Source organism: Piliocolobus tephrosceles, chromosome 15 (assembly GCF_002776525.5).
Source record: "Piliocolobus tephrosceles isolate RC106 chromosome 15, ASM277652v3, whole genome shotgun sequence".
In the NCBI taxonomy this organism is placed as follows: Eukaryota; Metazoa; Chordata; class Mammalia; order Primates; family Cercopithecidae; genus Piliocolobus; species Piliocolobus tephrosceles.
This window is the reverse complement of record NC_045448.1, coordinates 30,726,504-30,870,682: the sequence shown is the minus strand read 5'-3', so window position 1 is coordinate 30,870,682 and position 144,179 is coordinate 30,726,504. Positions and strand designations below refer to the sequence as shown.

At 44.9% G+C, this 144,179-nt stretch overlaps 1 protein-coding gene across 1 annotated transcript; it reads left to right on the top strand.

Annotated features, from left to right (window-relative positions):
- Positions 1-28,757: 28,757 nt before the first annotated feature.
- Positions 28,758-114,100, top strand: CAPN13 (calpain 13). The gene is made up of 23 exons (XM_023217320.1): positions 28,758-28,903; positions 48,651-48,880; positions 58,581-58,653; positions 60,187-60,302; positions 66,093-66,229; positions 72,310-72,484; positions 73,482-73,556; positions 77,963-78,054; positions 81,722-81,796; positions 82,887-83,032; positions 84,819-84,967; positions 90,467-90,478; positions 92,625-92,821; positions 93,817-93,850; positions 94,216-94,272; positions 97,643-97,700; positions 97,808-97,866; positions 99,556-99,624; positions 101,895-101,970; positions 103,876-104,004; positions 105,036-105,091; positions 105,649-105,706; positions 113,642-114,100. Exons 2-22 carry the CDS (start codon positions 48,683-48,685, stop codon positions 105,673-105,675), a joined length of 2,010 nt encoding a protein of 669 aa, XP_023073088.1. The 5' UTR covers positions 28,758-28,903; positions 48,651-48,682; the 3' UTR covers positions 105,676-105,706; positions 113,642-114,100.
- Positions 114,101-144,179: the final 30,079 nt, after the last annotated feature.

Sequence of the window (144,179 nt, the reverse complement as noted above, 5' to 3'; positions counted from 1 at the left end):
AATCTCATCATCTTTTTCTTCGACTGTAGTAGTGACATTCTAATTGCTTTCTCAGCATCTAGTCTCTTTCCATCTAATGTATTCCTTCCTCAGTTTTTGTTTTTGTTTTGTTTCTAAAACACAAATCAGCTAATGTTTCACCACTAACAAAATCTTTGTTAGTGCCCTACTACCCAAGGGATAAAATACACTGCAGTCAAGACACTCCACAACCTTTTGTATATTTTTAAGTTTATGCCCAGTTTCTCCCCACCACATACCTTACACTTCAGGCACACACACATGTCCATTTCCTAAGACCACTGTGTTCATGTATATGAATACTTGTTTAATACCTGTTGCCACCCACTTGACTGTAAACTCCATAAGATCAGAGACTGTCTTATTTACTATTGCATCCATAGTAATCACAAACATACCTGGCATATACCAAGTAAATAAATGTTCGTCCATTCTTCCTTGCCTTTGCTGTTCCATTTACATGTGGTGCTCTTCTCCTATTTTCTCAGTTGGGGGATGTCTATTCATTCATCCTTGAAGGCCTAGGCTAAATATCAGTTTCTCTATGAAGGATGACCTAAACACATCCTTCTCCAATCCAAACAAGTAACTTTCCTTCTCTGTACACCTAAAACATTTCCTTCAGAATGTCAATTTGCATTTACCTCCTTGTGCTATAATTACCTGTGTATACATCTCCTACTTTGCTAGATTCAAACTCTTAGGGAGGGAGAGAATGAGCCTTACTCATGTGCAGTTTCAAACATTGCACTTCACAGTGGAGAAGTTGTTTCTCAATCAACATTTGAGCTGGAAGAAGGTAGAGTCAGACCTATATCTTTGGTGATGTAAAGTCTTGTCTCCAATTTGGACAGGGCTCCTCCTCTGTGAACCACCGCTTTTGGCTGTCTCTAATTCAACTGCTGTTCCCTTTCATTGAATCACAGAACCACAGAATGTCAGCACTGAAAGGGGACACTGAGATGCAGCAGTAGAATTGACTTGTTCAAGGCACACAGTAAGGATAACAGCCAATGCTGGGGCCAGGTCGGCTGACTCTTTTAGTCCCTTGCCTTTTCGTCCAAGGCGAGCCATGAAATGTCATGACCACCAGGAACCTAGATCCTTAAACATGATGGCAAATGATAACCTGTATCTCACTCCATCTCCTTGGCAGACAACAACTCAAAGACAGCCTCTGATTGCTGTCCTGCCCCTACCCCCTGGGCCCAGACAATTAGCAAAGACCAGCTCAAGGGGATGTCAAGTCTCAGCCATCCTCCAGTATCAAATTTAAAAAATAACAAAACTGCTCTTCCCTCAATGATGTGTTTTTATTGTAATCGCTTGAAATTTGAATAGAATGCCATAACCATCCCCATAAATTGAACTTGTTTAGATTTATTAAGCTATTTATGAAATGGTGGGTAATAAACATTCAGGATTAACAACTCTGCAACTGCTCTGCACCAGTTACATATAGAGTTGCTAAACTCCCATAACTTAATTATGAATCAGTTACCATGCTGACAAACCATAATTGTCAAAAGTTCAATGCAGACTTAGGGCCTTATTTAAAAGTTTGTTCTTATTTGCAGCTTTGAATCTTATCCTGTCTACTGACTCTCTCTCTATTCTTGTTTTCTTTCTTTCTTTCCATTCTCTCCATCATCTTCTCCTCTCCCACCACTTTCCCCACTTTGTTTTCCTTTATAATACATGGAGGTAGGATAGTATGAAGGAAAGAGCAGGAATATGGAGTCATATCCATCTGAGCTCAGGACAGGCCTCTGGCACCTGCTAGTGCTAGGACATGGGGCAAACCACTTCTCTTAGTCTGTGTCTCCCTAGTCATAAACATGGAGACATAGGCAGAGCATCCAGGACATAATGCTTGGGATAACGTTTGGCTCCCTCCCTCTCACCTGCTAATCCTTCCCGACTCATCCTGAGCATAGTGGCCAGACTGGTCCTCCCCAGCCCACCTCTCTGTATCTCCTCCCACGGCTCTGACATCACAAATCAGCTGGGAGCTCAAGGCTCTTTGTGATTTGGCACACCATTTTCCAACTTCATCACCAACTTTATCATTTTATCTGGGTTCGTAATGTTATCTGAATTTGAATTCAAATTGAATTAAAATATTTTAATTGTGGTAAGATATACATAACATGAAGTTTACCGTGTTAACCGTTATTAAGTGTACAGTTCAGTGATATTAAATACATTCACAGTATTGTGCAACCAGCATCACTGTTCATCTCCAGAGCTCTTTTCATTTTGCAAAAGTGAAACTCTATACCCACTAAATGTTAACTCCCCAGTATCTCCTCTCTGGCTCCTGGGCAACTACCATTCTACTTTTTGTCTCTATGATTTTGGCTACTCTAAATATCTCATATAAGTGAAATCATAGAGTATTTGCCTTTTGTGACTGGCTTATTTCACTTAGCATTATGTCTCCAAGGTTCATTGCTATTGGAGCAAGTGTCAGACTTTCCTTTCTTTTTAGGGCTGAATAATATTCCACTGTGTATACATGCTACATATCATTTGTTTGTGCCTTCATAGACAAACACTTGTGTGCTTTTACCATTGGCTATTGAGAGCAATGCTGCTATGAACATGAGTGCACAGATATTTCTTTGAGTCCCTGCTTTTAAATATTTGGGGTTTATATCTGCAGAAGTGAAATTGTTGGGTCATATGGTAATTCTATATTTAATTTTTTGAGGAGTCAATATACTGCTTTTCACAGTGACAAAAAAAATTTGCTGAAAGGTATTTTCACTAACTTTAAGAGTAATATACATGCTTTATGAACAACTTGGAAAATATAGAAATGTCCATAGATGAAAATAAGTTGCTGATAACACCACCATTCAGAGGTAACCTGAATTTTGAAATATTTCCATCTAATCTTTTTTCTCCACATCTTTACATTTATGAATTTACCTGAATTTATTTTCATTTTTCAAAAAATTATTTAATAGTACTGCCTATGTATTCCCATATAAATTTACTATTATTTTTAGGATATGGCTAATTTAGAGCAAGTGTTTATTAAAATTTATTCTTCTACAAAATTATCTTTCCTTTTATAAAAGTTGTGTGACAACTTTAAGAATAGAAAATTAATCAAATATCTTAATTTTTTAAAACGGTGGGTTCTCTCAAACTCAAAGCACCTGCCCTGCACCTCTATCCCCTACTTCTTTGATTCAAAAACAAGTAAAATGGTTATTTTTATCTTGAAGAAATAGGTAACAAAAATGTAAAAACCAATAGGGATTTTAAAAAAACCTATTATCCTATGATTAAGGAAAAATGTATAGGTTTTTTTTGCAAGTCCTAGGTTCTTTTTTCATTTTGCATAATTGTTATAAAACTGCATTTGCCTAGTTATTAAACTGCATGAACAACTGCTATACTCCAGTCTTAACGAAATTAATTGTAATTGCTTCACACTATTATCCCAAGGTCATGTATCATAATTTACCTACCTTCAGATCCTGTTTGATTCAGAGTCTGTTTGACACAGGTGAATGGATTTACTACCCACCATCCATGGGCTTCATACTTTCTTTTATTTTCTTTTTCTTTTTTTTGAGGTGGAGTCTCACTCTGTCATTCAGGCTGGAGTACAGTGGCGCGATCTCAGTTCACTGCAACCTCTGCCTCCCGGGTTCAAGTAATTCTCTGCCTCAGTCTCCCAAATAGCTGGGATTATAGGCACCCGCCACCATGCCCGGCTAATTTTTTTGTATTTTTAGTAGAGATGGGAATTCACCATCTTGGCCAGGCTGGTCTTGAACTCCTGACCTCGTGATCCACCCACGTTGGCCTCCCAAAAATGCTGGGATTACAAGAGTGAGCCACTGCGCTCAGCCAGGCTTCATACTTTCTAAAAAGCCCTTCCTTCCCGGTTCTTCACTGCTGAGCTGTGTCTCTCTGCTCCTGAAACCACTGCCTATGTATCTTCCCTCCTCTTGGAAGCTTTCCTTGATTTCATTTTACCCCGCTTACCTAAATTCCTTTCAATCCAGTTGGCATTTAAATATATGTACAGAGAAAGACATATTATAACCAGAGAGAAACTAATTTTGGGAAGAATTTTATGAATAGTGTTGAGTTTGCATCCTTGGAATGCAAGCTCCCTTCAAATTAATGTTCTCCAAAACAAGTTATCATTGATAGAATTTCCATTTAAGGAATTACGTATGTGGACAACTCCCTAAGCACCTGGCATCATCACTAAAGAAGAGCGTCTAACATTGAGAAGAGGACAGCCCCGAATGTTAACAAGTGCTGTAGCATGTTATCTGCATGTGATTCTTCATAAGACCCAACTAGATTCAAAAACATATTTTTAAAGAAGTTTCAGAAATGGAACATTGCCCATTGGGAAATCTGAATATCATATCTCTATCAAAACATAATGGGCCAGATTCTCAGCTGCTTGCAAATTCAGTCTAGAAAAATCTTACAAAATCTCTTCAGACAAAATAAAAAAAAATAATTCCCCTCCAAAGGATTTACATGAATAGATCACAGGTCTTTGTATCATCAAGTTTAGATTCACACCTTTTGTTTAAAAAAAAATCTAGAATATGAAAACTTGGAGAGGTTTATTTCTCACATACAATTTTGAAATCAAGAGAAATCCCCTATTTCCCATAGTCCTCAGCCAATTTTATCTCAGGAACAACCAGAAAATACCATGGCTTTAAATCATGCCAGTCCCAAAAGGGTCAAGATCAAACTATTTGCAGGTCCTGCTGCAATTAACCCAGTAATCTGACACGGAAGCATTTGTCTATATGAGGTGAGCAGACTCAAAAAGAAATGTAACTCTACTTATCAGATAAGTTGTAACTCTACTTATCAGATAAGTATTTCTCAGGAATAGGGTGTACCTACTGAAAAAGATTTAAGCTATTTTCATTCTAACATGAGTCTTATGGTAGACTTTAAATTCATTTTATATGGTGATTTTCTTAAGAATTCTTTCTTTATTGTTTTATTGTTTTGTACTTGGAAAAATAAAACATTGCATTTAGTAACTATAAAAGGTGAAGGGAAGGACGGGGTAAGAACAGAAATTCCTAGTTACAGTGTTTAATGACATATCTCAGGGGCAAAAATGCCCCAGCCAGGAAAATCTCTGCTGAAGATCTTGAACTTCTCTGAGATCAGAGTGTGAATTAACTTCTGGATCCAGGAGTCCAGGGGCTTGAAAGCTATAGAGCCTGACTTCCTTCAGCTTATTCTGAGGTGCTTTAGTGCCATGTGTCTAGGGTAGGTGAGAAATGGGGGGAAATCTTATTTAAAAGATAAATACATAAAAATACAGATTTAAAAATTCAAAGAGAACAGCTCTTTTTTTAAAAAATTGTGGTCACATGTATGTAACATAAAATTGACTACTTCAGGTACCTCCTATAAATGGAATCATACAGTATTTGTCGTTTTGTGAAAGGTTGACTTTATTTAGCATTGTGTCTTCAAGGTTTATCCATGTTGGAGCATATGTCAGAATTTCCTTCCTTTTTAAGGCTGAATAATATTCCATTGTATATGTCTGCCTCATTGTATTTATCCATTTACCCACCCATGGACACTAGCATTGCTTTCATCCTTTGGGTATGGTTAATAATGCTGCTATGAACATGGGTTGTACAAATATTTGACTGAGTCTTTCCTTTCAATTCTTTTGGGTGTACCCAGAAGTAAAATTGCTAGATCATATGGTATTTATATTTCCATTTTGCGGTGGGGGAGCTGCCTAGTGCTATCCACTGTGTCTTCACCATCTTATAGGCCCACCAACAGTACACAAATGTTTTCATTTCTCCAAATCCTCACTAACATTTGTGGTTTTCTGGGTTTTGTTTGTTTTTATTTTTGTTTTGTTTTGGGAAATAGTCATATTAATGGGTGTAAAGTGGGATCTAGCTGTTTTGATTTGCATTTCTCTAGTGGTTTATGAAGTGATAAAAAGAAAAACTTCAGCCAAATTACATTTAAAGGAGTTTATTAAGCCATGAACCATTCGAGAATCAGGCAGCCTTCTGAGCCAGGATAGGCTCAGACTCCAGCACAGCCATGTGGTGGAAGAAGATTCAAAGGAAAGTGACATCCAGAAAACAGAAATGAGGCATAGAAAACAAAAACAGCTAGACTGGTTACACCTCAGCGTTTGCCCTATTTGAACATGGTTCAAACAGTTGGCTACATTTGATCGGTCAAAACTCAGTGATTGGCTTAGGTGTAAGCTATGGTCTGTTTATACCTCCACTTGTTATAATTAAGGACGTACAGAAAAATCTTTAGGCCAAACTTAAAATAGGTAAGGAGGCAGCTTTAGGCTGAGCTTGATTTAATAATTCCCCTCGTTTGATCATCATCTCAATTTTGAGAGATTGGCCTAAACTTTAGTCATTAATGTCACTATCACCGTCTTAAACATACTTCTTTGGTCTTGAAACTCACTGGGAAACAGCAGAACAGTGGGTTTTGCAAAGTGAGGACAAGGACTGACTGAAGAGATGGTATCTCCTTATACTGGAACATCCTGTTTACAGGAGAAAAACAAAACCTGGTCTATTCTAGGACCTATGTGTTTCCTTAAAGTCTTAGTTTGATTATGTCACATTTAGCACAAGTGACTATGTTTTCATTTGTTTTGGTCTGTTGGGGCCTAGTGTATAAGCTCAGTCCAATACAATGGCCTCTCATAATTTTGTTTAAAAAAATTCCCTCTTTTTCAGGTTCTCATAGGTGAGAGTGTAACCAAAATTTAGGACCTTAGCACCACTCTCAGTTACCATGATTTTGAGTTTCCAGTCTCAGCATGTCATTCATAGGTTATGGTGTCCTCATGATCACACTTTTCTTTCAGCTCTTGTCATGCCAGTTGAAGACAGACCATTTGACCTTTTAGAGATGGCCGCACACAAACATTTAAAACCTTTGAGGGAATACAGCACACCAGGGAGACTACTATTATGACTATCGGGAGGATAATACCAAGAGTTTAGAGTATTCGACTTACCCAGGGTCCCCATAAACCAAACCACATAAAAACAAATAGATCAAAGACCGAGCTAGATAAAGAGTCTACCTACTTAACTAAGCAGTCTCTTGGCTACAACTGAATCTCTATAATACCTGATGTGATGTATTTCTCCACAGGCCACAAGTGCCAGCAGCTGCACACATACTTCTGTTTGGCCAGTAAATAATCTAGAGCAATTTGATTAGTTAGCATAACTTTCACAAGAGAATTTAAATTCTGCTATATAGCCATAGCCTTTACAGTAGAATCTGCTATAGAGTTTATCATGAGGGATACATTTTTAATCATTGCTTCTTTTACCCCAAACCATGGAAAAAGGACCTAACAAATGATGCCCTTCTAGAAGAATGAAGGCCTCCTGGCAATATTCTCTTTAACTTATGATGTGAATTAAGAGGAGTGAACCAATGTTTCCTTTCTGACTGATTAGGAGGCAACGTATGTACCATTAAAGTTTATCACCTACATTGCTCCCTCATCTTTCATCCATCAAGGTGTAAAGTTATCCATGTATAAGGCTGGCTGCAAAATCCTTCACAAATAAAAGTATACCCCATAAGTGTACACAACAGACCCCCCTTTTCACTCCTAGTGTTTATAGAGGCATAAGGAAGGGAAAAATATTCAAAAGATAAGAGTCTCATGATAGTAGAGAAATCTTGATCCGTGATATTGGGAAAAGCTGCTCACATTATTAAGGATCCCATCTTCTGGGGAGAAACTTTCCTGGTTAGCTTTACCTTAAGAGTTCCAATGGGTGTACAGCTCCAAGAATGTGGAGGGACCCTTCTTTGTTGTGAGATTATGATCCCAAGGTTCAAGGTTCTGAAGTTTTATTGTAGTATGGATGGCAAGGGCAATCTTTCTCTGATGTTCTCAGAAGATCCAATCTTTGGGTTCTAAATTATGAAGGGGTTGATTGTCCTCAGTCAGGGAACCATAAAAAGCTTTCTTTACCAGGTGAAATTAATTATACTGTGGCATAATAATCTACTGTTATAACATCAGCCCTCTTGCATGGGAAAGCTTTTATACAACCAGCAAACATGCATTGAAAATGATAATTGAATGAAATTTCTCTGTAAATATTTAAACGGCCCATCAGATAGCAAAATGTACCTGAAGCTTTGATTGTTTCCCCAGGAATATGGGTCTGATAAACTAAACCTTAGTCACAAACTACTCCATTTAGAAGTCACCACACCAATATATATTTAATTTAAATTATTTTATTTTCCATGATGAGTCAGAGAATGTAGACCTTTAAAAACAAAAACTTTAAGAATTCAGGAAGAACAAGGCAGCTGTCCTGGTTCTGCATGAGTCCATGCTTAATTAACATTTGACTTATGTCTTCTTGAATACCAGATATTTCTCCAATTTAGGTGCATAGCACTGATGACTGATGGTTTATCATAGGTAATTTAACTTAGATCATGGAGTTCATTTAAATCGTATATCTAAACAATTTCAGTATCGGCTGATTTAGCATAAAAATCTGGCAAAGTGTTTTCTTGGTATTCAATTACTTTTTGTTCTACTTGGGTTAGCAGTTTTATAAACCAGTCAGTCTTCTCATTAAAGTTCTAGGAATTCTTACCCAGTTCAAATGATATGATTTTAAAGTTATCAGAAACCTGTGCTTTTCAGGGTCCTTTCCATCCTTTCATGAACCTCCTAAAAGACACCATATTCCAGGATTTTGTGTGCTTGTGAAGTTTTCAGAAACTGAATCAGCATTAAGCAATTAACTGTGGAATTGACTTAAAGTAGTCACAGTTAAAGACACAATTGATAAGGAAATTTGGTTATTTCTGTGGTTTACAATAACTTAATAACCATAATTATGATTGATAGCATATACTTGGACGTATTAAAATTTTAGAAATCCCATATAATTTTGGAACATATATTAATATAATTCACTAAAGTATAACCTGAAGAGGATTAAACGTTTTTTATTTTGACAATGCTTCCCATGTAATTTAACATGTCAAATAATCCTGTTTACCTCTCTTTTGAATGCTTTGGGGACCCTCTATAGCATCTCAAAGTTAGAGGTCAGAAAACACAATTTTGAAGCTGAAATTTGATTTTGGGAAGCTTATCAAACATGTTAAAGGTTTAAAACACTTGATATTATGAAATAAAATTCCAGGTTACTATAAGTCATTCACTTAGCCAAAATGAAGACTCAAAAATTTTAGAAAGGCAAAAACATTTACTCATTGATAGAAGACAGTTTTCCAAACAGTCTGTCTCTTATCTTCCCCTTCTTTTTTTTTGGTATTTCAAAGGCAAACAAAAATATTTCATTTTCCTTTAATACTACTTGAAACTCTTGTTTAAGAGAGAAGAGAAAGCCAAATTTTACCCTTGCAGTAGTGTACTTTTTCTTTTTTTAGACGGAGTCTCACTCTGTTGCCCAGGCTAGAGTGTAGTGGTGTGATCTCAGCTCACTGCAACCTCCGCCTCCTGGGCTCAAGCGATTCTCCTGCCTCATCAGCCTCCTGAGTAGGTGGGACTATAGGCATGCACACCACACTTGGCTAATTTTTGTATTTAGTAGAGATGGAGTTTCTCCATGTTGGCCAGGCTAGTGTTGAACTACTGACCTCAGGTGATCTGCCTGCCTCAGCCTCCCAAAGTGCTGGGATTACAGGCATGAGCCACTGTGCCCCGCCATTAGTGTACTATTAATGTTAACCCCAATCTTTAATAAAACCTTATAGACAAATGTATCAATCTTAATCAGTTTGACCATAAGGTGAGATTTTCATAAACCTTCGATAACTCTTGACAAATTTTTGTTAAAGAGGATATCAATGCTCTAAGAAAACCCTGGTGTGCTTTCATTCCAATGTTCAATTTACAGAAAAAACTGCATAGTACCCCTTTAAATTTAGCCAATATGTTCATACACAGAATCTTTTACAATTCATTTCTCGCAAATCTTTCACACTTGTTCAAACCTTTAGCTTTATCCTATCTCATTTAAAACAATTCTTTAACCCTCTAAACTAGGCAAAAATTTATATTCCCATGCCTTCTTATAATCTTTTACTAAAAACACATTTTATTTTCCTTACATAGCTTGCATGTTTTTCAGCAGTTTTAATTACCTGTTACAATGTTAAATCTTAGCAATTTTTATTTTTGATGAAAAACTTGCTAAGTAAGTGATTTTAATTATGTACTGGGTTTGGAGTCTAGGACACCAGACAGAAGTACAGATAAGGTCTGTCTCTTTCTGGAATAGCTAGGGGCATGGCTAACTCCCAATGTCCTCAGGCCTTACCTAGCTGTAAGACAGGAGAGTTGAACAATTTTCAAAAGTCAAAGAAGCAGTTTATGACCTTAAAGCATTTAGCAAACCTAGTATCTGACCTGCCTAATTTAGACTAAATGTTGTTAGTGATTTAAGTGCTTGTTTTTCTTTAAGCCAATTAGAGCTCTTTTATATAAACATCACACAAAAAACACATATATAACTATACACAGAAGAAGATCCAGTAGTTGTAAGATGTTTTCATTTGGCAGTTTTTAAGTGTCTTAATTGGATTACTGACTTTAGGATGGAGCCCTTCAAGGAATAGGGCCAGGAAAGCATTCAGTTTCTAGGGCCTAATAAGCAGACACAGCTGGAAGTAAAAAACAGATTTCCAAAATTAAGCGTCCCATTTTTATATCACATCCTGGATCCCCCCAAAGAGGGAAATGCTATGGGAGAAGACATTGCAATGCTTTTACTGTGCATTTCATTTCATGGCAACCTAAAGCCAATGAGCCCATTTTACAATCAGCACATACCCCACAGGAGTCTTATCTCTCAGTTTGGGGTGGGGATATCTCCATCCTTCTAGGTGGCCAAGAGCATGCTTCTCTGATCCAAGGGTACAAAGAGCCGAGTATTCCCCATAAATGCCATTAGCCATCCCTAAAGTATATTTCCTACCTAATTATTACACACCAAACCTCTCTCATAATGCAAAGTAATTTCTGATACCCCTAAAACTCAAAACTGTCAAATAACAAAATGTGAAACAGAACAGAGCCTTAGATTTTGAGAGGGATCTATCCACTTTCAATTCCTAGGGTTCCATGAGGAAAACAGAGGTTTTTTACCAAAATGGGGTCTATGGCAACTCCTCTGTTTTTCTTAAGGAGTCCCAGGCTATTAGAAGTTACCTTAGGTCCTCTTATATGTGCCTTAAGAATGACAAGAAGACAAAATGGAGAAAAATAATTAAGTCAATTGAGAGGAAATGAAAAACCCTTTTTCTTCAGAAAAATAAGATCCAAGAGAAGAAAAACCATAAAGGCCTTTTAAATATACATATAGCTTGGATATCAACTTTTAATTAAGCTGACTTTTAACCATAGCACTCTCTAAAAAAAAAAAAATCCTTTTAAATTTCTTATTACCCTACTTTAGCCAGGCCAAATGGCCAATTTTTCTGGCTTTTAAACTTTACCAAAAGTAACCTCACAAGTGAAACCAACAAGCCTCAACTATGCTTATGACTTAGCCACAAGTGTATGAGGTATTTTCAAAGAGGCGGTAAGCAGTTTTTATAACATTTAGAATCTTCAGAAGTAGCTCAGAGAAAGGAAAATTTAAGAGAAAGGAAAATTTAAGGGAAGCTAGAAGTTTTTCATGGAGGGGAAGAGAATCAACAAATTGTAAAAGCCACACAGCTATCAAACCAGAAAGCACTCATTCCCTAAGTCAGGATTGAGACCAGGGCCGCCACTGCAAAATGGCAAAGCCTTAGTTGCTGAGCTGCGGCATTGGGCAGCTTCCATTGCTCTTTCCAGAACAGTCCAGAGCAGTCAATTTTGAGCTTGCACTACTTTTAACTAAAGATAATTTTTAGAGCTAACTGTGACATGAACCCCCAAATTCCTGTTCCCTAGATGGCAGAGACCAAGAGAAAGTACTGCCAGGTGGTTACAAGGTCAAGGTCCCAAGGACATACACCGAGATGAAAACTCATTCAGTTCTTTGTTCGTTTCAGGGACCTGCAGCAAAGTTTGTTACTGATCAGCTTGCTGTGCCATCTTGAATGGTGAGCTTATGGGGTCCTAAGTCTGTGTTCTATCCTAAGGTACTCTTCTTTATGACAGAACCATACAGAATGACACACAAACCACACGAGATTTGCTACAACTTAAGATTAGCCTCAGTATCCTTTTTTGCATTAATCAAAACTTTACAGAGGAGAGAAACAGTGATTTTTACCATTCATTCAGCCAATTTGCACAGAGAGAGAGGCCAGAGTCTGGTAAGAAATTCTTACCCTTTTTCTAGCATGTCAGGTTTCTGGGTTTCCCCTCCCTGAGCTCAGCTCACTGTACCATTGCTCTGGAGGCCAAGCCATAACACAAAAGAAAATACTTTTTTAGTTTGTTTCACAGAACCACAGGCAAAAGCTTGTCAGTTTTATAAGATGCTGTCCAAAGGGTTGCATGGGGTAACCAAATTAACATTTTCCATTTTGGCCACTGCAAAATATGTGTGACAAAACATAGACATTAGCCACTCTGCTTAGCACCCAATATCGAACTGGTGAAGCTCAAACTTGCCCTTCGTTTGGCCCTGTCATCTTTAATCCAACCTCCAACCAGGAGTTTCATCATGTGGTCTCTGAGCAAGGTGGTTGTCCTGAGTAACAGAAAAGATAGGCATGGGAAAGGAGAGAAAGAAAGGAAAGCATTGCCTGTGGCAGGGTGGGGAAGGCAAGGAGCTCGGGGAGGCCAGAGAAAGACCCACCCATTGCAGCGACACTGAATCAAAAGTTCAGGCGGCCACTTGTTGATCATGAAGGGATCTTTTCCGGCAATCCCATCATCTCTCAAGTTTTCCTCTTTGGGGAGAAAAAGTTCCCCACGTTCCTTTGTCCTGTACATGCCTAATCCTGTCATCCACAGCTATCAGCAAAGAGTACAATGCAGATTAATCCAAAGAGAATAGCAGTAAACATCTCATAGTGCCAAATCAATTTTTAACCAAAAGGGACTTTCCTGAGGGGAGGACCTCTAACACAATCCCATTCTTTACCCAAGTAAAATCTACCCATTGCTTACCGAAAGCCAGTCAATTGGTGCTGCGGTCTATTTCCTTTGGATTGGGATAGTAACTAAGCTGAAAGGTTAGCAGATTTAATTTTTTGTTTAACTAATTGCCACTTAAGCTTTTAATTTGCCTTTTGTAAAGTTTTTAAATAAAAATATTAAAATTTTTATAGAAGCTTCTGCATATCAATAGGCATCCCTGGATGAGACTAATTTGGGAGTCCTCATTTTTAAATGCACTTCAGTGCAGTTTTGTTCATTTGTAATGTTCCACTCTAAGTTATCTTTAGTAAGATTTCACCGTTTCTCTAAGACTTCACTGTTTCTGGGGTCTAACACTTACGCATGCATAAGCCAGGAGGGACTCAGTTCTTCAGAAATTAAGGATCCCATTTTTACCTAAGATATTGGCTTTGCACTCAGGTCTCCTTGATCAACTTAGCCAATCCTTTTTTTTTTTTTTTTTTTTTCTCTACCAAGAAAAATGAGACAAAGTGATAGAACACAAAAATCCCTGCGAATTTTCAAAAGCCAAATTTTACACCCCCTGCAGTATTACCATTTACTACCAGTTTCTTTCTGACCCAGTCAGACATAAGAGGCCTCTAACTGGATCCAAGCCAGTCAGATCCGATCCTGGATCCAGTCCAGTTTCTGTGGCAACTTCCAAGCCCAGTTTGGATCAAAATTTGCTCAAACTCAGAGAGCTCTGCGGGTACCTCACTTTGGTCACTCAGCACTCCTGGAGGGTCATTAGAAGCTCTACTTCTGATCCCACTTCTGACACCATCTAATAAAAGAAAAACTTCAGGTGAATTAAATGTAAAGGAATTTAATTAAGCAATGAATGATTTGCGAGTCAGGCAGCCTTCTGAGCGAGCCAGCACAGCCACGTGGTAGAAGATTTATGGACAGAAAAAGGAAAGCAACTGTACAGAAAACAGAAGTGAGGTACAGAAACAGCTGGATTGGTTACAGCTCAGCATTTGCCTTATTTGAACACAGTTTGAATGGTTGGCTACATTTAATTGGCCAAAATTCAGTGATTGGCGCAAGTGTGGGCTACAGTCTGTTTACACCTCCACTTGTTATAGTTCAGGATGTACAGAAAAACCTTTAGACCAAACTTAAAATATGTAAGGAGGCCGCTTTAAGCTAAACTTGATGTCACAGATGTTAGGTACCTTTTAATGTGCTTATAGGCCATTTGTATACCTTTTTTGGAAAAAATGTCTACTCAAGTCTTTTGCCCATTTTTTAAACAAAGCAACTCATTTAAACATTTATTATTTTTTATTTATTTGAGCTTCCAGTTAAGATTTGAAGAAACATTTCCACTGATGTAAAAAGGGAGAAGAAACACATTTAAATATGACTAATCTATTCCATCTCCCATTTTACACGCCAGGGCCCCTCAGCTGGGCTCAGAAGTCAGCTCTGAGAGCTCTGCATCACCGTATCCACACATGCCCCTTCATGAGATAAACTCTCAAACACCACGTTGCTTTTCAATCATCAGAGCTAATTTTTTTCCACAGTTGTGATACGGCATTTTGCCAGCCAAATCACAGTGTTTGGCAATGTGTCAATAGATTGGAGTTTCAGACCCCTTTCCTGGAGACAAAGGGATCTGGGAAAAAGGTAGTTCTAATCCAGGAGCCCCTCGCTGCTTTGCGAACTACAGATGCAATGTCCAAGCTTAAGAAGGAAAGGAGTGAAAGCAAACGTGGTCTGAACCCCTTGTCTCAAGATTGGTTCTAGCCAGATAGCATCTCTGACAGCAAGGTGTCCCTAAACCTCACTTATTACTAATAAAAATAATCCAAGTATCGGACTGAAGGGATTTAAGAAAAACTTCAATTGAAAATAAGAAAGTTACTGTATTTATTGCATTTGATCTGTCACCTGCCTTCCATAAGCTCCTCTCCTGTGTCTCATGCTAACATACCCAGTTACTGAGTCAAACCGGTTCAGTCTGATTTCTTGGTCAATGGCACCGGAATCATTGTTAGGACTCTGAATGACACCTGTCTTTGAGATTCAACAAGGAACAGAAAAAGAATGCAATCCTACTTTTTTTCTCTTGGCAGGGGTGGAGGGTGGGCACGGTCTCGCTCTGTCGCCAGGCTGGACTACAGTGGTACAATCTTGGCTCACTGTAAACTCTGCCTCCCAGATTCAAGTGATTCTCCTGCCTTAGCCTCCCAAGTAGCTGGGACTACAGGCATGCACCACCACACCCAGCTAATGGTCTCTATCTCTTGACCTTGTGATCCACCTGCCTCAGCCTCCCAAAGTGCTGCATTACAGGTATGAGCCACTGCACCCAACCACAATCCTACTTTTAGGTCTCTACCTTGGCCTGAGTTCTTCTCTCCTGGCCCAGAGGCAGCCACTTTCTAGGGAACAGGATAGCCTCCCGAGAGATCTGCTCTGCCCAGCTTATACCAAATCACAATTTTTGGTTTCTCAGGTCCTTGGGTATCAGCTAAGTTTCCAAATGTGTTTCAAGTTTGATCTAGTTTGACTGCAAGTTGTTCATTCTCAGTTATTAATAATCATAAGGTACAGGGTTGGCATAGATTATTAGAATTCATAGATGTACTTTATCCTATATGGCCAAGGTTGTAAATCCTTCCTTTGATGAGGTTTTCTATACTAATTTCATAGGGCTGCCATAACAAAGTACCATATAGGGAGTGGCTTAAACAACAGTAATCATGCCATAATTCTGGAGGCTGAAAGTCTGAGATCAAGATGTTGCCAGGCAGGGCCATGCTCCCTCCAAAGGTGCCAGGGAAGGATCAGTGTCAGGCCTCTTTCCTCCATTCAATAGGAGGCCTCTGGAAGCATTAACTTCAGTCTTCACATGACATTCTCCCTGTGTACATGCCTATCTTCGTGTCTAAATTAGAAATCCCCTAAGACACCAATCATGTTGATTTAGGGCTTATCTGGATCATCTTATACTTTTGATTACCTCTGTAAAGACCCTCTCTCCAAATTAGGTCACATTCTGAGGTACTGGGTGTTAGGACTCCAACATAATCCTTGGGGTGGGGAAGGAATGCAATTCAACCCATAAAACAAGCAGAATCTTGGTTTGGACTCAAAGGGGTCAAATCAAGGCTTAGTATGAACCTGTCTAGAACTCAACTCCTCCCTACAAAACAAAGGGCTAGGACAAGGTGATCTTAAGACTGTCTTCCAGGCCAGGCGCAGTGGCTCACACCTGTAATCCCAGCTATTTGGGAGGCCAAGGTGGGTGGATCACAAAGTCAGGAGTTCAAGACCTGCCTGACCAACATGGTGAAACCCCATCTCTACTAAAAACACAAAAAATTAGCCGGGTGTGGTGGTACACACCTGTAGTCCCAGCTACTCAGGAGGCTGAGGCAGGAGAATTGCTTGAACTCAGGAGGTGGAGGTTGCAGTGAGCCAAGATCACGCCACTGCACTCCAGCCTGGGTGACAGAGTGAGACTCTGTCCAAAAAAAAAGACTGTCTTCCAGCTCTAAAATCTCCTAGTCTTAACATTTCTTTTCCCTGTCATGAAAACTCATCAATTTGATGTCCATTACCCATAGGCTTGGCTCTCTACTAAGGATTCTCTCAATAATGGGTTAAATGTTTGAAAACCATGGCAACCAGTGGCATGACATGTGCCCCACAGGTCCCAAGGCAAGGCTCATAGGCACTGAAGGGGCAGGGGGCCCTCAGAGGAGGAGTATGTTTTGAAGACAGACAGGACTTACCAGGATCCGTCAAGCCCCTCCTCCACCACCACAGGCCTCTGTGTGTCCTTCTGTGCTATTTACAGCTTCCGATCCCCAAAGACATCACATATGCTAGCCTTCTCAGCCTCAGCCTCAGCTCACTGTCTCCTCTTTATCTCGCCAGGAGAGCCGCTCATGCAGAACTACAAATGTTGTCCTCCATGATAAAATTATCCTGTGAGGGCTGGGGAATCCACCCCACGCAGCGGGCAACCCTCAACTGACAATGCAGCTCCCAGAAAACACTCAGCAGCCAAGCTCTGAACAGCAATTAGCGCAAGTGTCTGTTTTGCTTATGCTTCTTCACATAGACATTTTCAGGCTGGGTAAGTGAGATGGACACCCAGCCTCACGCCCCTCCGCAGGCATCATCTGCTGTGCAAGAGACCAGTGGGAAACACTGCCATGCCCTCTCCCACTGCTGGGAGTGCATTTTCCATTTTCTTTTTCCTTTTCTTTCCCCAGCTCCTGCTCATTGTGGGAAGATTTAAAACGATAGAAATGTGTAAAGAAGGCATGAAAAAAAATCAGCCACTCTTACTATACAGAGGTAATTATTGTGACATATTGGCATTTTTGCTTCCAGAATTTTTCTAAACCACTGTTTAACACAGCTGAGATCATATTGAATATATTATTTTGAGTCCCACTTTTTTTTTTTTTTTTTTTTGCATTTGATATTCTCACAGCATTTTGCGAAGGCTGGTTGTTAATGAACCTTCTAATATAATTTATTTGGGAGACTGGCAACACTACTGATGATGTAGAAGCCCCACTCAGGGTTGTTCTCCACATTGACTCTGGAATTTCTTCAGGCCCAAGAGGGGTCTTCTTTACCCTTACAACATTTGTCTCAAGTTGCAAAACTCCCTGCCTGGCCACTGCTTAAAGGAAAATTGGCCAAGGCACTTCTTGGCACTACAGTGAGAGAAGTGGAAATCTGAGAATCCGGTCCAGGACCAACATCCTCCAAGGGACATTTCCAGCATTCTCTCAGCACCTTGGCTACCAGGAGAGGAGCATGAATTGGAGAGAAGTGGCTCAGTCTTGTCCTGAGTGTCCTGTGGGGTCTAATGGGGACAGACCCCAGGTGGGCAGTGCCCAGCCTAGGAGGAGCCTGCATTCACATACACTCCCATGTCTCAGATACTGTCCACACTACTGCATTTAATCCTCAGCAACTCTGCTATGGACCAATTCATCAGTCCCATTTTAAAGATAAATTAACTGAGGCTTAAAGATTTTAGCAACTTGCCTAAGATAATAATTTCAGTAAAGGCCAAGCTGAGATTCTAATCCAACCCCAAAAGTTTTTAGATCGCACCCAAGCTGCCTCTCAAGGTCCTAAGAAGCCTTCCTTTCTCAAGGTAACTAAGTTGACATTTGTTCATTTTGGCAAGCTCGTTTCAAAAAATAAGGAAACCAGGGTGGGTTGGTGTGGATGATGGGGAGTGATGGGGAGTGACAGGAAGAACTGCATGCAGGACTGAGGTAGCTGATGCCCCACAGGTTCCGCATGCTGACAACTGACACTCTCAGCTGAGTCCCTGCCCTACCGTAGTCCTTAATTTCCCTGAACTGTAAAGAACTGCCTCGTCCAGGGTCGGCTTCCTCCCCAGAGGCAGCCGGCATACAATTATCCATCCATGTTGGGGATATAAATGACCTGCCCCCTAGCCTGAAAGCACAGAGATTCTGAGGGGTCATCCGGAGCTAACCATGGGATCAGCCAAGGGCTCTGTTGCAACAGCCTGTGTTGCAAGGTCTACCCAGTTCCTCCCTCTATCCAGCGCTTCTGTCTTCCTTCCCTCCTACATGCTGATCCCACTGGCACTCCCCAATAAGCCTGCTGCACATAAACCTCCTTCTCAGAGTTTGTTTCTCAGGGAACTTGACTTAAGACCATTAGTCATTTACACGGGGTGAAAGGAGGGTATGGCAATTCACATCTTCCCTCAAAGACTCCTGCGCATCAGTGCACTCCCCTTGCACTAACGGCACTGAGGGAAGAGGGTTGTATTTGAAGAAGAGGAGGGACCAGGGAGCACTCCCAGAACAGGCCTCAATGGGGTGGCAGAGTAGGGGCCTCTAGGCAGCCAGAGGGTGCAGTGTGAGCATGGAGCTCCTGGAGGTGTTCCCACCAAAGAGGGACAGGAAAGAAGGGACCCAGGAGGTGAGAAATAGACTAAACCAGGGGTTCTCAATCCTGACTGCACATTAGATTCACCTGAGCATCTTTGAAACATATTGCCAGAAGCACACTGGCTTCACCCCTAAGATTCTGATTTGACTGATTTGGGGTAGGTCCCAGGCATAAGCATTTTAAAAAACTCTTTCCAGGTGATTCCACTATGGAGCCAGGCCTGAGGATCACGTGGCTAACAGAGCCAGGCAGGCAGAGAAAGCTAATATCTTCCGTAGAATCTATCCCCTCTGGTGCTCAGGTCCTGACTTAACACTGAGGCCCACAGCCTGGGCCCCAGAGCCCATGCTCACAGAGGGGGGCCCTGGCTCCTGAGCATTTGAAGGCCAGATGACCCTTTGACAGTGTATGTAGAGAGGGTTGCCCTTTCTAAATAGTGAGCCAGCCACAACCAGGGCAAGCCCGTGGAGCCTCAAGGCAGGATCCCTGGGAAGCTTAAACCTGTGGATTCTCTGGGCCCAACCTCAATTTACTAAATCAGAATTTCTAGGGAGAGACCTGGGAATCTGCACTGTTTAACAAACCCCCCAAGTGAACCTTATGCATGGAAGTTTGGAACCGCTGAGTGCTCCCTGCCAGGGCCTTTCTCAGATACATGGCGTCACTTATATGAAAACTTTGCTTCGCATGTAGCCAAGGAGCCCTCGCTGCTCCTACGTTTTCCGAGGCACTCAAGTAGAGGTCATTGAAAATTCCCGGATGGGTAAATCAGCTGTCGATGAGGATCTGGGAAGATTACAAGAATTCTCTTCAGTAAATTATTTCTGGTGAGTTTTTTCCTTTTAGCGGGCATGGTAAACATTGCTTGTGAATTGTTCCAAACATATTTTTTCTCATTGTGCAATTGAATTGGCAGTTTTGCATAATAAAAAGTTAACATAATGAGCCAAACAAGAAATGAATAAAGCTTGATTGTTCAGTTCAGAGGCAATGCTTGCACTGAGCCCTCGGTCCTTATCCTTATGCGTGGCCCATTGTCTAATGATCGTCCTCTCAAAATGTAAGTATGACTCTAAAAAGGATAAAAATTGATATTAATAGACTTGTACGGACCTCCGCAGTAGCATCGTCTTATCGAGGAAGCACAAATGTTTCTTTGACCACTCATCTTGGCTCTTTGTAATCATAACTGAGCTTGACTGAAGCCTGACCTTTACGAGGCATCTCTGTATGTTTCTCATACACAGTGGTACTTGGAAGTTTTAACTTCCTCATTTAATTACTTTGTGATGGTGCCGGCATCCATGTTAATGAAATTATTTTCATTATGTTTCATAGATAACGTGTCAGTGGGCAGTTAGCAACCCCGTACGGAGCCCCACGTAGTTTCTCGCTGGCTCAGACCCATGGCTTCTTCCTTCTTCCCTCTCTGGAGTCCCAACCTACCTTCCTCTTTTCTTCAGGGGATTCATCTATCTACCTTGTTAGAGTTCCTTTTGTCACCCCCAAAACTGGCTATCAATGGAGACAGTCTCCTCAGGACATCTCTTTCTTTCTGTCCCCCAATATGAGCACAGGCATCCTTTAAATTAGTTTTCTTGCCCATCACCACAGGGAACAGATGGAGGAGCCAAGGAGTCCACAGAAAAAGCTGCACTTGTCCAAGCTGGTTCTCCAAGGTCATTTTGTTAGATGGTACCTGGAGGTCTCTCCCATAGGGATGGAAAGCCTTTTTTCAGGTGACTGACTCCAAAATGAGACTGTCATACCATAGTCCCCATGGATTGGGGTTGGCACAGCCACCTGCCTCTGCTAGAACCTGCTGACCAATCCTTTGTACCAATCCTTTGTGCCTGCCTTTTCTTCCCCAAGATCCACTCACCCCTACATAGGGCACTTTGGCTTTTCTAAGTAAATGAAATGTGTCCCCACCTGTTTATCAAACATCCCTCCTCTGTCTGCAAGCTGTTCTGCACCAACTCTGAACATTTCTGATCTGTACCTGTCCCCATGCCACCCCATTCCTTTTAGGAAGAAGGAAGGGTTTTTTATGAGGTCCTTGAGTTAGCTAGATAACGATAACAAGTAGCTTATTCCAGCTCCCTTACACCACCCACATGCATTGGTTGACCTAAGCCCTCTTACCTCAAATTCCTGAGAATTTATCAGGAAATACAATCAAAGAAGGGTTTGGCAAGAACAATTCATATCCTGACCTTTTCTTCCTACCTTCGGGTTTCTAGTCCTAAGACAGAATCTAGTTCTTGTTCTGGTCCATGAGTCTTCTCAGGCTGCAGTGACAGTGACCACCCTTAGGTTGTGCTTTCATGGATCTGGTGACCACCAAAGGAGCTCACCCTGAGAGGCGCCAAGATGCAGAAAGGGGCAGAGCCAGTGCCTGCTCAACCCTGCCCGATGCAAGGCTTCCTGCTTCTCCAGCACGGGCAGGAACTTGGGTTCCTCAAGGCCTCCTCCACCATGGCCACCCCATGAGAAGGAAGGAAGAGAGGTTCCTTTCCTTTCAGTCTGCCCATTGCTAAGGTTTCCACACCAGTAGCAGAGCTAATTTCTTCTGTGCAACAACCTGTGGCAACACCAGAGATGATCCTATTTTGCCAGCCTCTTTCTGTGTCTTCAGACAATGCTTACAGCATACAGACTTACTTGTTTTTGAAACAGAATCTTTAAGGAGCAAATAAAAATGAGTTCTTTCTCCCGTTCTGGATTTTCTCCTGGTCAGTGTCAGTTCGTACCTCCCTGGCCTTGGTTCTCTCCTTCATCCTTCCCAGAAATGTCCTTGGTTTCTACCTTAGAAGTCGCAGGCTTCCCCTAACCTGGTTCTCATAAACTTCCACCAGCCAGATACTCAGTCAAATTTTACTAAAGAATAGCCATCATCTACTGCACACTTACTACATACCAGGCTCAGTATTCAACATTTTATCTGCCTTTGCTTCTTTCATTCTCACAACGCCCAGTGAGTTAGATTCTATTACAATCAACATTTTGGGGGTCGAGGAAATAGGCTTAAAGTTAAGTGATGTGTCCAAAATTCCACAATAAGTAAGTGGTGGGGCCAGAACAGTTGTATCGAAAGATTGAGTGTTTATAATGCTTCTCTTAAAGATAATATTAAATTTATCACCTATTGCTCTGAATCTAGGAGCATGACAAGACCTATCTTTCCCAGAACCCCTGTGTGTCCACAAGAATCATCCTTCTAGAGGTCAAATGACTGATGCCCCCTCCTTCCAGTGCTTCCCTCTTGGGCCTTCTCTGCCAGTTCCAGATTCTAGTCTGAGGACTCCCTCTAACTGTAGTTCATTCATCTAGGTAAAATAATTATTATATCCCAAGAGAAATTAATGGTCTCCTGCCTCAACACTCGAGTAATCCACTTGGTTTACCAACTGACTGAATTCCATGCAAATTTATTGAGCACCTACTATATGCCGCGTATCTGATGGGAGTTGGAAATAGAAAGGATACATGATCGATTTCCTGTAAGGGGCTCATGAACCAGTTGGGAAATGATCAAGTATACCATAGTTTAAGTGAGAGAATAGTATAGTATAGTACAGTATGGAGAGGTGAGGTAGCTGTAAGATTAGGGAAATCTCCGTAGTGGATAGGAACCCAAGCTTTGGAGCCAGGTTAGACTGGTTTCAAATCTGAGTGATTATGGACAAGTTATTTAACCTTTCAATGTCATAGTCCTTCTATATAAAATGGGAACAATGATGCTTCTCTTGTAGGGTTATGAGGAGTAGTACTCTGGAAAGAAGCTATAGTTATAGTGGCAATTGCTAATATTTACCAAACATATTTGCTCCTGATAAGTAGAAAGATTAGCAATCATATTTGAACTGGGATTTGAAATATGAGTTAGGGTTTGATTGGGCAGAGAAGAGATGATAAGAAATTATAGATATAAAAGTATTACATTTGAAGTCATAGAAACGTGGAAGTGTATAGTATGTCTCAGGATTTTCAAGTACTCTGCTGTCTGGGGCATGGGCTCGTGGCATAGGGGAGAAGGAGAAATGATAGCTACATGGCATGAGAACTCACATCCTTCACTGAGGGTTTGGAGTTCATTTTCGATCCGCCAGTGCCCCATCTTCCCACTCTAGGGAAATAACACCATTTTATAACGTAAAAATACACTAAAGATGGGGGGAAAAGGTCACATATGCTGCTGGCCAGCTATATGCTGAAGCAGTCTTTTGGAAGAATGTTTAATAATAGGAATCAAAATCCTTTATAGTGCTCATAGCTCTTGACGTTTTCATTTCACTTTTAGGAATTTATTGTAAGAAATTCACTGGAAGCATTTGGAACAATTTGTATGCCAGGATTTGTAATGGCCAAAGGTGAGAAATAATCTAAATATCCAAAACCACAGGATCGGCTAATATTCTATTTATTCTATTCTATTATGTATTGGTTAATATTACATTCAAGCATTGGAATAGTATACAGTTATTAAGACTCATAGTTTTAAAGAGGATTTAATGACATAATGTTCATGATCTAATTTAAAATGAAAAAAGCAGGCTTCGAAACAGTATATAGTTTAACCTCAATCTTGTGGGGGAAAAAAGGAAAGGATGTATGTGGGAGAGAGAGAAAGAACAAGAGAGAAATAGGATGATCCTATTGAGAATAAGTTTAGATTAAGGACTTGATATTCTTTGTTTTAAGTTATGGTTGAATTTATTTATTTTCTTTAATTTTTAATTTTTATTTTTATTGAGACAAGGTCTTGCTATGTTGCCCAGGCTGGTCTCAAATTTGTGGGCTTAAGTGATCCTTCTGCCTTAGATACCCAAGGAGCTGGGACAACAGGCATCTCCCACCACTCCCAGCTGAGACTTGGTATTCTAAACACTCGCTTTGGGGGCACATAATTGCTCAAGGGATTTGCATGGGAGAAGGACCCTAAGAAGCTATTTGGGGGTGGAAGAACTAGGGCTGGAGACAATAGAGACAGGTCAATCAAGAGTTTATAACCCTAGGGAGGACAGAACTTGCTTAGAGAAGGTGTAGTGTCCCCCAGAGACCACAATGCCTAATGGAACGCAGAAGATGTTCTGTGGACAACCAGCAGACACTCCCAGGGCTTCCCAGAAATTCCCAGGGGTAGACATTGCATTTGCAGGGAAAAAGCTCCAAGCCAGTGCGTTCAGAATGTGAGCACTGAGTTGACATCTCCCGCAAGCATTTGTAGGCACCAGTGACTGAAATGTCTGCATTATGTGTGGCTATGTCTAGAAAAAGGAAGACAAAAGAAAAATAGTCAGTATCTCTGGGTATAAGATTATGGTTGTTATTTTTTAACTTTTAAATAATTTTTCAAATGTTTCTGTGATGAGTGTTTTGTTTCATTTTATTTTTTTCAGACAGTCTTGATCTGTCACCCAGGCTGGAGTACAGTGGTGCGATCTTAGCTCACTGCAACCTCTGCCTCTCAGATTCAAGCAATTCTCCTGCCTCAGCCTCCTGAGTAGCTGGGATTACAGGTGTGTACCACCACACCTGGCTAATTTTTTGTGGTTTTAGTAGAGATGGGGTTTCACCATGTTGCCCAGGCTGGTCTTGAACACCTGACTTCAAGTGATCTACTAGCCTTAGCCTCTCAAACTGCTGGGATTACAGGCATGAGCTACTGCACCCAGCCTGTGATGAGTATTTTATAATAAGGAACATCATCCATTTTTAAACCATCTCTGGTTTCCTTATGTTCCTCTTGCCTCCATGCCTCCCGCTGGCCCCACCATGCACACACACTCTGTGTTCCCACCTACGCATAACAATGGAAACTCTGGCTTTCTTTGGGGTTCTGTCCCCCAGGGCACAAGAAGGAACTGGGGTGGAATAGGCCTGGGCTTGACTTGGTAGTTCGTAATCTGCCTAGCTGGCAGCCATGGCACAGCAAACTTGAGCTGGGTGACCGCCACTTCATACTTTTTGTCATTAATAAAAATCACCGCACTTTGTTGACTTTGCTATTTCTACCCACAAAGGAATGTAGAAATACATGAAATCTGCTAAATGATCCATGTAACTACGTGGTAAACACTCTGTAAACCTGTTTACCCTGCCAAAACAGTCCCCCTTATCATATTTTACAGGGTCATTTGATTTAATTCCCTAAGTCAACACAGGGTTTGTTTTCTTATAAAGGAAAAGAGGATAAGGCTTATCAAAATTAATTGACTCAGGACAGTTTCCCTTGAGGGTAAACCAAAGGACAGTATGAGAAAGGGTGTAAAGGAGCTTCTGAGTTCCATTAATGGTGTTTCTTAATCTGGATGCTGGTAACTTGGGTTTCCCTTTGTGAACATTTATCAAGCTGTACACAGGATTTGCACATTCTCGCACTCTCACTGCAGCCTCCCCCTCGACCCTCTCCTCCTGGCTGGCTCCCCACATCCTTCACTCCCCAGGAGGGTGTCTCGTGACTCCTCAGTGGAGGCACTGCCTACTTTTTCCTGTTTGGGGGTCTCCTAGAACCTGCAAATCCCCTTCACAGCACTGATTGCAAGAGAAATAATCTGGCTGCTTTGTGGTTATTGGTTGCATGTATGTCTCTCACTAGATTCTAAATCCACTGGGCTTGTGTGTCCCCTGGACCTGCTGCTGTGGACCCTGAGTCAGTGCAGTGCCTGGCAAGATGGCACGAGAAATGGTTTGTAAGGGAATGACGGAGAGGCAAAGAGGGAGGCAGAACAGTGAGGTTGGGGGAAGAAGACAGAAAGGAGAAGGGGAAGGAAGGAGAGAGATCTCTCAAGATCTGGGTATTCCGAGGCATGGCTAGAGGTGGGTGAGTGGGAGCACTCAGGAGTGTGCTGACATGATCGAGTAAGGAGTCTCTGGAGGAAGAAGTCTCTCTGAGAGGAGGTGGTCTCCCTGTGGGCACGACTGGTTCAAGCACTGTAGCCTAGGTCCTTGAGGAGGGAGGATGGGGACCCTGAGCCTAGTCTGGCTCCAATTTTCTTCTGGCTCAAAGCAATTGCAGAAAAAAGAGCGATTTCTTTGCATTTCGTTAGGACACTGAACACTAAATGTCAGCAGCATGAGTGTGGGGGCCAGTCACATGGGGGCAGCCGTGACATGGCAGAGGAAGTGCGAGTATAGCCACTGCACAATGGCAATGACACATTTGCTACACCCACAGTTGCACTGGAAGAGCAGCCCTCACAGGCCAGGCTTGGGCAGCCACAGCAGGATCAGTGTATTTGGTAGACACAGGTAGTGGCAGGGGAGGCCCCAGTGGGGCTCCGTGACACAGAGGCCATCATATACAGTGAAGGATGCATGCCCCAAAGGGCTGCATCTCAGGGCAGCTATGCAGTGCTCAGCAGGGAATGCCACAAAGGCATTGGAAGGATTTAAGGGGCATGCCACATGGTCTGCAGAGTTGGAGCAAGTCCAGCTAAGAACTTACTGTTAGGTGTTGCCCAGTTTATAGCCCTTGGTTGGAATTCTCTGGAAAGCACAAATCACTGAGAGTTGGCTTCTAAAGAGCACCTATAAATGGGAGGAAGAACACCAAAGAATCAAAGATGCCAGAAAAGAAAACAGCCCCTGGGATTTGTGAACAGGTGTTCTTGACAGGGTCCCTCACCTAAGCCATTCTTCCGGCACAATTATCACCCAGAGCTGCTTGTTTCTTAGCACCTAGAACACTCCATCGGGAGCTGTTTCCTTTTTTAACTCAATACTCCCAAAGACTGCTCTGGGGATAACAGCTCCCACTCTCAGGGGGAAAAATATCGTTTTAGAAATGGGAGATGACAAAACCATCATCAATAAGCAAGAGAACTCCCAATTATTTTTCTTGAGACACTGTCTTGTGTTACATCCTTGTGGGTAGGGCTTCCTGAAGCATTTTCTCACCATTTTTTCTGAAACTATGACTTTCCAACATTCTTCATTGCATATCCTATTAGTAAAATCATTTTGAACATGCACCACAAATATCTGCGTATTTATTCTCTGATTATATTTATGCAATAGTGTGTGTGTGTGTTGTTTACTGTATTTATAGTGAAAGTTCTAATAGAAGGTGTCCGCTGGGGTGCAGGCATCCCACTAAACAAACACAAGGCAGACAGGGCAAACATCGTAATCCTCAGCTCATGGATTACTAGACTAAGCCTTGGAGGGAAACGGATTTGCCCAGGTCACATAGCCGAAAGTTGCAACACTGGGGTTAAAACTGACTTCCGTACTTTCCAGCTTCTCAGATTTTTCATTCATATGCCTGTAATACCTACCCTTGTTTTTGTTACTTTGTTTTTAGACTCTCCTTTTCTCGCTTAATCACCTAGTCTTGTTTCCACATGAATAAGCTCTCCCTTAGCTGAGAAAGCCAGCCAAACTCCATTAAGCTCCATCATTTGCAAGGCTTCAAGGACTCCTTACCCGCCCCTTTCCTCAAGGAGTTAACTTGTGTAAGCAGACTCTCAACATATCAGAGTCCAATTAACTGGTATGATACTGAAGCAAGCGATGTACAAAGTTCCCAAGATTTTGCTCAAGAGATAACACCATAAAGCCTTGAGTTTGTGTCCGGCAGAGCCCACATAGGTAACATCTTATGAAAGATTTAGAGCCCCTGCATGTGGAAATTGTTTCTCTGTAATCATTTGTGTTTTCAACTTTTTACATGTTTTTACTTCTGTAGAATTGTTGCAACTGAGCTCCCCTCCCCTTCCTAACCCGAAGTATAAAAGAAAATCAAGCCCCTTCCTCCAGGCGGAGAGAATTTTGAGTGTTAGCCATCTCTCGATCACTGGCTAATGAAGGACTCTTAAATTCGTCTCAAAGTGTAGCGTTTCTCTAATTCATTCAGGTACAACATGCCAAATATCCCTTTCTACTCATCAGAGTTTGGGAATGGACCAGTCATGTCAGTTTTTGGTGATTTCCACATTGTTTCCCTGCTTTACCTATTTTATCGTTATTGCCTATAGCATAAGGTATGCTATGCCATCAGGGTTCTGGAATTGGCTTCTAAAGAGCACCTACGAATGGGGAGGAAGAACATCAAGGAATTAAAGATGCCAGAAAAGCAAACAGCCCCTTGGATTTGAGAACAGGGAACATGTACTTTACACGCCTCATCTCTTTCTGCCCCATCCAGTAAGCAGGGATGATGCAGAGACCTTCCCTGGGTCTCGCCCTGCCCAGGAGTTAACGTGTTCTATGATGTATTTGTAGAAAGAAGATGGTCTGTCTATTAGAAAGAGATATGATGTGATTGACATGGAGTGGTCACTCTTGACATAGGAGACATGGCAATTGTACTTCCCTGTATGAGAATGAGGCTGGAAGGAAGGTTGCTTCCCTCAGTCTTTTCTCAGCAGAGGTGTTTTATAAAATGAAACAAAACAAAACACCAATTCCCTGAAGCAGAATAAAGATAAAGAAACTGATGAAAACCACAAGAGCCAAGAAATGGGCAGCTCAGGGGCCCCAGGAAGTGAGGTGGGATCAGGCAGAAATAGGCTTGGGGCGGAGGATCTGGAAGCTACTGCTGTTTACAGCCGATGTCTGATGTCCTCTCTCTCTCCAACAAGTGGCAGGCCACTGCCCAGTGCTGAAGTCACTGTTTAACGAAGGTGGAGCACGCCTTTACCTGGTACACCCATATAAGGAAAAGCCTGAGGGCAGGAGCAAGCAGACACCAGCACTGCTCTTTCTTCAAGACGGCCAGCCGGCCCTGCTCTCCTCTGCCAGTCTCCTCCTCCACTCTCTATCCCAAGAGCCTGTGGAACCTGCCCGTCTCCCCTCCTCCATCAGACGCACCTGTCTAGGAAACAGGTAAGATGTGAGTGGTCATCTCCCAGAGCTGTGGACAAACGCAGCCCTCTAAACATTAGTGAGCATGTACAGTTTTCTAGAGAGCTTCATGATGTCAATTCTGAGTTCCCAACTCCCAAGGTACACATTCAGTAGCTCTGGAAACTAGGTGTTTTTGATGCAAGTGGCCAAAGGATATGCTTTAAGAAAAACTAGGGCAAAGGGGGATTTCTAAGAGAAGCTAATCCAAACTTTGCATAGTTCGTGCAAAGACAGTATTTCTTAATCATTCTGTCACCTTTGATTTCTGCTCATTCTAAGTTGTGACCTTGAGGGCTGTGTTTGTCATAAGGACACATTGATGGCAGAAATCATGCCTTCTTTGCACACTGATGTGTAGTTTCTGATAGAGAGTAGGTACTTAATAAACATTTGCTAAAGGGAAGAAGGGGACCTGGGCCCTTTGTTTCTAATCATCTAGTTTATTAGTTATAGGAATGAAGTTGACAACCCTGAGTTAATCACAAAAGACAGATCGTTACAACTTCAGAGATTCAGGAGGTTCCTATATGCCCCTAGTGGTGTCATGGTCACATATGTGTGTCTCTGTAACTGCTAAAGTTGTGTAATCTTTGAGATGTGATGCTGTTCTCAGGGAGACAGTTCCAGCTGCTCCGCTTGGACCCAAGTTAACGAGATTAGCATATGTGCAGATATTTTCCTCTATAGTTACAGTTGGGGCATGAACGATACTGGCTGTCCCATTTGTCCTGGGTCACAAGCACAACTTTGTTTACCCCCAAGTGGCATTAACTAGACTTTCAGTCAGATTATCCTCTTGAATTGTCTCACCTTTGTACCCACCTTGACACAAGTGTTGTGGATTTTTTGTTGTTACTGTTGTTTTGAAGTTTGGAGGAGTGACAGCTGCAGGAAGGCTTACTTATTAGTAGATTGGTTGATGGAAATGTAATAACCTACCAACTGTGTAATAGGCAAAATGTTTATGTAGCATAAGTTCATTATCCCAATTTGTAGATGGAAAAAGTGAGGGACCTGGTGAGTGACTTGCTGCTAAAGTTTATTCCAGACGCACATGACAGAGCTGGAGTTCTGTTGTGCCTGGTAGGTACCCTGTCTTGTCCCCTAGTTATTTGGTTGTATTTAGTTACCCTCTTGAAAGAACACCTTAGAAGAAAAGGTGCTATGAAGAAATGCACGCATAAGGCCAAGCACTGTGGCTCACACCTGTAATCTCAACACTTTGGGAGGCCGAGGGGGACAGATTGCTTGATCCCAGGAGTTCAAGACCAGCCTGGGCAACATGGTGAAACCCTGTCTCTACAAAAATAAATTAAAAATTGGGGGTCTGGGAAAAAATATTAGCTACATGTGGTGGTGCACACCTGTAGTCTCAGCTACTGGGGGCAGGGGGAGGGGTGCCATGGTTGAGGTGAAAGGATAGCTTGAGCCCAGGAGGTTGAGACTTCAGTGAGCTGCGATCATGCCACTGCACTCCAGCCTGAGTGACAGAGCAAGACCTTGTCTCAAAAAAAAAAACAAACAAACAAACAAACAAACAAAAAACACCAACCTGCTGGCCCTTAGGCTCACTCCGTATCAAGCATTGTGCTTGATACTTCCATACGGTGAGCTGTGTGATTTGGGGCATGCTCCTTAACCTCTTGGGGGGTCTCAGTTTCCTCATCGCTAAAACATGGTAGCAACAGTAATCTACCCCAAAAGATCAGTGAAAGGATCAAATGAGATCGTATAGGGAAAGCACTTAGCAGTACTTGAGCACATCGCAAGTGCTGAAGACATTTTAGTCATTATTGTTGACATTATTTTAGCCTGGGTTCTCTATGAAACAAAGCCTGAGGCAAAGCTTAAGTGCTACTTAGCGCTTAAGGTAAGACACCATGGGAGTGAGAATCAGGGAAGTGGGAAATTAGAAGAGAAAAGGGGAAGCAGTGAGGGGTGATGTGCCACCACTTGGCCTCTCTTCACAAAGAGACATGGCCAGCCACTTGGCCGAAGCAGGACCCCTCTGGACTGGCACTGTAGATGCATTGTGCCTTGGAAGAGTCCATCCGAGCAAGGGTAAAGAGCACGTTTATCTGTTGGCTCACTCTCTCTCTTCTATTATTGTTCAAAGCTTGCCCTATGGGGAGTTAACTGTCCTGCACTTCCAGCTTGTGTCTTCTGACCCCCCACGGCAGCCAGTGGGAAAACTAGATCTAATTGCTAGAGGCTTGGCACCTCATCTGAGTCCAGAAGTGGTCAGAAGAGCCACTTCCTTGGATGGAGTAAAAAAGGGACCAAGAGTCCTAGAGACAGGTTGAGGCTAAGAGAACCCGAGATGGTGCCTAAGAACAGTTTAATAAAGACTGAATTATCATTAATATCTGCCGAGCACTGTGTACGGCACCAGTGTTCCTGCCTAGATGTCACCTCTTTCTCCCATGAGAAAAACCATAAAGGAGACCTTGGATAGGCTGGTCCATTCCATCTCTCCTCAGTGTTTGGAAGAAGTCAGGTTGAGGGCATCCTAACTCTCTCAGAATTGTCCATGGTGTAGCATGCCACTGATAGACAGCAAGAAAGTCCACAGCCATGCAAAACATCAGAGCAGAATCAAGAGGAGGTGTTGATTTCCACCCTTGGGACTCTAGCTTTTGGACAAGGGTGTCCTAAAGCATGGTTTACATACAACACTAATTTTGGGGGCTGTTGCTGGGGACTTATTGATATAAAGCATTTATGATCAAATATTTGGAGGAATGTTGCCTCCTACTCTTCCCTCCTCAGAGAGTTATGATTCCAATTTACTTAAAAAGGCTCTGTTCACACCTGTAATCCCAGACATGGGAGGCCGAGGCAGGCAGATTGCCTGAGGTCGGGAGTTCGAGGCCAGTCCGGCCAACACGGTGAAACGCCATCTCTACTAAAAATACAAAAAAATTAGCCGGGCATGGTGGCATGCGCCTGTAATCCCAGCTACGTGGGAGGCTGAGGCACGGGAATTGCTTGAACCAGGGAGGTGGAGGTTGCAGTGAGCCTAGGTTGTGCCACTGCACTCCAGCCTGGGTGACAGAGTGAGACTGTGTCTCAAAGAAAAAGGCTCTGAGGAGGCCAAAACAAAGGAACCAGTTGAACTGAGTGCACTAGAGCTTCCCATACTGAACTCCAGTTGAAAATACAGCTTTGGACCATGTGTTCATGGGCTCAGTCTCTTTTGTCTTGATTCCTGAATTATCAGGGGACTCTTCTCCACCATGCACTACTTTTTGCTTTGCACAAACCCTGTCGAATAAAACACTCTGCAGTATAAGGGAAGGCTGTGTGGTGCGTGAGAAGCTTTTACCAATCTGCAGAGCTGGTTCTCCCAGGAAACAACCAGGAAAGCTCAGCCAAGCCTTGTTTCCTCGTCTCAATAATAAAGAGAGGTGAACCAGGCAATCCCCAAGGGGTCTCCCAGCCTCTTGTAATCCATGATATTCATGTTGAAAGGCAGCTAAAGGTCACCTCGTCTACCTCTTGCATTGCCTCAAAGATGAACTAGCGAATAAAGAGATCCAAATTGTTAAGACAAGTTGTAGGGGTATGAAGTGGAGGTTTGCCCACTGCCGCCCTCTCTGGTGAGTTGAACATGAGATGGGATGTGTACCATGTCCCATAGTAGTGGCCGGAGCGATGAGCTGCCTCTAAGGACTTGGGCTGGAGGACAGCCAGGACTCCGGGGTTAATATCCTCACTTCAGCCAAGTAAGTCCCGAGGGATGTTTAAAACTGGGAGTAGCCAGGAGGTTTATTTCCTTTCCCTCTGAAATAATGGTCCCTCAGGCAGCACTCTGCCCTCTGATCTCCACTGGACAGCCCTGCCATGTCCACCTCCCATGCCTGTGGACCAGGGTCTGACCAGCACCTCCCACACAGCTCAGAGAACTGAGCCAGACCCCGTCCCAGCCTGCAGACCAGAGACACGAGGGGCGCTGTCTCCATCAGAGTCATACACCTGCCTTCAGGAGATGCACCCAGTGGCCCACTAGAGACCACTGGTTCTCAAGGGCCTGAGGCCAGAGAGGTGATGGAGAGATGACAGGAAACTTTGCCCCCATTCTCCTCGCCAAACATTCTCTCTTCTCCCCAGTCTAATCCTTAACCAGATGTGGCTGTCAACTAGCTGAACTACATATACCATTAAGCCCCATCTCAGAAAGCTCTAGCTTTCTTGCAGGAACTTAAGATACTGTCAGATGGCATGGCCCTGGGGGGAGATGAGGGCAGGGGCTTTCTGCAGGGGCTGGCTCCTGGGACTCCAGCCAGAAGACCACCCCAAGCATGTTCCGTCAACCCAGGGGCTGTCCTGAGCCAGTGCTACCATCCCCTCAGACCTGTCCTAAAGCTGTCTTCTTCTCAGCCAGATCATCTTCCCCAGGTGGGCACAAGGATTCCCCACAGCTCCCTGCCTGTTCTGGAACATAGGCCAGACAGCAAGACGGGCGGAGGTCTCCCGGGACTGCGTGTCCCTCTATTCTCAGGCAGAGGCTCCCAGGCCTGTGCCCCCTGCCCTAGGTCCTGTCCTTCCCACCATCTCCCCAGTGGGCCCTGCACAAGCTGATTTTTAGATCGTTTCTGCTCCTCTCTCTTTCCTCTGTCTTTCCTTCTTGCTCTCAGCCCTTTCCTTCAGAAGCTCTGGCTCTCCCCGTTTCTTAGGGCTGGAGAAGGAAAGAATGACAGAAGGAGCAAGGGAAACCTCAGAAGCCTAATCATCACCCTCCCCAGCCTGCCTTTCTCTGCTTCACTCACTCATTTAGGCACATTTACATTCGCATTTACATACACACACACACACGCACGCACATACACATTCTAAGCTCCTTCTTTTTCTTGTTGCCTTTTAACATATTTAATATAGAAAGCTCTTATTTTTGAAAAACATTTCTCCTCCCACTGATCCACACCCTGACCCCAGAGATGGGACCCCACCTGCTTGGATGGAAGCTTGCTCCAGAACAAGAAGGTTGGCCTGGGCCTCCATGGGGACCTTCATCGTGTGTCTCTGAGCACCTGGTCTGAAAAGGGAATGGCTCCTTTAGCCAACGTGCTTGGTCACTGGTACTACTGGATCTGTCTCCAACCCCCCGCCACCCCTCCACCAGAGCTCCCAGTCCAGGGCTCAGCCCACTCACCTCTGCGGCCTCCACAGGTCAGGCCTGAGAGACCCAGAATGACCAGGCACAGACTGGGATGCCCAGGTATCCAGGCCAGGGGTCCAACAGCTGGCTCCACTATCCTTTCTCTCTCCACTGTGTTGTGGCTAGAGGCAGCGCAGGGGGGCGGTGGTCTTTAAAAAGCTCCATCCGAGAGTCACAGCATCTGCATTCCTTGTTTTCCAGCCATGCCTTGAGAATTCACATCTTGAGGGATAAGAAAATAGGGCAATATATGGATACAGTTCTGGCACCGTCAATGCTGGGCTGGCGTGAGAATCCCTTCCCCTGGTGGACTTTGTCCTCTTTGCGTCTGGGTCATCTCATTCCTCCCACTCTCTTCCTCAGTCTCCATTCCTGCTGATTGGCTGCCCCTGGCTTCCTTTCTGTCGCCCAGCCAGTCTTTGGCTTTCTCTTTGTGTGCTTGCTCTGTCTTGGCCTCTGCCTCATTCATTTTCTTTTTATTTTATTTTATTTTTTATTTTTTATTTATTTTTTGAGATGGAGTCTCCCTCTGTCACCCAGGCTGGAGTGCAATGTCATGATCTTGGTCTACTTCAACCTCTGCCTCCTGGGTCAAGTGATTCTTCAGCCTCCGCCTCCTGAGTAGCTGGGATTACAGGTGCACACCACCATGCCCAGCTAGTTTTTGTATTTTTAGGGTTTTACTATGTTGGTCAGATTGGTCTCAAACTCCTGACTTCATGATCCACCCACCTCACCCTCCCAAAGTGCTGGGATTACAGTCGTGAGCCCCTGTGCCTGGCACTCATCCATTTTCTGTTTCTCTTTGTCCATTTAAATGAAAAAGCCTAAGGAGATAGGCCCAGGGAAATCCTTTAAGAATAAACAGATTATATAAGTGTGGCCTCAGCTTCTAAAGAGCCTTAAAAAAAAAGGAAGGAAAAAGACCCCAAACCTAACCTTCTGCAGTTCAAGCCTTTGGGAAGTGAGCAGGCCCGGAGCCGAGGGTCTGCCTGGGGAGTACTGGTCTGAAACAGTGATCCTCAAGACCCTGCATTTTAACTTGGTACATGGCAGGCCCCAACTTCCTATGTCCACCAAATTTGTATTTGTTTCAGAAAAAATTTGAATTAGCTAAATGAGAAGTGCATCTCGGCCGGGCGCGGTGGCTCAAGCCTGTAATCCCAGCACTTTGGGAGGCCGAGACGGGCGGATCACGAGGTCAGGAGATCGAGACCATCCTGGCTAACACGGTAAAACCCCGTCTCTACTAAAAATACAAAAACTAGCTGGGCGAGGTGGCGGGCGCCTGTAGTCTCAGCTGCTCGGGAGGCTGAGGCAGGAGAATGGCGTAAACCCGGGAGGTGGAGCTTGCAGTGAGCTGAGATCCTGCCACTGCACTCCAGTCCGGGCAACAGAGCAAGACTCCGCCTCAAAAAAAAAAAAAAAAAAAAAAAGAGAAGTGCATCTCTTCTTCAAAGATGAAAAAAGAAAAAAACCGTGCCGAGAAATCTAAGCACAGATGAAATATTACACAGTGTGAGATTCATATAGTTTTAGTTCCCAGAAAAAAGAATGCTCTAGTTGAGTAGTTGAATGTAGTTGAGTCTACTCAACCCTATCATAATTGAATGACACCTACCAAATACCTCTAGGGAGAGGAAAGGAGGAGATGTCTATGCCAAGACAAGTTTGTTTTTTGTGTGTGTTGGCACAAACCTAAACTTAATTGAAAGGAATAATACATTCTGTGGGTTCCCATTTTATTGTCTAACAGTATCATTGAGGCTACATGAAACCTGTCATCTCAGTTCCAGAAATACAGAATGTTACAGCGGAAAAGCACTTAGAAGAGTGGGACCAACCTTCTTAGTGTTCCAAGTGGGGAGACCGAGGCTAGGGGAGGGAGCAACATGCCCAAGGCCCATAGAGTTTAGTGGAGCTACACAGATCCTTTCTGTCAGGCAAACCTTCTCTTGGTTACCCCCAGGGTCTCCTGAGAAAGACCCATCAGCAGAGCTCTCCAAGCTCCCTTGTGCTATGATTCAGGAAGAGGCTGGGTCCACATAGCAAGGGCAGTAGGGAGAGAAGAGGCTGGGGTTGTCTTGCCTATAGAACCTCAGAAAGTCGCTTCTGCTTTCTGCCTCTCTTGTGCCAAGCTGATGATCTCCTTGGCAGTCAGCTCCAGTGCTGAACCCAGAGTCACTGGCAGGCAATAGAGAGGTCTATTCTGAGCACTTACTTTCTGGCACCTGTTCCAGGTCTATGTAGCTGTCTACATCTGAAGACACGAGAGAGGCTTCTTTCATTTCATTTCACAGCCTCTTCCCTGGCCCTTGGTGGATTAGAGGTTATCTCAGAGGATGAGAAACACTAGCTTGCCTGTGCCCCTCTCAGCCCTGAGTAGGCACAAAGTAGGATGCCTTTGGCAGGGACAGAGGTATGCTTTGCTCACAGGCCAGATCACCCCAGCTTTGAAGCTGGGGGCGGGACAGGAGTTAAACCCAAGCGCTGCCCAAACTTCTCCTGTTTCACCTTGAGCCCCACTTTCCCCTTCTGCAAAGTGAGCCCTGCATAGTCTTCCTCTGAGGTATGCCTTTCTGGGGGCCACTAATCCCACTGTGGTCTTCAGGCCACACATGCGTGGAAACTTGCTGAGATGATTCTGAAGTACAGAGTGGCTCAAGGACAGCACTGGTCTGGCGGTTAAGTTCCGTTTTCAAACCCAATGTTTAAGCTCATTTTTACACGTACACCATCTCATATAAGCTCTCTGAGTAGTCGTCACATGTTCTCCCAACTTGCTGTAGATTTGTATCCACACAAAATTCTCTTCTTCCCTCTCTCTCCCACGCCCTCTCTCTTCTTCCTCCTTCCTTTCCCCTTCTCTGTCTTCCTTCCTCCTTCCTTCTACCCCCTTCCCTTGCTCTCTTCTCTCTCTCTGCCTCCCTCTCTCTCCTCAAAGCCCTGAGGTATGCCAAGAAGGTATATAGCTGAAAGTGGTTTGCACATCTTTTTCCCACCAGAGAGCAGTTAAGTGCCTATTTTCTCCACTCGGGTAGCTAAATTATTCTCGATGTGTTAAACAGTGTAATTAAACACACACATACACACACAAGTGCGCAGACCCCTTCCCCCACCCTTGTTCCTTGTCAGCAGAGAGAGCGTCAGCCCCAGCCTTCAAGCTCTGTTAGTTTTAATTTGAGTTGTGGAATTAGTAATGGGTTTTGCTGGAACACTGTTGTGGGAAATAGATTGCTCCTCGTGCAGGGTTTGGGCACCATTTCAAACGAGTATTTGTTAAGGGGAAAACCGTCCCCTGTCGTGTTCTGCTACATTACATCAGATTTATTTCCATTGTTCTGAAAAACACCAGCCAGGAGAGGGCCGCATGCAGCACTCCTGGGCAGGGAACCATTGAATGCAGCTTCCTGTTTCACAGCTGATTGGAAACAAAATGCAAGCAAAATTACCCTTTGTTGCTGGGATATGCTAGGAGCATCCTGTGGACAGGGACACCAGGGCAACCTGTCACTGAGGCAGGGAGGTGGTCCCATCACTGGCAGAAAGTTGCTAAGTGGTTTAGCGCCCAAAATATGACGCTGGAGAAAAGAAGAGAGAGCCCAGTAGGTTGAAGTTGGAAGGGATCTGCCCAATCCAAGGGCTCTTCTGGGCCCCCGTGTAGAGTCATCCAGCCTCTGCTCAACCATTTCCACCCAAAAGTTTTCATGGCCTTCCTTGTTCTGTGGTAGTTCATATCATTAGCAGTTCTCTTCTTCAATACCATCCAATAAGGCTGCATGCGAATATTTACACTTAAAAGTAAATGATTTAAAATTGAATAAAATTTAAAATCCAGCCCCTGAATTGCACTAGCCATCTTTCAAGTGCCCGATAGCTACATATGGCCAGTGGCCACTGTCTTAGACAGCACAGATATAGAACACTTCCATCATTGCAGAAAGTCTAATCAAAATCACACTTCCCCAAATTTCTGACTCCTTCCACCCTCTGAACTGTACAGATCACATGTTCTTCCTTTGCATTCATATCCTTTCCACTGGACATGTGTTTGGCCCCAGGGACACCTGGCTGTCATGTAGGACAGGGTAAGCAGAGGAGGAGAAAGCCCCCTGGGACAGGGTAGAGGCTGTGGGACACTGGCCCAGCTGGAGATGCAGACAGATAGCGTGGTCTACAGCATGGCTCAGGGCCAGAGGTAAATGTGCACCCAGTGTTTCTGCCAGGCAGGTGGAGGAGGTGACAGTCTCAATACATGGAAAGAACACAACTCTGGAACCTGGAGAGACCTGAGGTTGAGAGTTCAGAGGTGACTGGCAGGTGCCTGGCATGCCCATCAGCTGGTACAGGGTTGTAGTCACTGGGCTCAAGTTCAGGGCCAGGCAGGACTCTCAAGGAGTTTCTGATAGCGTAATGGACACAAGCTTTTACTATGTGCCACACCAAGCCCTTAACAAGAATCTTCTCATTTAATATCTGTCTGCTGCTACAAGGCTGGTTTTATTACCTCCACCTCCCGTCCACTTTATACGTAAGGAAAGGACGCTCAGAGATATTAAGAGTATTGGTCAAGATCATTCAGTCGGTAAGTGACAGCTGGATTCAAACCCAAGTTTCAACTTGATTCTATGTGCCTGTGAGCACCGTTCCATGCTGTCTCTTTTTCCTTTTTCCTTAAGACACAAGGCAGAGTTCAGTTTCCTGAACTGGAGCATAACCTTGGTGGTATGGAAACTCAGGGGTTGGGAGTACGGTTGTGGGGACAGAGGTGGTTAAATATCTGCTCTCTTAGAGAAGGATTATTCTGGAGGGAGGGGGACCTGGGCTGCAGGGGCTGAGTCTGAGGGTCACTGAAGGCCCCTCAGTCGGTCTTCTTCCCAGTAAACCTCTCTAGATCTCCAACTCTTCCTCCCAGGAAGGGATTTCCAGGCTTCCTATCTATTTAGCTGGACTGCCTCCTGCCCGTATAGCACATTTTTGCCAATATGAAAATTTGCCACCTCTTTCAGGTGGATATAACTGCATGCCAGGAGCCCATGCTTGCAAGCAATAGGCTTGCCTCCCTGCCAAGCACCCTTTTGTTACTCAAACACTCATTTTCAGATACCATTGAGAGCGCCGATGAGCCTCTTGGAATGTGGCCCCTAGAGCTGAACACAGATGTCCATGTGGGGTCAAGAGCGGCTTGTACGGGGTCCTGGGGCTAGCCTGTCTAGAGCAGTGCCTTACTGCTGTTGAAGCTGGTCAGAGCCTACCACATCTTTCATAGTTTTCTCTCATTTTAAATAGGAAGTCAAATGAGGCATACAAAATATTTTCAAAATGAAATTTACCCAAGACAGATCCTGCTCACTATTTACTTGCATAGTTAACTTTTTAAACGTAAAGACAGATTTGCAGTTTCCTTAGTTAATTTCATCTTCTTGGTTTTGAAGTCATTTAGAATTTTGATTCTGCTATCTGCTTGGTTAATTGTTCTTGATTTCCACTATTAAAAATGATGAAAGAGTTGAAAAGGATCTTCATTTTTATTTCAACATCTTCTTTAAGGACTAAGATAAAAATGTAGAATAGGACAGGACACGGGACAGAACTCTGTGACTATTACAATGCAGTGATTCTTAACTATTCCAGACCATTCATCCATAATCTCTGGGTCAAACTGCGAATTCTATTTACTACGCTGTATTCTACTTTACTATGTTAATCTAGTTGACACACAGGGAATAGGTGGAGATTTTATCAAATACATTTTAAAAATCAAGATATTTATATATATATATATATCTTCCTTCAAAGTAAGGACTCTATTTTGGGGAAGAAAGGAAAAGGGAGGGAAAATTAAGTAATTGGCTTTGGCAAAGCTATATTTGCCAATACAGATACCAGCATTATTTTCTAAGTACTCAAAGTATTTCTCTGCAAGTCTATTTCAGAATTTTGATATATATATTGGACTTCTTAAAAATATTATTATAGATCTATAAGAAATTTTTAAATCAGTGTTTCGGAAGAATGTGTTGATTACAAGTTTTCTGTTTTAAAAAGAGAATCTCTTACAAAGTTTCTTATATTAAATTCCCATAAGAATTAATATTGGCTCAATTTATAAAAATTAAACTTATAAGCAAATATTTGTAGTACATTTGTATTCATGTAAAGAATATTGATGTTCATCAAAAGACACTGTAAAGGAGTTAAGAAGATAAGACACAAACTGGGAGAAGATATTTACAAGACATATGACCAACGAAAGACGAATATGCAGAGTGAGTAGTGTATTCCTACAGATCAATAAGAAAAAGACAACTCAATAGACAAATGGGCACAAAATATGAATATTCATTCCTCAAGAGAGGGAACATGAATGGAGAATAAACATAGTGAGAGATGCTCAATCTTACCAGTAATCAGGGAAACAAATTAAAACCATAGGAGTTGCCACTTACTCCCACGAGATGGGTACAGATAAAAAGCCTGCCAATACCAAGAGTTAGTGAGGATATATAGCAGTGGCAACTCTTTTACACTGTTGGTGAAATTATAAATTGGTACAACCTTGGAAAATAATTTGGCATACTTAATGAGGTTGAGTATGTGTGTTCCCTAAACCCAAAAGTTCTACTTGTAATGTAAACTAGAGAAACTCTTACATGTTTATCAGGAGATATGTACAATAACATTTATAGCATAATTTTTCATTAAAACAAAGAGCATTGAACATCCATTGAGAGAAGTACAAATAAATCATAGGATAACATACAGCAGTGAAGTAAATGAAATCCTGCTGCTTTTTAACCATGGGGTGCAGGGGGAAGCAAATTACTGAAGACTGTATAAACTATATACAGCATTTAATTTTTGAAACAACTCTACTTAGAATATATAAAAACTGCATATATTTAAGGTGTAAACTTTGATGAGTTTTGACACGTGTATACACATGTGAAATCATCATGACACTCAAAATAAAAATATTTCTATCACCTCCAAAAGTTTTCTCATAACCCATTCCTCCCTCTACCCGCATTTCTGAGCAACCACTGAACTTCTTTCTGTCACGGTACATTAGTTTGCATTTCTAGGATTTTATATAAATGGAGTCATATAATATGTATTCTACTTTGACTGGCTTTCACATAGCATAATGATTTTAGAGATTTATTCATGTTGTTGCATGTATCAATAATTCATTTCTTTTTATTGCTGAGTAGTACCTTATTTTATGGGTACATCACAATTTATTCATTCACTTTTGATGGACATTGGGTTGTTTCCAACTTTTGGCTATTAAATATAAGTCTGTTTTGATTATGCACAAGTCTTTGTATGAACATATGCTTTCATTTTTCTTGGGTAAATTCCTAGGACCAGAATGACTGAATCATTTTGTAGGTGTATGTTTTAACATTTTAGGAAACTGCCACACTGTTTTCTAAGGTAGTCATACCAGTTTACATATCTACTGAGAGTGTATGAAAGTTCCAGTTTTCCATCTACTCATAAACAGTGTGATCAGTCTTTTTAAATTTTAGGCCATTAGAAAACGGTCTATAGTGAGCTTTCGCTGTGGTATGAATTTGCATTTCACTGATAACTTATGATGTGGAACATCTTTTAATGTTGGGTTATTGCCTGTTTTTATATATTATTTGGTGATGTGTCTATTCAAATCTTTTGGCCATTTTAATGGGTTTTTTTCTTATTATTGATTTGTAAGAGTTCTTTATATGTTGTGGATTCAAGTCTTTTGTCTGATATATGTACTGCAAATATTTTCACCTAGTCTGAAATATGTATTTGTGTTTTTTTAATGGTATCTTTTAAACTTTTAATGAAGTCTAATTTATCATTTTTTTTCTTGTATGGCTCATTTTTTTTGTATTCTATCAAAAACACATTTACCTACCCCAAGTTTACAAATGTTTCCTTCTGAAAGTATTATAATTTAAGTTTTACCTTTAGTTCTATGATCATTTTGACTTGGTTTTTGTGTATGGTGTGAAGTAAGATCCATGTTTGTTTGTACTTTTCCCATTTAGAAATCCTGTTGATCCAGCACCATTTTTTTGGAAAGACTTTTCTTTCCCCCATTGAATTGCCTTGAAACCTTTCTCAAATTAATTGGCCATATATGTGTTGATTTATTCTAGATCCTCTACCCTTCTCCATTGATCTATTTGTCTATATTTTTGCCAGTACAGTAGCTTTTTAACATGTGTTGAAGTCAGATTGGGTAAGTCCTTCAGTTTTTTCTTCTTCTTAAAAATTGCTTTGGTTATTCTAGGTTCCTCACATTTAGATGTAAATCTTAGAATCTGCTTATCAATTTCTAACAACCACAAAAAAAAAGCATGCTAGAATTTTGGTTGGGATTGTATTGAACCTATAGATAAATTTGGAAAAAACTGCCATCTTGGCAGTATTGAGCCTTCCAATAAATGAACCAGATATATCTCTCCATTTATTTAGTTCTTCTTTAATTTTTCTCAGCAATGTTTTATAGCTTTTTGTAGATATCTTTAATATCTTTAATGTTAGACTTTTTCCCAAGTATTTTGTATTTTAGATGTTACTATTCTGCTATTTTTTGTTGCTATTATATAATAATACAATTTTTAAATATTAACCTTGTATCTTGTGACCTTACTAAATTTAAGTATTAGTTCTAGTAGTTGTTTTGTAGATTTCCTACAATCAAAACACCAAAATAGGACCAGTTCTCTTCTTGTTTCTGATCTTTTTGCCTTTAATTTTCTTGTTGCATTGGCTAGGACCTTCAAAACAGTGGTACATAGAACTATAACAATAGGCATCCTTCCTTTGATTCTGATCATAAAGGGAAGAAAATGCACTTTCCATCATTAAATATTATGTTAGCTGTAAATTTTTCACAGATACCCTCCGAGGATGTTACCTACTATTTCTAGTTTTCTAAGAGTTTTTATCATAAATTATGTCTTTGTAGCTTTTTACTGTGGTAGATTGCAGGTGGAGTTTTAAAAATATAAATCAACCTAACATTCCTGGAATAAACCCAACTTATGATGTGGTATCTTCTGGTTTTTTTTTTTTTTTTAACAGTATTGGATTTGATTTGCTAAAATTTTAAGGCTCTTTGCTTCTCTATTCATGAGAATATTGGTCTGTAATATTTTTTTGAGGAAGAAGATTTCTTTATGAGGTTTTGTTTTTAGTATTTTGCTCAGCCATATTTCCCTTCTTGTCTATTTTCTGAGGAAGTTCATGTAAAATTAGTGTTACTCTGTCCTTGAAGGTGCAATAGAATTCACTAGTGAAACTATCTGAGCCTGGGGGTTTCTTCAGGAGAAAGCTTTTGATAGTAAATTCAATTTCTTTACTATATATGGCATTATTCAGATTTTCTGTTTCTTCTGTGTCAACTTTGATAAATTGCATTTTTCAAGAAATTAATCCATTGTATGCAACTTAGCAGATTTGTTGGCATTGGGTTGTTCATAGTATTCTCTTATTAGCCCTTTAATGTCTATAGGACGTGTGATGATAACCCCTTTATCATATGATAATATGGGCAATTTACATTTTCTCTCTTTCACTCTTGATCAAGTTGACTAGGGGTTTATTAATGTTGTTGATCTTTTCAAAGAAGCAGAATTTTGCTTTGCTCATTTTATCTGTTGTCTGTCTTCTGTTTGATTAATTTCTGCTCTTATCTGTCTTCTGTTTTACTAATTTCTGTTCTTGTCTTTCTTATTTATGTCCTTCTGCTTATGTCAGGTCTTCCTAACTCTCTTATGATATTATCTTTGACTCATAAATTATTTAAAAGTTTGTTTAATTCCAGATATTTGAGGTTTACCTAAATATTCTATTGTTATTGAATTCCTCCTGTGAATTTTCATGTAGAAGAACAACACATAGTTCAGGGAAAAGAGAGAAACTGGGACAATAAATGCCCTTTTCATGTTTCTGGGCAGATGTAATTTAGGTAATTTCTCTGTGTATTCTTACAACTATTTATTTCTGAGAGAGAGAAATACAAGCAGGTTAGGACAAGATTAGTCAGATAAATAAATAGTAATGAATATCTTTTCATAAAATATTTCATGTTTTAAATCTCCTTCCATATATTTTCTTATTTGATTCTTCAACAAAGTATCATGTGTCCATTTGACAGATGAAGAAACTGAGGTGCTTAGTGTGTACAGGGTAGAATGAAGACTTGAGTCAGGATGTTCTGAAGTCACTTAATTCTTGTACATCTTTTCCATGAAATATTTATAAAAGTTCTCCAATAAAAGGACTTATTGGTTATATGTGTGGAACACTGGGAGCAAACTTAAGTTTCTTTATCAGAGGGCTTCTTGGAGCTTTTTGTGAATTTCTATAAAGACTGTTCAGTATCAGATATTTTCCAAAATAATTTCACCTCATAATTTGTTATTTGTGGAGGGTTTCATGAAGCAACTGCATCATAGAACACATCCAAGAATAGCTGATATGTAATATTTAATCTGCTGACACTCAGGAGATTTTTTTGAATACCTACTATGTGCAAGGCCTGGCGCTACGTGCTGGCAGATCAAGATACTGCTAAGACATAGTTGTATGGCTCAGCAGTATGTAAGACATATCTCCCATTAAGAAGCCCTCATCATGTTTCCATTAATTCAAATAATGTTTACATACTTATCACTGTTGCTGCTCTGTCATTTGTTCTTGTGTCCACTGGCATCCTCCGTCTATTGTCTGAGAACCTTACCGACATGACCCAATTCCCTTTGATCTGCACGCTCCCTGAAGTATGCAGCCAGGGATAGGAGAGTTGTTGGATCAGGCTGGGGTTAGTCACTGCCTTGGCCTGAATTGTACTGCTCCCCTCCCCCAACAAATTCATATGAAACCCTAACCCCCAACATGATTGTAACTAGAGATAAGGTATTTAAGAGGCAATTAAGCTTAAAAGAGATCTTAAGAGTGGGGACTAATCTGATAGAACTGTGATCTTATAAGAAGAGGATGAGGAAAAGATCTCTTCCCCACCCTCCACCACATACTGGCACTCTGATCTCTGACTTCCAGCCTCCATAACTGTGAGAAAAATATCCTGTTGTTAACCCATTTATGCCTAGTGTTCCATTATTGGAACACTAAGCATGTGGGAGTTATTTATATCATACTGCTCAAGGTCATCGCCAAGGTCTAATTGCAAAAATTCAAAAAATTGCAACCTCAGGCATAAATGCGGTTAAGCCTCGCAGTCGGTGGTATTTTGCTATGGCAACCCGAGCTCACTAAGTCACCGAACTCAGCAGAGGACGCAGGGAAGCTCCTTTCATAGACACCAAGGGGAGCTAAAGAGGCTTTGTAACTCCCAGCTGCAGCTCCTGCTTGCTTTTCTGAAGCAAGCTTCAGATTCATGAAGCTTGATTCATGAGCTTACACAAGCTTCTCATGTGAAGAACTTTATATCAATTATTTTTGTGATGTTTCTAGCTCCTCTTGTGTGACTTTTCTTGCAACACCCAAGAGCTGCCCCAGCAGCAAGATAAACTTTGCCTTGAACATCATGTAGGCCTTTCAGCAATCTTTTTTTTTCCCTGAAATTAACAAAGCTGAGTCTTCTTCTGCCTTTGGCTACCCTGCAAAGTGAGACAAATGGGGTAGAGAAGAGAGGAAAGAACCAGAAAGCCCTCCCCAAAAGTGACAGCAGGAAAATCAGGTGATCCTCTTCTGCTGTGCACAAAAGTGAAATATTGTCAGGTACTGTGGGTCCTTCCTGAGAACATGAGCCTACAGGCTGTTCCCTGGTGAAGCCATGAGCAACTCAGAGAGAAAGAAAACTATGTGTGTGGAGGTGGAACAAGCTTCCGCTACCTGCTTCTCCCTTCCCCATCAAAAGTCTCCTCCCAGAGCAGCCCATCTCCTCAGCAGCAGACACCCAGCCTGCTGCCTGTCCTCAAGCCTTCCCTTCTCCCAGGCCTGGGCAGCCCATGTAGTGAATACAGAGCAGTAACAGAGCCCAGGGCCCAGGTCTGACTGCATATCCTGTCCTTCACCCTGCAGGCCCCTCTGAGCCTAGCCTGTCCTAAGTATGAGCAAGTCCTCGTCTTAGACAGTGTTGGGCCTCTGCACAGTCCTTTCCTGCTCAAAATAGCAACGATCATCATCCTAATAACCACCATGCATTGGCTGCTTTCTACTTACCAGTCACTGTGCTGAGTGTTCTAGAAGCATGGTTTCATCTGAGTCTCACAACAACCCTATAACATGTGTAATAGTATCATCTCCATTTCACAAATGAGGCAAGTGAATCTTAGAATGTGAATTCCTAAAGTGTGGCCAGTCCCCTACCCAATAGTGGACAGTGGTGGCCCCCAGGTGGACTAGGAACCGATCCTCACATATAAGACCTTTGTATGATTCCAAAGGAGAAATGAAACAAAATTATTTAGAATTTCATTTTATATGCAATTAAGGGCTACTTACAGGCAATCCCATAATTGTATTATTAAAGGTAACTACAATTTGGTTTTCATAAACCAAAATTAGCTCATTGCTAGAGTTTATCACACATTGTAGTTCAATATTTTCCTGAGAGGTAGGAGGCTTGGCAATGCTATACTGGTTCCACTGTCCCCGAGCACACACAGAGAACTGGTAGACCCATGATTTTCACAACTCTTCATTATCGAGTGCCATTGCCTTTTGTCTTGAATTGACAATCGATTTCTATCACTGTTTTCTTACTCTGAATGATACTTTGACATTGTAGCTTTATCACCACTTAATTTATTGTGGGCCCTCTTTTTAACCCTATTGTGAGTGGTGAGACATACTGAATATTTTGTGCCATTATTCTCCGAGAACTCGATTGAAGAAATGGACATGTGTATTAGGTTAAACTAAACGGAACTGTTTGTATTTAACCATTTCTTACCCTAGGTTAAACCCTATGAAACTGACTATATTCAAACATTTTTGACCTACAAAAATGACAGTTCTGTATGGTCCAATCTAATTGTTCAAATGTAAATGTAAATTATTCATATCTTGTTTTTGAGACAGTTGTATGCACAATTCTCCTCAAATATGCTTGCACAATGACACTTCACTGGTGATATTCTGTCTACGAATTTGTGCTATCTAAATAACTTGCCACATGGTATTACAAGGTAATTGTAAGAAAACTGCTAAGTTATGTTAAGTTTACATACATTTTTCTAAGATTTAAAATTTTGATTATGAGTTCATATTCTTTCCTTAGAATTTATTCCCTTCCAGTCCTAGCTCCTTCATTATCACCTACTTCCTTTTCCACTGTGAAGTGAAAATGGGTAGAACACACGGACCTTGGGATTTTTTTGTGCCATCTGCACTGACCCTGGTCAAAGAAGCTTGAAAAGTCCTACTTAAGGACCAGAAAGGGTTTTCAATTCCCATAACTAGGAAGTATGGATTCAGGATTCCCATCCAGGCCAGCCTCACAGATGGAGGATGTGGTACATTTTTGGCAAATGGCACCAGTTACATTCCTGTGGCTCCCTGAACAAGAAACCTCAGCCTTCCTTGTCAACGCGAGGAAAGCTAGGATGCTAACATTTATTAAGGGACTACTGCATGCCTGACACTCTGCTCAGTTGGTTAGGTCAAAACTTAATTAATATTATAAAAAGCCTATGAGATTGATAGCTTCAATCCATACAGGTGGAAAAATAGGTTCACAGGCTTGAATATTCACTCCAAGTTGCAGAAGCGGTATGGAGCTGATGAAAACAGAAAGCAAACTTCAAAACCCATGTGATATTCATTGTACTATCTTTTCTTTGTTTTCTTTTTTCCTTCCCTATCCCCCATATTGAATTCTTCACCTATAAAATTGCACCAGATCTGTCCACACTCCACCATCTTCCCTTCTGATGCTCTACCACTGTCTCTCCTGTGGACAAGCGCAGCAGCTCCTGGCTTCCTTCCTGCATCCAGTCCCTGCCCACACCCTCTCTCTGGTCCCCAGATTGCTCCTAGCAGCCCCATTCTTGTACAGATCTGATCATGCCCCACCTCTTCAACAGCTCTGCAGAGCTTATGGGGTATAAAACATTTCCTCACCCAGCTTTCCAACCCTACCTTTCTGGCGATCTCTTCCAACACTTCCTACCCACCCCCTCTGCCCCCACCCCACCAAACCCTCCAACACCCTGTGACCTTTCCAATGCAACTCGTGGGCCTCTGTGCACTTGCTACTCAGGGAAGCTGTGAGCAATTTTTTTAAACCTATCTACCAGTTTTTCACCTGGCAGTGCTCAATAAATGTTCATGAGATGTACTAGTACCCCATAGCCTCTTGTGCACATGAGAGCATACTGGAAAGCTGTTTTGTACAGCAGATTGAAAGGTTAGCTGGGAGTAAGGATGCTTGAATCCTAGTTCAGTCTCACTGACTGTGCCACCAGGGACAGCGAAGACTTAGTCTCAGTCCTCTACCTGTAAAGGGTGGTATATCAGAGTGCCCATCTGGGGCTCACATCTGATGGTGCAAAGGACTTGATGGCTTACCCCAAAGGTATCCGTTTCTCTCACCAGCAGGAAAGGACCTCGGAAGCCTTCTAAGGAGAGTCATGGCATATAACCAGGAGCCTTCAGTGGAGACCTCCATCATCAAGTTCAAAGACCAGGACTTTACCACCTTGCGGGATCACTGCCTGAGCATCGGTCAGATGTTTAAGGATGAGACATTCCCTGCAGCAGATTCTTCCATAGGCCAGAAGCTGCTCCAGGAAAAACACCTCTCCAATGTGATGTGGAAGCGGCCACAGGTAAGTGAGCCCCACAGGAGCATACCCAGCCCCAGGGTCCTCGGAGTCGCCTGCCATGGCACCTCCAGCCAAAAGGAGGTTGGGCCAAACCAAACTGGAAGGAGAATGAAATTCACTGAGTATCTCTGCTCCAGTGTTGTAGCTATTCAGCGGGATGGGAAAATGCTATAGCAGGAACCAGGAGCCTAGACTCGTGAGTTCTAACCCAGTTCTAACACTAAGTATATCACTAAATTAAAATGCCTCCATTTTTCATCTAAAGATGGGAAACCATGGGTATGAAAATTGTAGTTGTTGGAGTCTCCTCTACCCCATAATTGGCCCCATCTATCACTCTGTCACCCTTTCTTCTCTTCAGGTGTCAGTGTCTTTATATTCATTTTTCCTTCCCTGTTAGAATTTGCTTAAAGTGAAGATATCAGGTCAGTCATTTACACTATAGGATGAATTTAAATAATCACCTCCCCTCTCTCTTTTTTTTTTTTTTTTATTATTATACTTTAAGTTCTAGGGTACATGTGCATAACGTGCAGGTTTGTTACATATGTATACTTGTGCCATGTTGGTGTGCTGCACCCATCAACTCGTCAGCACCCATCAATTCGTCATTTATATCAGGTATAACTCCCAATGCAATCCCTCCCCCCTCCCCCCCATGATAGGCCCCGATGTGTGATGTTCCCCTTCCCGAGTCCAAGTGATGTCATTGTTCAGTTCCCACCTATGAGTGAGAATTATATTCACATTCTCGACCTTAGAGAGGCTTGACCACCTGCAAGAGAATTTTAGACATCAGCTTTAAAATTAGGGAGATATTGCAGGACAACATTCAGATCTCCCTGACTCCACAACCCCAGCAGATGGCCACTACCTCTACCTTGCAGCCAGGTGAGCCCTCCTGGTTTTTCTAGAACTATCTCAATTTTAGGGCATGACACCTCCACGGAAAATGTCTCAGCTGACTCAACATTCTGATAATCTCATCAGGACTACTGTTGATGCAAAGCACCCGGATAAGGACCACTCTAAGGACCCTCCTGCCCAAACCTCTATTCATGCTTCTGTAGGCTGCCAGCATAACCTAGAATGAGATAAAATAATATAATGTCTAGTAAGCTAATCATTATAATATCTGCAACCATTATTGAGCACTGATTAAATGCCAAGCACTGTCCAAACACTTCCCATAAAGCCAAGGTAGGTTACAGAGTAAAGTTATTTTCTAATGGTGGCTACTAAGAGGCTATGAGGCTATGAGACAAAAGTATTTGTCTGGTCTGTGGATCTCTAATTCAGTTCTGCACATGGGAAGGAGAACTGAAGACATCAGGCTCTGGGAGGCGACACCTCTTGCCCTACATTGGGACAGATTTGAAGCTTTGGTGAAGGGAAGGGTTAGGGATCAGGTAGGGTTTGTGATGCTACTTAGAGAAAAGTGGGGTGTTTCAGCGTTCTAGGGTCCTCTTATCAGTCATTGGCAGTAAGTCCTCAACAATGACTCTCTTCTTCTAGTCTTTACCTCCTAAGGAAAGATGAAGCAGAGAATTCTATTTAAAGAAGTTCCAAGAGGTCATTTTTTTCCCTTTGCTATTTTCAGAAGCTGAGATTATTTTAGAAAGTGATGAGATTTTTTTCTCACAAGGTGCTGAGCAATAGATGTGAGACCATATTTATAGTGTTGAAGAATTTATAACACTTCTCTTTAGAAAGGATTGAGAGATTCTAATTATCTGATTCTCACAACAATTCAACTTGTGATGTCTTTTGGGGGCAAGGAGAAACTGAGGCAAACGGAAGTGAAATCACTTATAAAGAATAATGCCAAGAACCCAAAATAGAGGCAGCCAGGGGCCGAATCTGCTTTTCCCATTACTACTTTCCTCATCCAAAAGCTTACCTGAGCTCTACTGGGGGGATTGGGGGCAGGGGCATTTTTCATTCTGGCACTTCTTTTTAAATGTCATATTTCTTTGTCTTTTTTATCACAGTTGGCAAGACTTACCTTTGTATAGTACTTTCCAGAGCTTTCCATGTGTCTTCTCATACTTTATCTTCTTCGTTTTCTCCTAACTTTACGGAAAACTGACGTTCAGACAGGTGATGTGACATGCCAAGGTGACATGATTAGCAAGGGAAGGATCCAGAATTTAAATGAAGATTCCTTCCACCTGCTGCACTTTCCCCCCACTGACTTAAGTGCATAATAGGGTCTCTGTTAGAATTTGGATGAACAAGTACATGAGTGAATGGATGAATGAAGAACCCTATCTACAGGTGCCTGATGCATGTTTCAAGTTCACACGTGTAAGAAAGAAACCTTGAGTTGACCTATTTTCCAGGTAGGACAATAAAGGAAAAAGCCAATGTACTCACCCGTTTGACACTGTGATGTCCTTGAGCCACAGTGTACAGCTGTGACTGCAGAGAACACTGGAAGAGAAGCCACCCCAGCCTGGCCCATTTATAATAGTAATGGCCACACCCACAGAATGCTGACCATATGGGGTCTGGCTTTAGGGGCTTGACTTGTCAATCCTCACAGTAACTCTATGATAAGAGACTATTATTAGCCTCATTTTGCAGCGGAGAAGCAGAATCAGAGAGTAGGGGTACCTCTGCCCAAAGTCATATAATTAGATGATAGTAGAGCTGGAATTTGAACCCAGGAGTCTGGTTTCAAGACCTGAGCTCCTAACACCATGCTAAATGGCCCCTGCAAGTCCTCATCATAAGCTCATGTCCTATTCTGGGTTCCTGCCTGTCACTAGTAATGTTTTTTGCACTAGTAGAATCTTCTACCTCATGTGAGTAAAACAAATCAATCCCTCTCTAAAGTTCATCTGTCTATGTTCTGCCCTTTTTTCCCTTTTTAGGGATAAAAATGGCGCCTGTACCACATATGATTACTTTAAGGACTAAATGAGTACAATACTTAGAACAGTGTCTAGCACAGTGTAAACACTAAGTACGCACTAGTTATTGTTACTGTGATTAATTTGCGAGAATGTCATAAGGTAGCAGCCTCAGGGCCTATTCCCTGGGATTCTTGGGCTTTCACCGTCCAGCCATCTCAGCTTCAGCCCTTGGCCAGTTTAAGAAACTCTTTCAGGGAAAAATGTGGGTCAGAGGAAACTATGTAGGGGCTGAAGGAAGGTTGGCAGGGAGTATAGAAAATGCCTTTCTTCTCATGTTCTGCTTTTTTTTTTCTTTTTCTTTTTTTGAGATGGAGTCTTATTCTGTCGCCCAGGCTAGAGTGCAGTGGTACAACCTCAGCTCACTGCAACCTCCACTGCCTGGGTTCAAGTGATTCTCCTGCCTCAGCCTCCTGAGTAGCCAGGATTACAGGCATGAGTCACCATGCCTGGCTAATTTTTGTATTTTAGAAGAGACGGGGCTTCACCATGTTGGTCATGTTGGTCTCGAACTCCTGACCTCAAGTGATCCAGCCACCTCAGCCTCCCAAAGTGCTGGGATTACAGGCATGAGCCATCACACCCAGCCTCATGTTCTGCTTTCTATCACTATTTTTAGAAGGTTGACTCCCAAGCTATGGAACTTGCTGAGTGCCTGTACCAGGTCTGACCAGTGGCCCTTACACTTCAACTATACAATGGCTGAGGTAGCACCAAGGTATTTTAGGCCCTCTCCACATTCCAAGTTTTTCCAGACAATGAGAAATCTCCTCCTATAGGCAACTGGTAAACCACAAGGGACATCATTCTGTTTTGAGTATTTATCCCAGCTTGGCAGGTTCAACACTAGCCCAAGAGTCAGGGGCATGAGAACCAGGCTTAGCTTTCTATGCCTGGTGCAGAAAAGTTGTTTTGTGTCATATACCTTTCTTTCTCTCTCCTCGCCACCATCTTACCTACCCTTTTCTTCCTCTGGCTCTTGTCCTTGCTTCCTCTAACAATTAACCCAATAATCTCATCCATTTTGCTGCTGAAACTTTTTCTGAAGTAGAAGGAAGCCCTGTTCACATCCTGCTTCATTCTGTTCCCAAGCCCTCCCCATCCCCCAGTCAGGCTCCACAACAGCCCCTGACAGTGCCCTGTGCAAATGGCACTGAGAGGACCCGACTCCTCATCAGTCTCAATGCTTCCTACAGCCCCAATCTCAGCAAGGGACAGTGCTGAGAAATTACACTTACACATGAGGTATCTATGTGATATTTCCCTGAGCTAAATTTGGTACTTAAAGGGGACCCCTTTTAGCAGAATTTTTATTTCATGGATAATTTATCAAGCATGTACATGTGTAAAGTATTACGCTAAGCACTTTACATGCAATATTTCATTTAATTGGCCTCACAGTCCTGTGAGGTAGATAATATTATCATCCTCATTAAATAGATCAGCACCATCCAATAGAACATTCTGTGATAATGGGAATGTTCTTCCTGCACTGTTCAATACAGTAGCCACTAGTCACATGTGGCTATTGAGCACTTGAAATGTGACTGTTGCAACTGAGGGATTAAAGGTTTAAATTTTATTGAATTTAAATTAATTTAAACGTAAGTATCCACATATGGCTTGTGGCTACCATATTGGACAGTACACAATGGTAAACAGTAGATCTTCACAACAATCACCAATGTTGTCAGATAAACTGAAATTTCATCTTTGTACCCATTTTATAGTAAAACACACTTTACTTCTCAACTGAAAAATGGGCTGTGTGCCCCAAGTACGTTGCTTAACAGGTGTTCGAAGCTCAGCACAGCCCCACTGTGGCTTCCTGCCTGTGGTCATCCTAGAGTGAGGCACTGCCTACCCAGGTGACACCTCTCCTTCCATGCAGCCAGAGCAGTTTCTGAAAGGATCATTCACTAGAAACGATTCACCTTGGGACCAAAATGTGTTCTTCAGGAAAGGAAGAGGTTAAAAAGCAGAGTTGTAAGTGCCGGTTAAGTTATGAAAACATGCCATCAGGCAATAGGTAACAAAAAATGGCAGAAAGTGACCCTGCCAACAGCCAAGTGTCATTCAGCCAGAGAACTTGGATGCCAATAAATCAAAGTCCTCTAGCAAAAATAGGAAAGGGAGTGACACTGCCACTTGTCCCAGACTGAACTCTGGCCACCATATGAAACAGCCGAATACCAGGAGGCTAAACACAGGGCTGTCTTATCCAAGAGCAGCATGCCATGTGAGGATGTGGAAGTCTTTAGAGAGAATGCAGAAATATGCCGGGTGCTGTCACATTATTTCTTGGCATATTTCTCCATCTACCTCTGGAGATGATTAGGCGAGAGCAGCTGGCTTGGGACCACATCAGAGAGGGTATTTTCTAAGATGCCAGGAGCCCTTGCATTACAAGAGCTCTGACATACCTAATATAACAGAGATTACCCCTAAGCATTGCCTGGAGAAAGGTCTCCACAATCCAGAATTAAGTTCCTAAGATTACTTAGTTTGACTATTGCTGCTGGCTTCTGCATTACTCAGGGGTCTCAAGAGAAAAACAATCAATATATATCCTGTTGACATATTTATTGCTAGTAAATATATCAATATATCTTTTATATATATATCCCATTAACATATTGACATATATCCTAATAGATATCCTGTTAATATATTTATAATGAGAGATTTTTCTAGGAGGGATTGGCTCACATGCTTATAGAGGCTGAGAAGTCCCACGATATGCCACCTGCAATCTGGAGACCCAGGAAAGCCAGTGATGTAGTTAAATCTGAGTGGGAGGCCAGAGAACTAGAGAATGGATGATGTAATTCCCTGTCCAAGGACAGGAAAAGACCATCATCTCAGCTCAAGGAGTCAGGCAGAGAAAGGGCAAATTGTCCCTTTCTTTATCTTTTGTTCTATTTAGGCCCTGAATAGACTGGATGGTGCCCACCCACCCTAGGAAGGGAATCTGCTTTACTAAATCCACCAATTCAAATGTTAATGTCATGTGAAAGCACCCTCATGCACATGCCCAGAAGTAATGTTTAGCCAAGTATCTGGGTGCTCTGTGATCCAGTTAGGATGGTATATAAAATTAACCATCCCAGCTTCCTTCTGTACTACTAATGTTTCAGAGCCCTCAAAGGCCAAGTCCACCTCACAGGATCCAAAAACATAAAGGTTGAGAAGATGCTGACTGCTGGTGTGGTCAGAATGAAGAACAAGACACTATGGAGGCAGACACCTGATTCAGAGCCTGTTTCTTGTGTGACCTGGGACAAATCGCTCAACTTCTCTGAACCTGCTCCCTGGCCCTGGCTGGGTCTGAGAATCCCCTGAGAAGCTATGCAAATCCTGAACGCTATCTCTGCATGACCTATGAAATCACAGTAGTGGGAGGTGGGGCACAGCAGTCTCCCTGTCTGTGAAGCTGCTAGGTGATTCACAGTCCGCTGGAGACTGCCTATTGCTGCTAGCTCAGGGTGAATCTAATCTAGGTTCTCATCACACTGGCTTCACTGCCCTGATGTGCCTGGCCCACCTGGTAACAGGTGGCCTTCCCAGAGTCAGCACAGTCCCAGTTTCCCAGCCGTCTTTACCTGTTTTCTTAATGGGCCTTGTCTCAGGAAGTCAGCCTGGCAGACTAAAATGCTCCTGGGTATCATTTCTATCCCTTCCTACCATCTCTCTTTTTGGATTATTGGTCATAGCTCTGAAGTCCAGGGTCCAGGAGGAACAAGCAGCTTAGAGGATAGGAGACATAGAAGCTGCTTTTGTGCCCACCTTTGATGCAAATGATTCGTATGTTTTCCCATAAACTTGAAGTTGACTGTTGATTCATGGTTTGAAATCATCACCATTTAATTTTCAACACATTAAAATATCTTTTTGTTCCTAATTAGCTAAAATTTTTGTTTTATTATTCTAGTGAATCATAAAAAGTTGTGTGTTTATCAAATGCCTTCATAGCATTTATTGAAAGGATACAAATTTTTCTCCCTTTGGCCCATGTAAGTGCTACTTCATATTAGTAGATGTCCTGATGTGAAACCATCCTTGCATTCTGCATTTCTACAGCAAATCCTACACGATGATAACAAATTATCCAAAATCAGTCTGGTATGTATGTATGTTTTCTCTCAGGTTGGGCATCAAGGCTATACTGGCTTCTTAAATGGTGGCAGGATTCTTTTTAATTTTTATTTTTATACTGAAACTGTAAATGACACTGGAATTTTCTATTCTCTGAAAGTTTGAGGGAACTCAGAGGAAAATTGCATGTACCTGTAAGCCTTTACAGGGCATTTGGGCAATACTCTTTGGTAACTTTAAAATACTATCCGAAGGCTGTTAGTCTTTTCAACTTGTTTACTAACATGAGTCAATTTTAGCCAAGTTAATTTTTGTCAGAAAAATCATCAGATTTTTTAATTGATTGGCATAGAATTCGATGTCATTATTTTATATTTCTAAAGCCCAATTTTTAATTCTACTTTTATTTGGGTTTCTCTACCATATTTGCCAAAGGTTGAGTCTATATTAGGTTGGTGCAAAATTAATTGTGGTTTTTGCCATTGAAAGTAATGACAGAAACCATTATTAGCCATTACTTTCAATGGCAAATAATAGAACAATTTATTTATTAATATTGCTGTTTTTCTGGTTTATAATTCACTAATCGTTCTTTTCAGTTCTTCCTCCTATTTTTGTGAGGCTCTTTTTGTTTTTCTCTTCCTAAGATCTACTGCTAAATTCATGTTTTTATTCTATCTTGTTTAATAATGAATACAACTGAGGCTATGGGTTTGTCTGAGTATAGTCTTTTTAATTTTGCAAATATTTCAAAAGAGGGGGATCAATAACATGTACTATGTCAGACACTGTGCTAAGTATTTCACATCCTTCCTCATTTGTAAATGTAAGGACTGGTCCAGCTTTGCAAGGCTGTTGGGAGCCTACCAGAGAGAATCCTGGAGCAAGGCTCCCTCAGCAAGGGTTTGATGAATGACAGCCATTGCCTTGATTGCATCGTCGTCAGATTCTCTCAACTGTCCTTACATTTTGTATTATTGTTCCCATTTTACACATGAGGAAACAGGCACAGCAAAGTAAAGGGAATTGTTCAAGGTCTCAGGGTCACCCAGGAAGAAATGCTGGAGTAGGATTCCACACCAGGTCTGTCTGAATGGGTTCTCCAATCACCCCTACCCTTGCTCTAGGGATCCCTGGAGGGAACTAGCAGGACCACAGTGAAAAAGAGCTGTGGCCAAAGTCAAGAAAATCGAGCAAAGCCATCTTTGTTCTGGGTCTGAAAATGCCACAGCCTCCATCCCTTCTTTACTTCCCATGAGTAGAGGATCTTTGACAGCAGGCCTCCTTTGAGACCTTAAGTCCCCTTTTCCAGTAGAGAGAGGAGACAAGTAAAGGTTACTGAAATGCCCTACACCATTTTAAAACTGGCTCCACTTGGAACCCTGCATGCACCTGAAGGCCCTCCGGATGTCCTTCCCTCTTTCTTGCATTGAGGGAGATGCCAAAGTTCTATCTACCATGGCTCTGGCAGAGGGTCAGACCTTGTGCCACCCCAGGGTCCCCCTCACCCGGGAGGGCCTGGGCCTGAGAGTTCCCCTCCCAGCATGTGACGGAGTCACATGTAGAGAAAGCAGCGGGAGGAGTTTTGTAAAATGATGCCCTCAGTCAGGACCCTGTGTTTGCAGGCAGGCACACCTTCGTTTTCCCCTTAGTGTGCGTCTCTTCCAGAAACCTGGGCAGTTTATGAAGAGTTGGCAGGTTATACAAGGCATGTGACTCTGTACATGAATGTCTACTGAGCAAATGAATCCAATTCCAGCTTGCAGGCCTCCTCTCTGCGGACTTATTGGTCAATGTGAAAAGAAATGATACAAGGACCAATTACTAAATTATGCAAATCCAGAAAGAGCTGCACAGAGAGGAGGCTGAGGTCATCCTGGCCAAGTCTAGAGGGCTGGCTGGTGCTGGGGCAGGAGCCAGACCTGTGGCCCAGTGTTCTCCCAAAGTGCCTGGGGATCCCCTTTGGGAACTCTCACAATTTTGGTGCCTGCTGACAGTTCCTCATATTCTTCCCAGATGTGGTAGCACTGGGGCAATCATCCATAACCACTTTCTTCGGCTGGCAGGCACTATGTGTGTTAGAAGTTAGGGAAGGACCGGGCACTGAGTACCAGCTCCTCACACAAAGGGACTGGGGCCTTCCAGACCCAGTCTGTGAGTTACCCAGGGAGTGGGCAAAGAGCTGAGTTGTGTACACCGTGTATCCCTTACAGCACATGGCTAGACTTCAACCTGGAGTCCAGAATACCCATGCTCATTTCTGAAAGATACCATTTCACAACAAAAGCTTTATTATGAAAGCTATAGTACTTTATTACGTTTATAAACATCTCCTCTCATAAATGTATTCTATTCATTTTTTATGGTTTATTTACAACCTCTTATTTAAAACACTGGCTTGTTGAGATGGAATGGCTATTTGATCCAAGGATTCCAAGTCCTTATTTATGTTCTCTCTTCGTGTAGTATGCTAATGCATTTATGGCCTGTCTTTTCAGTTACATTTACACCCTATGATACCTGCTGCCTTCCTGGTAGCAATAAAGGCTGAAGAACCCAGCAAACTTTCCTAACTCGGATTTTAAGCCCCTTTTTAAGAATTAACCTCAACCCTTGAAAGACAAAGTGAATGATGTCACTTTGCGATACAAGCAATAAATGATGCTCATAGCTTTTCTCCCTCTTTCCTAAAGGATTTACCAGGGGGTCCTCCTCACTTCATCCTGGATGGTATAAGCAGATTTGACATCCAACAAGGAGGCGCAGGTAAGAGGGCAACATCTCTCCCTGCCTTGGATAGGAAGTGGTGGAGGGTAGTGCCTACCCACAGAGTCTGCCCCACTTCTGAGGGAGAAAGGCCAGTTCCCTTGGTGCAGATGTGGACAAACTGCTCACACCCAGTCCTGCAGCCTGCAGTGAGCAGGGGAAAAGGAGACAGGAAAAATGAAAGCAAGTATACACTGAGTTTCTGCAATGACCGTGCAAGACACCTTGTGTGTGCAACAACCTCATTTTATATATGTGACAGTGGAGAGTCCAAGAGGTAAAATAATTTGCTTAATGTCACACACTCAGTTAGTAACAGAGTTAAGAATCCAGCACTCTCTGACTGCTTCCCACCCCACCAGACAGCCCCAGAGCAAAGGAGCTACTGAGAGCTGGAGGGCATGGACAGGGAAACAGAAGGGGCTGCCTAAGAGGAGGTGCCTGGGCTGTTCCAGGTGTGGCCAAGAGAACCCTCAGAAAGAGAAGCCTTGGAGTGAAAGGACAGAGCTGGCTGGAAAGTGGATAGGAGTTGGAGACAGCAAAGACGACAACCTTTCTGAGAACACATTCTAAGCTTTCAAAATGTCAGCTTGCAGATGATAGGTTCTGTAATTGAACTTCACCTGGTGAAATCACCGTGCCTTGGACCAAGCAATAGAACCTGCCTGGCCACCAGCCAATGCTTCCCCTATTAGGGTTTCACCTAACTGGAGAAAGGACCTCTCTGAGGCCGTCTTCATGGCTTCTGTACTGAACCCAGTTCCTGGCATGAAATGGCATTCAAAGACAAATTGATCATGTTAGGGGTGAAGGAGAAAGGACTCAGGGAGGGGAGGAGAGGACTCAAAAGGGCTTACAAGGACATCCAAGGAGAAACTCAAGGCCATGTATCCCTCAAGGAGGAAGAGGAGAGAACACCCCCCTACTTCTGCACAGGGAGCGGCTGACCTAATAGCGAAGAAAAACATGAATCAGTTTTCCTCAATTGTACAGAGCATCGTTGCCAACATTTGCTGTAACTGAGCACCTCTGGCAAAAAGAGAATCAGAGGCTGAATGTGCTAGCTCACACCTGTAATCCCAGCACTTTGAGAGGCTGAGGTGGGTGGATCACTGAAGGTCAGGAGTTTGAGACCAGCCTGGCCAACACAGTGAAACCCTGTCTCTACTAAAAAAAATACAAAAAATTAGCGAGGTTTGGTGGTGCGTGCCTGTAGTCCCAGTTGTGGAGGCTGTGGCAGGAGAATCGCTTGAACCCAGGAGGCGGAGGTTGCAGTGAGCCGAGAGCGCACCCCTGCACTCCAGCCTGGGCAACAGAGCGAGACTCCATGAACACCACCACCACCACTGCCCCTTCTTTATCTGGCATGGAGCCAGTCCCTGTGACTCCCTCCCCTGGTTCTCCTCAGAGGAAAAAAAAAATGCATCATTTAGAAGGAAGTGTGTGGCCTCTGGTGGTAAGGACCTTTTAAATTATGGGACGGGGTTTCCAAGTGTGTCCAGTCAGTTTTTCCTGGCTTATCTCCCCTCACAGCTGACTGCTGGTTCCTGGCAGCACTGGGCTCCTTGACTCAGAACCCACAGTACATGCAGAAGATCCTGACGGTCCAAAGCTTTTCACACCAGTATGCCGGGATTTTCCGTTTCCGGGTACGTGTGCCCTTGCAACGCTCTTTATACTACGGGGTTCTCTGTGAGTATAGGGAAGGTGAAAGTCTTAAGTTTTCTCATGGCCTGGAAGCCTGAGATGAAAGTGACAGTTGTGTTAGTTACCCTCCCTATCTCCAAAAAAAGTATTCAAGCTTATAGTCTGACAACACACAGGGAAGATGAGAGTTGAAATGTTTTTGTGTAAATAAAAAGAAACGACAGAAATGATTAGCAAAAGAGCCACTGATCAAGAACCCTGTAACTAACATCGAATTTTTGTCTCTGTTTATTCCTGTGCCATATCGTGCTATTTTGATTACAGTAGCTTTATAGGAAGTGGTAACATCTGGTAGGATAAGTTCTCCTTCATTATTCATTACCATTTTCTCAAAAATAGCTTGGTAATTCTTTCACATTTATTCTTGCATGAGAATTTTAAAATTATTTTGTCTATTTTTTTAAAGCCACTGTGATACAGAATGCTGCAGCATTTATGTATTAATTTAGAAAAAATACATTTTTTTTTATTTTAAGTTTTCCTTTCCAGAAACACGGGATACCTTTCTATTTATTCAGAACTAGTTTTATGCCCTTCAATAAAGTGTAATATTCATATTGGTGCTATATCTTTCTTGATAAATTCATTCTCAAACATTTTATAATTTTGTGGCTCATGTAATTGAGGTCTTTTTCCCTCATTTTGAACTTGGTGCTGCTAAAAAAGAGAAAAGCTACTACTTATCGTATATTAAACTGCATCTAGCCACCTTACCAAATTCTTTTATTAGTTCTTAATTCTTTCTTTAAGAGAATCTGGAGTGGCTTAGTTATCTAATAATATTATCTGCAAATAGAGAATTTTGTCTCTCCTTTTAATATTTGTAGAACTTATTTTGCTTTCTTGCCTCATCACATTAGCTGAACCTCACACTTTTGAATGAGTGACAAGAGCCAAGTCCTGCCTTCTCTTGATTTCAGTAATGTGCTCTCTTGATTCACTCTTCTTTCAGTACATTCAAGTTGCTAAAAATTATATAGGAATTTTTGTACCTATATCACGCATAAAATTGGTTTCTAGTTGATGTTATTTTTGTCATGTTTAAGTTCTGCTAGCTTTTTAAAACAAGCTGATTGAGCTTTACATACCTTGATTTGAAATAAGCAGAATAATGAAAGTTAATCATTGATTAACTGTTCTTTGAAAGTAAAATAGACAATAGTGAAATTACCTGGGCCTGCCTCCCTTTTAAATGTGATTTCTTTAATTCTTCCAATGTATTCAATAGCTATTGATCTGTTCAAGTCCCTTATTTCTACTGAAGGTAATTCTTGAAATTTATACTCGACTAGAAAAATCAACTGTTTCTTTGGTATTTTCAAATATATTACCACTGAGTTGCTTATCTCTGACAATCCATTTAACCTCTTGTAATCTGTGACTAAATCTACTTTCTCAATCTGTGCTGTATTTTTACTTTTCCTTTTTTCCTTAATTCTGTTTATCCAATCAATCTGCTGTGTGGGTGGTGGTGTTGGTTTTTTTTTTTAACAAATCAACTTTTGATTTTCATTAATCTTTCTATTCTTTTTCTTTTGAGGTTTTGTTTTCTATATAACTAATTATTTCAATCCTATCTTTATTATTTCCTTTATACTTTCTCCTGATTGTATTGTTTTTTGTGATTTTCTGGAACTGTACACTTAATATCCTTAGTCTTTTTACTTTCCTCTGAGATGTGTATCCATAGGTTTTGATATAAAAAGTCTTACTTTTATTAATTTTTAAGATAATACAATTTTAGTTTTTGTATCTTTTTTCATATAGGGGCTGTTTCTTTAAAGTTTATTTGATTCTCAAGTGATTAAGTTTTGCAAGGGGTAATCTTTTAGTTACTGAGTTTCTGTTTTATTATAATTGGAGAATATAATTCATAACTGTCTGCATTTGGGGAGATTAATAAAGTAGTTTTATTTCTAGCTAACCCACAGCAGTTTTTATAAATGGCTCATGGACACACAAGAACAATCTACATTATCCAATGGTTGTGAGTTTTACATACTGAATCAAGCTCTATGATTTCCAATTGTGTTATCTGTCATTATGTCTTTTATCTTTACTTATTTTTTGTCTGCTTGATTTGTTAGATCATAACAAAGAGGAGAAGTTAACTCCCATAGTCATTGTTAGGAGAATTCTTCTTATGTTTTCAGGTGCTCTGGCTTTACACTTTTCCTGCTATGTTCTTTGGTGCCCAAAGGTTTATGACCTTGCTATCTTCTTCTTATGACAAAATTTGTACAATATCCCTATTTGTTGCATTTAATGCTCTGGCCTTGGATTCCTCTTTACCTGATATTCCTATTGCCACTTTAGCTTCCTGTTATGTACATTTCCCTGTTATATTTTTGTTCATCTCTTTATTGTTAATTTCATGCTCACTTGGTTATAGGTGTGTTTCTTATAAAAAGCATATTTGAAACTCATTGCCTACCACTGTTTCTCCCACCCTTCATTTCTCCTTAAGATTTTTGTTCTAATTAAACCTTTATTAGATAGAATTTCCTTGAATAATTTCCTCAGAATATGTGAGAGTTTTTCCTTTTCTCTCATTTAAAAATGATATTTCAGTTAGGTTTATGATTCTTGGTTCACATTTCTTTTCCTGAAAAGTCTGTAAACATTGTTTCGTTGTCTTGCAGCTTCCAATGCTGCAGAAGAAAAATCTCATGTTAATCTATTCTCTGGACTTTGACTTTGTATTCAATGTGTTCTTTCCAACTGAGAGTCTGTAAGAAGTGCTGACCAGGCGTGGTGGCTCACACCTGTAATCCCAGCACTTTGGGAGGTTGAGGTGGGTAGATCATGAGGTCAGGAGATTGAGGCCGTTCCTGGCCAACATGGTGAAACCCCATCTCTCCTAAAAAATACAAAAATTAACTGGGCATGGTGGTACATGCCTGTAATCCCAGCTACTCGGGAGGCCGAGGCAGGAGAATCCTTGAACCAGGAAGTCAGAGGTTGCAGTGAGCTGAGATCGTGCCACTGCACTAATGCACTCTAGCCTGGCAATAGACCAAGACTCCATCTCAAAAAAAAAAAAAAAAAAAAAAGTGCTCTCTCTCCTTGGAGTTCAGAAATTTCTCTGGAATATATCTATATATACACCTGCTAAAAATTCATCTTGTCTGGAAATTCAGTGATATTTTTCAATCTGAAGACCTGTATCCTTCCAGTCAACTAAGTTTCCCTTTATTATTTCTGGGCCCCTCCTTTATCCTGCTCTTGCCTTCTTACATTCAGCTATTTGCATATTAGGTCTTCTGTCAGGCAGGTGATGATACTGCTGCTGGTCCAAGGACCACACCAGCGAGTGAGCTAGAGGATCCAGGATTGAGCTGTGTCTGGACTTGTCCCCAGGTGCCAGCATTGCTGGAGCTACTTAGGTGGTTAGGACAACTCAAGGCCCAGGCAAGACACACGCTGCCCTTTTGGGTGGTGAAGAAAGTCACACAGTTCCCCAGAAGTGGCTGCAGTCCCCTGACCTCTGTAGATCTCTTCTCATTGCTGCGAGCTTGGGTACTGCTCTCCAAAAGTTATCCAGTGCCCAGGTCACCTCAGATGCTTTGCCTAAAACACTCTGGTTTCCCTGTCAGACCACTGGGTGTTGGCAAAATGACCTCCAGCATGGTTCTTGGAAGGTAGAGACATGATCCAAATGCCAGCCCTCCCCACCCGGAGGCATGAACCAGGAAATGCAGGTGGTGGCCTCATTCTTTACCACCAGTCAGGCCCTTTGCATCCTCTCTGAGAGTGGCAAACTTATCTGATGTCCCCTTTGTATAGGGAGAGCAAGTTTGGTCAGCATTACTGGTGTGGGAAGATAGGGCTAAGAGTTGTTTTTAAGATGAACTAGGCCGGGCACTAGTGCCTGTAATCCCAGCACTTTGGGAGGCCGAGGTGGGCGGATCACAAGGTCAGGAGATTGACACCATCCCGGCTAACACAATGAAATCCTGTCTCTACTAAAAATACAAAAATTTAGCCGGGCGTGGTGGCGGGTGTCTATAGTCCCAGCTACTCAGGAGGCTGAGGCAGGATAATGGCGTGAACCTGGGAGGTGGAGTTTGCAGTGAGCTGAGATTGTGCCACTGCACTCCAGGCTGGATGACAGCGAGACTCTGTCTCAAAAAAAAAAAAAAAAAAAAGAACTAACCAGAGAAGCTCATTTTAGCCAGGACTTACTCATTCCTAATGTCTTACTGTGTGCCAGGCATTGTCCTAGGTGCTGAACCAAATGGCCACTGAAAAGGAGTCTCTACTCTCATAACTACAATCTTGTTTTCATAATCTCACCTTTTATGATCTCATCTGATCCTAATCACAAACTATGAGGCAGTTCTTACTCTTACTGCCATTTGACAGATGAGAAAACTGAGTCCCAGAGAATTATCTTGTCCAACATCTGTTGCTAAAGTAATAATAAGAGGCAAGACCAGCATTCAAGTTCATTTCCACCAACTAACTGCTATCTACTATATGCTGCCACCCAATTAAGCACAAAATCCAGATTGTCCTTTTGGTACTCCCTTCTAGGGACTGGGATTAGCTTCCCTCGCTGCTTTGGATGCATTTTGTAATCACCCTCCTAAAACCATCCCTGTTGCCTCTCATCCTCACTGCTGACACATCTTGCTGCTCACTGCAATAGGAACGCAAGTCCACAGCTGTGCAGAACCCGCCACGGTGCACTGGCTCATTAGCAACTATTAAAACATGTCTCCACTGACATATCTGTCTCAATCTCTATCTCTGCTCTGAAATTGCATCCGCGGCTGGATGCAACAGCCTGACATCTGGGACATCCAGATGTGGAAAAGGCCATGTGGATGAGCAATCCCATCCACCCAGCTTTCCATGGAGTCCACCCAGTGGAAATTGGCCTTCGCCAAAACTCAGGGCTGAAGCCGGAAGCCCTGCTGCTTCTCCTACACAGGGGAGGCCAGCAAAGAGAATCCAAAAACCTGGTTTTGTTATGAATTTTCCTCATTTGGCCATGTCCCCGGGTGAACCATTTAGAGTTGAATGCTAAAGATTCAAACAGTCTGTTTTGGAGAGGAACATCTGGTTCATTTGCACTCTTAGCAGTAGCAACACCAGCCAGTATCCTTTCTGCTGCTATAATGGCAGGGCAGCTTGACAGGAGAAGAGAGGGGCCGGGGGAGGCTGTCACTGCTCAGTCCTCCTGAGCCATCCATGTCATCTGTCTCCAGGCCTTTGCCCACAGTGTGCCTCCTGTCTGGGATACCTTCCCTGTATCCCTGCCACATGCTTAAATCCTGCCTCCTCCTTCAAGCCCTCAGCTCCTGCAGGCTCTACCTCTGTCATGCTAGCCCTGCCCCCACCACTCTCCTCTGTTGGTAGCATTGCTTCCCTATTGGCATTTTGTGCACAAGAAGTACCTGGAGAGTCTCATTTGTGTCACTAAAGCTCACAAAGGACTTGCCAAAGAGAGGCAACGCTTAGGAGCAAAGTGAAGCTAGAACCCAAGTCTGCTTCCTCCCTGCCTATGTCTTCCTGGACTAAGTTGGTCTGTGACTCATTTTCTCCATCTGCCGGTGGAGATGACATGCCTGTCTCCTGCCCGGCAACCTGGGCTGGGATTTTGTTCTGGATAGAGTTCGTTATTACATTGTGGAGGTCATGTTGCAACTTTTGGCTTAAGTTGGGGGACCCAGGAGCTCCCTCCTGCCTCAACTCTGTCAGAAAGCATATGCTTGGCTCTCTTCCAGTTCTGGCAATGTGGCCAGTGGGTGGAAGTGGTGATTGATGACCGTCTACCTGTCCAGGGAGATAAGTGCCTCTTTGTGCGTCCTCGCCACAAAAACCAAGAGTTCTGGCCCTGCCTGCTGGAGAAAGCCTATGCCAAGTAAGTACAACCCTGCTGCCCATCAGCCCAGAGTTTCAGTGCTGGTCCTGCCTACCTGGAATGCAAACAGTCCCCGTTGGAGCATTGCAGCCTTTGCCACCTGGCTGGGCATCTCCATAAACAGTCACCATGTGCAAAGGTCAGTGTTGGGGCCATCAGGAGGATCCCACAGGCACATAGTGAAGAGTGGGCAGGGCAGGGGCTGGACAGAGATATGTATTGACAATGATATTATTGCAAGGCTGGTATCAGGGCCCAAAGAAATATATTTAATAATATCACCGTCAAAGTCTGACGAGAGGGCAGAGGAGAGAGTAAACAATTCTTACTCTCTGACTCACAGAAAGTCAGGCTGAGGCTGTGTGGAAGTGGTGGCATTTGAGTGAGACCTCAAAGGATGGGCAGGATTTCAGCAAGGGGAGAGGGGATAGGTGGGAGGAGGTATCTCTAACAATGGGAGTGATTCAAATAAAGGCATCCTCGGGGTGGTCCAGGCAGTTGGGTACCCGGTGTGGCTGCTATGAGGTGGCATTTATGTGTGGGTGTGGGGCAGGACATGCTCATTCTCATATGGTCAAAATACCATGACTTAGGGACTGCCTTTCAGTGCTGACAAGCTTAAGAACTTATAAACATCCCAATTCACACGTTGTGCTTAGATTCTTTGGGTTGCTTTTATTCAACAGATGTTTATTGAGCATTTAACCATATGCCAGGCACTGTGCTTGGCACTAGGACAGACAGTCTCAGACTGACTCAAATGGATGTGTGCAGGACTGTGGATGGGGGAGGTGCACGTGTGTGTGTGAGGAAGAGGGCACTGTCCTAAACACCCACACAGGTGATGAAGATACGCTCAAACTTTCCGTCATCAACACAATGTAAACACGAAGCGTAATGACACATCCGTCTCCTCCTATGAGACTGCAACAGCTGGAGAATGCCAAGTGCTCACCAGCATGTGGGGATCCAGGACCCTCCGGCAGCACGGGAGGGAGTGTGCACCCAGGCAGCCTCTGAAGGACAACCCGACAATACTTAGCTTCTCTACACGCACTTCTCACACCCAATAGGGACACTCCTGGGGGCCCTTAAGGGGACACATCTGAGGATGTTCTTGACTGCCACAAGAATGGTATGGAGTGTCCATCACTGAGGTCAGTGGGTACAATGGGTGGACACACTTCATGGAGAGCCATGCAGCAGTCAGAAGCCACAGATCCCATCTGTGCACGGTGACCGGGACGGTTCTTAGAGGCAGGGTCCTTGAGGCCCCCTAGAGGTGTCCTTAGTGGGTGTGAGACGTGCATGGAGCCAAGATAAGTATTGTCAGGTTGTCCTTCAGAGGCTGCCTGTATGCACACTCCCTCCTGTGCTATTTGGGGGTTCCTGGATCCCCACATCCTGGCAAACACTTGGCACTCTCCAGCTTTCTGGCTTTTGCAAATGAGGTAAGAGGCACTGAGCAATCCCATGCACTGTTATTTATGGAAATGAAAACTCTGTGCCCTGCAATTCTCATTTCACAAGAACACATACGAACAAAAGTGCACATTCCACATCGTGAAATGCTTGTCTTGGGGTGGAGGAGGAAAAGAATGTGGATAGAAGGAAGGAAGAAGGAAGAAAAGAAAAAAGAGAGAAAATTCATGAAATGAAATGAAACAAATAAATTAAAAAAAAAAAAAGAGCAAGACCTCGCAGTGATGATATTATGAAGGGGGAAGGTGGCACACCTGGAAATAGGATAGGAAGGTACGCAGAGTCCCAAGGGCCGGAACTCTCATGGGGCCGGTCCCCAGGGGCTAGAGAAAGGCTCTGGCATTGGTTTGGCTGCAGCTGCTGTGGCTTCTGCTCTGCTCTGCTCCTCTCTGCAGCTGGCCTGCTCCTCCTCCTCCCCCCCAGGTGCCTGTCTTTCCTGTGCATCTTCCTCTGCTGCCTCCTTGTTCCGACTTTCTGAGGACCCCAGCTTCCTCTGAACTCCTCATCAGGCCGCCTAGCCTCGTGCCTCTGTCTTTACCTTCTGCCGCTTTCCACCCGATTCCCTGCCCAGTACCTGATTCCAATCCAGAGAGTTGGAGTCTTATTGGTCAAGCCTGGGTCAGGACCCCATCGGTCCAATCGGCCATGACCTGGGTCAAGTGGCTACAAAGGGGCACGCGCTGGGGAGGGGACACCTGCCCTCAGAAGAGGCTGTGTGTGAGGCAGGCATTGTGAAGAGGCGAGGGAAGTGTCAGAGCTGGGTATCACTGCTAGCAGATGAAAGCAGAGAGGACCACACCCTTGAGGAGAAAATGAGTGGACAGCATCATAGATCCAGAAAATTCTGGAGATCATCCTAACTAGCCTCTCGGCCCACACATGGAGAAGCCAAGTGTCCGAATTGTGATGGGATGGCAGGTGCACGTAGTTAAGCTGGGCCTGTGGTTCTTTACTCACCTGGCCAGGGGACATCATTATCTCCGTTCTGCACCCTTGCGGAGTGCAGTCTGGGCCCTAGAGGTGGTGATAGCACCACAGTCTACCCCAGTCCCTGTTCTTCTGGAAGTCACAGTCCAAACAGCGAGGCGCCTCAAGACCTCTTTTCGTGCATTCTTTTTGAGGCAAACTTGTGAAAAACTATAGTTTTTGTTCATTTCCAGTGTCAGAAAGAGCTGCTCATTAGCATTTGAGAATGAAGCCCAGATAACAGCCAAGGTTGTTGAACCAATCCACATGTTTGGGAGGTTAATTCACTTCTAAGCTACTTACGAAAACACTGCCATTATCTTTTCAATACGGATTCAGCCCTCATCTCTTCAGGGCCTCGTTTTATCCTTATGTAAAAACAGGGAGACCAGTGGTTCCCTGTGAGAATTAGAAAGCTTGCAGAAGGAAATGATGACTTTGACCCCATTTTGTTAACAGATGACCTAAAGCAATCATTCAGCTTGAAAACAAATAGGAACGTGGACGTGGCATCCGCATTCCACTGCTTAAAGAAATCTAGCTGAGGATAAAATGTCTCAGACTATTAAAGCTGTTTAAAATCTCCCCCACCCCTCACTATCCAAGAAGGAAGCTCTAAAATGCAGGGGTGAATCACATAGACTTACAGTGTTTCAGAGCCAGAAAGGACGTCTGTCAGCATCAAACCCCACCTTCTTTGAAAGATGGGGAAACAGGCTCAGTGAGGTGAAATGACTGGCCCAAGATCACACTCAGATGAGGATGGAGTGAGCACGATTTTCCCTAGTCACTACTTCCCATACCTTCCCACCATCCCTGACATTGTCAGTCCTATAGGAAAATGATTTGTCTTTTTGCTGCTTGTGGAGCTTAGTGCCTGGCACATGAGGACCACAGCCCAAACGTAGAGAGCCCATCTGTCCAGATGGAGATGGACCTCTTCCCTCCAAGGGTGCAGGCAACAGCCCAGTGAACACATGGACTCCAGACTTTCTATTCTCCTTGCAGCTGGGGAGTCTGGAAATTAATTGGTCAAGTCAAATGAAAACCATAGTTACGATTTTGTTTTCCCCAGAGGTCGTGAAATAAGAGAGGAGACTGAGGGACGAGAGCTGGTAGGCTGCTTACCATCCTTTATAGAATCTCTACAGCATTTCAGCATCTGCTCCGGCTCTATCTGAATTCTTTCCTCTTTCATATGATTGCCGGACAGAAAGACATTTCCCCCAAATGAGGCTGAAGCAGAGGGATGAGGACAAGGCTGTCTCAGAATTCCTGGTTCAGGTGATGAGGAATAGTGGTGGCTGCGGTGAACACAGTTCTCTCTCTCTCTCCTTTCTACTTCCTGTCAGCAAAGGGGGCTAAGAATAGTTGCCATGTTCCTGAACATCAGCAGGATCCGTGAGCTCATGTTGAGAAAGCAGAAAGATAGTTCCTTGTCAAAACACCCAGCTGCTGCTGGGACAGGTTTCATGGGCATTGTGGATGTGTAGTAAGAGAAAGCTTCAGAAGACACCACGGGCTCTGGCTGTGAGTGGCAGGGGGTGCCTTTGGTTGTCTTGGGTGACTCCGAGGTGACTGCCGGTTGCTGTGGGTGCAGGACGTCAGATGGGGCCCAGAGGCAGTGAGACAGTGAGGTGAGGGAGGGGCCAGGCCCCACTATGGCTTTTCTGGAGTGCTGTTCTTTAGCACAGCCCTGTTTGAAGCCAGGAAAGGTGCCGTGAGCATATCACCAGGAAAGGGCTGTTGCAAAGAGCAGAAGGTCGCACTGGTGGGGAATGGATTCCCAAACCCCAGTCCTTGTGAATTTCCAGCACCCTCAGCCATGCCCTGGTTATTGGAACAGGAGCCAGAACCCACGTGGGACAGCGAGGGATTCCAGAGCTCAGCCCCAACCAGGCACGCTCACCACCAAAGAAAACTCTACAGTTGACTGAGCAAATGCTCCAGAGAGAAGAAGCTAGACCCTGGGTCAGAGAGAGGGAGAGCAGGAGGATAAGGTTTAGAACCAGTTTTAAAACAAGATTAATCTGTCACATGGGGGCTCCTGTAGAGACGCCCCTTCATTCTGAGAATCCTCAGCTTTCTTTGATAAAAGGCTTTCTCAGCCATTCCTTCTAAGCATTCGTGCCTGGGGCAGTGTCCCGCTGATAGTGACTGCTTGATACATACATATTTGCTGAAGTGAATCTACTGGAATTCTGTGTGATCCCCAGGAGAAGAGAATGTCAGAGGTGGAAACAGTGAGAAAGAATTCTGTGTGATCCCCAGGAGGAGAGAATGTCAGAGGTGGAAACAGTGAGAAAGGAGTGTTGAGGGTTGATCCAGTCACCCTGCGGCTTCCAGATGAAAGGCCAAGGACAGGGAGGGGAAGGGTCTTGTCCATGGTGGAAGACCCAATTGGAGGGGGCAGCAGGATGGACCCAGGCCCTGATCCATGTCTGATTTTGCATTACCCGAACAAAAGCTGCAGCAAGGACTTCCTCCACTGCCTACCGCCCTGCGAAGGGCTCTGCCTCTGCCTGCCCACCGGGGACAGGAACACGTAGGTCCCTGGCGAGAGTGACAGAGGCAGCAGTGAGTGTGGCTCCTGCTGGGCGTCTTTGATGCCAGGGTCTCCTGCCTGATCTGGCCTCAGTTCCACATCCTTTGTGAGCTTGCCCTGCCTAAATTTCAAAATTCCATGGAACCCTTCCAATTCACCCCATGGATGGGAGCTGAAGTTCTCAAAACACATCTGACTGTCCAGGCGCTGTGTGAGAGGTTCCATTGTGACTGATCAGGCCACCCTTTCTCCTGGGGAACATTAGGCCTCTTGGGTCTGGCTCTGCCCATCTCCCAGAAACAGAAACACCATGGGTGGGGGTGGAGGTGGCGTGGCAGGAAGAGATGCTTTGGAGAAGGGGGTGAGGGTTTTAAACTTTTGGGGTATGTTACATAAGACTCATCCTTACCTATGTTATCTTTAGTTAAGCCAGTGATCTCCCTCATAATCTGGGGGTGAGTGGGTAATTCTGGGGATGGGAATTCTGGATCAGGGTTTGCAGAGTGAGAACAGTGGTTCCCAATGACTACTGCCAGCATCAGGGTATAGCTGTGAGCTCTTAGAGGGCAAGAATGGGGTTTTTAAACACATGCCCTCATAGTCCCTGGCCCACAGTCAGTACTTCACACTGCTGTTAAACTGAATGGGAAGCAGGAGATACTCAACGAAGTAATATCCAGTACTCGTTAAGGGATGACCACGTGCCAGGCACTATGTGGAACATAGCCCCATGAGGCTCCTTAATGTGTCCAAGGTCAAGCAGCCAAATTTGTAGCAAAGGTAGGGTTCAACCCCTGGCCTGTGGCTCTAGCACAGGCACACCCAGCCTGTCGTCAGTGCTGCCACTTATGGGACTGTGCAGGCCTAGGGGACCGGGGCAGGAAGGTACAGAGGATAGTAGGAGCCCCTGGAGCAGCAGACAGTGCTAGAATCTCCATCCAGGCAAATGGGAAGTAGGTGGCCATGGTCAGGAGTGGACCAGGCAGCCCCTCACCTGGGAAATAGGCAGAAGGTCAGTGCACAAGTTTCCCTCCCGGAGCATCTCACCAAAGGCACCATGATGGTTCATCCCCCGTTCCCCTCCCAGGCTGCTCGGATCCTATTCCGATCTGCACTATGGCTTCCTCGAGGATGCCCTGGTGGACCTCACGGGAGGCGTGATCACCAACATCCATCTGCACTCCTCCCCTATGGACCTGGTGAAGGCAGTGAAGACAGCGACCAAGGCAGGCTCCCTGATTACCTGTGCCACTCCAAGTGGAGTAAGTCAACGGGGAGCCCTTTTGCATCAGTTCAAGCCTTTCTTCAGCCAGGAATGCTCAGCCAGGGGCCCATTCAGCTAAGAAGGGTATGGCAAGCTGCCACCATTAACGAACACTGATAGTGTGCTTTACCCCGGTCACCTCACTGAACCCTGCGGTAGCCTGCCTCTAAGACAGAAATTGCAGAATTCACTTCACAAAAGAGAAGGCAGGCTCAGAGAAGCTACCTAAGGTGCTCACCATCACACAGCTCGTAAGTGGCTGGAAAAGTTTCCAATGCTACTGCCCCAGAGCCTAGACCTACTGCTACAGCTCCCAGGCAAGCAGTGGGTTTTACCATGCACTGGAGAAGGCAGCTGCAGCTCCTGCTACTGTGGACCACTCCTTTGTATTTTGCCTTAAGTTTACGCAGAGTCCCCCGGGGCCCTCTGATGCTCACTGGCCCTAATGGCAGCACCCAAAGGCAGCATGACTCATTTTGAAAAGCTTGGGTGGCCCTCCAAATTATTTGAGTCTGTTCTGAGACATCTGGTTTCTATCCGCGGGGATGCTTCCTTCATCTTGAAACATATGGGCTTTGAGTCACACATTGCTAATCCAAAATGCCACCAGAAGCCCAAGATGCACTTTAAACCCCAGTTACTCCCAATGTGGGGGTCAAGTGATTCCTACGTCCTGCAAATGTCCCAGCAGACATATTTGTGCTGTGTCTCACTGATGACATGTGGTTGGTGGAGAGAGTAACCCAGGCCCTCAGGACTCCATGGGGTTCCTTCCATCACTCATGGGGGTGGTTCCCTGAGGCATGAAATCCCTGGGGCCTCAGATACCCAATGGCCTTCCAACTCTGCCACTCTAGAAAAGAGTTCCAGGCCATCTATCAGTCCCAAGTGAGTCAGTGGGACCCAGATGGCTCAGTGGCTGTTTGGACTGTGTTTTTCTATTTCTTTGAAGAACCTGTAGATGTCTAATCTTGGTCTGCTTTTCTGCTTTGAAGTCAACAGATACAGCACAGGCGATGGAGAATGGGCTGGTGAGTCTGCACGCCTACACCGTGACTGGGGCCGAGCAGGTAAGGCTGGCTGCTGGCCTGTCCAGCTCTCCCCTGGCCTCTGCCCCAGCATTCCTGTTCCTTTCAATAGGGGCCAGAATCACATGAAAGGCCAACAAAGATGAAATGAGGATTTATCACCCTTGCCCCCATGGTGACATGCACCATGGACAGCCTCAGCTCCTTCTGTTCATCCAGAAGTTCTGACTCCCACTGTCTTCCTTTCCGGGAATCCACCAGAGACCTTGCTGTCCTGTTGCTGATCTCAGACAGCTCTGAGTGTCTATTCAAACTGGGAGATTAGCCCCAAAGGAGGTAGAATGAACTACCCAGTTGACTCCAGGGGGAAGTTTTGCCCTGAAAGGGGTTTTATTTGTTACATGCAAGCTAAATTGCTATAACAAAGACACTCCAAAATATAGGGTCTTAAGACAAAGTACATTTCTGTCTCAGGTAAGCAGGTGATGCCAGGACTAGTAGGTGGCTCTGGCATCCTCCACATGGGGCTTCCACCCATGAGCCCAAGACAGCTGCTCTAATCCCTCATCTCCCAGCCAGAGGAGAGAAAGAGGCCAAGGGACACTCATATATCCATATAGAAGGCATAAATTGGAAGAGGCATGCATCATTTCTCTCACATCCCATTAGTCTAAGCTTAATTATGTGACCACACCAAGGCCAAGGGAGGCTGGGACATACACTGTCTAGCTGGGGCCCATAGGCCCAGATAAAACTTTATTCTCATGGAAGAGGGGGAGGTTGGCGCTGGAGGACAATCGTGCTCCTCAATGGAAGAATTGACTTTGGCTGGACAAAAATGTATGTGATCACTGTGTGCAGTATAATTTGGCCTGGAAAACACTACTGAAGTCCAACCTTCTCCATTCATAAAGAAAGAAGCTGGGGCCTGATAGGAGAGATGTCTTTCACGAGGTTAGACAGATGGCACCTGGGAGATAGCTGGCCTGGACACTCTGTCTCTTTAGTGTCTGTCTACACTTGTCACCACACTTGCGGTGACAGCACTTCCTGGCCATGGGATGGTTTCCTGCAAGTGTTCCTCGGTCTCCATATTTCTCACAACACTTGAGGTCTAATAATGTCTTCTAAGTCCTAAGAGACCGAGTTGCAAACTCTAGGGCACATCATTTCTCTCAGGACTTTATGGACCGAGGACTGCAGAGCATCAGGCTCTATGTGTGGCTTTCTCATACTTGCCTGGCCTCTGCTCCTTTCCCACCTGTCCTTCCTCTCTCTATCTGTCTGTCTCTCTTGTCCATTTTGATCATTGTCCCAATCACAAAACCAAGACAATATCTCCTGTCTCTAATGAATGCTTTTTGTACAATAGGTAATTGTCCAAAACTGACCTCGGCACTTCCAGATTCATGGAAAGAGAGCTATTATCAATTAGTAATATCTATTTGGGGCATGAGATGAGGAAGTCAGGTACCTTTGCAATGCATTTGCCATTCTTGGACAAGATCCTTTTTATACATCGAGATAGCCTTTGTTTCTGCTCTGAACACAGGGGAGAAGAGACTCGTGTACCCAGAGGTCCAGGTGACCTTGGAGCATGAGTCCCCACAGAGGCTGGCTGTGGAGATGGCAGTGACTGCTGGATTGCAGAGCAGCTATGTGAACATCTAGGGTGACAGAGGGGAACTCGGGAGTCCAAGTGCTGGCTCAGCTGCAGTTTGGGCTCCTGATCATGACACCCACAGCTCGAACATTTGTGCCCCCATAGCGTACACTTGGAATTATTTTAATAATATACTGAGTAGTCTAAACAGAACACCTCCCCTGGGAAGACAGGTGATCAAGACCGCATGTCCTGTGTAATCCATCCCTGCTCCACCATTCCATGCTGCTGACACTTCACAGAACGTGTTCTAAGGAGCACTAGCCTCTGTGAAAATGGGTTTCCAAATACACTTGGAAAATGCCACTCACTATATCCCCTCCTTGGCGATTCAGAGTGTACATTTGCATTTTAAAGACTCCAAGAGGCCTGTATGAGCAGTGCAAGCCCTGCTGGTTTTTATTGTACCATTAGCCACAAAACCATTTTTGCTAGGAATAACTATTAATGGCCAATGGAACTGGCATTCAGGATAATTCATTTGAGGAAGTACTACTGCAGGGTAGATAACTTGCGTCACCTCCTGCCCGGTAGCACCTTTCCTGAGTGCTGAGCAGGGTCAGAGGCAGAGTCAGCGTCCAGGGAGTGAAGAAGCACGTGGCCGGCCCATTCTTGGGTGTAGCCATGGCCTTGGCCTCGAGTGTGACCCCTGCACCCCCAGACCAAGGCCCATGCCAGCACGAATAGGTCACTGCCATAAAGGAGGGACACAACCAAGAACTTGAGTTGGTTAAAGACTCCTCCTCCAGAGAGAGGAGGTTATAACTCTGAACCACAAGAGCTAAGATTAAAGCAGCCCATAAATGTGGCATGCTTTTTAATCTGCTCGTGCTCCCTCTAGGCAGGACACAGACAGGAAGATACATGAAATTGGCATTTTTTATTACGCACCTAGCTCAGTCGGGGATTCCCCTGGGCAAAGGGGTGAGTGTTTATCTGCATGCCCCACTTAGCCCTGCTTCCAGCCCCTTTGAATCGCAGGTTGCTTTTCTCCCCCATGCCCACCGGAGCCCCTGAGTATCCGTGAGGCACTGGGCTCATTAAGCTGTTTGGGGCACCGGGTGACCATTTCTTGTGTCCTTGCTCCATGGGCTCTGTCAGGTGCTGGCAGTTGACAGTAAACGGTGTGCAGAGCTTGGGGTGCCTCAGGGTAGGGCAGACAAGGGTAGGAAAGCTGGGTCTGTGCTTCTTGGAGGCATTGAAAGTGAGAGCCCCTTCTGCTGAGGTACTGGCCAGGGAGCGGGGCAGACAAGGGAAGCAACAGAAAACAGCCTTTTCCGAGCCAGGCTCCTGGGCCCGTGTGTGACTGTACGGCTCCTGCCCAGCAATGCCCCACTGGTGAGCATGGGCATTGACCAGGTGGCTCAAGGGTCACAGTCAAGGCCAAGGTCACAGCCACATCCAAGAACGGACCTTTATTCATGCCCAATTCCAAAACTAGGAGCCGGGGCTTTGGAAACTGACCGTGGCTAGATTGGAATTCTGCCTCCACCGCTGTCTTAGCGATCTTGAGAAAGGTGCTTAGCTTCTCCGGTGCTGTTTCCTTAGCGCACGTTAGCCGGCACCTAGCTCTGAGCCCTGCCTCCACCTGCGGCTTCTCTTCCACACAGCGATAGTCTGTTCTACCCAGAGTGTTGTCTGTCTTCTCTGACCAAGAATCAGGGAGCAAGTTCGCCTCTTTCCTCACCCCTCTGGGCCTCTGTCTCCTCAGACAACATTAGCACAGATCGATATCACAGCTACTGCTCAATCATATTTTAATTCCTCTCGCCACGCTGAGGGCTGCTGGCTCTTGGGGATGCAGGTTCAAGGGTTGGCTGCTGTGCTGTTGTCATTTTTGCACAGTCCTGCCCTCTGGCTTAAGTGGTGTGAGGGAGCAAAGGGGTAGACCTCCTTATCTGAAGTGCGGTGAGGATGAGTTACCCCAGACAGGGGGCAAGGAGAGAAGAAAGGAAGGAGGAAAGGAGGGAGGGAGAGATGAGGGAAGGCGGGGGGTAAAGAAGGAAGGGAGGGGCGGAGGGAGGAGAAAAATGAGGGAGGGAGGAAACAAGATAAGGAAAGGGAAGAGAGAGGAAGGAAGAGACAGATGGAGGAAGAGAGGAAGGGAGGGAAAGAGAAAAGGAAGGAAGGAAGGAAGGAAGGAAGGGAGGGAGGGAGAGAGGGAAGCAGGGAAAGTTCAGGCCATGGTTGGCCATCTTCTCTCAGACCGAGGTATCTCATCAGCTCTGGGATGCAGGATGAGGAAGGCTAGCCCCGGCTAACTTGGTTCACAGGCCATCTCAGTCTTGCTCAAATCTGCCTCCTCTACCCTCGTCACTCACGACAGTGCTGTTGAGACTGCTCCATAGCTCCCACTGGGCTGCCGGCAGAGAATGAGGCTGTGTCTGTGGAACAGAGATGCCATCCATGACAGGCCTTGGAGGAGGCTGCGGACCCATAAAGTTGTCCTCTGCAGCCCGAAGCAACATCCCCTGCTGTTTATCTGCTATTAAATCTCAACTCACTCAGGTTCTGGGATGCAGTCTTAGGGAATGATAAAGTTGCATCTGCCCTTGCGAGGGGCTGAGCGGAATGAGGGGCCATTTCCTCGTCTATCTCCTTCCAACGCCGTGCAGGCAGTAGAGAGACATTGATTTTTTTTTCCCCTTTCAATTTTTTCTGGTTGCAGCCAAATGAGGTCAGAAGTTAAATTGGTCCTTGGAGGTAAAAAGCAGCTGCATTCATCCCCCTTTCTGCTGACTTTTGCTGTAGAGCACTGACAGTTTGTTTTCTGTTTTCTTTACAGATTCAATACAGAAGGGGCTGGGAAGAAATTATCTCCCTGTGGAACCCCTGGGGCTGGGGCGAGACTGAATGGAGAGGGCGCTGGAGTGATGGGTATGGCTTCAGGAAACCTCTCTCCATCCTTCACAGAACGATTGGTGTTGGTAGAGCCTCCTGCCCATGAGAGCAGGGGTTGTCTCGCCGCTGTGCATCTCACCGCAGGCCTGTCCAGCTCACACCTACACATGGTTATCGGTCCATCTCACGCTCCGGTGACGCCATCTGCCAAGCAACTATGAGGCACCTACTGTGTACCCCCTATACTAAGTGCACTGTGTTAAGCGGGTGCTGTGAGGTGTATATGGATGACAAGACCCAGTGCCCACCCTCCAGAAGGTTACAGTCCACAGCAGGGAATGCACATGCCTAGAATTAGTAAAAGAGGCGGGAGGCAGGGCAGGCAGGAGCCAAGCCCCGACTTGGCAAGACAGAGATGGAGAGAAGGAACTGCCTCCCTTGGAGGGACCCATGGGATTCTGATCCTGAGCATGTCACATCATGGTGGAAAAGGCGTCCTAACTGGGGGCAGTTGGGGAAAGTGATGCAAAGATTTGGATGATGCTTTTGTCCAATCTACTCAGCTCTCCAGTCTTGCCCTGCTGCTCCGGATGCCTATGAGTACTCGGTGCCTGGGATATAAATGATAAAGCTGCGCCTCTCCACACTTAAATCAGGAGGCACAGGAGCTAAGACATCCCATGGGGGCCCAGCTGTGTGGTCAGTGCTTTCCCCAGGGAACTGGGCTGGCACTTCCCAGCTGCCAGAGGAGTGGACCCCTAGGCCCCCAGCCCCTTGCTGACTGTGAAGGAGACAGTGGTCCTGAGAGGACAGAGGGGCCGCAACAGGTTACTTGCTCCTCTGGGCAGCCAGTGAGGCTCAGCCCAGTCGCACTCCTCCAGGGGTCTATGTCCATCCATGAAAAGTGTGGTGACACAGCAGCTGCTGCATCCTCGCCAGTGGGGCTGGGGGTAGGGAACTTGATCTGAAAGGAAGTGCAGTCCGTTCAGACAAACAAGAACAGGCCCAGCACACAGTGAAATCAATACAGTGAGGACGGTGCATTCTGGAGGCAAATGCAGAGCCAGCCAGTTCTAGACCTGATGCCCCAGGCTAAGCTGTGGCAGAACCGCTCCAATCTCCCATGACCTTGGCACCCTTGGGCACTCAGCCAGTGTGGGATGAAAGTGTGATTGGGATGGAGGGCGAGGTAAGCAGAGATGGAAGACGGGAGGATACAGCACAATGAATTCCTAGAATAAATCTAACTGTGACCTCAGACGCCCCTGGGAGAATCGGGCAGTCAAACCCCCCCAGTTTCTCCTCTCTCGCCTCTATTCTTTCTTCCTTCCCAGGTATATCCTTTGCCCTTTCCAACATAAATCCTAATAACTTCTGTCCTTTTCCAGTTCTCCTTCCCAGTCATTACACCAAGTTGCCAAATATGGCCCAGAGTGTGACAGGATCAGCCAGCGTCCCTGATTTGAGGCTGCCTGTTGGGATAGAAGTAGAGGGAAAGCAAATGACAATGACAGATTCCCTAGGGTAGAAGAAGAGGTACTATATTCGCAATTGATGTTTTGCCCATGTTTCCCATGCTAAATATCAAATGACCAGTCAAGGCAACAGGGGACACCAGGGTTTGGGGGAGAGCAGCGTCCCATGAGCTGGCATGTTCAGGGAAAGCTTCATGGATGGGACCGAACTTGAGTTGGCCTTGTGGTAGAGGAAGTACGACTCACTTCAGAAGAGATCACTAGATAGGAGGGGGACACATAGGCTATGGCACCCCTCTGGGAACATCGATAGTCTGTTCAGGGCCAACAAACCGGCCTGAAGCAGAGAAAACAGAGAGAGAGAGTGCTGGGAGCCGACACCAGACAGCCTGATGCCGGAAGTCTGGATTTATCCCCTACAGGCATGGGCATAAATGAAGGCTTTTGAACATGGCCGTGATGTGTGCAGAGCAGGGACTGGGGGAGACGGATCTAGCAGCACCTGCTCTGTCGGATCACGTATTGTATCCTCAGCTGACTGCTGAGGGTCACCACTTTGCACCAGAAACCAGGCTGGAAGGAAGTGACGGGGACTGCATAATCACTGTCTCCAAGCAGGTGGTTGATTTCTTCCCTACTTTTTAGGAATGGAGATGGATGGAGAGAACCAGATGGTCTAATCTCAGCCATAATTGAAATTTCAGTCGCACACACTTAAAGGCAAACTTGCATGAATCGATAGCGTATTGATTTACACTACAATTATTTTCCCTTACACACTGCAGAAAATGTAATTATCGCTTAATTATAAAATTGCCATTTTACAATACCACATCTGACTGCCTTAGACTGCAACCGGAAGCCTGAGTGGTGGCCCTTGCCTTGCTGTCCTAGCACAGAGGGGACCCAGGCTCCCCCTGCAACCTCATCCATGAGAAAGGTCTCATTGAGCTTTTGTGCCCCTGAAACCCATTGCCTACAAGCATGCCTCCCCTCTAAGGAGTGGGCTGAAGAAGGGGCAGCTGCTGCCTTCTGCTTGTGAGGGTCTCTTCCTCGCCAGAGACCCAAGGACTGGCTTCTGGAACATATCGTTCCAACGAAGTGGGCAGCATTAATTAATTAAACAAACAAAAAATCACTGTGTGCTATTAGGCATGCAATTACTTTTGCACCCACCTAATACATGCCAAGGCATGGGCAAAACACCTGCGATGATAGGATGGCCAGCCAGGCTCAGCAATCTCATGGCTCTGGGAGTCTAGTGAGACATAGCAACCAATACACAAAGTAATAGTAACAGAGCGGACTATGGAAGCTCAAAAGACCTGGAACAGAGGGCAGTTGGGGGCCAAGCAGGGCTTCCCAGAGGCAATGCCCTTTAAGAGGAAAGATGAGTAAGGGCAGGTTACAGAACTGAGAGGAGGAAGAGGGCGCCAGGTGCAGTGAGCATCAGGGTGAAAGTTGGGGGTGCAGGGGGTGTTTTAAGGAAATGAAGACACTATTGCTGGAGAATAGAATTCAAGAGTGGAGGTAAGGTGAGGAAGCAAGAAACTGGTAACATCAGAGAGGGTGGCAGAGGCCAAGGTTCTCTTTAAGGAGTGTGAACTTTACCTTGAGAATATGGAACCACTGATAGGTTTTAAGCAGGGAAATAATATAATCAAGTTTACATTGTAGAAAGATCATTTCAATGGCAGTGTGGGGAACGGATGGGAAAGTGGGCAGAACTGAGTTCAGGGAGACCAGGTGGACATCTAGAGGGAAGGGCAGGGAGCCTGAACTGGGGTAACAGCAGGAGGGATGGAAATAAGTGCCTGGCTTTGAGAGGAGTTTAAGAGGTAGGATCAATTAATGAATGCTATCTGATGATTGTTTGGGTGTGAGAGAGGGACTCCTCATGTTCTCACTCAGGCAATAGGAGGTGGCAGAGGATGGGTATGGTCAGGGACAGGTTGATTTGAGGTCACTATGGTTCTCTATTAGAGATGTGGGGTGAACTACAACATAAATCCATCTAGACCTCAGGAAAGAAGACCAGCTGGGGACAGATGTTTGGAAGTCGTCAACAGGTAGAGAATAACTGGGTCCTGTCCTAGGTGGAATGACACTTGCCATGTGCTCCCCAGGAACTAATGGTGGCATGTATAGAGGGTCCCTGTTGACCCACACATGGTTGAGAAAAAATGCACTGGAAAATCTCACCCTGTGGTTTGTTTGTCCATGTTCAGGTCTCAGGAGTGGGAGGAAACCCGTGACCCGCGGAAAAGCCAGCTACATAAGAAACAGGAAGATGGAGAGTTTTGGTATTTACCCTTCTTATATAACGGTGTTTTAAATCTTTAACTATTGCCCAAGTCTTCAATCCCTACCCTTTTCCCTAAACATTTATGAAGATGGAAAATAGCTTTGCAGAGACCTGTTTCGAGGGAGCCTATTTTCTCTACCAAGACACAAAAACTTTGGATGAAAAATTATTGTAGGCTCCCTCTTGGTGGGAAAGTTATTTCAGTTATGAAATGCTGAACTTTCCAGGACATTTTAATAGTAAAAGAGAATATTGGCACCAAAAGCTTGAAATCTGTGATTTCCTGGAAGCTAGGACACATGGTTGTCAGGCCCGTATCTTCTGTACCATCTTGCTGGGACCCTCGAGCTCCCCAGTTTCCTCTAGTGTGACCTCAAAAACAGCAGCAGGATGCAGACTCTGTAGCTCTGGGTGAGACATTGGCTTCATCACCCAGAAGTCACGCAGGACTAGATGTTTTGAGAACACATTCTTGGCCATATACTCACATCTCAGAGCATGACATGTATATTCCTCAGAGGGTTGTCTGTTTTACTGAGTGATGTATTTCAATGAAAATTAGCATGTGTGGAAAGGAGCATGGGTCTAAATAATTAAGAATCAGAGGGACAAATATAGATTAGAAGGAAATCTTTCCCAGTGTCTCTGGTTTAATCACAGTAGGAGATGGGATTTTAGGTGTGGAATCCAACTGTAGGCTGATAAAGACCTCAACAATAAATTTGGCAAAACAGCCTAGGGTAAAAACGATTTTCCTAGCAGCTTAGAGAACCCAGAGCAGAGAGAGACTGGCAGTCATCCCGCTGACCATGAAAGGGCTCACCATTGGATCAATGCGTTAAGGAGATGGCAGTTAATGATAAAGCTTCTGCCTGGTGACAGGCAGACCCCAGAACTTGACTGTGTCCTTGCTCTCCCAGCCACTGGAGCAGAAGGACTAAAAACACAGAAGGGTGCTTGATGGTGAATGAGCCAGGTTCAGACATTGGTCTCTGGGCAGGACAGTGGCTATGCTGTAAAGTCAGAGGAACCCCCACCCTGGGGACACAACCACTAGTCACTGAGTGATGTATATCTGTTTTTAACAGGATGTCATGTCAAGATTTCCAACAGAAATTCGTCTCCATGTTTATATGTAGCCAAATTCCAATTACCCTGGACCATGGAAATACACTCCACGAAGGATGGTCCCAAATAATGTTTAGGAAGCAAGTGATTCCGGGAAACACTGCAGGTAATGATGACACGGGTGGTCACGCTGCCCAGGTGGAAGCTGGCTGCCCCAGCCCAGCCCTTCCATAGCTTCAGCTCTCTCTGGCCCTTGATTCTGGGCCATGAGCCTGAAGCTGAAAGGAGGGGAGTGTGTCAGCATGAAGAGACTGTGACTGTTCCTCCAAGTAAAATGATTGCTTGTAGGGGTCAAGCAGGAGAATCGCTGATGTGATTCTCCCACAGCCCTCCATGCTGTGCCACTATCCTTCCACTAACCCCCTCCCGCTTCCTGGGAGGAGAGCAGGCTCACCACCCTCCAGTAAACATCCAGAACAAGGGGGAGGGCTGCAGAAAGAACACAGGAAAGGAGTTGGGGCCTAGGTTGGACCCTTGTCTTTGCTACATACTGGCCTTGTGATGTTGGAAACATAATTGGTCACCCTGTCCTCAGCCTTCCCAACACTCAGCAGTGGAATTAGTCATACCTGTCTGTCCTTGAGCCTAGAGAGCACCACCCAGACACAAGGGAGACTATCCCTGCCCTGTCTTGGCAGGTGTGTCCCTGCTGAAGTCCCACAGATAGGCGCCACTGAGCCCATCTTTCAGCTCCCCTGAGATGAATCTTGTTGATCATGGCCTTGGGAAAGTCACATTCCCTCCCTGTACCTCCCATTCCCTGTTTGTGGCATTGATGAGTGAAACAGCTCCCTGTGAAGAGGAGCCAGAGTGTGCTTATACATCCTTGATAATAGAGGCTGCATAAACAATGCATTTGTGTGTGTGAGTGTGTTTGTTGTGTGTTTACACCCAGGGATGTGTATGCATCCCTTCCTCTGGGTACCTGCCTGTCGAGATGGTTTGTTTGAATGAGGCCATACCCCAGGGTGTCCCTCTTTTTGACCTCCAGGCTCTAGTGATCTACAGAACTGCTGCTCAGAGAACCTTGTCACCAGAAGGTCTTGGGCAGAACCTCAAGAGCTGCTGAGTCACTCTTGGGCAGCAAATTTACTGATTCCTCTTTCTGAGCTACACCTCTCTGATTATAGGGCCGAGGCCCTCTCCCCTGGATACAGTGCTTATCAATGAACTAACAAAACCTGTACATCAGGGCCATATTTAGTAATACCTTACAATGGAAAAAGAAAAGGGAGCCAGTGATCGAGCACCTGCATTTTAACGCACCGTCTTATCCAGTCCTCACGGCACGTCCATGCTGTGATGGTCCTCTACGCCTCCCCACTCCCTTGCAGAGCTCCCCCATTGTCAGTCCAGTCTTCTGATGTGTATCAATTCATCTCTATCTTGACTTACCTTCATTCTTCCATGTATTTGAATCTAATGGTTTTCACATTAGCTTGCTCTCTCTTGTTCTGGCTTTGATAAGCATGCTTGGTTAGAAGAGCACAGCAATTGCCATCTCTCTGCCTATTTTCCTGTCTCTAGTTGTGCTTGGGTGGTTCACGCCATTTCAAGGCTCTGATGGTTACCACCAATGCAAAAGCTCACATGTAGCTGGGAACTCTGGAATTTCACTTATCATTATAAAATAGACTTTGACTTTACAGTTTAAGAAACATTTTTAACACAGTGGGGACTATACAACCTTTCCTGTGTTTAAGAGGAGGAAGCCAAGGTTTATAAAATAAACTTGTATCTCAAGTAGTAACTGTGAGGATTAGGACCCAGGCCTTAGGTCTCCAATCCAGAGTTTACAACACAACCCCACAGAGCTCTCTGCACTGGACATGGTCCCGCCCGGGATTCCCAGTAGTGAAGCTGAGCTCTAGTAACAGCTCTATCTGATGCAGGAGGACCTCGGAATGATGCTCAATTCAACTTTTCTGTGCAAGAGCCAATGGAAGGCACCAATGTTGTCATCTGCATCACAATTGCTGTCACGCCACCAAATTTGAAGGCAGAAGATGAGAAACTTCCACTCAATTTGCAAGTGATTCCGGTAAGGCAGCCTGCTTCAGGGCTTTCCCTTTTAGAAATTCAGTGTAAACCTTGAGTTGGGGAGAACAGCTTTGGCCAGGCTGGGAGATTTGACTATACCACAGCCTTGGAGACAAAGCCCAAAGAGGCTGTAGCATTCATCCAGTACAAGGCTAAATGTGCAAGAAATCTGAGGCCAGAGAGATGACAATCGACCATAATTACAGTGGGACTCACCTCCTGCCCATGTCGCTTGTCAGCGTTTTCTGGGACACTGTAGAATCTAATGCTTGCTACTCAAAAAGTGGTCTGGGCCAAGACTAGCTGTTCTAACAAAGCAGATTCTGGGCTTATTCCAGACCTTCTACATCAGAATGTTTAAGGACAGAGCCTGAAAATCTGCATTTTCATAAGCTCTCCAGAGGCTTATGCACATTAAAGTTTGAGAATCATTGGCTAAACTTTGGAAGTTGTTTAGCAGGGGGAAAAAAAAGCTGTCTAAACTGTTCTGAGTATAAATCCAAGAGGTGTGTTTTTCTCTTATGTTTAGACCAAAGTCGAGTCATAGCTTGGTGGTTGGCATGCAAACTTCTGCTTGGCTATTCTGAGGCCAGGTTTCCCCTCCACCTAGGCGCTCTCTCCTTTCATGGTTTTATGAAACTTTTATTTTAGGTTTGGGGGTACATGTGAAGGTTTCTTACATAGGTAAACACGTGTCATGGGGGTTTGTTTTATAGATTATTTCATTACCCAGGTATTAAGCTCAGTACCCAGTAATCATCTTTTCTGCTCCACTCCCTCCTCCCATCCTCCCTCCTCAAGTAAGTCCCCGTGTCTGTTGTTTCCTTCTTTGTGTTCATAAGTTCTTATTATTTAGCTCCCACTTATAAATGAGAACTTGCAGTATTTGGTTTTCTGTTCCTGTGTTAGTTTGCTAAGGATAATAGCTTCCCGCTCCCTCCATTTTCCAAGGAAAAAAACATGATCTCGCTCTTTTTGTGGCTGCATAGTATTCCATGGTATATATGTACCACATTTTCTTTATCCAATCTATCACTGATGGGCATTTAGGTTGATTCCATGTCTTTGCTATTGTGAATAGTGCTGCAGTGCACATTCACATGCATATGCCTTTATCGTAGAATGCTTTATATTCCTCTGGGTATATACTCAGTAATGCAATAGCTGGGGAAATTCATTTTTTAAAAATACCATTTAAAAGAAAAAAGCTACAAAAGAACATCTGATATCTCTACTCCCTGCTATTCCCCCAAACAATTCGGTGCATCCCCCAAGTCAAGTGAAGGTTCTCCAATCATACACCTCACGGCTTCTTTGCACTAATGTGGATAATTAAGATCATGCACTCATCACATGCTGGGATCCTCTCTCCTCATAATAGAGTTGAAGAAAATGAGGCCCCAAAAGGTGAAGTGACATGGTCAGAGTTAATGGCAGAGCTGAGACTGGCTTCCAGAAGTCCCCTAAGCCTTCAGTCAAACACACAAGTCACCTTTCTGAGCACCAGGGATATCAGAGGTCCTTTAACAGACTGGGCTGGAGCTTGAATTACAGTGTCTCTAGGAATGATTTCAGTTTCTGTTCACTGAGCTGAAGGCAAAATTCACAGCCTTGAGTGTCAGTGCATTTATGGACAGACAGGGCTCCTGGGTACCCAGACATGGCTGAACAGTCCTGTGCATTGGCTGTGGTTCACACTAATGAGAGGGCCTCACGGTGAGAGAATACAGATCGTGTCTCTCTTATCAGAAATGCTTCGGACCAGAAGTATTTCACATTTGAGATTTGGAGGATTTTGGAATATTTGCGTTATATACTTACTGATTCAGCATCTCTAGTCCAAAAACTCAAAATCCAAAATGCTCCAATGAGCACTTCCTTTGAGTATTATGTCGGTGTTCAAAAGCTTTGGATTTTGGAGCATTTTGGATTTCAGATGTTCGGATTAAGGATACTCAACCTGTACTTCAGAAGTACGAGCATGTTCACATTCATTGTCTCAAAAGCCCAATTAGCCCCACATTTGTAGGTGTGGAAGCTAAAGCTCAGAGAGGAATGACCTATCCAAGGTGCACCTTGGAGGTGACAGGGGCGTTTGATCCCAGGACTTAGGGTCTCAGGCCCTCTCAGTAGGGCTTAGGAGCATGCCTTTCTGATGATACTCATGGCTCCAAAAACCCCAAAGATTCTGGCTCTAGCAGGAAAGCTTTTGTGTTCTGCTCTCCTTGACCATATTTCCATTTCCCAATTTCAGGAATTCGGTGGAGAGAGATTGCTGGGGTTTAGCAGAGTAGTTTTGAGGTGCCTCAAACCCTTTGACGCTATGGAAGAATATCTCTTAACGATGTAGTAGTACACGGTTGTCATTTTCATCACCACCTGGTACTGAACACTTTTTCCACCTTAGGGGAATCCTGGTGGGAGGCAGGGCCCAGCCTCCTACTGCAAGCAGCTAGAGGCCAAATATTCCCTCAACCAAGCCCTTGGATGCAAAAGTTGTAGACTTGTGACCCAGGCTTGCCCAATTAGACGCTCCCTTCATCTCCCCCTCACCCCTCATACACACACACACAGAGACACACACACACACACACACAGAGTCACTCAGAACCTTGGCACTCAAGGAAATAACTAAAACAGGTGGGAACAGCTGAGGATTATTTGCTGTGTATCCTTCTTGTCTGGCCCCTGCCCACCTCTGGGCTGCATTTTCTAGCATCCCATCGACTCTGTGAGCTTTCCTTCCAAGAAGCACCTTTTAGCCCACCCCAGCCTGCGTTAGTTTCCAGGGCTTTCAGACAAGAATTCCTGCTGACTCAGGTGCCTTCTAAGAGGACCCTCATCCTCAGGTTCTCCAGCTCTCACCTCTGGGAAGAAAAGGCTGGAGATAGAGGGAAAGATTTGGGAAAGGCTGAGAAGGAACTGAGGCCTCTGGTCTGCCCAGCCAGGATTGACCAGGTCAAGCACCAAAGAGGCCTACTAGAAACATCTCAGCCAACTCTTCCTTCTTCTGAGCCAAGACAGAAGCCCAGAAAAAGATCACAGCTGCCCCAGCACACACACAACTTCCGAGGCTCTGTTCACACGGGTGACCATGGGCCTTGTGTTGATTCACCCAAAGTCTTCACAGTTCGGGAACCCTACCGAGACTGTAACCATACGATTTTTTAAATGATATCAAACCCACTTCCCTACTTTTCTGCCAGAGATGTGTTACTTCTCACCATTCCCCAATTTGCTGAAGGAACACTCAGAGCCAAGAGCTCCTCAGGCTTCCTGGAGATCCCAGCAGATCTTGCAAGATTCTGATTGAGTTAAATGCCAAAGAACAGTTCAGACCTGGACAACTCAAATGATACTTGGGTTGCTTTCACAGTTCAGCTGAGAAACAGCAATGTACTTGCTAGCAGCCAGACTCTCAGAAGGCTCCAGGGCTCACATGGTGTCTGTGGCTCCAGTGCTGCCCTGCTGATATGATGATGCTCCAGCCCTGGCATGGGCCTGTGACTCCCCAGTTGCTGTGGGAGCCCTGCTCTGCTTTATGTACAACCAGACCCTGATGGGGTATGAATAGGCAGGGAGAAGACAGGACAGTGAAAAGGATGAGGGTGGATGAGCCAATTCATCCTCACCTCCCTCAGAGTTCCTCCCCAAGGCCTGGACTTTCCACCTTCCTCTCAGCTCACCCTTGGCCTCCAGATAAGTCGGCCTGGGAAAACTGAGAGGTCTGTAAACATGGGTGGGGCCCAGGGTCAACAGTGGAAAAGAATCAAGCCAACTAAGGAAGACATCACCTGGTGGTGACAGGGCTTGGTTACAAAGCAAGCAGCACAGCTTGCCCTGTTCCCAACTCTGCTACTTAAACTGCTCAGCCTCAATTTCTACACCCATAAAATAGGGAGCCCAGCATCGGCTTGCAGGATTATTGTGAGTATCCAACACTTTACATACAAGTGCTTTGCAAACTGTAGAGAGGCTTACAATGGAACTGCATCCTCAGGTATTCCTTCTACTACATGAAGACTGGAACATGGGTATCTCCCCATTCATAGGCACACAGACATTCCTACAAGCATTGGGGGTGGGGGTGCAAGAACAAATTCCCATCTATTTACAGTGGTCTGATAGACTAAAAGAAGTTGACTTCTCAAGGAAGCTCCCGATGTTAGGGAGTTTACATTTGCACCAGGTTCTGTGCCATCTGCAGGCCCTGTCAAACTCTCCCCCGTCCTTCCAATGCAATCATCATTGCTGTGAAGAGTAACCACACCTTGCCGGGCCGACCAAAGAATACCTCCTCCTCTCAGACACCTCCTTTTCTGCCTCAGTTTCCTTCCTCTTGCTGTCTCTGCAACTGAGTGGGTTTCATTTCTTACAATCTCACACAGAGAATGGGCAACCAGTCATCCCAGTTCACCTCTAGGTGTGCCAAGGAACAGGCAGGCCACACAAGGAAGAGGAACATGTTCCACTTATACATTTTTTTGAGGTTATCCCCATTGATCCATTCAAAGCTATCAGAGGAAATCTTGACACCTAGTGGATCACCAAATCAGTGTCATAAGCGTGGGGAGATGTGTGGGCTGACATCTTCAGGCTGCAAGAGCCACGGCCTTGGAAAGGGCCATAAGTTCCACCACACTATTGGTGGTTCTCACCATGCAACTTGGAGAAGGTGCAATATTCTCCAACTCAAGTGTTATCACAGATATAAGTAATGTTTGTAAAATTCATACCTAATAAATTTAGGAAGTCATGTCTGCTTACAGCTATTATGTTTCTGTTAAAACTAGTTTGCAGATTGGTCCATGGATGCTTTGTTGGATCATGAAAGTTAGAGTGCAACAGGGTTTGAAGACTCTAAGTGATGGTGTATCTTGTTTCTAATAAGAAAAACTTCTTTTGTCTTTACTTCATCTTATTAGAAAATGATATGTCAGTGTTTAAAACAGGCTTTGTGGCATGTTTTATCTTTACCTCATCTTATTAGAAAGTGATATGTCAGTGTTTAAAACAGGCTTTGTGGCAGCTGGGCGTGGTGGTTCATGCCTGTAATCCCAGCATTTTCGGAGGCCAAGGCAGGCGGATCACAAGGTTGGGAGTTCGAGACCAGCCTGGCCAACATGGTGAAACCTCATCTCTACTAAAAATACAAAAATTAGCCAGGCATGGTGGCACGTGCCTGTAACCCCAGCTACTCAGGAGGCTGAGACAGGAGAATCGCTTGAACCCAGGAGGCAGAGCTTGCAGTGAGCAGAGATTGAGACACTACACTCCAGCCTGGGTGACAGAGCAAGACTCTGTCTCAAAAAAAAAAAAAAAAAATGCTTTATGGCAGGCATAATAGGTATAAAATAGGTATAAAATAAATTCTTTAAAAGAGAGGAAGAAAAGGTGGAGGAATGCAGGGATGAAACCAATGAGCCAGGCTGTTCAGTTCTGCTTGCCTTTTTGTTTGGGTCTGAGTTTCTAAATCTGCCTTTCTCCCTGTTTCCAACAGGCTGGCTCACAGGTATGGCTCAGCATCGTCCTTGCCCTGCGCCTCTGCTGCTGTCCACCAGTGAAGTGTTAGGCCACTTCCAATGCCCGTGGCCTCCACGTGTTCAGTGGCTGCAAATTCAGTCTAAGTCTTACATCAGACACAGGCCTAGAATCCCCAAACAGGTTCACAAAGCAGGAGAATATTTAGCTGTCCTGGTTTGAAGCTTTGGCCCTTTGAGCTGTTCTCTTGTTAACATTCAAGTGAAACCATCCTCAGGACCATGGCCTCTGTTAGAGAAGATTGATGAAGCTGGTTCCTTTTTATTTAAGATGAGAGCAGCACTAAGGGGTACCTTGGAAAAGATCTTCAGCCTCCTAAAGTAGTCAGTCCCCAAATCCTCCATAAGCAGGATGCATGCTCTCCAAATGCAGCTTCAAGGTACATCCTTGAGCCCGTCTTGCAAGAAACTGCCACCCTCCTAAACAGATCATCTGGCTCAGGATTGGTGAAAGGTAACTTGCCCATATGAAGAAGGATGGAGAAGGACAGGTGGAGTTTGGAATACCTATCCTCACAGGCACTCAGACCCACCCCTCTGCCCATGGCTGAGAGCTCTGAGCCCCCAAGAGGGAGGTGCATCTGCCTGGGGACCACAGATGAAAGTGGGAGCAGGATGTGGCCACAGACAACAAAGAGTGATTACAGCACCTCCAGGCCTTCCAGGGGAGCCTGCCTGTGACAGTGGTGGCCCAGCCACAGAACTGGGGTCATGATCTGACTCTGGTCCCTGACACCCCAGCTATGAAGTGGAGGGTTGGGATGGGCATTGAGAGAAGCACTCAGGTGCAAGGAGCCATCAGCATCTCAGGCCCCAGAGCTGGAGAACAAAGTGGCACTTAATCCAGGAAAAAGCACAGGACCCATCCCTACAACCTCAGAGTCAGGTCTGTGCATGACCAGTCCTGGGTTTGTGGTTTGTTGATGCTGGGTACTCTGAGCAATGGACCAAGAACCCCCACATTGTTCCCCCACACTCACACTTCTCACTGCCACTGAGCAAGTCTGTTCTGAAGGATCAGGAGCTTGGACAGGGCTATGAGGGGGCCAACAGAGGGAGCAGGACAAGATAATGGGTAAGTAGGGAGACCCTTGCCTTCTAATTGCAGGAGGCACACTGCTCACTCACCTCTGCATGCCCACTGCCTCCCCTTGCACCCACACATGCATGCACCCTCGCCCATACCCAGAGCCACGGGACACTGCTGACCCTCTGGAGAAGAACTGATTCCATCATTGCTTTTGCCATAAGGGCCCAAGCAAGTCAGGCTCCCAAACCTGGTGAGGCTATTGTTAATGTCAGCAGGATTGCATTGGAGATGCCACCCAGCCATACCCCTAGGGCAGTGGCCTATCTCCTGTTTCACCTTGGAGCCCAACCCTGTCCCTACTCCTGAAAAGAAACTTTCCCCTTTCCCGTTTTCCCCGCAAGGCTTAGCTCATAAATAATCATTTCCTACTGCATAACCATTCGAAATGGAATCCCTGTGCTTGACTGTAGTGGGGAAAATTTGTTTAGCAAGGGGTTTTTATTACATAATATGTATGTGACATCTGGTAATAGGAACTGCATTATATTTATTGTTTTATCTCTAAGAAAATATTGAAATAAAAGGAAAATGATCAGGGCCCATTATTCTCCAATGAGAAGGAATCTCGGGGCTTCGCTGGAGAGATGAAACAGAGGAAGTGAAAAGAATTCAATTCTGTAATAGTATAGCAGTCCAAAGTATTCTGCTAAACATTCAGGAGAGAAGGGGCTTCAGGGGCCCTGGAAGAAAATCAGTGTTGAAATGATGTCACTAGTTTCCATGCAGGTTTTCTGTCTATATAAGCAGGGAGAGAAAACTCAGAAACTCAGGATGCTGTTAGACTCAATGAGATAAAACTGTGTGTAGTATTTCTTTGCATCCATTGTAGTGTCCAGGGTCTAGAAGAAACGATAGTCTAAATGCTACTGCTTTTTGAGAGTTCAGCTGAGCACTGTCTCCATTTATAGAACCTGTAATGTTATCTTGGTAAATGGAGAGGGTCTAGAAGGTGGTGGGTCTTTCTTGGTGCCTGGGGTCCATGCACAGAGGGGGCTTTCTCACAATAATTGTATTTCTTCTAATTCCAGAGATTCCGGGAGAAATTTCCACCCGTGTTTTCTTCCCCGTTCGGAAACGTTGTCCAAAGCTCAAATAATAAATTCCACCGCAACTTCACTGTGACCTGCCATCTGAGCCCTGGGAACTATGTTGTGGTCGCACAGACGCGGAGAAAATCAGTGGAGTTCTTGCTCCGAATCTTCCTGAAAACGCCAGACAATGACAGGTACAGAACCCTCTGGGATTCTAAATGTCTTATTCTATTTAACTTTATAAAAACATGTGTCGTTATGGGCTGTGCTCTGTGTATTCGTGCAGCATGTCACTGGGGACACGCCATTGGCCCCACTCTAGAGCAGCTCACCATAAAGGGGGAGCAAGAAAGTCTGTGAACCAAGAACCAGACCACAAACAGGATGGGGCCATTGCCAGATGGAAATGCAAAGTGGCACTGGAGGACTGAGTGGCAAGAGGGACTGAGAGAAATGGCACTTGAGCTGGCCTTTGAAGAAAAACATAATTTAATAGCTTAAAAGGGAAGGCAATGGTGGCCATGGGAAGGTGGGTGGAAGAAAAAAGCATGAATGGTGGCAGGGAAGTGACTGTGCACAGGGCTGCTTGGAGAGTAAGTAGCATCAGCATCTATACAGGAAGGTGGCATATCGCCAGCATGTCACATGTCCTGAAATGTGGGGTAGAGCAGGGAGACAGTGAAAGATGGGCCTGAAAGAAAGAGTCCATCACGGAGAGTCTTCCATGCCAACTTGATCATTCAAGACTGCGACCAGCAAGTGCTCACCCCGCTGGGCCCCTTGTCTCCTCTTGGGCCCAAGGCAGACATTGCCATCATTATGGCAGTCTTTGCAGCTGAGTGTGGGTGAGAGCTTCTAAGTCCAGCATGGCAGGCCGCCATCACACCACCAATCAGAGATGGAACCTAAGGCAGAGCCTATCTGCCATCCTGACAATGGGGGTTGCTGGAAGTATCTGGTTGTGGAAGGAGCCATTTACTAAACAGTTGAAGACCAGACCATGTCCAGCCAAAATGCTGGGCTTGTGGCCACAGTGCTGCAGCTGCTCACTTCATGTCCTGCGGTGCTGAGGGTGCCCTATTCAGGAACTTGGCATCAATATCCAGTGCCAGCTGGGTGCCCTGTATATGCAGGTCCCCTTTGAGTGGTGAGCTGGTCATCCTTGTCACACTGTCCTCTGATTTTCTAGGCACCTGAGCCGCCATTTCAACCTCGGAATGGAGGTAGGTATGCAGCAGGGTTTGGCTGACAAGCCTCATTGGCCCCATCCCATCCCCAAGAGCTTCTGTCTCCTTCTTTGTGCCTTCCCCTGCCCCCAACCAATGAAAAGAGAGACACCATGATAGGCTGATGATAGCTCAAAGGGGCGGGTGGGGTAGGGGGAGAAGACCAGACATCCAAGGCCAGGCTCAACGCAGTCCTCTTCCTTCCACAAACTTCAGTTTTCTCATTCCCCAGAAGGCTTTTTCCAACTGCCCAATAAAGCCTCTTTCTCAGATCTTGGCAGGGGTTGTTGTGCCCTTGCTGTACCAGATGAGTGGCCTCCTTCCCCAGAAGTCTAACATTGGCTATTTTCCCTTTGATCCAGGGAAGCCCTTCAGAACATGGCTCCCAACCAAGCATTTTCAACAGATACGCTCAGCAGGTATGGTACCCCAGGGGCCTTACGTGGGAGCAGAGAAAGGGACCTGAGGGAGGGACAGCTCTTACAGGCCCTTATTGGGATGCAGAGAGGAGAAATGACTTGATGGATTATTTTACCTGCCTCTCTTTCTGGATCATCTCCAGAACTGCTCTGGCTGCCAAGCTCGGTAGAGACACGGCGCCCCACCCACTGTCATCTGGGTGACATCAACATGGAATGTAGAGCTTAGAAAGGGAGGGGATAATTATGGGTTGTGAGGTGTATTGCCTTCTAAATCTTTAAACAAGCAATTGGCAGTACCCCTTGAAACCTTTCCTTCTCCTACTCGGCCACCTCCCACCAACCTGGCATCATTCCTCCCGGGAGCTAGCCAGCTTCAGAAAGCACATACAGCTTCAGAAGCACATACAGCATCCTTGCTGCCAAGCCACCTATGTGCACACAGGATTTCCTTAATGGCTTAATAAACTGTTATAAAGAACTCCTTGACTTGTCAGAATAAAATAGCTGCCAGGGGCTCTGCACAAAGGGCCTCTTACCGTTAATAATTGTGTTGGTGTGGAAAGTGGACAGTGATACCAATGTGCGTCTCTACCCTGCCGCCTTGAACCAGGAAGAGGCCAAGGACAGGAAGCAGGGCAGGCCCTGCCTCTGCATTCAGAGGGTCACTGGGGCAGTGGTCACCCAGAAGCAGCTGGGCCAAAGTAGGAAAACTTAGGGAAAAAAAGAGAATGTGGCTGGAATGAGAGGCATGTGTTGCAAAGAGCAGCTGAACACAGGAACACGGACCTCCGTGAAGTCAGTACCAGCCCAGGATCCAGGTCCACTATCTGGGCTGATTCAGGAGGCACTTCACTCACTGCATGACAAGGCCGGCCAAGATGGATGTCCTCAGTTTGCAAGCTCCCAAAGGCAGGGATGATATTATACGCATTCTTTGTCCCCAACACTGATCACTGTCCTTGGCCAAGGAGGTGCTCAATCATTTCTATTGAATGAAGGCAGATCACCTCCCGCAGAGCAGATGCCTGAGTGAAGGTTAGCCCCCGAAGTGGTTAGCAGGCGTAATTAGGATGCCTGAGACCAAGCTTCCTTCAGTGGCAGGTGGCAAATTCTCACACATGGCCCATGCACCTGCACCTCTAAAGTAAAAAAAGGGTGATTAGTGGCCCATAGGGGGCCTTTGTGGGAATTAGAATAAGACTCCAGTGTGGTACTCTGCCAGATACATGGCTGGGAAGTAGAAAAGAGACTGGATTCCAGCCCCCTTTCACCTCTCGGCCAGGCACTCTTGAGCAGGACCCACCTGGCAGTATTCTGTAATCCTGCAAGCTGTCCTCAGGGTCTGTGTCCTCCAAAGAAAGTTTAAAGCAAAATATTCCTCCATGCACTCACTGTGTCCTCTCTTCTGACCTTTTCTATCACTTTAACTAGATTTAAACTAATACAATGGTTGTTGGGCACGGTGGCTCACGCCTGTAATCCCAGCACTTTGGGGGGCCACGGCAGACAGATCAGGAGGTCAGGAATTCAAGACCAGCCTGGCCAGCATGGTGAAACTCTCTACTAAAAACGGAAACATTAGCTGGGCATGGTAGCACATGCCTGGAGTCCCAGCTACTTGGGAGGCTGAGACAGGAGAATTGCCTCAACCCAGGAGGCAGAGGTTGTAGTGAGCCAAGATCATGCCATTGTGCTGCAGCCTGGACGACAAAGCAAGACTCCATCTCAAAACAAACAAACCAAAAAAAAAAAAAAAAAAAACTAATACAATGACTTGATGCTACCACCGGTTCTTCATTCACTGTAGTAGTAGTGACAGCTCTATAACCCAGGGTCTGCCTGTGGGAAAGGAAGGATCCACTTAGACTCTGGGATGAGCTAGGTCTATCCACCAAGTAGCCAGCATTTACTGAGCGCCCAGTCATTACAAGTCCCACGCTAAGTTTTGGGAATCCCAAGGAATAGCTTTTGGTCATCTTGCATTGTGGTGGTCGAGGCAAACATGCAATTTTTTAGGAGATTGTTTAAGCATCCCTCACCTCCATTCCTACCCTCATCTCCTCAGACTCTTTTGGTTGGTTATGGAGTGCAGGACCCGGGGCAGGCTCTGTCCTCACATGGGAATACGGAGGAAAAAGACATGGTCCATGCCCCAAAGCTGCTTTATAGTGGATGATTCCATGGAAGTTGGAACTCCTCATTAGCATGCTGACTGCTGCTCAAAGCGAGGTGTCCTGAGTCTCTGGAAGGGAAACTCAGTTGATAGTGGGCACCCAACACCAACTTTCCTGATAAAACCCAAAGTGAGACGTGGGAGAAATGACCTGAGGACCATTTTCAGGCACTGGCGGGATGTTTTCCTCAGGAGCATCCTGAGGGGTCATCCTTCTGGGTGAGGACCCCGTCAGGACGGGCTCTGGGGCTGTTTGTGCTTCCATTTCAAGGTGGTCAGGCCAACCCTGGGAGATGGAAGGTGTTGATTCTCAGAAGACCCCCAGGAGGCACCCTCTTCTACCTGACCAGTGCCACTCCACAGGGCCACCTGCTGATAAATCTTTCCAGCACCAGCTCCCCATGAAAATGCTTTCCCAGGGCAATACCAGCATAGCATCCCCTCTACCCTTCCCAGGCTGGACGTGAGGAACAGCCACATACAGAACAGCTCCATGTCTCTGTGAAATTGTCATCAAAGACACTGCCTGTCAACCTGCTGGATGCCCCCAGTATAAAATCAAATGCAGTTAACTGTCCCAGAAGTTGAGGCCAGGAAGAAGTCCTCCCTCCCCAACCTCAATTGCTTCCCGCTCTTAATCCAAAGAAAACCATGATGTCTCCCTTTTTGCTTCAGTGGCTGGGAAAATTAATGCTAAGTAATGTGCTCAATGATAGCAGTTTCTCTTAGCCCACATTTCTGGTATTTTTAACTCCTGTCATCACACACGTGCATACACACACATGTACACGGTAGTCATTATTTTTTCCTAAGTCTCTTCCTGGAAGCAGATGGGGAACACATCTGAAGGGCTGAGTTGATTCATTCAACAATACTTACCCCGAGGGGTTCCCAAATGCCAGGGATGGTGGGAAGGACTAAACTGCTTTCAGTCCAGTAATGGATAACGAGAGAAATGCAAGGTCACCTACACCAGGGGCCAAGCATCAGGAGTGACCAACGTGACAGATGTGCAGGGGAGGGAGTCACTACTATGGCTGGGAGCCGTCAGGTAAGGCTTCATGACGAGGGCAAGATGGGTACATGGTGGGGACTAAGTGCTTGGAAATCTGAGTGTTTTTACAGGGCAGGCAGATGTGCCTCTGAGATCCTGGAACTGATATAATGCCTGCATTTCTTCCTTATTTGGTTCAGAGGCTGGACATTGATGCCACCCAGCTTCACAGCCTTCTCAACCAGGAGCTTCTGACAGGTACGAGCAGCCCAAGGGCAAGCTGGCCCCACCCTCCACCCTGCTGGCAACCCCCGCCCCACACCCCGCTGTCAACACTTCAGTCCTTCCTGTCCTTCTCTCCTCAGGACCTCCAGGGGATATGTTCTCCTTAGATGAGTGCCGCAGCTTGGTGGCTCTGATGGAAGTATCCTTTGCGGTCATCCCTCCCATGCTCTGAGCGCCCCTCTGCTCTGTGGGCTTCCCCAGAGTCCTAATTAGGACAGTAGGGAACCCTTTTCTCACTCTTAGTATTTTCTCTTCTTTCCTGTCCCTGAGTTTCTGGGGATTCTCTACTAACTCACTAACGTGCCACAGCAACAATGATAATAGTTACCATCTATTAAGTACCTACTATGTGCTGATCAGTGTACTGGGGTGTGTGTGTGTGTGTGTGTGTCCTTATAATTCTTGAAGCAACCCCTCTGATACAAAACGTATCATCTCATCATACAGTGGGAGAAACAGGAGTTCAAAGAGGTTAAGTAATTTGCCCAGATCACACAGCTAGTCAGGACTCGTGCCCACATTTGAAGTGGGAGCTTTCAGCCTCCAAAGTCTATGCTCTAACCTTATCCTAAACTGCCCTTTATAGCACCGTTGGGAACTATTTTCCCTTTCACCTGTTCCCTTCCCACTGGAGGAGTCTCCATTATTTAAATTTCTTACTCAACAAGTCCCCAGTTCAATCAAGATAACTACCACCAAAACATGGAAAACTTCCTGGTCTACACAGCAGTTGCACCCCAGCATTGTTACCATGCTGCATTTGCAGCGGGAGAGGCTGGGCAGATGCAGTTCAGGGATTCACTCCAGGCCCGTGGCTACAAGTGTAGGACCAAGAATTGAACCCCAGGTTCCTGCCCTTCCTCTTGATTTCCATTCCCCAGTGAGCCATCCTTCTCCTGTGTACCCCTCGTCTGGCAGGCAGGAGAGGCTGACTCCATGAGTGCAGACCCCCAGATGCTGCCCTGCCAGCCCCTCACTCGGCAGTGTGCTGTCTCCTGAGACGCTCTGTCCCTCTCCCGCACCATTGACAAGGCCCAATTGGGACTGTGAAGCCGGCCATTGTAAAACAAGAGGGGTTTTTGGATGAAATCATAAATCAGGCCCTGTCTCTGCTGGCTGTACCTTGGAATCTGTCAGAGACACTACCCATCTCCCACAGAGGAATCCAAATGGTCCTCATAGCCCCACGGCCCAGGGTGAGTAACCCTAGGGGAGGTCACCTTTGCTGGACCCCTGCAAAGCAGACAGGTCTCTTTCAGCCTTCTTCCTACTCACTCGCTGGCTCCCCTTCCAGTTCTCAGAAGTTAGTGCTTTTCCCTTCATTAGTCATCACTGAACCCATCATACAGCGCGGCCAGGGCTGGCTTTAACATGCCCACGGGATGCATTCCCTCTATACTTATGTGCACAGGGCACTAAATGCTTGCCTGTGGCTGCTGCTTCTGGGGTTGCCATGACCCCTTCGTGCTCCTCCCCAACTTCCAGAGCCAGAGCGCCCACTCCAACTGGTGGAGGCTGTGTTCTAGACCCCTCTCTTCCCTCAGATGCAAGTGACATTGGCCTCTTTTCCTCAGGGGTTCCTTCTTCCAATTGCCCATTTTTCTTTGTGAAGCAAATCTAAGCCAGGTCCCTTTCAGACGCAGCAGGAGCCAGCTGGCATGCAGCCACATCTAGGTGACAATGGACCAGCTGGCATGAGGCCACATCTAGGTGACAATGAACCAACTGTGTTGCTAGTGATGGATGGACCTGCTCCGGCTTCACTGGCAGGACAGCAGCCCCTCTGCACCTTGTACACTGACTGGTTCACGCTTAACTCCGTACCTAGCTAAAAGTGGATGGGCGGCTAGACCAAGAGGAGTTTGTGCGACTGTGGAAGCGCCTTGTTCAATGCCAGGTACGGGCACATTCTCTGTGACTAGCACGCTCATTCCGTCCAGTTAGCAAGGATTTACTGGGTGTCTCACCCTGCACCAGGGTTCAGGGGTATGAAAGAGGAGGAAATCTCACTCCTGCCCTCAAGGAGAGCTCGCAGGTTGTTTGGGGAGATGTAGTGCAACTCTAGAAGGCAAACGCAATGCCCAGTTAGTTGGCGGAATGAGGGATGCGTTGGAGGAATGAGGGATGCGTTGGAGGTGGGAGGAGAATGCTGTCCCTGTAAGCTAAAGCTGCCCGCTAGCATCTCCCCCAACCCCCGCCCCTCTATCCACTGCAACACCTGCTAGCTTATCTCATCCCCGTCCAATCCATCTGCCAGAGGATCTGTTGAAAACAGTGATGTGGCCTGAGGCCTGTGTGGCCTCCCCATTTTTCCCAGGACAAAGTCTAAACCCTCAGAGTAGCACACAAGACCCTCTCAGTGAGTCCCCATTTGGGGCCCAGGAGAAGCCCTTTCCACTCATCCCACTCTCTCCTTTAGACTCCAATACAAGTCTAAAGGAGACTCACTATTTCCTGTAAACGTCACAGCTGTGCCCCTTCACCCTGCCCCTCCCGTCTCCCCCTCCCTGCACACTCAGACTGGTCAGTGCCCACCTACCCTGAGAGTCCAACCTCTACCACTCCTTCCCTGCAGAACCTTCCCTGGGGACTCTGCTGGCCCCCATGACCCCTCTGGCCCCTAACACTTGAACCCACATCTGTCAGGGCCAGTCACACTGTGTTGTCTCATCATCTTGTACTTACAAATAACATCTCCTTATTAGGAAAGCAATACCTGTCAGAGTAGAAAAACAGAAAATATAGAAGGGCAAAAATAAACTTAGAAAACATGATCTTGCCAACCAAAGGCAAACTATTAACACCTAGTGAACATACTTCAGAATTTTTTTTGTAATATGTATACCCACACATGCCAAATAGAAATATAATCTGTTTTTAAAAACTAATAAATGCCGATAAATACATCAAATGTCTAACCATGTCACTAAATATTTTCATAACATGTTTAAAGGCTGAAAAAAAAAAGCATTCCTGTGTGGCTACTTCATTATATATCCCCAGATCCCCAACTAGGGGCCACTTGGTTTCTCATTTCATTGCAGGGCACTGCGACGGCCGGCATGTCCACTCCCCTGGGTCCCCCAGGGCAAGGGTTCCCTCATATCCATCTTTCCCCAGCGCCTCCATAGTGTCTAAAACACAGCAGGGGTTCAAAATGCTGAATAAATGACCGAAGGAATTCCGAATGAACGAGTGAATGCCTGAGATCATTCTAGGTCTGTCCTTGCACTCACCAAAAGCCGAATAACGCCCCCCAAAAGCTGTCCAGCTGCTATTTTGCAAAGGCAGTTGTCTCCCACAGTTGCCTCAGTCACATGCCTGTGTGTGGGTACTTTGCTTTGGAGTAGCTCCTGGGGACAGCTAGGCATAGACCCAAATTAGGGTCCTGAGTTCAGTCCTGCAGCACTTACACACCTAATCCAAGGCAAAATGTTCCCTGCCTCAGCATCAGTGTCCTCATCTGGGAAGTACGATGTTGACCAGGATTATAGGGAGAATTGAGTAGAAGTAGAAAAGACCTGGGTAGGTGCAAGAGCCGCCTCATACAAAAGTGATATGTTCCGGGTGCCACCTTCTGCCCCCGTGCTGGGCTCCAGGATGCAATTCCAACCTGCTTTCTATATTTTCTATAGAGCATTCACTCATGTGCAAAGCACTCCCCCAAGCACTTTATAAATATTTAGTCTTTACTCCCTGCCACGAACCTATGAGGTAGGCACTGTAATTAACCCTATGCTACAGATGAGGAAACTGAGGCCTAGGAAGATTAAGTTATGGCTAAAGGTAAAACAGCTGGTGAATAATCCACGATTTAAACCCTAGCAGTTTGGTTGTAAAGCCTGAGCTCCTCTTAACCACGACCCTACGCAAACTCTCTAGAGAGCCCTATGTTCCCCTCAAAAGCAGAAAACTGCCTTATGTGTCAGGGCTCAGCCTGGGGGCGCAGAAGAGGAAGGAGCATGGGTGAGGAGAGAAGCGGCCACAGCCCCTCAGCAGGCAGCCAGGATGGTCAGTTCACCAGGTGTGGCCACTCTGTCCTCCCAGTCCTCAGTGCTGTGACCGTGCCTTCCTCTGAGGTTTAGGGAAGCAACTTCCCAGGACGGAAAAGGAGCATCCAGGACCTTCCCCATCTTCACAGACTTCTTGCTTCTCTTCCCCTATTAGCATGTTTTCCAGAAGGTTCAGACAAGCCCTGGAGTCCTCCTGAGCTCGGACTTGTGGAAGGCCATAGAGAATACAGGTACAGCGGGGACTTTGGAGCTGTGGTGTCCGGGGTCCGGGGGTGGGTGTGATGCCCACACCCCTAGTGGCAAAGCTGGCACAGCAATGCCAGGGAATCAGAGAGGAGCACTGCAGATCTGGTGTCCTCCCCAGTTCACGCTGACCCTGGGGGGCCTCCAGGGCTGCAGACTCAGACATAGTTGCCCCTGTCTGAGTTCTTACGTGCCAGTCAATTTTCCCAGATGCCTTTCCTCCCCCGCACAGCTCTAATTGTGAGAAAATAGCTGCCGCGCGATTGATACCCTACCAGGAATCGAGCTCACCTCGGAGACGCGCTTCCAGCTCAGTATCTGGGCCATCAGGGTTAAATACCCACAGGCTGGCTGATGAACGCTGTCTCTTCACAGAGAGTTTGGGGCTAAATTAAATCAAATGGCATCTGTCTGCTTCAAGTAGGCAAAGGCTTTCAGCCCTGGGATAATGATAATAATACCTTAGGGTGCGTAAGTGCTCCATGGTTCACCAAGCACTTCTGTTCGCGTCATCTCATTTGACTGTCTGGACTACCCTGTGAACTGGGAAGGGCAGGAATCATTACCTCCACCGTCCCGATGGGGAAAATGGATCACAAAAACAGTTGCACAAGGAAATGGTCACCTTCCTTTAATAAAATGTAAAATCACATTTTCCCAGGTTAACACCGGAAGGAGGGTCTCCATCATCCTCCCTCCCTCCCATGGCTCCTGGCCTGGAGACAGGGCAGAAAGATCAGGCTGCTGCCCCCAGCTGTAGCCCGGATCCTCCCCTTAATGCTTCATAATGTAGAGCTGGGACTCTCAAACCCGAGCTGCCTCCGAATCCCCTTCAGTTGCACCTCTGATCAGGAGGTCTGGGTGGGGCTCAGAAATTTGCATTTCTAACAAACTCCCAGGGGATGCTCATGCCCCTGGTCTGGGGACCACACTTTAAGAATCCATTAAAGATGAAATCTTTTAAAAAGACCTCACTCATGACTCCAGAATAATAAAAGAGAAAAAAGTAGAAAATTGTTCGAATTCAACTCAATAAACCTTCAGCAGCCAGGCAGGTAAGTGAAAGGGGCGATGGAGCTCACAGTCAGAAAACAGGTGACTGAGAACGTGGCAAACAGGAGAGGACCTGGCTTATCTAAAGGCATTCAAGTTCATGTTTTATTAACTCTGCCAGAGAAAGCATGTGTGTCTCTGGCTGCCAGAGGCTCACGGGCCACCAGGCTTGTCCCCATGATGGATGGTTTGGTTTGCAGGGTTCTACTGGCTCTCTAAATCTTGCAAAGCCTGACTGTGCACCAGTAGGTACTTGGCCCTGTAAAGTTGGTGCCTCCCTGGAGCTTATAACTAGAAGCACGGGATGACAAGGCACTGAGCTCCTGCCTGCCTGAGGCCACCTTCTGCATTCTGCTGTCCCGCCAAGGGTCAGTCTTTTCCCTGGATGGAATTAGGACTGCATCTCCTTATGCCAGGGGCCACTCCCACCTACACTACACTAGTGGCATCCCTAAACAACCTACCTACAGTCATGGGTCGGGGGAAGGTTGTCAAGGTCATCAGCAGAGAGAAGTTTGACAGGCAGGGTTAGAAGCAACCCCCAGGTGTCCCGGCAGCTCTCCCATTACGTGGGAATGATCAGATGATTGCGAAGACTGATGTGTCCCCAGAGCAGTGTCTTCAGTATCTTCACCTGGTCTCTGACCAGACTCCAGAACTAGGTTCCTGGGGTCCAATAACCAACGAGAAAGAGAAGACACTGAAGGGAGGGGGCTGAGTGGGAGGAGGAGTTGGTGGGAGGTTGCCGGGACCTCTGAACAGGTCTTTCAGACCCTGAGAAGCAGAGGAACCCCCCAGCCCTAGCCTCCTCTCACTCACTCGCTCACCTGTGGCCCCAGACTTCCTCAGAGGAATCTTTGTCAGTCGTGAGCTGCTGCGTCTGGTGACCCTCAGGTACAGCGACAGCGTCGGCAGGGTCAGCTTCCCCAGCCTGGTCTGCTTCCTGATGCGGCTTGAAGCCATGGCAAGTAAGTGTCATCGAGGGGCATCCCAGAGACCTTGGCAGTGACTGGAGAACACAGGAGAGGACCGGCCACCCCTTACCCCACCCCAGGCCTGCCTGAGGCCTCAGCAGCAGGGTGGGCTGGCAGCCTGCGTGAGGCACCAACCAAGGCTGCAGATGGCATGACCAGTTCCCTCTGCACCCTCCTCTCCCCTGTAGTTCCCCATCCCGGCTCTCTTTTCCTCATCACCCTGCCCAGCCCCTCTCAGGAACAAGGTTAATTGAAATCATGCTGTCCCCCTCTCCAGGTTGTGTTTATCATTGAAACCTGCTCTTCAGTTATGTAATGAAGGATTTTGGTCTTCGCTGAAGGAATTTCACACACAAGTGAATAAGTGGGTGTAGGAGGTCCCTCCCCAGGCTTCAGAAATCCAACTGTGCGGGCCAAAGTTTCCACACCTTTTAGCAGCGTGACCCTTTGGTTTTAATGAAATCTAGTGTGAAACCCCGGGCCAGAGTGGGGCGGCTGTGATTGCGGGATAGAGGCCAGATCCCTCCCCACTCATAATCCTCTCACCACCCTGCCGTGAGGCACCGCTACAAAGCCTGCAGCTGTGAGCTGGGCAGAAAAGATTGAGGGACTAAGGCTCTGGGAGGGTAAAAAAGAAGCCCAAGGTTCAACCCCCACACAGTTCTCAGTTGGTTGCACAAGGGAGGTCCCCAAATTGTATCACTGAAAGAATAACAAGCCCTCACATCCCCACAGCCTAGTGTGGATGGATGCAGGGGCAGGGAGTGCAAGGAAGCTGGGAGAGGGAGAGGCAAGTGGGAAGAGCAGGCACAGAGCCCCTCTGAGGTGACGAGCCCTGAGCCACTCGCCCTGTGCAGAGCTCGGCTGGACAGAGAAGAGGACAGGTGACAGGCACACCCCATGGAGCAGGAGGGGTTGCTTTACAGAATCACCTCCTGTGCTTCTTATGGGCCCAGGCCTGCCTCCCCTGAACTGCCTGGATTCCTCCCTCCTCAGTCAGTCAAAACCTTCCCTTCTTTTCCTAGAGACTTTCCGCAACCTCTCCAAGGATGGAAAAGGACTCTACCTGACAGAAACGGAGGTGAGGTACCTTCCCCTCCCTGGGGCAGGCACAGTCCTAGGCTGCCTCCCCTGACTTGATTCCAGGGGGCATTTTTTTTCCCTGAGGATATTGAACGGTCTGTCAAAGGCCAGCCAAGCTGTCCCCTCAACCTCCAATTACTGCCTTATATATCGCTGGCCGCCAGGCTGCTTTAGGATCTTGGCAGACAGATTTTATTTTTTTTCCAATAGCTTAATAAAGCAGAGGATTATGTGGGAGTCATAAATCCAGGAGGGAACAGAAGGACAGCCCGCTGAGCTCATTGTACATTAAACTTACTCCCATTGAGTTTTAGAGGCTCCTGACCAGCCAACTGGTAGACCTAAGATATACGTCTCACTGCCTGGTTATTTAGGGAGTAGCAGCAGATGTGCTGTGAGACAACCCCACCCTGTACCCAGCTTGGGTTGGAATTAGCTGCAAGGGGTGATGAGACTGGACTGAGGTCTTTCAAGGGAGGCGGATGGCATTTGCCCTGGTCTGTATTAAGCTAATAAGTGTAAAGAATTGTTGTAATGATGATGCTTATTTTTCAGTGGATGAACCTGGTCATGTACAACTGAAGCAAAGAGGAAAGCAGACCCCACGGCTCAGGTAAGACATGGTAGCTTTGGAGTCTTTCCCTCCTGGGAGCATGAGTCCCCCTTCTCCTCCAGGAACTGCATATAAGACTCTTTCCTTGGGACAGCCTCCCCAGGGATGACAGACCCTTACCAAAGTGAACCAAGGCTTAGCTGCTCAAGGCCCTTGAGTTTCAAGGCCAATGCTGCAGATTTCATGCAGACAATGTAGACCAATGGACCTTTATGGAAAGGCGTGGCTTGAAAGGCATGAATGAGGGTTTAGAATTCTTTACTGAAGTTCCAAAGGAAAAAAGTGATCTCTCATCACAGGAAAGGCAAAAGAAATGGTGGAAATTGAATGGTGTAGAGTAACAGAAATGGTAGAAATGGTCAGGCCTTGGGGAGAGAAGAGCGGGCTCTAGCCCCAGCTGTACCATTGTCTCACTGTGCAGCTTTGGACAGATGATGAATATCTGTAGGCATCAGTGTTTATCCCTCTAGCATGAGTGTGCTGGAGAATTAACACTCATGTCATTTCCTCTACATTCTTTTTCATGGAACAGACCCTAGAGTTATATAGTCCACACCCCAACCCTGCTGTAGCAGAAGCCCCATCAGTCCTCTAGAATCCTTTAGGACTGGGGAGCTCAAGATGTTGTAGTTCCCGTTGTTGGACATCTCCAAGTGTTAAGTAGCTAGAGGCAATCATCTACTTCCCTGAAACTTTCTACTCATGCTGCTGGCTCTACTCTCTGGACCACTGTAGAAAAATATACTGGACATGCACGACCTACAAAGGAGGATACCTTTGCTGTTTTGCCCCAAAGCCCATCTTCTTTAATTATTCCTGTTGGTTTTCATCCAGACCTCCTGGTGACCATTCTCTATGTGCCAATGTACCTTTGAAGTATACAGTTCTCCACGCAGCCGACCTGTGATAATATCCCCTAAAACTCGATTGTTTTTGTAAACAGTATTTAATCTCCCATTCATGTACCTTGAAGTCAAGAGACAGACACTGTCTCCATAAATAATGTTTTAGCATAAATATTTCCTGATGAACATTTGATGCTTTCTAATGATCGCAAATTAATACTGCAGAGATCATAGTTAATTTGACCCAACCATATTTCCTTGAGTTATCCTTTCACTCCTTTTTAAAAACAGAACATTTGATTATTTTCAGTTTTATTGTGCCTGTTCCAATCTGCATGATTTCTAATATCAAAAATGATTTGTCAATTGTATATTTAAGCTAATTTGATATACAGGGCCTAAAAGGCTTAAACTTTCAAAACAACTGGATTCTCTCTTATTATCTTTTCTCCTGTACAGGGTCCCAATTCTCTCTTAACTAATCTTTCCACCCTTCCTATTTTTAAAAAATGTGTCAGAAGGAAGTATATTATTAGAGGCATTGTTGTGTTTGCTTCAGTTTCTTTCACTAATGCCTATCATCACCCCCAGGAGTGCTTCCCTAGCTTCCTCATTGATCACCACCCTCTGGCATCACATCATTAAAGCACATCCCCTCACTCTTGGCTTGTGGTTTGCTTTACAGAATTGGAGGCAGGAGGGTGAAGAAGTTCTGCCTCCAAATCTACAAATCCACCTTCCTCTGTAATTATTTCCCTCCTTCTTCCTGTTAAGTTAAAGGGCACATCCCTTTAAGGACATTCTGTTTCTCATTACCCTTCACCTTCTCAAGGGCCTGATTGAATGAATTCTCTCTCTCTTCTGTCTTCTGACTACTAAACCTGTCTTTGTCTTCTGGAGTCATTTAACTCCCATTTAAAAATGTGTATCTTTTAAATTTCTTTATCTCCTACCTCTTCCAGCTGAACTCCACCTCTTTCCTCTCATTACAACCAAATTTCACAGAAGAGCTCATCGTCTACTATATTCTCACTTCCTACTCTCCCTGCTAACTGCTTCAGTTGAGATTTCTTTTTTTTTTTTTTTTTTTTTGAGGCGGAGTCTCGCTCTGTCACCCGGACTGGAGTGCAGTGGCTGGATCTCAGCTCACTGCAAGCTCCGCCTCCCGGGTTTACGCCATTCTCCTGCCTCAGCCTCCCGAGTAGCTGGGACTACAGGTGCCCACCACCTCGCCCGGCTAGTTTTTTTTTTTGTATTTTTAGTAGAGACGGGGTTTCACCGTGTTAGCCAGGATGGTCTCGATCTCCTGACCTCGTGATCCGCCCGTCTCGGCCTCCCAAAGTGCTGGGATTACAGGCTTGAGCCACCACGCCCGGCCGAGATTTCTTAGACATCATCTTTCTCCCTGACTTTGGCATGGCCTCCATATCTGGTTTTCCTATATCCACTCATATCCCTCAAATCAATTTCCTGCAGCCGGACTACATTTTTAAAAATTCAAATCCAATCATTACATTCTCCAGGCTTAAAAACCCTTCAATGTCCTCCCATTGCTCAAAGGAAAAATCTGCCATCATTAACATGGACCACAAGAGCCTGCCTCCTCTGGCCCCTGCCCACCATCTAACCGCAACTCGTGCCTCTTTTTCCTGCTCTCTACTCCCACTACCCCATCACACCTTTACTTCCTTCTATTTTCCATGCTTTTCCCAGCCTCAGGCCTTTGGCCTTACTGTCTGCTCTGTCTTGGCTATCAGTCACCAAACTCCTGATCCTTTATGCCTTAGCCCAGTTGGTTTCCCATGTTATGGGTTCCCATATGATTCACTCACATATCACCCCTCCCCAGTCATAACATTCAACACACTTGGTTGTAGCCCATTCCTTCTTTTAAAGAAATGTATTGAGATATAATTCACACATTGTGCAGTTTGCTCATTTAAAGTATAGAGTTCAGTGGTTTTTAGCATAGTCAGAGTTGTGCAACAATCACCACAATATGATTGTTATAACATTTTTATCACCACAAAAAAGAAACCCCATGCCCATCTAGCATGCCCACAGCAGTTGCTTCCCAATTGTGTCCCACCCTCTAGCCGGAGGCAACCACTGATCTATCTTCTGAATCTGTAAGTTTACCTATTCTGGACATTTCATATGAGTGATTCACACAACATGCGGTCCTCTATGACTGGCTTCTTTCACTTAGCATAATGTTGTCAGGATTCATCCATGTTGTATCAGTACTTCATTCCTTTTAAGTGCCAAATAATATTTCATTGTGGCTATACCCCATTTTTTTCATCTGTTCCTCAGTTGATAGACATGTGGGTTGTTTCTAGTTTTGCCTAGTATTAATAATCCTGCTATGAATGTTTGTGCACAGGTTTTTGGGGGGACATATGTTTTTATTTCAATTGGGTGTATAGTTATGAGTGGAACTGCTGGATCATATGGAAATTCTATTTGTAACTTTTTGAGGAACCACCAAACTATTTTCCAAAGCAGCTACACCATTTTACATTCCCGCCATCTAGCTGCAAATGAGAATTCCAGTTTCTCCACATCCTCAGCAACCCTTGTCATTGTCTTTTATAGCAATCCTAGACAGTGTGAAGTGATATCTCACTGTGGTTTTGATTTGCATTTTCATGATGACTAATGATTTTGAGCATCTTTTCAGTGCTTATGGATTATTTATAGATCTTTGGAGAAATGTTCATTTAGTTCTTTGTCTATTTTTAAGCTGTGTTATTTATATTTTTACTGCTGAGGAGTTGTAGATGTTCTTTGTATATTGTAGACACGAATTCCTTATATACATGATTTGCAAAAGTTTTCTCCCCTTCTGCAGGTTGTCTTTGCAGTTTTTTGATACTATCGTCTGTAGCATATGAGTCTTTAATTTTGATGGAGTCTAATTTATCTATTGTTTTCTTTTGACACATATTTGTGGTGGTATAGCTGAGAAATCATTGCCCAACCCAAGGTCAAACTATTTATTCTGGTTTTTCTTCAAAAAGTTTTATAGTTTAGCTCTTACATTTAGGTCTTTAATCCATTTTGAGGTCATTTTTTATATGGTGTGAAATAGGGTTCTAATTTCATTCTTTTGCATCATTCATTTGTCCCAGCACCAGTTGCTGAAAAAAACTGTTCATTCTCCTGTTTCTTTGTCTTGGAACCCTTTTCAAAAATCAGTTGAATATAAGAATTTATTTATGGACTTTCCTTTCTGTTCCATTGATTTATATGTGTATCTTATGCCAGTATCACACTGTGTTGATTGCTACAATTTTATCGTAAGTTCTGAAATCAGGAAGTGTGAGTTTTCCAACTTTATTTTACTTTTCAAGACTATTTTGGCTATTCTGGATTCCTTGCATTTACATATAAATTTTAGAATCAACATATCAGTTTCTGGGATTTTGATAGAGAGTACATTAAATCTAAAGGTCAATCTGGGGAATATTGCCATCTTCACAATATAAAATCTTTTGTTCCATGTGTCTCTTCATTTTTATAAATCTGGGGAATATTGCCATCTTCACAATATAAAATCTTTTGTTTCATGTGTCTCTTCATTTTTATAGATCTTCTTTAATTTTTTTGAGCAATGATTTACAGTTTTCAGTGTAGAAGTCTTACATTTTCCTTGTTAAATTTATTCCTAACTATTGTAGTTTGGGATGCAATTTTAAATAAAATTGTTAATATTATTTTCAGATTTTCATTGCAAGTGTACAGCAATAAAAATGATTTTATATTGATCTTACATCCTGCAACCTTGCTAAACTTGTTTATTAGTTCCAATATTTTTAAAGAGCTTCCTTAGAACTTTATATATTCAAAAATCATGTAATCTGCAAGTAAAGATAGTTTTATTTTTCCACTCCAATATAGAGCTTTTTATTTCTTTTTCTTGCCTAATTGTCCTGGCTAGAACCTCTAATACAATGCCAAATAGAAGTGAACAAAGCAGACAACCTTGTGTTCCTAATCTTGGGAGAAAACACCCAGTTCTTTGCTATTAAATATGATGATCACTGTACGTTTTTCATAGATACCATTTGCCAGGTTGAGGAAGTTCACTTCTATTGGTAGCTAGCTGAGTTAACACGTTTTTCATTACTTGCTTGATGTCAGTATTCCCTGCTAGACGATCAGCCTGGGTATGTCTTGTTTGTTGCTATTTCCTTAGCACAAAGCGAAACACCTATCAAAGAGAAACTAGTTGGTAACTTTCTCCCAAATAACTGAAAGAAATTGTTCTTTCAGGTTTATACCTTCTTTTGTTTTGTTCTCATCCCAACATTTGTTACTGTTAGTTTACACCCTAGTCTTCCTGCTTTTTTAGCTATTGTCTATTTTATTCCCCTTTGGTGTACTGAGAGGCAGATAGTTAATATTATCTTGTTATTATCTCTAACACATCATGACCCATATTATCTTATGAAGGCCTATTTTTCCCTCACTTTTTTGAAAAATTTGAAAATTTCCCTCACTTTTTTGAAATAGTTGAAAGTGTCCTGGTTACTTCAACTCTATCCAATATTCCCTTATTTTGCTATTACAAAGTTTCTTTCTTCTAGGAGTTCCAACATTCGGAGGTCAGCAAAGAGACTTTTATTGTTAGCCAGGATTCAATCCAGAGAGTCCCTCTCCTTGCTCACTTGATCCTCTGTGTTACAAAGTGTCACTGGAGCAAGCAAAGGCTTTGTCCTGAGTTAAGCGAGCTTCTCCCAGAGATGAGGGTTTTTGGAGCTCCATCACCAGTATACATTTTTTCCAGGTCACTCTCTACAAACTGTGTCCAAGACGTCTTTTATCTGCCCTTGGACTCACTGGGCAAGTCGAGGTATACTTTCATTGTGAGAATACTTCTGTTCTCATCTTCAACCCATCTGCTCTCCTCTGACGTAGCAGATTGGGTTATAGGTATATGCAACTGGGCTGAACCCCTCCTCCTCTCTTCCCATCAAAAATATTTCTTTTAAACGAAGTTTATGCCTTGTTGTCACATTGCAGGCAATACCTATATTAAAATATGTTAAAATATGAAGTTCATACTTGAAAGAATGCTAATACTTAGTTCATTGCTCTGTGCTTCTTGGACACTTGAGGCTGTATTGATTTTAATTGATTTCACAGTCTAGAGGTTTAATACACGGCAAATCACACCCTGCTGAGAGTTTGTCTAGCTAATGTCGTCTACATCCGTGTTGATCTACTGTCAATATGCCAGTAAAATGCCTTATTCTAACAAAATTGGTATTTATAACAATTTCTCACTGTATAAAAATGCAGTTTCTTGAGGAAAGGGATACCTCCTAGTCTGCAGGATTTAGGTGAAATATGACAACAGTGGCCCTGGTCTTACTGATGACCAACAACCATTTTCTGCAGGATGAGTCTGCTTCTAGCCTAGTAAATCCATCTCTCCCATCTCATTCTGTTCATCAAAAGAAATTCTTTTTGAGAGATCTGGCTACATGCTGGGTTGAAGACTGACACCCCAGGGCAGATGGAACTGTCTGAATTTAAGTTAAACTCTCCTATACTTGTGAGTTGAGAGTTGTGAGTCTGGATGTGCCTCTGGTGATGTGAAAACGCTCAACACCATTGGTAAGCATACACCTGGTGGTTACCAGGCACCTTGAGATGCCAGGGTGTCCAGCCTTCTGGAGCTGGCTTTGGAAGAAAAATGTATCCAATGGGAAACCGACATGTACACTCCAAGGGAATAAACCAAGGAGGAGGAAGAGTTGGAATCCAGGTAACAGAAGATCCAACACTAGACAGAGGCAGGGAAGTCCAAGGACCAGCACTGTGCAGCAGAACAAGAGAGTGAGCCATCCCAAGGGAAGCTGGAGGGCAGCCTTTGGGGAAAATGGGAGCAATCGTTGATCAGATTGCTTAATTATAGAAAAAATAATGTTCAGAGGGATTTTGAAATTCTGCTGGAGAGCTTTGGAAGAATTAGTAGGATAACGACTTAAACTAAGCAGACAAAAAAGTGAGGTAGTTATTAACTCCTAGAAGAATAAAGAGTTACAGAAGAAAGAAAATGTGATCCTAGAGTATTTTTTCATTCAGCAGTGAACAGTACATATATAATTGTAATAAAATAAAAATGGAATATTGATTTAACAAAAATGTGACATAAATATATTAGAAGGATGGAAGGAGGGAAGTTGTAGACATGAAAGGGGGCTAGAAGCAACCTTGCCCCATCTTCCATCATAAGAAGTCAATAGGCATTTAAAATTGACAAATCAAGAATTAATTGCATAAGCATATTACCTAGAAATACGGAGGTAAACATCAGAAGAAAGAGTTTAGGGAGGGGAATTTGGATAGAAATGGGACAAGAAGCTGCTATTTTCCTTCGTGCCTTGTAGCACTCTTTACAAGATAAATTATGTATCTCAATACAAGATAAATTATGTATCTTGGACTGAATTTTTATTTAAAAAAATAGGCAAACTAGCAAGTAGTCTGTGAGACAAGAGAGGAGGGAGGCAGGGAGGAAGAGTTGAGGCCTCTTTACCCCATGGGTAGGGCAGCTGACTGATCATTGTAGAAAACGTGTCTATGCACGAATGTCACTTTAATCCAAACTCCCTGCACTTGAGAGAAACCACTCTCCTGAAGAAGTCCAAAGCCAACCATCTGGAGCTTGCATGGGACAGAGTTCAGGGCTGTTGTTACCATAGCAGCCCCTGGCCTCAGCCCTTCCAACCTGCCTGGAGATGGGAGGAACATCTCTTCCCCAAGTTTTCCTCCACTCCAGCGCCAGTGCTCAAGGTGCTAAAACGGGCTATGATATGAACTCAAGCTTGGGGCAGGACAGGTGCGGGGGTGCCCTTTAAGGAATTTTGAAGAATGGGGTAGGAACATCCATTAAGGGGCCATGGGCATGTTGGGGTCTGTCAGCCTTGCCAGCAGGAAGCGCCAGTGCCTCCTCTACTGTGGAATGATCCAGAACAGCATCTTTGGAATGGGGCCCCTCTTCTGTGGTCACTCAAAGGAAGAAGTTTCTTTACTCACCCTTGGCCTTCTGCATTTGCACCTCCATGTCTTTCTCTAGGACAAGCTCCCAGTGATCACTCAAGAATCTCTCATTCTAAGAGGCTGTTCTGCCCACTGTGGTTGTGATACATCTAAACTGGCCCTGTGTGAAACGGAGTCCAAGCTGTCTTCCAACAGCCTGGGTTCGGTCCTTGGCTGGCCCAGGCCCTGGTAAGCCTGTGGCCACCAAGCAGCTTATCTGAGCACTTTGGGATGTGCTCAGCCTACATTGCCCTGGAAAATGAAGAAGGAGATGTCTCCCTGTGGGAAAGGAGAAGAGAAGTTGCCTCTGAGTCCCCTGTCACCAGTTGGATTCACTTCTTGGAAGAGCCAAAATGAGCCAGTTTGCCCACCCTCGGGTGCTATGGGTGACACGGGAGCTGTCCACTGGGTGTTTGCAGAATAATTACACTATCTTATATCTGAATCCTGATGATTTCACAGCTAAATGGCAAAAATAAAACATGTTTCCCATAAAGGTCTCATTCCAGTTCTGTCTCAGAAATACATTTGGAAAAGAGGAAAGGTACCCAGCAAGGCAGATGCTTCCCTCGCTCCCTCCTCATCCATGGTGTGGTCACCGGGTGTCTCAAAAAGGCAAGGCCCACAGAGGATGGAAGAGATTGCACAGCATAACTGGGTCAGACCCCACTCGAAAGAATTTGCAGTTGGAAAGCTCATTTCTGGATGCATCAACCCAGTAGGGGAATTGTTGCAAATGGGTGTGTCAAAAGGACAGGAAGGTGGGAAGCTTGCTAAGTGTGCCTTTCTGAGTGGCACGGTCAGAGGACAGGATGGTGTGGGCAGGGCTGCATCATCATGCACAAACCCATGCCAGGAGCAAGGGCAGTGCTCAGCAGTGATTGCATGCTGTATACAAGTACCAAACACACAGCCAAGTGACCTCATCCACAGGGACTGTTGTAAAGCCTTCACAGTCATTTCAAGAAGAATAGCTGCCTGCTTAAGGAGTTGAGCCCCTCTTGCTAATGCTTTTGAATAGCGAGAGGGTCAGACACACAGCAAAGTTTGGGACAGGTCACTTTGCCTCCCAGTCCCCTGCTTGGTTAGCCAGGATAGATGCTCATGTTGTGAGCATGGACTTTGGAGTTAAAGCTAATGTCTAAAGATCCTGAATCCTGGGCTGTCAGACTGCCCTGCTACATAAGATTTTCTGCACGCAAAAAAACTGGGACTGGCAGGTCAACAGAGACTCTGATAAGTGGGAAAATCCAGAAGAATGAATAAGCCATTTCCTGCAGGAGTCAAAGATGACCTTCACCCAGGCATCCAGGTAGAAAGTCTAACCCACCTGCACAGTTTGTTGCCACAACCACATGTCATCCCAAGCTCCTTTTGAGCCTCCTTGCATCCTGAAGGACAAGCAGAAATGGACAATTCTGCAGGCCTAGGGTCGGCGGCAAGCAGCCCCAGGGGTCTGCACAGGCTGGACTGGTGTCCTCAGGATGCAGGGCAATTTCCTCCCTCATAGGGCTTTGCTCAGGGACCAGTCATTAATTTTCTCTTTAACAGAATTTAAAGGCGCAGGGTCCTCAGTTGCTTGATTGAAAAACTGACTCTCCCTGTCATGCTGGGGCTCCAGAAGGCTCAGAAAGGCTCCAGGTGGCCATGGTAGAGGGACCCTGGCTTCCAGTCTCCCCAGGAAAGGGCAGGGCCTTGATCCTTAGCCCCAGCACAGGGCAGACCAGCCAGTTCACCCCGAGGCTGCACCTCCTCGGGACTCCCCATGTCCTTCAGCCAGGGTTGAGAAAGGGCTCCAGAACAGGGCGGGCTTGACAGGCTGATGATCTCAGACAAACCCTGGCCCTGCCAGCCTCTTACCCATGGGTCCTGGGATGGGTTACTTTGTCTCTGCAAGATGAGGAGGTGGGCAAGGACCATGGCTGGTGCCCAGATGGAGGGGCGGGATACCTCACGGAGCAAATGACAAAGGCTCAGGCACAAATCCCACCTGCCCCCCAGGCTCCCTAGAGCTTCTGCTGCTACAGCCACCCTATGATGGAAGCAAGGTGTCCAGGCTCTTGTCCATTTTACAGATGAGATCCCTGAGGCCCCGAGAAGAGGTGGCCATGCTATTAGAAGTGGCAGATACAATGTGTCTCTGGGATACATTTAAAGCAGTGTATAGAGGGAAATTTATAGCACTAAATGCCCACAAGAGAAAGCAGGAAAGATCTAAAATTGACACCCTAACATCACCATTAAAAGAACTAGAGAAGCAAGAGCAAACACATTCAAAAGGTAGCAGAAGGCAAGACATAACTAAGATCAGAGCAGAACTGAAGGAGATAGAGACACAAAAAACCCTTCAAAAAATAAATGAATCCAGGAGCTGGTTTTTTGAAAAGATCAACAAAATTGATAGACTGCTAGCAAGACTAATAAGAAGAGAGAGAAGAATCAAATAGATGCAATAAAAAATGATAAAGGGGATGTCACCACCAATCCCGCAGAAATACAGACTACCATCAAAGAATACTATAAACATCTCTATGCAAATAAACTAGAAAATCTAGAAGAAATTGATAAATTCCTGGACACATACAAGACTAAACCAGGAAGAAGTTGAATCCCTGAATAGACCAATAACAGGCTCTGAAATTGAGGCAAAAATTAATAGCCTACCAACCAAAAAAGGTCCAGGACCAGACAGATTCACAGCTGAATTCTACCAGAGGTACAAAAAGGAGCTGGTACCATTCCTTCTGAAACTATTCTAATCAATAGAAAAAGAGGGAATCCTCCCTAACTCGTTTTATGAGGCCAGCATCATCCTGATACCAAAGCCTGGCAGAGACACAACAAAAAAAAGATATCCCTGATTAACATCAACACAAAAATTCTCAGTAAAATACTGGCAAACTGAATCCAGCAACACATCAAAAAGCTTATCCACCATAATCAAGTTGGCTTCATTCCTGGGATGCAAGCCTGGTTCAACATACGCAAATCAATAAATGTAATCCATCATATAAACAGAACCAAAGACAAAAACCACATGATTATCTCAATAGATGCAGAAAAGGCCTTCAACAAAATTCAGCAGCCCTTCAGGCTAAAAACTCTCAATAAACTAGGTATTGATGGGATGTATCTCAAAATAATAAAAGCTATTTATGACAAGCCCACAGCCAGTATCATACTGAATGGGCAAAAACTGGAGGCATTCCCTTTGAAATCTGGCACAAGACAGGGATGCCCTCTCTCACCACTCCTGTTCAACATAGTGTTGGAAGTTCTGGCTAGGGCAATCAGGCAGGAGAAACAAATAACAGGTATTCAATTAGGAAAAGAAGAAGTCAAATTGTCCCTGTTTGCAGATGACATGATTGTATATTTAGAAAACCCCATTGTCTCAGCCCAAAATCTCCTTAAGCTGATAACCAACTTCAGCAATGTCTCAGGATACAAAATCAATGCGCAAAAATCACAAGCATTCCTATACACGAATAACAGACAAACAGAGAGCCAAATCATGAGTGAACTCCCATTCACAATTGCTTCAAAGAGAATAAAATGCCTAGGAATCCAACTTAAAAGGGATGTAAAGGACCTCTTCAAGGAGAACTACAAACCACTGCTCAGTGAAATAAAAGAGGACACAAACAAATGGAAGAACATTCCATGCTCATGGATAGGAAGAATCAATATCATGAAAATGGCCATACTGCCCAAGGTAATTTATAGATTTAATGTCATCTCCAACAAGCTACCAATGACTTTCTTCACAGAATTAGGAAAAACTACCTTAAAGTTCATATGGAACCAGAAAAGAGCCCGCATTGCCAAGACAGTCCTAAGCCAAAAGAACAAAGCTGGAGGCATCATGCTATCTGACCTCAAACTATACTAAAAGGCTATAGTAACCAAAACAGCATAGTATTGGTACCAAAACAGAGATATGGACCAATGGAACACAACAGAGCCCTCAGAAATAATACCACACATCTACAACCATCTGATCTTTGACAAACCTCACAAAAACAAGAAATGGGGAAAGGATTCCCTATTTAATAAATGGTGCTGGGAAAACTGGCTAGCCATATGTAGAAAGCTAAAACTGGATCCCTTCCTTACACCTTATACAAAAATTAATTCAAGATGGATTAAAGACTTAAATGTTAGACCTAAAACCATAAAAACCCTAGAAGAAAACCTAGGCAATTCCATTCAGGACATAGGCATGGGCAAGGACTTCATAACTAAAACACCAAAAGCAATGGCAACAAAAGCCAAAATTGACAAATGGGATCTAGTTAAACTAAAGAGCTTCTGCACAGCAAAAGAAACTACCATCAGAGTGAACAGGCAACCTACAGAATGGGAGAAAATTTTACAATCTACCCATCTGACAAAGGGCTAATATACAGAATCTACAAAGAACTTAAACAAATTTACAAGAAAAAAATCCAACAACCCCATCAAAAAGTGGGCAAAGGATATGAACAGACACTTCTCAAAAGAAGACATTTATACAGCCAACAGACACATGAAAAATGGTCATCATCACTGGTCATCAGAGAAATGCAAATCAAAACCACAATGAGATACCATCTCACACCAGTTAGTATGGCAATCATTAAAAAGTCAGGAAACAACAGGTGCCGGAGAGGATGTGGAGAAATAGGAACACTTTTGCACTGTTGGTGGGAATGTAAACTGGTTCAACCATTGTGGAAAACAGTGTGGCGATTCCTCAGGGATCTAGAACTAGAAATACCATTTGACCCAACCATCCCATTACTGGGTATATACCCAAAGGATTATAAATCATGCTGCTATAAAGACACATGCACATGTATGTTTACTGCGGCACTATTCACAATAGCAAAGACTTGGAACTAACCCAAATGTCCACCAGTGATAGACTGGATTAAGAAAATGTGGCACATATACACCATGGAATACTATGCAGCCATAAAAAAGGATGAGTTCATGTCCTTTGTAGGGACATGGATGAAGCTGGAAACCATCATTCTGAGCAAACTATCGCAAGGACAGAAAACCAAACACCACATGTTCTCACTCATAGGTGAGAATTGAACAATGAGAACATTTGGACACAGGGTGGGGAACATCACACACCGGGGTCTGTCATAGGGTAGGGGGAGGGGGGAGGGATAGCATTAGGAGAAATACCTAATGTACATGACGAGTTAATGGGTACAGCACACCAACATGGCACATGTATACATATGTAACAAACCTGCACATTGTGCACATGTACCCTAGAACTTAAAGTATAAAAAAAAAAAAAAAAAGGAAGTGACAGATACAAGATTGAAGCATAAGTCCCCTGATTCAGTGATTGTGGCCTCTGCAGCAACTAGGCTTTAGGCTGGTCCCTGGTGGAGCAGAGGAAAGGACTGGTGGGCTTCCCTGGAGCTGGCAGTTACCCCAGTGAGGTAGCCATCTGATAGCATGTGCGCACACACACGCTCACTCCAGGGCAGATGGGTTCCAGACCCCATAAGGGGCCTCACTATAGGCAACTAAATTTATGGAGAGATTTTCCAACTTTAAAAAGCATTCAGTTCACCTATGTTTTCAATCAAGAACTAAGACAATATAACACCTAAAATTCAACATTTAGAACTTGTAATTCTATTTAACAACCAGTTAGGAGGAAGGGATGGGAATAAGAAAGGGGAGAGAATACGGACTAGAGAAAGAGTTTAAATGGTGAGGAAGGAAAAGAGTGTATCAGCCAGGTCTAGTCAGGAAAAAAAAAAAACAAAAACAAGGTATTTCAAGAAGGAAGGGGTCTAGTGTAAGGAATGAGGCACTTACAAAGCTGTTGGATTGGATAAAGGAGCAAAGGCCAGGAAAGTCACCACTAACTCCCAGGCTCACCACTAGCCTTAAGAGAACCAAGAAGCTGCTACTGCTACCCAAGCCAGACACTACAGGGAGCTGCCAGTAATGCTCCTGACCTCCTGCAGTCTAACGCCAGTGACTTGCAGGACAAAACCTCACATTTGCTGAAACACACCCGACTGCACACCCTCCTGGAGGCAGAATCATATGCCTTCTGCCTCTCTTCTGCCTTTGAAACGTCACCCACATGCATCTCGCGGGTGGGACTTAAAATGTACCTGGATCTGTCCTGGCAAGGGTGTTTCTCAGGCTTCCAGTCCCTGCCAAATAGGAGAGAATATAGAAAAGGGTGTAAAAGCTGCCAGGTGCCAAGAGACAACAGCCAGCACAGAGAGAAGAGGAAAATGGAAGGAGAGATAGAAAGATGAAAAGATGGAAATGGGGACCTGAGGGAGGGAGGAAACTTTAGACAGATAAGAAACAGATAGATGAGGCATGGCCCGGAGCGATACAGACAAATTAGATGGGAGAGACAGACGATATGACAGAAATAGGAAGATTAAAACAAGGAAGACGACTGGGGCCACAGGTGCTGCTGGGAGTATTGGAGATAGAGCCCAGCCACGTGAAATCCACTCCCAGTGGAAATGTTGAGTTGCCCAAAGCTCATCAGAGTTGTTTAACTCTGTTCATCTCAGACTTCTGGGGCTATGAGTTTCAACATTTATGTATGTAGGAATCGCCTTGAGTAGCTTGTTTGCAATTTTTTCTGAGATCCTAATCCAGGTCTGGGACTGGCCCTGGGGATCTGTGATTTTTAAAGCCCCCAACTGACGCACATGGTCCTTGGGTGACATTTCAGGAACCACTGCTTTTGCAACTTGGCTGAATGGTGGCAATTCTCTAGAGTGCAGCAACTAGGGTGACTGTGAGATCCCTAATGAGTGCAAGCTTAAGGCCTACTGTGTTCAGAGGCTTCTTACCCGTCCCACCCCAACCACACTCTGCTCCCTGGGATGTCACCAAGATCCCTTTCTACTACCTCCCAGTTCCCAGAGAACTGATGTCCTTGTTGATTTTTACCTCTAAACAAGCTAATTAAGCAATAATCTTAAAAGAATCCATCACTCTGACAAGGTTGTTGATTAACAATTCCCCAGCCAAGCCAAAGTGCTTAATATCTCAGCAGAATGGTCAATAATGAGTACAGCAGTGGCACCTGGCTGCGGCAAAGCAGGTGATAGCTGTATCTGAGAAGACGGGTGCAGAATGGGTAATGGGCGTGACCTTGCCACCTGGTGGAGGACAGAGGAGGGGAGGGTGGACGGGCTCAGGACTGCACAGATGGGACATCTCTAACCAGACTCTAGACTATCCTTTCTGAGGCCACCAAATGCCCTCAGAGGGCTTCTAAATCTCGGAGAAACTCTGGATCATAGGAGAAGGGTCATGTGAAAGGTGGTTAGACACATGGACAATTTTGTTTTTGTTTTGTTTTTGTCTTCCGAGACAGAGTTTTGCTCTCATTGCCCAGGCTGGCGTACAGTGGCGTGATCTCAGCTCACTGCAACCTCCACCTCCCAGGTTCAAGTGATTCTCCTGCCTCAGCCTCCCGAGTAGCTGGGATTACAGGTGCCTGCCACCACGCCTGGCTAAGTTTTGTATTTTTAGTGGAGACGGGGGTTTCACCATGTTGGCCAGGCTAGTCTCGAACTCCCGACCTCAGGTGATCCACCCGCCTCGGCCTCCCAAAGTGCTGGGATTACAGGCATGAGCCACTGCGCCAGGCCGACACAGAAAATTTTGCAGTTGTGTCAGCGATATACCTACTCAAGTTAGAGAAGAGACAGGCAAAACGATAAAATGACTGCCTTTGAGAGAACAGTGTTAAGTCCAGGCTAATGTATCTTTCTCTTTTCTACACTTAAACACTCTTATTTTAAACACCTCTCTGTTCCCTTAAAAAACATTTTCTTTCTTCCGCCTTGGAGGATAGGCTCTTTGACCAAGTGGAATGTGATAAAACACTGTCCCCTGATGGTCAGAATTGTTGCACCTTCAAATCCTCCACGGTCCGAAGATTCCTGCCCATTCAATCAATATCCAGTGTGGGCCACAGAAGGTGGAACCTCCAGGCAGCCCAGCTGGAGCACGCACCATCCAAGCTGCCACAGCTGTGGAATTGCTCCATCATCTTCACCTGACTTCATCTTGGTCTGAATCCTATTCTCACTTTTGCTGTTGTTTGCATAAAGATTGGATGAGCTTGACAAGTACTCTGGACCAAAAGGAAGGAAACTGGCCCCACCTGTGATCTCTGGTCACTGACCTGCTATGTCATGCCTCTTTAAGAGTTCCCAATTCCTTTCAACCACAAAGTCAGGCCCTCCCTATGGCTAAGTTGGCAACATTAACCCACAGTGTGAGTAGCGCAGTGCCTGGGTTATAATCTCAGTCTTGCAACTGCCTCTCTGACCTTAGTCAGATTCTCCAATTGGGGGTTTTGCCTGGTCCCTAAATTCTTTCCTTCTAACTCCCTTGTTCTCTCAGACTCTGCCATGGTTTATGCCTAAAGGGCTTTCCTAGAGCCCAGTTCTCCCATTTCCCAGCCTGACACATAAAATCAATTTCGCCTCTGTTAGAGCCATCGCAACTTCACCACCCATGTATTGAGCCTGTAGTAAGTGCTCAATAGATGTTAAGGGAGAGAATGAATGAGCACGTGTGGTGTAAAGATAGGCACCCCGGGGAGTGGACAGAGCACTGGGTGAGGACTCTGGAGTCTAAGGTTCAAGTCCCGGTTCTGCTTCCATCCAGCTGTGTGCCTCAGGGAAATGGCCTTCTCTTCTGGGCTTCCTTCTCCAAAAATGAAGGGGCTGGACTTGCAGATTTCTAAGGTTCCTTCCACGTCACAAACGTGGGGATCCAGGTCCTAACAGATTCAACTCCACAATCATCAGCAAGGGGCAGCAATTAACAGCCTGAAAAAAAAAGAGCCCCTCCAATTCAGCAACAGCAGCTCTGCTGAGACCCATGCTCTCCAGGGCAGTAAGTCAAAACGGTCCTCTCCTTCCTCAGCCTGGGAGTTGCTGCTTCTCTTATGATGCTTGTGACAATGAAAATTAAAAACCTTTTCACCCACCTGAGGCTGGCGGTTAAGCCAGCATTCACATTGCTTTGGGGAGGTAAAAAAAAAAAAAAAAAAAAAAAAGAATCAGGCCACGGTGCAGTCGCAGATAATGGTGAGACAGTGACACCTAGTGGTCTTCTCCACTAATCACTGCTCAGCCCTGCCGCTCAGCACTGCAACCCAGGAGTTTGCCAGAAGTCAGGCCCTCCCTATGGCTAAATTGGCAACATTAACCCATAGTGTGAGTAGGGCAGGGCCTCGGTCGTAACCTTAGTCTTGCAACTGCCTCTCTGTCTGACCTTAGTCAGTTTCTCCAATTGTGGGTTTGGCCTGACCCCTAAAGTCCTTCCTTCTAATTCCTTTGTTCTCTGAGACCCTGCCATGGCTTATAACTTAACAGTTGGGAGTCCTATATATATATATGAAGTAGTAAAAGGTGTTAACTTTTAAAAGGGGCAAAAGAAGACTCTAAGGAATACAAGAATAGTAAGTGCAGGCAGCAGCTGCTACCTCTAGGGCTGGGAAGGTTACCCAGAGAAAGAGGTGAGAGCACGGGTAAGAGTCCCACCTTGAGGGGGACAGTGTGGCTGCAGACCACTGGGCAGTGGAGAAGGTCCGGGATGCTAGTGAACTGGAGCTGGAGTACAAGAGCCTCCTCTGCTGGATGCTGGAGAAAGCACCATTAGATTTCCCCCTGCTGGGACAATCACACTGTGGGAGAAAAAAGGCACACTAGATCTAGCCAAGAGGAGGAGCTGGTCCTCTGCTGTGCCTTGCAGTTTCCCTCTAGCACCCTCTACTGACACAATGTAACATTGCAGCAGCTGACGAAAGAGAAGTTTTAACAGGGTCCAGCTCCAGTATTACAAAGTAGGGCAAAGAGAAGTGGATTTGCAGTTGAGAGGCAATAAATTGACAACAGGCACGCCTACTTTGTGCCAAGCCCCATGTTATGCATTTCCAGCATGAATCTCTTTTAATCCCATTGATAATTCCTTGAAATAAATATGATTCCCATTTTAATGTTGAGAAAACACTAAAAACTAGGAGAAGTAATCTGAGAAAAATATGCAGCTAGTATACTTTAAAATATGCAACGGGGCTGAGCTGATGGTTTCACTGATGGGAGTGTGACTCTAGAGTATGTGTTTCTGGCCGGGCCCGGTGGCTCACGCCTGAAATCCCAGCACTTGGGGAGGCCAAGGCAGGCAGATCACCTGAGGTCAGGAGTTCAAGACCAGCCTGGCCAACGTGATGAAACCCCATCTTGACTGAAAATACAAAAGTTAGCTGGGCATGGTGGCGGGCACCTGCAATCCCAGCTACTTGGGAGGCTAAGGCAGGAGAATCACTTGAATCCAGAAGGTGGAGGTTGCAGTGAGCAGATATCATGCCACTGTACTCCAGCCTGGGCAATAGAGTGAGACTGTCAAAAAAAAAAAAAAAAAGAGTAAAGAGTATGTGTTTCTACATCAAGCTAGCAGTACCTGTCACTGTAAAGGGTTAAGGACAGTAAAATTTTGTTCTCCCTCTCCCAACATCTTCTCTATTAAATCACATAAGCCTTCCCAGCATTGGTTCTTGGACTCTGCCTTGGACAGGCAGTGAGGCAGATGCCCTGTAGGTGTCCTGAGGTCATGATTCTCAAGCCAGAATCACTGGGAAAGTTGGTGAAAATACTTTCCTGGGCCTACCTCTGCAGAGTCCAATTTAGTAGATTTAGGGGGACTTAGACTCTGCATTTAATAAACTCCCCAGAGGACTCTAGTATACTGCAAGAGAAGAGCACCAATCTCCACTGGGCTAGGAGTGGGAAGTGAGGAGCTGCCGAGCCTTTGATGGGTGGGGGAGGGGCTTCATGCTAACAAGCTCTTTTGGCCCCAGCGCCCGATGGGAAGGTCAATATTGTACCTGGTTTTCCAAATGAAAATCAAATAAGGCACATGGATCTGCTTTATGGGTGATAAAGTTGCAATGGCTGTAACAGAGGCGAAACTGATTCATATTTGTCAGACTGGTAAATGGGAGAACTAGGCTTCAGGACCCCTTGGCCTCTGGCCTGGCAGCCCCTGTAGGCATATTTTGGGACAGGAGGTATTTCAGAGTGAGAGCATGCCAGAGGTAACTTCACTTAGCTCAGAATGGGAGCCACCAGCTTTTGAGTACCTGTCATGCGACAGGAATTAGGCTCCATTATCTCCAGCCCTTAAACCCCCTAACAAGGATTAATACCAGAATGGTCAGATGAGGAAATGGAGGGTCTTGCCCCAGGCCGTGAAGACACAAGGGGCAGAGCGCGGGTTGGTTGTACTCCAAAGCCATGTTCTTTCCATTGGCCCACACAGCCCTAGGAGAGGAACACAGCTCCTGGCCCAGGCTTGCCTGCTCAAAGGAGAGCCGGCCAGTCGCAAGAGGGGCTAAGAATCTGCTGCCCTGGGCTGGGGAGGGCTACTTTAGCACCACCTGCCGGGAGGGCCGAGAAGTCTAGAGATGAGAGTGAGAGAGATTCACAGGAACCCTGGATGGTGCCTTTGTAAGGTACAGCGATCCATCTCAATAATAACTATCACCCCATCAATATTAAAATATCTGATCAGCCTTCACGAGTCACTGTAGGAATGGCCAGCTGTAAACTCACGTCTAGAAAAGGGGAAAATTCAGAAATGTCTCAAGTGCCAGCCTGTTCAGTCCTATAAACTCTTCCATGCCATGCTGCCCAATCAGTGCAATAAGCAGAAAACTCGGTGAGCGTGAGCTGACTCCAGGCCAAAACGAGCTCGGATGCGTCTGTGACTCCACGGGGCTCCGAGCACCTCAAGAGCAGCAGCTCCGCCTTGCCCGGGGTGATCTCCAGGGCCCAGCTTGCCTGGCGAACCCTCAATAGGAAGCTGTGTGGCCTGTCCAAAAATATGCCTAAAGGAGCTGCCAGGCAAGAGGCCAGGAGGTCCTGAAGCCTAGTTCTCCCGTTTCCCAACCTGACAAATATGAATCAATTTTACCTCTGTTGGAGCCATTGCAACTCCACCACTCATAAAGCAGACCCATTTTCACTGGGGAAACCAGGTACAATGTTGACATCTCCAAGGGGTGCTGGGGCCAAGAGAGCTTGTTAGCATGAAGCCCCTCCTCCATCAAAGGCTCCATCGCTGCCACCTACCTCCTGGCGGTTCAACCGTGGCCCTAACCTCTGGGCCTAGCTGCTGTCCTGTGTCAAGTTGGCATTTAAAAATACTACCACTTGCCCAAACCCACAGAATATACGTCACCAAGAGTGAAGGAAAACCTCCGGGCTGCAAGCGATCACGCTGTGCAGAGACTCATTGATTGTGTCACACGTGCCGCTCTGGTGTGGGATGCTGGCCGCAGGGAGGCTGTGCATATGTGGGGGCAGAGGGTCTACAGGAACTCGCTGTACTTTCTGCTCAGCCTTGCTGTGAACCTAAACCCACTTTGAAAAAAATCAAGTGTATTTAAAAGGCAGGGAGTTGGGAATACTGCCTCTTGAGGTTGCTGTGAGAATTGAATAAGATAACGTTGTTGATGCACCCTGCACGGTCTTTGGTGCACGGTGGGGTCCATGGTAGCCGAATGAGGGGCTATTACCATCCTGAGACCCAGGAGGAGGCTGAGGACAGTGACAGATGCCCACCTCTAGCACATCTCATCTCCTACCGGGAGCCCTCCGGGGTGGGGACAGGTGAAAGAATTGAGGACCAGATGATCTTGCTAGTACTCAGGAGATAGGGCAGCAAAGATGACTCAAGAGAGAATAACACGCCCATGCCTAGGATCAGCCCCTCCCTCCCTCTCTAGCAGGCAGATCTTCTCAGAGTCAACACAAGGAATGGGAGAGGACTTGGCTATCTGGCAAAAGAGGGCACAAATCTGGCTGGGCTACGCCCCGGTTCTCAAGTCCTCGCTTGCTCCACAATGACCTCACCGGGCACACTGGCCTCTCCTCCCACTGGGTGGACCCTGCAGCCATTATGGGTACCATTCAGCTGAGCAGGAAGAGAACAGGCTGGTGTCTGCAGACCTGCATTTCAGGCCCAATTCTGTGGCTGTGTGACTTCGAGAACATCTCTCTCCTCTCTGTGCCTCCGTTTCCCCAGGCAAGTTTTTCTCCCTTCTTTCACTGAATACATTGCTGAGTGCTATCCTTGAGCCCGATAATCCCTGAGGGTCTTTCAATGTGATATGATTTTTAAAATAATGCTTTTTGTTTTGTTTTGTTTTTGAGACGTAGTCTTGCTCTGTCACCTAGGCTGGAGTACAGTGTCGCCATCTCGGCTCACTGCAAGCTCCGCCTCCCGGGTTCACGCCATTCTCCTGCCTCAGCCTCCCGAGTAGCTGGGACTACAGGCACCCGCCACCATGCCCGGCTAATTTTTTGTATTTTTAGTAGAGACAGGGTTTCACCATGTTAGCCAGGATGGTCTCGATCTCCTGACCTTGTGATCCGCCCGCCTCAGCCTCCCAAAGTGCCGGGATTACAGGCATGAGCCACTGCACCCGGCTAAAATAATGTATTTTAAATGCATTGGAGAAATATAAAACATGCAGACACAAAATATACAGATACAAATGGAAATGTTTTCTTAATCACGGGAGATGGCACTTTTCCTCCTGAGTTCTGCCTTCGAATCTACATTTCTGTAGACTTTGTGAACATGAATGCTTGCTTGGAAAGTTCCTGGATAGCTTTGAAGTCTGCAAGGCTGTGATCTTGCCCTCAGGATCTGGCTGGTGTTGGTCAATTGCCTGTCTCCTTGCAAAAGGAGGGTAATGTGAAGCCAGAACAAACATGGATACTTCCTGGACCACAGCTCTTGAGTTCCCTTGAAGTTCCCTCTACAGCCACACCTGTTCTCTCTGCCAGACCCCTCCCCTGGCCCAGAGCCTATAGAGGAACCAGATCTCTGGGGGAGGCACAGGATGTGTATGAGCTTTGAACATGTATGAGCTTTGGCTTCAAACAGATATAATTTCAATCTTAGCTCTGCCAGTGACTTGCTGTGTGACCTTGGGAAGTAAGTTACCATTTCTGAACCTTGTTGTCCTGTATCTATTTAGCAGAGAGAGTAAATCTCTACCTGACAGGGTCTTTGTATAAAATGACACAGGTCATGTCTCTAGCCACGTAAATAGCTGAATCACTTTATTTAATGAGATAGTAGGAATCTCGTCCTTAGATGAGATAAACCATATAAAGTGTTAGGTCAGTGCCTAGGTAAGAACTCGCCTCTAATGGCTACTATCATCATCATGTTGCTCATTTTCATCACCATCTCAATCATTTTATTCCCTTCCCTGTGACCTCCAGGTGGCAGCATGGGGCCGTGGAACCACAGCGCTCCCCCTCAGGCTGTCACTTCAAAACTGTGAGCGGGCAGGACCCTTGGGTGACACTCCTTGGGTGACACTAACCTGGGCTGTCACCATGCTAGCCAAGTGGGGAGCACTTAAACCCCTTATTTTCATCCTTAGGACCTTCTGCAGGAAGCAGTTATCCACATCGTATATGGATGAAAGGTGGGCTCGGGTGGGAGGAGCCACTAGGGGGCGTGGAGCCAGGAATCAAAGCCAGTCTCCGCTGCCTGCCGGCTGGGGCACTTGCCCACTATGCTGGAGCCTCCGAGTGGGTTCCAGCATCTCACCTGGCAGGTAGTGAAGTGAGGCCAAGGAGCGAGGGGACTAGCCCCAGGATTGGGCCCCTAGGAAGGGCTCCTTCCCACAGAGCCCAGTCTCCGGGAGTGGCCCGTCAGCCACAGCCCCAGCCCTGGCTTGAGGCTCCGCCTGGGCTCCCTGAAGGGTCTTGGCAACCTCAGGGAAGCATCCCATGACTCCTCTCTTTCTGCCTTGCCCAATGGGACCTCTTCTGATCTCCAAGTAATCTTTGCTACCAGGAGCCAAAGTGATTTGTGGAAACTTCCTCCAAATCCCCAGCTAATCCTCTTCTTTTAGTGAAGTCCTTTAGCAATCACATTTGCTGCTTCTAATCCCCACATTTGGTGGCCTCTAATCCCCTTATTCCCAAATGTCCTGGGGAGGCACATGTACAGATGTGTGTCCCTGCTGGGGCCTCTTAAGCTGGTCCAGGCCAGAGCAGCATGTCTGTGACCACCAGCTTGTCCCACCCAACTCCAATCTGCGTTCCTCCCTCCTAGGGGTCTCGCTTTAAAGTTGGCCAGGGAGAGGCCTTAGGTCTGTGTCCAGTGGTCTCTGGATAGGACTTGCTGGCCATCAGCCGAGAAGCCCCAGTCCCCTGGGCTCTCCACGCTGATTGACTCTCAGAGGGATCCTCATGTTTGAAGTTAGGGCCTCAGTTTCCTCCTCTCTTAAACAGGGATAATATTAGTTGTACTTCGAAGGCATGCAATGAGTAGTAACCAAGGTAATATATCCAATGTGGTTAAAGAAATCAGAATCAGTTAGCTATGGTTACCTAGAGTATCTGCCTGCCACCCCCACGCCTCAAGGACTCCGATCTCTCCTACCTCTAAAGGGGTGGGTCCTGGGGGACGCAGATGTACACGAAGGCTGAGAGATGCGATATGGGGCAGTTATTCAGCAAGCTGAGCCCACTGTGGGCTTTGCAGGTTCTGGGGACTCCCTGTCCCTCAACAATTCTGGCTGGGAAGGGGTCCAAGAACCTGCAGCTGTAAGAAGGTGTGCTGAACAGAGGAGAGATTCGAGATGCGGCTACACAGGGCCAGGGAGGCAGGAGCTGGGGAGGGGTGGCATCTGCCTCCCAGCCAGAACAGAGAGGGTGGTCCCAGCGTGCCCAGGCAGTGGGGGAAGCCACAGGCTCAGGCAGGCGACAGGGGAGACGCAGAGGAGCTGGGCAAGGCAACTCTGTGACCTGGGATAATTTATTTAATCTTTAAGCGCAGTTACAGTATGTATTTTGTGACCCACAAATCAGCAGGGTTCCCACTGTCCCCAAGAATGAGATAAGATTGGCTCTAGCTCCCTGTGAGAGTTCAAGTTCAGGTCCCTCCCAGGGATTTATGCTGGCGCCCTGGCCTCCTGCCCCTGAGCTCTCTCCGCCTCCCCTCTGAACTCTGCAGCTGCTCTCTTATCTCTTCCTAGGTGTTAGCCTGATCATGGAATCCTTTTTCCTTTCCTTATGGCCATGCAACACTGGGAAAACCTGAAAACAAAACTCACCCTCTCCAGGAGAGAAGGTTCCAGGCCTTTTCTGGGATCATGCCTTGCTTAGAACAAAGCTTAGGACCTCATCCCGGTCATCGAGGAGCTGCCCCTCCCAGGGACACACAGGCACGTCCTTCTCCACATTCTTCTGCCCGTGTGTCTTGGCAGCTCGTGTGTCAAATACACAAGACCATGGCTTCAATTTCCTCAGAAACGTGGCATAATGAACGTGACTGAAATCTTTCTCCTCTCTCAGCCTAGAAATCCTCAACACACTCTATTCCCTGGATTTCCTCTAAGGAAACTGACATGCAAGGAGGCAAGGAATCAGGGGTCTTGCTCCCTCATCAGCCATCAAAAGTGATTAAAACATGCATTGCCTTCCATCAATAATTTTCTATTTAACCATAACAGAAACATTTTGCTCACAATAAAACTTTATGCAGGAACTCCAATCCATATTTAAAACATGAAAACAGAACTGCTTGGCTGAATCTGGGAGAGGCAGAGGGAATGATAATGCCTGCTCCTGGGCTTGTCTCTCCCAAACCCCAGGGAATCTCTGAGGCACTCTGGGCTCTGGAGAACAGAAAGAGAAATAAAAACTGTGTCTTTAGCCAATGTAAAGTCATCAGGCTTAACTCTTAGTAAGATAAATGTAAATTAAAACCGCACTGAGATACTATTTTCGCCCTATCAGATTGGCAAAGATCCAAAAGTTTGGGAATGTTTTATTTTGGCAAAGGTATAGGAAACAGGCACTCCTATGCATTTTAGGGGAGACTCTAAATTAGTGTAGTGCCTGGAAAGGGCAATATGGCAACATACATAATATAAATGCACATACCCTTAGGCCTAGAAATTTCATGAGCAAGAATTTATGCTACAGATTATCTCTGCACATAAGGGAAGTAAGCTTATAGTACTGTTTGTTAACAATGTCAAAGGCAGTAAACAACCTAAATGTCCATCAATGGGTAAATAAATAGTATGTGATTAAACTAATGTACCCATACCATGGAATATTACAGAGTCATTAAAATTAGAAAATTCTTTGTGTTGATCAGGAAAGGTCTTCGAAACATATTGCTAAGTGAATTTAAAAAAAAAAAACAACAAGAAAACAGAACAGCATGCAAAGTATGCTACCATTTAGTGTAAAAATAAGTGGGGAGAGGATATGGAGGTATTTTCTTGCAATTGCACAAGATATTTCTGAGAGGATAGTAAGAAACAAGTAACGCTGGCTTCCTAGAACCAGGTGGCCGGAGAATAGGGATGGGATGGAGACGTTTATTGCATACTCTTTTGAATTTTGAATAATGTAATTGTGCATTCCTATTCAAAACTTAAAAATGTTTAAGACAACAAAAAGAAAATCATTGCATGAGAGAAAACAAAAGTGTACGTTATTCTTCCGCTTTATACATAGAATAATCTGTACTCTCAAAGAATCCAAAAAGTAGAAATACAAATAACATTTTTAAAGATTACCTAACAAGTAAGTCCAAGACTCTTAAACTCCAAAGCTGTGGATTTCTGGCTCCTGCTTAGGGTGTAGAAAGCTGCAAAGGGCATCGCTCTCATCCTTTTACCAAAAGAAAAGGCGAGCAATCTGCAAAATGACTTTTCTTGATCTCATCAGAGAACTGAGATTGCAAGTAACAAACTAACCCAGAATGTAAGAAAAAACAGGCACCTCCAAAGGGAGATAGAACACAGGTACTTGCTTACATGTCAGACTCTATACAAATTGGAAAGAATTCAGCCAAACTTCCTAACAAATATGTGGGGCTGTATAATCGTCTAGACCCCTTGGGAGCTGTAGACATAAGGGGAATCCACACTCCATTGCAGTCTCTTCTCCATGGACCACACTGGATGCTCACAAAAAAGGAGGAGGGTGAGAGACATGATCAGACCTCTCTCTGGGCTCAAGAGAACAGTGTTGCAGGAAAGCTCAAAGTTCCACACAGACCCTTCTCCCTATATCCCCTATGGGGAAAAAAAAAAAACTATTGGAGAAAAGACAGCAAACTTTGTTGTCCTTAGGGAACAAGTGAAAATCTATCACAGCTGGGAGAAGAGAAGAGTAAAAACCCTCTGCCCTGGGTGAGGGGAAAAAATATGAGCAGACCAGTAGAGTCTGCTACAGAGAGGAAAGGGACAGGATCACTGAAATATCTCCACCCCAAGACACAGGGTCATAGCTTCTGCCTAAGACTGAAGCTGAAGCAGAAGAGCAGACAATGCCCTCAACCCTGCCCTGTTCTCCAAGTTCAGGCTAAAAGTGTTAAGTAACAAGTAACAGCAATTTATTGCTGGAGGAGGATCAAGAGTATGAGGAGAAATTTTCTTGAAGGTGTAGCCACAAAGGGAAGTTCTGAAGCTGATGGTGAAATAGACATTAAGCAACACCCTCTGGCAAACCAGCTACCACCCTAAACGCAAGGCACTTCAAGAGAAATTTAAAGCCTGTAATGCACTAACAGTAGCCATAGTGACAGTAAAACCCAAACACACCTCAATTCCTGACTAGTTTGCTCAAACCTCCATAACAAAGGCCCAGAAAACGACAAGGCATGCCCATTTCTAGCCATAAAGTACTATTTACCTCAGTCTGTACTGTTCTGCACAGTATGTCTGACTTTCAACAAAGAAGTTACAAAGAACGCAAAGAAGCAAGAAAAAAATAACACCCTATAAGGAGATAAGACAATCAGCAGAACTAGACTCAAACATGCCAAAGATGTTGAAATTATCATACGAGAAACATAAAAGCACTCCAGCTAATATGTTAAAAGTTTTAGTGAAAAGGTGGGCAACATGTATAGTCAAGTCAGTAATTCCAGCAAAGAGAGCAAAACTAGAAATAAAAAACAAACGGAAATGCTAGAAATGGAAAACTATGAGCTGGAGAATGCTATTGAAAGATTCATCCGTAGAGTTGACACAGCTAAGAAAAGAAACAGTGGATTAGAAGTCAGGTCAATAGAAATTATTCAAACAGAAACACAAAGAGAAAAACAAGTGAAAAATAGAACAGAATTGAAGACCTATGGGACAATATGAAACAGTGTAACATGGATGGAAGTGAAATCCCAGAAGGTGAAGAGAGAGAGAACAGGGCAGAAGCAGTATTTGTAGGAATGGTTGCTCAGAGTTTTTAAAAATAAGAATAGACACCAAACCAGATTCCTTAACCTAAGAACAGCAAACAGGATAGAAGAAAAATAAGAGAAAGAAGGAAGAGAAAGAGAGGCAGGAGGAAGAAGAGGAGTGAGCTTAAACATATTATATTCAAACAGCTGAAATCCAAGAACAAAGAGAAAATTTTGAAGGTACCCAGGAAAATATGACACATAACATAGAGAAACAAAGGAGAGAGTATAGCAGGCTTCTTTTCAGAAACTACGTAAGCCAGAGGACAAGGGAACAATGTCTTAAAGTGCTGAAAGGAAAAAAGGAAAAAAAGACTTTAACTCAGAATCTATTCTCCCTGAAGATATCTTTCCAATATAAAGGAGCAATAAAAAAATTTTCAGGAAAATAAAAACACCCAGTCCATTGCCAGCAGGCCAGTGCTACAAGAAATAGCAAAGGAATTTCTTTAGAAGAAAGTGTATGATAGTAAACAGAAACCAATACCTACAAAAAGAAGTAACAAGCATTGGAAATGGCATAAATGAAAATAAATTTTCAGTTGCTCCACAAGATAATTGTCTGCCTGAGGCAAAATGCTTATAATATCATGAGTATTTATAGCACATATAAAAGGAAAATGCAAGACAACACTGGCACAAAGGATGGGAGAGAGAAATCAGGAATATATTGCTGTAAGACCCTTACTGTACAAATGAAGCAATATGATAGTATTTGAAGTTAGACTGTGATGAATATTTATATTATAAGTATTAGGGAAACCACTAAAATAAATTTAAAATGAAATAAAAATAACACAATAATAGATATAAAATAGAGTAAGTAATATTCAATCTGAAAAAATAGAAAAATAAGGAAAAACAAAATAGAAAAAAAGCTAGCAAGATTGTAGATTTTAATCCAAACATATCAGTAATTATATTCAATGTGAATTGCCTAAATATACTGTTATAGACTGAATTGTGTCTCCCTAAAACCTATTCGTTGAAGCCCTAACCACTAGTATCCTAGAAGGTGACTATATTTGGAGATAGAACCTTTAAAGAGGTAGTTAAAGTTGAAGGAGATGATAAGAATAGAGCCCAATCCATTATGACTAGTGTTCTTATAAGAAGAGAGATACCAGAGGTATGCACACACAGAGAAAAGACCACATGAAGACACAGGGAGCAGGCCGGCATCTGCAAGCCAAAAAGAGAGGCTTCAGTAGGAACCAACCCTACTCTCACCTTCATCTTAGACTCCCAGCCTCTAGAACCATGAGCAAATACATTTCTGTTGGTTAGACCACCCAGTCCATGATATTTTGTTATGGCAGCCCTAGCAGACTAATGTGTACACAAATTAAAAAGTGCAATTGTCAGATTGGATTTTTTTAAAGATAAAACTATATTCTGCCTCTTATTATATAGTTAGGATAAAACTAAAATAATGGGGAAAGATATATTATGCAAGCCTTATTTAAAAGTAAGCTGGAGTGGCCACATTAATATTAGATAAAATAGACTTCAGAACAAGAAATATTACTAGTCATAGAGGTGGCCAGTAAACAATGATTATAGGGTAATTCCACTGAAAGACATAATAATCCTAAATATGTGTGCACCTAAAATAAGAGCTTAAAAATACATGAAGCAAAAAATGATATAACTGAAAGGAGAAATAGACAAATCCACATTGTACTTGGAAACTACAATGTTCCTCTATAAATAACCAATAAAAGGAGTAATCAGAAAATCTCTAAAGATATAGAAGACCCAAACAGTACTGTCAATTAACTTCATCTGAGTGATATTTGTAGAACAGTTCACACAACAAGAGCAAAATACTCATTCAAGAACACATGGAATAGTCACAAAACAGATCATATTCAGGGTCAGTTTCAAAACTTATACATTCAAAGGAATTTAAATAATAGAAAATAAGTTAATTGACCACAGCAGAATTAAACTAGAAATCAAAACCAAGAAGATATCTGGAAAGTCCTCAAATAGTTGGAAATTTTAAAACACCCTTCTACATAATCTATAAGTCAAAAGGAAGTAACAGAAAATTAGAAAAGAATTTGAACTGAATGAAAATATAAACAAAATATCAAGCAATCAAGCATTGTGTGATGCATTTCAGTCAGTACCTTAAGGGAAAATGTATAGCACTAAATACTTACATTAGGAAAGAATAAAGGTATAAAATAAATGACTAGTCTTCCGCCTTATAAATCTAGAATGGAAAAGCAAATTAAACTCAAGTCAGGCAGAAGAAAGAAAACAATATCAATATAAGAAAGATTAGAAATAAATGAAATTGGGCCAGGCGCGGTGGCTCATGCCTGTAATCCCAGCACTTTGGGAGGCCGAGGCTGGAGGATGACCTGAAGTCAGGAGTTTGAGACCAGCCTAACCAATATAGTGAAACCCCGTCTCTACCAAAAATACAAAAATTAGCTGGGCGTGGTGGTACATGCCTGTGATCCCAGCTACTTGGGAGGCTGAGGCAGGAGAATCACTTGAACTCAGGAGGCAGAGGTTGCAGTGAGACGAGATTGTGCCACCCCACTCCACACTGGGGAATAAGAGCAAAACCCTGTCTCAAAAACTAAAAATAAAAAATAGAAATATATGAAAATGAGGACAGAAAAGCAATATAAAAAAGTCAGCAAAATGAAAAGCTGGCTCTTTGAAAAAAAATTAATGAAATCGGTTAACTTCTAAGCCAGACTGAAAGAGAAGACCAAATCACCAAATGCATTAAATATTTCAGTTTTTAATTCTGTAATATATGCAATATCTATATTTTGAAGTTTATAAAACACTGATGAAAGACATCAAAGGAGGCCCAATATTAACATGTCAATTTGCTCCAAATTGATCTATAGATTTGATTCAATCCCAATAAAACTCCCTGCAAATTGTTTATAGAAATTGACAGTCTGAGGCTAAAATTTGTATGGAAAGGCAAAGGAACTTGAATGGCCAAAACAATTTGGGGGAAAACAAAAGCAAAGTTGGAGGAACCATGCTGCCTGATTTCAGGACTTACTATGTTTATCATAAAACTATAGTAATGAGGTCAGTGTATGATTTTGGAGGGAAAAAGAAAAAAATGGATATGTCAATGGTACAGAATAGAGTCCAGAAAAATACACATATATAGTCAACAAATTTTTTTCACAAATACAAAGGAAAATCAGTAGAGAAAGGATAATCTTTTCACAAATGGTACTGAAACAATTAAATATGAATAGGCAAAAAGTAAACCTCCAATCCATACTTCCCACTCCTATGTAAAAATTACCTTAAAATGGATCATAAACCTTAATGTAAAAGTATAAAACTTCTAGAAGGAACACAGAAGAAAATCTTTGTGACTTTGGGCTACGCAAAAATGTCCTCAACTCAATACTGGAAGCATGATTCAGAAAAGAAAAAAATTGATAAGTTGATTTCATCAAAATTTTAATAACTTCTGTTGTTTGAAAGACACTGATAAGAGAATGAAAAGACTAACCACAGACGCAAAAAAATTTTGCAAATCACACATCCAAGAAAGGATTCGTATCCAGAATATAAAAAGAACCCTCAAAACTCAATAGTAAGTAAAGAAGCAACCAAATTTTTTAAAAGAGAGGGCAAGTACTTGTAACAAAATAGATTTGTAGATGGCAAATAACTACTTGAAAAGGTGTGTAGTCTGGGTGTGGTGACTCACGCCTATAATCCCAGCACTTTGGGAGGCCAAGGCAGGCGGATTGCCTGAGGTCAGGAGATGGGGACCAGCCTGGCCAACATGGTGAAACCCCGTCTCTACTAAAAATACAAAAATTAGCCGGGCATCGTGGTGCACGCCTGTAGTCCTGGCTACCCAGGAGGCTGAGGCAGAATGGCTTGAACCCAGGAGGCGGAGGCTGCAGTGAGCCTAAATCGTGCCACTGCACTCCAGTCTGGGCGACAGAGCAAGACTCCGTGTCCAAAAAATAAAAACAAAAAATATGTGCAACATCATTAATCATTAGCGAAATGCAAAATAAAACCATAATGAGATACACAATTAAAATGGTTAAAATAAAATAACCTGACAATACCAAGTGCTGATGAGGATGTGAAACAATTGGAATACTCATTCAGTGCTGGTGGAATGAAAGAGGGTACAGCCACATTGGAAAAGAGTTTACCAGTTTCTTATAAACTTAAACAAACATCTAACATACAGCCCAGTTATTCTATTCCTAGGATTTACTGTAGGGGAAAACAGATTCACAGAGAAATCTGCGTGTTTACTGCAATTATAACCATAGTGGCCCCAAACTGGAAACCCAGATGTTCCTCAACTGGGCAATTGATAAACTGTAGTACGTTCATGGAGTACTATTTGGCAATAAAAAGGAGTGAACTAACATGCTGCCGCAGGGATGAATCTCAAAAGTATTATTATGCTAAGTGAGAAAAGCCAGACATGCTTCCATTCATATGACATTCTGGAAAAGGCAAACTATAGGAGCAAAAAACGGCTTAAGTGATTGCCAGTAGCTGGATGTATGGAGATCAATACAGAGTAGATGGGGAAGTGTTTAGAATCTTGGGACCATTCGGCTTATATCTTGATTGTGGTGCGGGTTACACAAATAAATTTATTTGCCAAAACTCGCAGTACTGTATACTAAAAAGAATGAATTACTCTATGTAAATTATACTTTAATGGTTAAGAAACAGTGGGTGGAGGGGATGGCTATGCACCTATCTACTTATGTTCTAGAACTTCCCCATGGCCACACAGCTTATAGGGGATATAACCAGGATTCCACCTGTCCATTTTCAAAGCCCACGTTCTTTCCACAGAAGCCCTCTGCCTTTTTTTAGAGAAAAGTAAAACAGCACTTGTATTGTGCTTTACTGTTTAGAAAGCACTTGTTAAAAGTCCTTTTCCATGGCCCAGCTCATTCAATCCTCACAAAGCCCTCTGCAATATTATCACCACTCTCCTGTAATAGATGAAGAAATTGAGACCGAGAGAGGTTTGATGAACTGCACACGGTCCTCCAGCAAGTCAGCGACAGGCCTAGAGCTTCTGACTCTAGTGATGGTTCCTGTCCCCCATAGCTGTAAACCCTGGCATGGAGGGTGCTGTCCCCAGGGACTCCCACACTGTCTGGATTCCTCTGTGACCCAGTGGCCCCTCCAGGAAGGGTCCTCATCCCAAACTCAGGCAAGCATTTACCCACTCATCCATACACTAAGTAATGTCCTATTCTCTAAGAGCTGCTGGAACCACTGTCTTGGGAAGGGCAGCTCAGGGCTCTGCAGCCCCCAGCACAGCCCGGCTTCCACTAGGAAATTACCTTAGGTTTGAGTCCCTTCGGTCAACTCTTCTCCTCTTTCTACCAGATCCCAACCCTGTCTCTCCCTTTCCCAATCCCTGGTTCTTGAGTCTGTAAGACTCCTTCTGCTGATGTTCTCTGGGTCTCAAATTTGGTCCCGTCTTTAGGCACACACCCACCCATTTTTCTCTCTCTCTTCAGTTGTTTGATACCAGAACCCAGCATCTGTCTGCGACTCAGCTTAAGAGACCTGGAGCCAAGTGCTTCCCCTCTTCCTCCCTTTCTGAGTTACTGCCTGGAGACCTTTGCAGCTCTGACAGTCCCAGCACCCAGATCACACGGCAGGCACCTGCTCACCCTATAGGTAGGAGTCCCCCAACCCATACTTGAGGCATTGGTGTTGGTAATTTAATTTAAATGCAGAACAAAAGATGCTCATCCTGGTAACAGTTCATCGTATTGTGTTTCTCAGGCTTGCCCTAAAATATCCTGAATCTTGCTTCAGTCTTCCCTTACCCGAGCTCTCAGCTTTGGGTCTCCTGCAGATAGGGTACCTCTGCTCTCTGTGACTTCTTGGAAGCTAGAGAGCAAAGTGCTCTTTCTGACCTGGTTCCCCCAGCCGCTACCCTGGCAGGTGTCTCTCAGAGCTCTCTCTTGCCCTCATGCCATTTACCATAATGTTAAGTGTTCAGTGAACTTGGAGGCAAAAATATAAATGAACAAACTCAGTTTCCTCTTTGTTTCTCCTGTTCCTCCTGTCTGTCTGTCTTTCTATCCACCATGCTAGGTAAGTCTGAATCAGCCATAGAGTCATGGAATTTTAGCTGTTGGACCATGTGCCTGCCTCGGTGTGTGTGCGCGGATGTGCGGATGTGTATGTGCGTGTGTGTGTATGTGTGTGGGGTATGTTTATACAAAAGAAGTGTGTGAGAGACAGAAGCAGAGGCAGGAAGAAATGAATAGGAATGACACGTTTTTGTTTCTTGAAGGGAGGGAGCCAGAAATTACATCCGCTCAAAAATATCCTGCCTCTTTCGTAGATAAATATAGCATCATGAGTAGATATATCACTGAATGATACTTTCAAAACAAATCTGGGAAGGTCACTTGAAGAGGCTGCCACTACTGGCTCTCTCCCCTTGCTCTAATGTCCCCCAGTCCTTCATTCCCTCCCAGAGCTCTCAGACTATGGTCAGGATTAAGAGGTGGGGGAAGTGTGCAGACTTCCCACTAGGCATTCTGGAAAGGGGAGAATAGCAGGAACAATGGTGCTGCTTAAAACAGACTACTGGCCAGAGGCTCCGGGTGACCAAACGTCTCCCTCACAGAGAGGCACTCAAGAAGCCACGTCTCCCTGTTATAGAGAAGTATAAGCTCAGCACAGGAGGCCAGCCCCATAGAAATACATTTACCAGGTGTGCTGGTTGGTTGCAGGTGACTGGAGCTTAAGAATACTTGACTTAGTTCCAAGGGGTAGAGTAAAATCATTTAATCCCCGGTGAGGTGCCGGCAGCTGCCAGCCAGAAGGGACTCCAGCCCCTGACAATGGGAGGCATAGCGGTCAGTACCAGCTGAGCATCAGTTCCACTTAGACTAACATGCAACTGATCCTTCCAACAGCCCACAGAGGTGACACTGCCATCCCATCTACAGCTGGAGAGACTGAGGATAGGAATGAGTCAGTGATTTATCCAGGGTCTCGTGGTCAGTCATGGCAGAGCTGGGCTTTGTCTCTTCCAAATGTCAAAGAAGGTCCCCTGCCTTTTACTCACTCCACGTGAAGAGGTAAGAGGTTCTGCTGGCATGGAGCCCAGCCTCGTCTGTCAGCAGAAGCCCCAACCAGCTGTGATCATGGAAGGGCAGCTCCTGGGTCCTAACCCCTGTGAGAACAGAGAGCTGTCAGCTGCAGATCCTCCATGAAGAAGCAGGGGCTAGGGGCCATTTTGCAGTTCTGAGCTTCTCAGCTCCTGGCTCATGTGGAGCACCCTTCCAGTGCCTCAAGGCAAGGCTCAGCGTCGGTCCCTCCAGCTTGGCTGTGGGCTGGGACACCTCTCTTACCTGGACAAGTAGCATCACCCTTTGCTGTGTGTTCTGAGCTTCTTAACATCTGTATTCATCGGCTTGAGCTGCCATAACAAAATACCATAGACTGAGTGGCTTATTTCTCACAGCTCTGGAGGCTGGAAGTCTAGGATCAAGGGATCGGCACTGTCAGGTTCTGGTGAGGGCTCTCTTCCTGGCTGGCAGGTGGCCACCTTCTTGCTGTTCTTGCTGTGTCAGAGACAGAGAGAGAGAGAGATTCCATTGTTTATTCTTATCAGAGCATTAATCCCATCTAATCAGGACCCCAACCTTAGGTCCTCATTTGGCATTAGTTATTTCCTTAGAGGCCTCATGTGCTGGGATTTAGGGCTTCAACATACGAACTGTAGGGGAACACAAAAATTCAGGTCGTAACATCTTTTGGAGTCAGACTTGGGTTCTGTTTTAACCTCTTCCCCTCTCTAGCTCTGTACCTTGGAAAAGTTCATGCCTCTTATATTACTTTCCTGTTGTTGCTGAAACAATTTATCACAAAATGAGTAGTTTAAAATGACAAATATGTATGATCTCACAGTTCTAGAGGTCAGACACCAAACTCAGCCTCACTGGGGTAAAGCCAAGGTGGAGGCAGGGCTGCGCCCCCTTCTGGCTCTAGCTAGGAGTGTCTTCACTTCCTTGCCTTTTGCAGCTTCTAGAGGCTGCCCATGTTCCTCGGCCCATGGTACCGCATCACATGGACAACAGCTTCCATGGACACATCTACTCTCTGACTCTGACCCTCCTGCTTCCCTCTTTTAAGGACCCTTATGATGCCATTGAGCCCACCTGGATAATCAGGGTCATCTCCCCATCTCAGGATCCTTTACCTGATCACATCTGCAAAGTCCCTTTTGCCATGTGAGAAAACCAACCCACAGGCTTTACAGATGATGATGTGGACTTCTGATTTACTTTGGGCTTTGTGGGCTGAGGGCATCCTGAAGTGGCCCAGCTTGGGGCCTCTCCATCCTGTGTTTATTAAGCTGGCTTGGATCATCCTGAACCTTGCTTCGGATTTCTCCTACACAAGGCTTCCCGCTCCGTGCCTTGGCATTGGGTCAGCTGCTGTTCTGCCCTCTGGGCGTCACTGGAGACACCGCAGCAATGCACAGAGCAATGGCTCCTGCTGACCCAGCCCCAGACGGTACCTCCGGGGGTTTTCTCTTGCCTCTCCATGTGCCTGAAGACCAGGCACGTTCCTACCGAAGCTGGGACTCAGCAACACCTGACCTTCCTCTCAACTCCTCCCAGCCTCTGGACTGAGGCTGACCCTGAAGTCCCAAGTCCAGTTCCCAGCCACACCTGCCCCACACTGAGGCCTGAACCAGGAGGGCTTGGGGCCCACGGTAGATGGTTGAGCATGAAAATCCTGCAGGCCCAGGGCCACATGGTGTACCAGCGGAGACTGCAGGTGGGGGTGGGGTTGTGTCCCTCTTCATGGGTCTTTCCCCTGTGGGCAGCCCCCACCCCCAACTTCAGAAACCCAGCATCTTCACACCTCCCATCCCCTGAGAGCAGATGTGACCAGCTTAGCTTGGAGCTGCCTCAGGCTTTGGGGCTTGTCCCCAGGTCTAGGCCACAAGCCTCCCATCGCAGGGAGTGGGGAAGGGGTTCAGGGCCATGGACTCACCGGAGGGGCAGGGAAGGGCCGCTGGCCCTGAAGCAGGCCTGGCCACACACAGCTGGTGAGGGCAACCAGGGTGACATCTCCAGACTAGAGCCAGGCAAAGCCCCTGTTCAAGGCTGGAGCCCCCAGGGATTCATCAGGGCCTCTGAGTGGGGGCTGTGGTGGGGTGGCGGGTCAGCCTCTGTGAGTGAAACCCGTGGCTCTCCAGATCTCCCAGTGTGGCCTGGGCCTGTTGTTGCCTTCAGCACTGGAGAGGGAGGGGGCTGAGAGAGCCTCTCTTCCTCCACAGTTTGAGCTGCGCCTTCACCAGCTGTCTGGTCGCCTGTTTCCCTTGGGCTGAAGCTACGTGGAGAAAAGGACACTCCAACGGAGCCCCTGCAGGCAGGAAAGCCACACAGGTAGAGTGACTGTACACTTTCCTGCCTAGAACCTCCATGGACATCTCATGCCCAGCTTCCCAGCCTCCTCTGTCACAACTCCTTCCGTTTCCCATGAGTTGCAGCCATAACGGCCCAGTGGCCACACCCAAAATCACACACCTCTGGGCCTCTGGAAATGCGCCTCCGTGCCTCTCAAAATGCACCTCCAGGCCTCTGGGCCTTGGCATATACTCCGCCTCTGCTTCTGCTCTTTCCTTTGCTCCTCCCCCTCGGGGGGCCTCGCCATCCCTCAAGCCCAACTCAAACAGCTTCTTCTTCTTCTCTTTTGGTGCCCCTCTTGCACCCCGAATGTGGTTACTGCTCCTTCCTCAGTGTCCCCAAAGGGAGTATGCAGCTCTTCCCTGACACGCAGGGCACTGGCAGAAGTGTGGTCTCTGGGTGCCTGGCTCTCCCCGGGATCGTGAGCATTGTGAGGGTGGGAAGCAGGTCTTATTTTTCGAAACCCCAAGGACTGCCACAAAGCTGGACTAAAGGAGGTGTTCAGGAGAGGTTCACTGCCTTTATAAGGCACCAGCTGTGTACAATGTGCTGCCCAAAGCATTAATGTTCTGATGTTTCAGCAACTTTATAAACCAGGTGGAAAAACAAGATACCCACCCTGCCTGGCAGGAGAGGCTCTTACTAAATTGAACCAACGAATAAGCAAGATTCAAAGAAACAGAAGAGCAATGAAAGCAAGCGTAGTTTATACCGGTGGTCTCCAGAGTGGGGCACGCCCACCAAATTCATTTGTTCCCAATGCAGGATCAAAATGTGGATCCTCTGTTTACATTTATTCGTATCCTTTTACTTTTCCACGCTTTTCTTTTTTTAAAGTTTTAATGTGTATAATACACAGATCTGTACAGTACTTTGTGTCATATAACTTGTAAATGAATAGAATATACATTTAACGGGGCAAGCTGAAAGATGTTTTATTCATATAACTTTGGAATAAAATGGGTTTAAACTGTGCTAGGTGAGAGCCCTGTAGCAGGGGGAGCATCAGAAATGCTTCCTGGTGACGTGGGCGCCTCCTAGCCCCATTTCCCCTTCATTAAGGACATGGCCCCTCAGGGTCTAAGTTCCTGCCCAGATGACAGGCCCTTTCCATCCACTACCTGTGGCTCAGCCCCTGCCACCTGGTGCCACTATCTTTCCAAGCCAAGGCAGTGATGCAGGCACACCTTCTCCCGAACAGGGTATTTGGCCTGCCCTGCTCCCTCCGAGGGCCTCACCTCTGCCTGCAGGAAGGAGGGGTGGCTGGAATGGGTCTGTGCTGAAGCCAACCTGGGAGAATAGTTCCAACATGGGGAATGTGGATGGAATTATTTTCTTCAGCTTTCCCAACAAAAATAACTTGGAATTTATGTCCTTGGACATGCTGTTCCATGTTTCTGCTCAAATTCCTCCCGCTGCTGCCTAGGAGCCTTTAGATTTGCAAACAGCCCAGTCTTGGCATTTGGAGGTCAGAGCCATCTATCACCACTGGGCACTTTATTTTAACAGGGATTCTTTAAGTCCCCACTGAGACCAGGCCTGAGGCTGGGCCTTGGTGATTCCAGATGAACTCAACACAGAAGCGGAGAGGGGCAGAGCCCTCTTATTCGTGATTTTGTTGTCATCTTTGTGCTGGGCACTTAGTAAAAGATGAAGGGCTCCCTGCTGACCTGTGAGGGACAGATGATCATTTTCCCATTTTACCAATGAGGAAATCAGGATCTGGCAGGGTGAATGTCTGTCCTCTCCCCACTCCATCACCAGGAGGGATGAGGGATCCTACCCGAGAGGCTGCAAGGCTCAGACTGGTGAGGCCAGAGGAGAGGTGAG

Coding starts and splice junctions, on each gene's coding strand:
- CAPN13 (XM_023217320.1), top strand. CDS start 48,683: ATGGCATATAACCAGGAGCCTTCAGTGGAGACCTCCATCATCAAGTTC. Junction 48,881..58,580: donor TGATGTGGAAGCGGCCACAG/GTAAGTGAGCCC, acceptor TCTTTCCTAAAG/GATTTACCAGGGGGTCCTCC. Junction 97,701..97,807: donor CAACCAGGAGCTTCTGACAG/GTACGAGCAGCC, acceptor TTCTCTCCTCAG/GACCTCCAGGGGATATGTTC.